General features: G+C 39.6%; 4 protein-coding genes across 5 annotated transcripts; 1 reads left to right on the top strand and 3 right to left on the bottom strand.

The window, feature by feature from the left end:
• Positions 1-12,560: 12,560 nt before the first annotated feature.
• On the bottom strand, positions 12,561-63,068 carry USP13 (ubiquitin specific peptidase 13; the record flags this gene model as incomplete). Of its 2 annotated transcripts, XM_080350095.1 has the most annotated exons (21): positions 12,561-12,654; positions 13,308-13,392; positions 14,979-15,141; positions 15,637-15,803; positions 16,788-16,931; positions 17,663-17,689; positions 19,397-19,519; positions 19,886-19,974; positions 21,672-21,846; positions 23,419-23,572; positions 24,836-24,961; positions 29,525-29,618; positions 29,886-29,957; positions 31,576-31,763; positions 33,440-33,534; positions 37,885-38,069; positions 38,267-38,409; positions 38,831-38,952; positions 48,861-48,921; positions 52,942-53,067; positions 62,916-63,068. In XM_080350095.1, the coding sequence occupies 21 exons, from the start codon at positions 63,066-63,068 to the stop codon at positions 12,561-12,563; spliced, it is 2,586 nt and encodes an 861-aa protein (XP_080206221.1). The 2 variants fall into 2 exon arrangements, with proteins under 2 accessions (XP_080206221.1, XP_080206220.1); XM_080350094.1 differs by lacking the exon at positions 17,663-17,689 and having other exon boundaries at positions 16,788-16,976.
• Positions 63,069-66,928: 3,860 nt separating this feature from the next.
• Positions 66,929-71,525, bottom strand: NDUFB5 (NADH:ubiquinone oxidoreductase subunit B5). The gene is made up of 6 exons (XM_080349336.1): positions 71,392-71,525; positions 70,563-70,651; positions 69,717-69,783; positions 69,164-69,225; positions 68,013-68,119; positions 66,929-67,175 (listed from the first exon to the last, which is right to left on the bottom strand). Exons 1-6 carry the CDS (start codon positions 71,516-71,518, stop codon positions 67,055-67,057), a joined length of 573 nt encoding a protein of 190 aa, XP_080205462.1. The 5' UTR covers positions 71,519-71,525; the 3' UTR covers positions 66,929-67,054.
• Positions 71,526-71,636: 111 nt separating this feature from the next.
• Positions 71,637-77,430, top strand: MRPL47 (mitochondrial ribosomal protein L47). Its single transcript, XM_080349434.1, has 7 exons — positions 71,637-71,757; positions 72,295-72,440; positions 72,999-73,059; positions 73,840-73,936; positions 75,361-75,491; positions 76,182-76,277; positions 76,727-77,430. The coding sequence occupies exons 1-7, from the start codon at positions 71,657-71,659 to the stop codon at positions 76,845-76,847; spliced, it is 753 nt and encodes a 250-aa protein (XP_080205560.1). The 5' UTR covers positions 71,637-71,656; the 3' UTR covers positions 76,848-77,430.
• A 1,277-nt stretch (positions 77,431-78,707) lies between these two features.
• ACTL6A (actin like 6A) lies at positions 78,708-88,148 on the bottom strand. The gene is made up of 14 exons (XM_080349783.1): positions 88,019-88,148; positions 87,078-87,154; positions 86,711-86,885; positions 86,239-86,339; positions 84,791-84,888; positions 84,046-84,140; positions 83,714-83,820; positions 83,539-83,628; positions 83,293-83,354; positions 82,861-82,975; positions 82,452-82,532; positions 81,095-81,190; positions 79,915-80,001; positions 78,708-79,310 (listed from the first exon to the last, which is right to left on the bottom strand). Exons 1-14 carry the CDS (start codon positions 88,041-88,043, stop codon positions 79,230-79,232), a joined length of 1,290 nt encoding a protein of 429 aa, XP_080205909.1. The 5' UTR covers positions 88,044-88,148; the 3' UTR covers positions 78,708-79,229.
• Between the last annotated feature and the right edge of the window lie 36,345 nt (positions 88,149-124,493).

Genomic DNA, 124,493 nt, shown 5'->3' on the forward strand with positions numbered 1-124,493 from the left:
AATAGCCATTTCTGAAGAATCTTCATCCCATGCAAGTTATATCTCTCTCCATACACACAGCTATACAAACAAAAGTATATTAAGAACAAACCTAGATAATCATTATTGCACATTAGAATGGCAAGCAATGCATCCAAGGAACCTACTTAGTAGCTCATTGCACTGTGCTGACAGCACTTTGCCCTCCAACATGGATTCCCCATCCTTGTTTCTTTGTCAAAAAGTCTTCTCAAGGTCTGTTTTTAACATAGCTCTGAAAATAGATGCATGTAAAACGGATGAACTTTATGTTGAATATATTTATTAGTTTGCAGCCAAGAAAATTTTTGTTTCCAAAGGCACCTTGATTAATTTGGGCCAAATTCTGCAGGCTCACAGAGTTGTGAATTGTGCAATATTAAGAGGAACATTGTACAAGGAAGTCTATGAAATTAGGCCACGTACACATGCGAAGGCCAAGTGTTGCCAGCACTTGGTAATTTGCACTAGAACTGTTGCTGTTTAAACCAGCTATCCCTGATCTTGGACAGAGTGTGTCTGCTTCAATGGAGCTCAGCAGGATCTGCGCCTATCTACGTACTTATGCACTTTAATCTTCCTTTTTGTAAAACAGTGCTATGCTGTTATTTTAGTTACTAACAACAGAATGTATGGGATAGCCTTATCGGCATAAAGGACCAAATATCATTTCCTGAAATGTGATGAGAAGGGTTTCAATATTCTTATGTTTTAAAAATGCAAATACAGTGTAAACTGCAATATCTATTAGAAAGATTATTCTATTATGCATCTGTCAGGTACTACACACATACATGCATGTGCATGCACATACATGTTGTATGTGAATTATGTCATTTCAGAACATAATAAGCCACAGATCTTTATTGCAAATAAAGAAAAGTCTTCATAGGAGTTAACGCCTGCAGACCATGCTCAAGGGAAAATTTTCCCTGAAAAAAATTGATCTATATAATGCTTGTAGGACTGAGACTAAGATTTGATCCTGGTGTTATGGCAAGCAGTAGCAAAAGTGTCTCAGTGATTTCCATGATAGCAGACTAAATCCTTAGGTAACATCAGTATTTGTAGCTGCTTTAAAGTGTATATATATGTACACCATCTTAATTTTCCACAACTGGATGAATGGGGAACAGCACTGGGGGCAGCACACTGCCACGTGGTAAATGGATTGATTTGGCTACAGTGCACATTTAGCTCAAAGTGAAGGGATCAAAGACAAGAACAGAAATTTTTAAGGAGGCAATTTTCAGTTGCTGATATTTTTAATACCTTTCCCTAAATAGTGAAAGATAAAAAGTGCAATTAGATGGCTACTGTGTTGATCTGTGGTCAGGAATTCAATGTACAGGGTAGCTATTGAAATGTGTTAAAAGTGGGACAAATAGCACATTTTCTATAAACACCATTAAAAGAAAAATCCAGCTCAATCAGTTGTAAATAAAACAAAATCCAACTGCACAGATCACAGAGAAAGAAGCTCTGTGGAAACTGGACAGTTTCACCAGTACAAAGTTGACATTTCTTGCAGCTGTTTTTTTGTGCAACCTCTTTAAGAAAAATTCCAGGTAAAACGGTGTAACGACTGCATCACTAACTATAGTTTGTTAAATAAAAACAACCAATTCTGATTAAAAAAAAAGGCTCACCCCATACTATCTCCCACAGAACAGAGATACTGAAATGGCTATAGGAATTTTTTTAATAGTGCGTTATCATGGTTTACATATCTATTCCTATTTATCTATGAAGCATTCCATAACTGATTCTTGCAACTTTCTCTAAAGACTGGTTATCAAGGACTCAATGGGAATGTCATTTTAGCTAAGTGGGCTGCTGTATGCATATCTGCTGACAACAGTTTGCTCTTTTGCTTTGACAGCAATGTGTGATGACAGCTCTTTATTGATAAGGCAGAGCAGAAGGTGCAGTGCAGTTGAATCTGGAAAGTGATAAGAGAGAAGGGAGACAGCTTTGAGATGAGCCTGTAAAGCAAAGCCATATGTGCTTAGATCTTGCTTGATGCCCTGCCATCACACAAGTTGCTCTAGAATATCCTCTGTGCTGGGCTGTATGATAATCAGAGCCTATCCAGACCAGTTAGCTGTTCAGAAGCTTTATTTTTATAGTTTTCAAATAAAAAAAAGAAAAACTTAACTGCTTGACTTCTCAGAGCCTGAATGACAAGGGGCATTTGATGCTCATGTCAGTCCACTAAACCTCTTCTCCTCTAGCATGTGGACGAGTAACATAGCAATTCTGTTAGGAAAACCTTAACGCAACTCTCCTAGCTTCCCCCAAAAGAACAGACAAAATAAGTAGCTTTTGATTTATCCTGGGATAGACTGCTCAAAATTGCATTCAGCTGCTGATACGTGTCCACATCCATGTGACTGGTATGAGGAAAATTGTATAAACATAGAGACAAATCACTGGGGCTGTACTCTTACTCCTGAGGGGGTACTGAGGCCTCCAGTTCATCACAAGCACTGCAGTTCTGCCACATGGGACACAGGCTACAGAACGTATTAAAAAGGATTGTGCACACTCTTGGAGATTATCTCGACCTTTCTCTCCGGTTCTAGATAGCCTATGGCCCATTAACCATGTACCACTGACTAAGACACTCAGTGAGGGAAAGACTAAAGCAGATAGATTTACAGGGAACAGTGGCACATCTCACACCAGACACCAGTTCTGGCCTGATCTGTGTGGGAGAATGGCTGGTGACTGAGCTCACTGACAGGTCAGGCTCAGCAGCTCTTGGTACTTGTGGAGACTTCTTCAATTTTATGGGCTTTATCATCTTTCTTTAGCCCCCACTACCAAGCACTGTCAGTGGAGAAGACAGGATTAGATACAGCTTTGATCTGACCTCCTCATGGTGTTTCTTGGATATTCAGTGGTGAGCACGTATATCTGCCTGAAACAGCAAGAGGAAACGTGAGGAGGCTGCAGCATATTAAAGTGAAGAGGAAATTCATCTACTTATACTTCTAACCAGGCATAAGGTAGGATAAATCAGGTGGCTACTGAACACTGGCAGATTGAGCCTGGGAGTGACAGACAGGAAATCTGGGTCCTCAGTGCTCCCTGTGAGCTTGACCAAGTCAAACCTGTTGCCACTCCTGACTTGCCCAGGTGTGCAAGGAAGGCAGAAGGGCAGAGAACAGCCATTGCATGCGACAGCACCACACAGAGCAGGGAAGCACTGCTGTTTCACAGGCTGCACGGGTGAGGTCACCACTCACATAAATGGAAAGATAACACACAAACACAAGGATGCTCATGTCTCAGTAAGGAAGCAGTTTTACACGAACACTAGCAGTTTCAACAAAGAGACTCAGAAGCATTTCAGAACAACTGCACAGCATTTATGGGGTGATGCTAATTTAGGGTGCTGCAGTAGTTTACCATCATCTCCCACCCATTTCCCCTTCTTGTTACTCCTCTCTTTCTCCAGACGTGACTAATCACTGCCAGGTAATTGATTCTAATTTTTAAAGTCTTTCTTCTATTTTATATTTTATGCAGTTAAAAAATGTTTTCCTAACCCCAGCTTGAGACTGTCCCTCTCCTCCGCAAAGCTTTCTGAATATTTATGACCTATATGTCCAACCCATCAAGCTGCTGAACACTGAAAGTCTGTCGTTTTCAGAGGAGCGCTCAGCACTTTGCATGATGAGCTGGTGTGCAGGTATTCAGTTCCTGGACCAGGGCTGGCCTCTGGTACCGCTGCACATGCTGAACAGGCACCAAAATCAATGGGATTACTTATGGAATGAGGATTTGTGATGAAACAACTAGGGTCATTCTTGCTGATCTCTTTAAACTGTAAGAACTCAAGAAACCTTGTTGCAATAGACTGGTTTATGTCAGTTTGGAGAACTGTTTGATCTTTAGGGAAACACATATACATATCTGTATCTAACGGTATTTTCTTATGATCTGATAAACCACAGCACTTGTAAAAAATACTGAGGGGGAGGTTCAAAAGACACAAAACCTCACAGGACAATATTGCATGCAACTACATTAACAAATAGTCACTGAAATGTTAACACAAAGCATGCAGCAATCCTACTTGAGTACATGTTTACAGAATGCATGCACAAGGCCCACACATAGGGTATTTTTAAACTATTGATTAGTATTGTCTAGGAGATATTTTTAAAAGTACTTTGCATCTGCCAAGCTCAAAACTGAGTTGTTCATCTTATTTGGAACAGGTTAGACCAAACGCAGAACCCTTTTTAAATTCCATCCTTAGAAATCACTTTGTGTTGTGGATGTCATGTTTGCATCAAGTATTTAATTAATAACAGACATCTGTAGTAACAGCTTTTGCAGAAATGTTTTAGTACCCTCTTAATAATTTAAAAGCTAAATGTGCACAGCTAATCCAGTGAAACTGGGTGTTTGGATTTTCACATTTTCATCTCTACTGTAAAACAGACAGCACCAAAACAGATTGCCAGAACCAGTGGAAAAACAATTGTTTGTGTCTACACTTACCATGAGCCAGGCTTTTCAAACTTGCCCACTAGCTCTGAAGACAGCCCGATGTCTGACTGTCCTGTTTAAAATACATAGATGTAAAACTTCACAGGATCTGAGTATCTGCTGCATCCTCTGATTTCGGCTGCAGACAATTAGCTCTTCCTGCCTAACCTGATGTGCTGACCTTTCAGCTGAGTTAAAGAGCCAATTTAGACAACTTGGGCTTGTCTGTCAGACAAAATGAAGGACCCTGACAACACCAATAGACCAGCCAGGTGATCCAATGAACATCCATAGAGCACAGGCCTCCATAACACTAAACCCACCATGTCAGAAATAATAACTGATAACATTACTGGTAGCCACCGAGGCCTAAATAATTGCCTGTTGGAGCCAGTGAGAACTGGAGTGAAACACAGATTGGTTGTAGATCTCTTTACCCAAACACGTGTCTGCAGAATGAGATATATTAATACTTCGCATGAATAAACTGCACAGACGAAAAACTGAGATTTCTGGTCACCAATGTTGCCAGCTTAGCAGTCTGTACAGTGAATTTATGTAATAAATATTTATAAAATACTGAGTATTCACAGACAGAAGTGAGAGACAAAATGCACCGCACATTGCGAAAAGATTGTGGGTATGCAATACAGTATCATCTAATATTCAAACCTCATCTAGGCTAGAAATCAGATTCCTCTGCTATAGGTCTACTATTTTTGGAATGGTGAAATAAATCAGAGAAAAGGAGTGCCATGGATGAAGAGATCACGAATGCTTTGAACAAAGCCAGGCAAAATGAAAAGTGAGCATGTCACAGAATCCACAGAAAGTTTCAGAGCCTCAGCCCACAAAACAATAGGTATTAGGCATGGGAAAGAGACAGAAGGAATATAAAGTTTCCTAAATGAGCTGTAAATTTACAAATGCTTGCACATGTGACAGCCCATTGAGCAAACTTGCATGGTCAAGACTTTATGTGCTTTGATCTTTTTTCCCCTTCCACATTTACAGAATGCAATCGACGTTGGCTAAAACTTTAATTTTAATAGCCTTTTTAATATCAGTAATCTATTGTAAATTCAGAAAAATCAAAACATTTATAAATATATTTTATATATCAGAGTATAACGTATCTAGAGTGAAATAAAACTATCTAGTTTTGAGAGGCATTCTGTGCGGCTTCTTCTGTATGCTGTAAACTGTTTGAAGACCTCTGCAATCTTGCATCAGTTTTTTTGGCTTTATTTTTAAGCCAACATCCAAGAAAGAAGAGATTCTAGGGTTGGCAGATACTTTCGCCTGGGCCACCTGAAGAGCCCTGCTGCTGGAAAGCCTGACACTTAAGTGGGGGTGCAAGGCCTGGCAGTGAGGTGGGAGTTCAGCCCTACACCTGAATGTTTACATTTCATTACAAAGGTTCATATTGACCCAGGTTAAGAATCTGAGTCTGTAAGGACACACGGAGTAAAAGATTAGTTTCTTACTACAGGTAACTTTGCCTCTGTATACTTAGTGCACTATCAGCTGTGTATAATACTAAACACAGACCTGCAGTTTACTGATGCTTTAATTTGATGTTTCCTTGCACTGCTCTTTAAAAGAATCTATTTCCTCAAAAATTAACGATGTGCATATTGGATGTGTTAAATTTATTAAGGTCCTAGATGACTATTTGCAGAGCACCACATTTAATGTAGTATTTTTGTACTGTAATGGAAGCATGCCTTCCTTGGGTTCTTTTCCACATATTAAATTGTATTTATTTACCTGTATTTATAACTGTGCAATTTTTAAATATGTTTTAAAAATAAACTTTGTCTGTGGCTTCAAATATTTCCAAAACTCTTTTCAATTTGAAAATGGTCTTTACTATAATTATTTGAACTGAAAGGCAGGATAGGACCCACTTCTCCAAGAGAAATAAAGGATTATTTTTAAATGAGGTCTTCAATCCTATTGTTTACAATGTGAACATGCTTCTCTGCTTAAAAATTAAGCCCAGAAGAGGCTTTTTTCACAACCAAACTTTTTTTTTTTTTTCCATAAACTCATCTTTACTCTGAGGTGGATTTATTTTTATAAATTATTTTCGTTCAACACGTTGATCAATTATACTTACAAGTGGAATTTATACTAGCTGAGGCCTGGCCCAAAGGATTTTGGCACATACACTCCGTATGAGGAAAAAGGGAAAAAAGTAGATCACAGCTTTTCCTGAAGATCATGCAACTGCACATCTCAAAATTAAAACAGAAGTAATAATGTTACAACATAATCTCTCTGAAACAACAAAGCCAACTTTCTGTGGTTGAAATCGTTACTCAAGCAACTTACCATAACATTAGGGAAGTTTCTTCGCCCCAGGTATCCTGAGGCAGCCTGTTCCCTAACACATAAACCATAGTGGGAGTTGACTGGAGGCGTTTTTCAGTTTTGGCTTTCATGTGATGAGGTGAAAGAGCTGACAGAGTAGAAATGACATCTTTCTGCATCTGTTATGGGACATTAGCATAAGTAAAGACATGAGAGGGACATAAAATTCCTGTACCCTGCTGTGGACAGAAGAGATGACAGCCAGCAAGGGGGCTGTGACAGTTAGAGGAGAGGGTGACTGACAAAGCAGGACAGCATTGGCATGGATCTGAAGGCTGACACTCTCAATGGACATGTGGGTGGCTCCAGAAAAAGACCCAGAATATACAGCCACAGTTTGCCCATAGAAGGAAAGCTCTGTCAGAAGAACATTGGCTGGTCATGGCTTCAACCAGAACCTTCTACTAAAGAAGAAAAGGGATCAGACACTAAGCTCGCATTAAACCTTAGGAAGTAATTAGTGTGTGCTCTTGACCCTGGCATGTTTTGCCAGGAGATGTTAAGGTTAGTTTAGTCCTTGCTGCTCAGACATACCAACAAAGAAGCAGCAGGAATGCCCATTAGTAATGTGCTCTGTAGGAAACATGGACCAGGAACACAGCCCTGCAGTCCTGTAGCCAAACAACGGGAGTGGCTGGGAGAAAAGCATTAGTGCAGGATCCTACATACAAAACTGTTCAAAAAAAATCACCACAAAGGTTACTGGTAAAGAAGTCTGAAAATATGATCACCTACTCAACCCCAGCTGTCAGCCATGCACTATCCATCTTCAATATTTTTATGGCATTTGTCTTTCACCACGGCTGTGACTCCCTCATTCATGTTATGCCTGTAGCACACCTGAGGGACAGAGGGGTGTTACCTCCCATTTTAGCACGGGGAACAGAGCCCAGGGGTGCATTGACTTGTCAGTTATCAATACTGCCTTCCACAAGCAGCCCACAGAAGTTAACGGGCACAAATCCTACACGAGAAATTCTTGCATTAAGTCTGAACAGGGCCCTGTAGCTTGTACAAGAAGCCACATTCTCCCACCTTTTACAGTTTCTACAAGTGGTGTGAACAGAGTGCGGCGTGACTTGCCAAGGGCACAAATGCCATCTGTGATAGAAAAGAAACCAAAACAGATCATTCAATTTGGACTCCAGGAGCTGAACCACCTTCACCTTTTGTATCATTCAACATTTCATGTGGCCTCTACTTCTGTGTCAGGAGATGTCATGCCGAGACCGGTAGGTTTACCTCTTGCCTCTCTTCCAGTTCCCAGTCCCACGATCCTATAAAAAGATGAAAGGGATGCCATCCCACAGTCGTCTTTTTTGGTCTATTCTTGCATCTACCAAAGAATCCAAATGGCCACACTGCTATGTAAAGCCCTTACATATGAGGAAAAAAGACTCCTTTACTGAACAGGAGGTCAAATTTCTAAATTAATATGAGGAGTTACAGACCAGGTAAAGCAGGAATTTGGAGGTGAAATTGCAACACTGTTCAACATGAATATTGCCAACTCTTGTGTTCAAAGAACATCAACTAGCTTCAATGTTAAAAAACAAAAAGTCAATCTTAGTTTAAATCCTGTTTTCTATTTTTGCCATGTTTATATCCACTCAGAGCCTGGGGATTTTGAAGTGCCAGGAATCACAAGAAATCAAGACACTCACAAACCTCTTTGTTGTCTATGCAGGTTTTCTAATTAGAACACCAAACACCACAAAAAGTAAGAAAAGAGGCAGTATCAAAATATACTCAGTCTATTCCTCTTCAGTTCAGACAGAAAAGAAAGAAGCAAGAATCCACACAGTCACAACATGTGAGAATATTTCTTTTTAATTTAAAACAGTTGCAACAATGTCATTCACAACCTTTCTCATCTCAGACAAATACTTTCCAAAATGTTAACAGTGCTTCAAGCAAACAACTCCGAATGGTGCAAAGTAAACCAGTACAGACACTTCCAGGATACAACAGTAAAACCACTGAAGAGTGAATAGAAATGAAAAACTGATCTCAGCCATTAAGGTAAGAAGGATGATGGGAAGAGAATAAAAAGTTATGTCCAGTTACATATTTTGCATAGTCTTCCAGTGTATGAAAACATCAGAGATAAAAATGGCTGTTGCCAGGATGGAGAACAAAAGGAATGAATTGGAGATGCTTCTAAAACAACCTAATGAGCTGTGGTTGCATCTGTATTCAGAATGTGCACTATGACCCAGGGGAGGCTGCCTGAATCAAAGAAAATGGACTGACTCTGGCTTCAGTTACACCAAAGTGAGTCAGAATTAATGCTACTGAACCCAGCAGAATTAGAAGTGATAGCAGCCCAGAAACATACAGGCCACTTTTTAGACCATAGCTTTGAAGACATTATTTCAGAGTTTGTGACTACATGTGTTTTGGAGACTGGAGATTATGACTCAAAACAACGGCTCTACCAGATCCAGCATGCTGCTAGGAATGAGAGGGGAAAAAAGGATGACAAGGAGAAGTTGCTGAGTTTTTCTTCCCTCCACTCTCCTAACCTCAATGTACCATATGAAAAAATAAAAATGAGTCTGAGAAAGAAAAGCATTATTTGTTGCCAAGTCCTGGCTTGCCATAATTCTCAGATTAGATTGTCTCAAACAGCTCACAGTGATTTTTCTTCCTCTATTCTTTTTTGTCAAGAAGCTCTCAGCACATCCAGCCCCCCAACAGCCCCTACAGTACCCAGGCACATGGAGTTTCCTCATCAGCCACTGCCCAGGCTGTGCACTGAGGCTTGTCCCAGCACAACTAAGTGCATACAAATTTTAGCAAGCAAAGCCTGATAAATTAGTTGCTTTTTCAGTACAGTCTGATTGTGCTTAAAAAACTAACAAAAAACCCAAACTCCTCACCCTCACTTTAAGCTGAAGAGTCAGGAGTTTACATCCTGCGCCTCCAGACTCATGATGTACTTCACACATCCTACCGCGAAAATGAGATGACTTAAGTGGCCATTTCAAAAAAAGGGAGGGAAGCCACTATTTTGGGAGCTAATAATTCCTCAAGAAGAATTTTAATATGTTTTCAAGTGCTAAATTTTAGAAGATCCATAAGCCTTTCCCCTAAATTGCTCCTTGCACTTCTGACCCACTTGATAGTCTAGGAGGCAGCACACAAGAGTGATGAACTGAAAAGAATTTCAGAAGCTGAGCTGCTAGAGTTCACCTATGGCAGCCAGGGAATGGCTCTCCCCTGGCATTCACCATCTCCAGTTTAGCACCTGCCAGCTTTCTAAATGCTCCTCCTGTTAATGGAGATCAATCAGTCCCACAGCTACTCCAGGTTTAGGAGGTACCAGACAAATGGTTTGTTAGAGTCCAAGCTCCATCCCTACTCCTACGAGACCAGCCATGTTTCCAGTTTAATAATGAACATGGGAACAATGCTGTTGGCCTTTATTTACCCGAGGTTTCAAAATAAAAAGGTAGCGGCCATCAGATCTTGTTTATAAGTAGCCCTTTAAGTTCACGTGGCAAGAGGGAAGCTGTTGTGTTGAAATTCCTTGGAATACATCTGGGCATTAAAAAAAGTCTAAAATAAAAAGAAAAGAGAGAGTGCTTTTGTCCTTTTTCTACTACCAGAATGAAAGAGCACAAACGTAGATATGCAGAAGTTTTGTTCTTTCATATTAAATAGAAGATGTATCGCTGCACAATTTGCTGATCTCATTTTCAAATCTGGCATTTTCTGGTGAAACACGCAAATACTCAAAACCTAGAAGGAAAACAATTACTAGCATCCTGTATCTCACAGGAGCCACTTACTAATGTGGTAGGACGCTGTTCTTTTGTGTCAATAAGAGCACTGAGTGCAGGAAGCTTTCCCCATACAGGAAGCTTTCCCCACAGTTAGGAACCATTTACTCTCTACAGAATTATTGCACTAGAATTTCTCTCATAATCTTTTAAGATCAAAAACTGGTTTAAAAAAGTGGCTTTTGGCTCTGCATGAAGCCATATGACTACAGAGGGGGAACTATTTTCCTCCAAGCACTGGAAAAAATAAAATGGCCTGCTCATAACCAGATTTTTAATTTGGGTTCTCTTCTACAGTGTGTAGCTGACTGAATTTTGCTATTAAACTTGCAGGCACTGACTGCAAAGAAAAATCTAATTACACCTCCCTGCCTCTCTTGCACTCTTCTTACAGAGAACTTCTTTTCTTTTTGACTGTTCCAATTTATTTTGAGGGCGCAGTGAGTTTATAAGAGGCAACTCCAGCAACAGTCTCTAAGCAGTGGCCAACACCGAACATTCAGGGTTTTTCTGGAATCATGAAAGGTTTAGTGCACTCACCATCATATTTTTTTCTAGAATTAGTGTTTTCAATCACAATTTAAAAAAACACATATGTATTCTTGCCTATGACAAAAACTGAAATAACACCCCCAAAAAAAAGGACAAGAAAGGCCAGCCCCTACCTACCCACCCCTTCACACCTGCCAGGGATATAAAACCCCCTCTTTAGAAGGTGCCTGTTGAAGGGATCAAATTATTGGTGTGTTTGCAAGTCTTAAAAAAGCCAAAGCATCATTTCAAGGTGTTCTATTATTTTTCTTCTTGGGAGGGAGGAGAGAGGTGTAAATCAATAAATTGGCTATTTTACTAATCAATTTCCCCCACTCACGAATGGCATTAAATATTTAAGGAACCTTTGGCAGAAAGCAGAATTGCACTATGAGTACTTTGTCAGGGAGTTGTTTTCAGCTGGAATGTGAATGCTCTAGATGCATATTTCCCTGAAATAAGTGTAATGGGACATTAACACCTTCTTTACCTCTTTCATAAGAAAAAAAAATAATAGTCTTGCCTTTGCTGAGGGTATGCATTTGAGTTTATAGTCAGAAAGTCTGCTTATTTTAGCTATCTGTAATCCTGAATCTGTTGGAGGAACTTGCAAAACAAACATTCAAGAAATGAAGAAACCTATGTCTGCAAAAATAAAATCTACTGTTTCTCTTTGGCAGAAAATGTACAGGGCACTGACAGGACATTGCTTCCATCTCCCTTAGATTCCTAAGTTTATGCATCAAAAAGGCAAACCAAAATACTGTAAAAATGAATTCCAACATCTATCACTTCAGTTGACTTTTCTCACAGTACCGAAAATAATCTCTCAAAAAGACATTCTGATTTGAAGAACACTCACACAACCCTCCCTCCAACTTAATACGTGATATGATTTCTCTAAGTGGTCTGGACTCCGGCTGAAAACACTGTCTCCCAGTTACCAAAGATGCAAATATTTGTTTGTTGTCTTCAACAGATGCCTGGGCAAAACAAGCAGGAGCTGGGCTGACCTGGGTTGGTTTTGTTCATCTCTGAAACTTGTGTTTTTTCCACATACTAGCTGCAAACTCCACCAGTAATCTGCATGGTCTTAAGGTATCCTTGAAGGTGTGTAAATTGAAAACAATGTACTATACATCACCTAATAGAAATTTTCCCACTAATATTTAAGGCGGCATCAAATGATTGTTTTTAAATAAACTGTAAATATCCCTTGTTTTCCTTTGCTTTTTGGCAGTCCAAGGGTTGGGGGTCTTTCATTGGTTTTAGATTTTTATTGTACGCTTTTTTGGGGCAGGTTAAAAAGGCGTATGGCTTCTTAAGGCCAGGTAATAGATTTAAGGCCTAACTTGGTATCCTGTGGTAAAAATAAATGTAGCCCAGGTCTTTGGGAGGTCGTTCTGAGGCACAGACTCTAAGGTCATTGTAGATCACCCATCTGAAATGAAAATAAGACTGATTACATTCCATGTGTATAAAAATCATCACAAGTTTATCAGGGGCTTCTAAGACCCAAACTTTAAAGAGCTTAAAATCTAAAATTAGGCATTGCAACAAAAGAAAATATTAGAGAAGCAGCTGAAGTAGGTGTACTGGCAGAGTGAGGAACTGAAAAGAAGAGGGACATTCAGATGAATAGGTAGTTACTGTTCAGATAAAGGAAAACCAGTGATTCCCAATGCCAAATACTAGGAACATCCCAAAATCACAGCTGAGATCAGCAACACCAAACTAGCAATACTAATATCAGCCCATAGTTTGATGGGTTTCTGTTGATGGGGAATGAAAGGAAGTTGGGGGAAGCTCAGATAAACAGAGCCAGATACAGAACTCATGCCCCAAAATGAACAGAGACTTGGAACAGCAAGCACAGGAGAGTCAATGGTACATTTCAGTAAAGACCTCAGAGGAATCAGAACTGACTCATCACATCTACCATCTGTAACAATCTTCATTTATTTCATGGGAAATGTACACATGGTAATTACGTGCATGTTTTGTCTGCCATGAACACACAACCTGCTCTGTAAAGGTGCATGCTTCAAAGAAAACATTTGCTCATCCTTGTGTGTCTCTCCCAATTCCACTCACCTTCCTTCTTTTTTGAGGTGACAAACATAGTGGCCACTCATTGTGGATGTTCCCATGTGGCTGATGAAGCCAAACAGCTCATATCCTGTTTAAGAAATACAAATAACACTGTAAGTCTTTCATCGCTAATGCTGCAATCTGACTCCAGGGGAAGTTTTATTTCTAATAGTGAAGAAGTAGCTAAGCACACCTAACTCAGACTTTGCATCCCCAACTACAGTTTCTGTTAAGACTGCAGCATATTTTTGCTTTAGCTAGTGGTCAGATTCACTGTCAAACCTCAAACCAATCCAAACCAAACCCACACAGATCTGTGCACATACAGCAGGGCTGTGATCACAGCCTCTACTAGGAAAGAGAAAACAGCAGAGCACCACAGAAAGTGCCAGATACGGAGCTCAATCTGCACACAAATTAGCTAAGTTTATAAGCAGGAACACAAAAACCAGAAGTTTAAATTTCAGCAGCCCATAAAAGAGAGGACAGAAAAGAAACCTCTTCCTTTAAAATAGGGACAAATTTTGTGCTTAAAGTCTCTGGAGAACTCAGCATTGGTTCTTGCTCCCCACCCATTCATGCCATTCACCCAGATTACCACCAAAAGTAAAAGGGTACCTTCTTTCAGGATATTGCATAAGGACAGGGGCCTGGATTTTGGTGGAGAAGGCTTTCTGGAGCCATTTTACAGTATCATGTTGGTTATCAGGATTTCAGGCACTCAGTAAATGGTCTCAGTCTATAAAGGCTAAGTACCACAAAAAATAATTACTCCAAATCTTTTTTTTGACCTAATGATAATCAATGATTCCCATGTCTCCAAGAGACTTAAGATTGGTCTTTATAATGTTAAAAACAAATAAATGAATGTTCTTATATAATAACAGCAACCACATATACAAAAATCAAATTGGCTCTTAATTTTTTTTTCAGTCAAGATCAGAGATACAAGTTTAGAACATACTACAGTTACTAGAACTGGTCACTAAAGACCCTTCAAAAAACATTATGAGATAACCTTATGTTAAAACCACCACTGAGCTTTTGTACTCCAGTGCTTTTACACTTACAATATGTTGTTTGCCTACTTCACAACTTTGACTACTGTACATCAGCCCCATCTTGTGGTTTTTTAAACAGTAGTATGACTGAGGATTCCAAAGAAAAAAAAAAAGGTAAATAGCAAAGAAGTACTTGCAGGATACCAACTATACCTGCCATATCTGGAATACAAAACTTGGCTGAAGGGATTATTCCAATCTCCCATCAGACCAGAGGAGGACAGAAACTCAGGGGGTCTGTAACAGCAGCATTTTCTTAAGGATACTCAGCCTCTGAAGATTTAAACACTCGAGCTTTTCTTTGTCTTTTTTATCTTACAGCAACAAAACAAAAAGTAAAGCTAGGCCAGGAGAGACTTATATGTTCTGGCAACAAGAAACTTGGACTCCAGTTATCCAGTGAGTCCAGTGAAAGTTTCCTGAGCAAAGAGCCCACAGAACTTAACAGCCCCACAGTGCTGGTCCCAGCAACAGGAGCAAGACTGGAAGTAAATTGTCTGGATCATGTTCAAAAACCCATGATAACTACTTTCAAAACAGAAAGGAGCTCTGTGAATGGTGTAGGTGTGACACAACAGCATGATAGCCCATTTTAAGCTGAAGGAGAACTTACTTCCAGACCCATCTTTGATCCTGGGTCCCTCCAACCCTGTCTCTGCAAGGATATTGGCATTAGCATTGTTCTCCATATTCACCATGTCCAAAGCAGGCTCATTTTCTTCCTCAAGTTCAGGATGGCTAAATATCCATTCCAGTGCATGCTCCAAGTTATTGTTCTGCGAATCAAACAAGTAAAAGAGCTGCCTTTAATACATTCTCTAGCATCATGCTACCAATCAGTCTTTGAACAGAGCAAGGGGATCATGTTTGACAGCACTTTGATCTTGTAAGGTACGTATTCTACCTCTACAGAAAACAGGATTTGACATGGAAAATAAATCCTCCCACAATTAATCCCCATGTCCCCTGGGTTCACATCTTGAAGATACATACTCTTCAGGAACCCAGGTTGTTTCTCAACAGATGGTAAAAGCAGCTAAGTTTTCCTCACTCTCCTCCACATTTTAACATTCAAGTGAAACACACGAACCATCTTCCCTACTCCAACCCACAGAAGTCAGACATCCCACACTTTGCCAGAATAGTTCTATGTGCATCATCCACTAACTGCATTTTTAAATGCATGTTTCAAAGGCATTTGAGCATGCACATGTACCAAGCACATAAGCTGAAATAAAACTCAAGTGCTACCAGTAACTCATGGAACTCACTGTTGCTTTCAGCGCTTGAATTGCTAGATTCCTTTGGAAGCCCATAGAAATGATAATTGCAACCATCTCTTCAGGAGGTTGGTTATCTAGCCCAACAGCTCCAAATGCAGCTGCTCCACTGGAAGCAACTTCTCCAAATGCAGGTAAGACCAATGGCTCAGCGAAGTCTGGAACAAACAAACATTCATCAGTTTGTTCTTTTACCACGCTGACCTAGAAAGTCAACAACAAATTCATACAAACAGGACCTCAAAAGCAGTCCTGAAATCAACATAAATTCATTTCACTGGCCCAGCTGGGACTTTGATGTGTGGAAAGCCTTAAAAACAACAAGATGAACATGCACATTACAAAATATCTAGGTGGACAAACTCATACTGAGCAGGCTGGAACAACTTGGCACTTCACAGAAGTGAAACAACAGAAGGAAAGTAGCAAAGTCTGGTATGGAAGCAATGATGACACCAGAATAGTAGACAACCCAGCTGATACATGTATAGATATAAAATGAACTGATGCCATAGCTGAAATATATCAGTTAAACCCCAGTGAAATTCATTCTCCATTTACATGAGCAACATAAAAGCCCACAATGAAGTGTGAACTCAACCAGATTTGGAGGTTCCTGGCATGGGAGTGCTCAGGTGTACTCAGTGCTTAATCGTGTGTCCAAACTTTGCATGGATGAAACACAAGAAGTGGAGAACACCTAGCAGCCCCGTCCACCAGTAGACAGCCCAAGTTCTAAGTACAGCATGAACACTCCAGCCTGAGCTGGAGCTGACTGATATGGAAGAAAAGTATCTGGACCACAGGATTCTTTGCACTTACACTTGATCGCAACTCAGCTTCCCCCTTAGCAGCACAGACCTAGCCAAAGGGTAGAAAACAGAGAGAGCTGGCCCACAACATCAGTGAGGACAGAAGAGTTTACTTCTGATGTAGCTTAGATTTGTGTCTTCTTCTAGGCAGAGGATGCCAAGTAATTATCAAGATCTGCATATCGCAGGAGCAGCTTAGGAAAATTCGCACACCTCCAGGTGCCCTGGGGTAGGGAACAGGGTTTCTCTGTCACACATTATAAAATTTCTACTGACTGCCAAAATACACAACCAGGGGTTGAGTTTAACTTACACCTTCCAGTCACTGACCTGGTTCTTCCATGTGTGCAATGATCCAGTTGAAAGCAACTTCAGCACCCAGGTTGCCTGTATAGTACACAGCTTTCCGACACGCTTCCAAAGGAAACCCCATTTCTGCCAGTTGCATAACCGAAGACTCATCAATATCTAGAGCTACAAGAAAGGACCTTCTAAAATAAAAAAGTCTAATTTCATCCACTGTATAACATTTCCTAGTGTTATTCATGGTGCCACATATCACAGTACATATCTACTGGACTTGTTTTAGTATCACAGTAAACCCACATCCATTAGAAAGCAGCCTTTTACAAAGTATTAGAGCATTTGTTATAGACCTAGTGGTAATCTTTTGTGTTAGTAATCTAAATAGATCCTTAAACCTTGATGAATTCCTACAGGACTTTATTTACTGAAGAAATTCACAACTGCATTTCAAGGGGTGAAGAAGTTAGAGCTAGCTAGAGAGGGCAGCCAAAAACAATCACCTCTAAGGCAGGATCTTGCAAGTGAGATAAACAAGAGCTGCTAAATTTATCAGTCTCCACTTGAACTTCATCTCTGAACAACAGGGACCAACAGCTTCAGAGTCCAAAGGGAGCCGGAATCAAACAGCTCTGACCCACAGAACTGCAAGATCCTGCTGATGAGCAGCAGATAGAGGAGCAGCTCATACTCTGACTACACTGGTGCTACTGCAGACTCTTTAAGAGTCCTGCACACATGCAACTAAGTGCTGAACAAGTAGAAAAGTCAGCTATTATTTAGAAGCATGCAGGGCAATACTTCATGCATCCCTATGATGACAAAGAAGCCATTAGCTGAGCAAAAGCATGACAATTCCTCAAGCAGATGAAATACCAGTCTTTGAAAAATGAGATACGTACACTCCATAACATGGTTCATCATACGGTCTGAAAATTGAGAAAGGAAAAAAAACATGGCAAGTGACTTATATGAAAGCTAAGTAGATTCATACAGGAAAAACAATTCCATATTTTTAAAGTCATAGAAACATTTGAGCTCATACAGGCAAGGCAGGTTCATTCTTACACTCCTGATATTTTTACCATTAATTAGACCAGGGATGTTTCTGCCCAGTAATTTCCCTAACTCAGAGAAAAGTGCCACTGGTACTATAAACCAGCAGGAAATACAGCTGATGTCTGACTGAAACCAACTTAAGCAAGAATATGTTTTATTTCTATATAAGGTACCGTTACCCATGCACTTACGTTAAAACCAGGTCAGTCCATTGAGCAAGAGCATAAAAAAAGAATAGGCCTTGGTGAGGAAGCTACAGATAAGGGACAAAATTAACACCTCTAGAGAACTGCATTTTGCCATAGCCTTTGCTCTGACATACATCAGCTCCTTGAGACAAAGCCTTTTTTAACGGGCTGTACAGCTCACTTACATGCAGAGAAGTGCACTATGTATGCATGCACACCTGCCAGGGCCTATTGCAACCTAACAACTCTTGTAATTTAAAAATGAATAATATTTTGAATCTTAATTTATGCCCGGAAAGCTTTTTTTTCTTAAATGGCAGTTCTTTGTGTATTAAGTATGGTTGTACAGTGAGTGAATCAATTCTGCATACACGGTGTGTTTATTGTTCCACCTTCAGCCAAAGTATTTCAAGTTATCCAAGGAAACTCTGCCACTGAACCATCTGCTCAGAACTCTGACAATAAAATCCTGCAGGAAATAATCATAGTAACTGACAGATTTTGAAATTCCTTCTGACCAGAATGTATGATATACTGTATACAAGGGAGTATATAAGAATCAAGAGATTGATTTAGCTACAGTATCACCCGGGCTACCAGGTTTTATACAAGATTTAGTATAAAAGTGCTCAAAAGATAACAGCAGTTTAGTAACACCTCTTACAAAATATAGAAAATGAGCGGATTAATGCTTCACTCTACTTCTAACACCTATCACGAGACTCAGTGCAGGGGTCTGAGATGAAGTCCTTTGTACCAGGCCCTGGGAAATACACAGCGACTTTACTGAAAGGCAGTCATGTCAATGAACAGACAGAAGATGGTCCCTGAGTATAGCTGATATCTATAGATGTCAAGCTCTTCACACACTTCTCTATCCACTTCAGTCCTACATACCAATCAATGTTCAATAAAGATGAGCACAAAGACTTCATCCTTAAGTAAGGATAATCATCCATGCAGATGGAGGGCATGGAACAACTCTGCTGGTAAAGATGTAGAGATCAGAAGGTAGCAGAAGCTGCTCCACTGAGCAGCACTGTACTATTGCAAAAGAGGAAACCACCACACAACAAGGTAGTTACAGGACTATACCCAGTAAAGCAAGTGAAATCTGTTTCACAAAATACGCTGCCTATCTTTGGGCACAGCAATTTCATAGAAATATTAATTATTTGGAGAGAGTCCCAAGCAACAGCATCAATCATAAATCCTGAAAACATCAAAGCAGAAAAACTGGGGTGTTGTAACAATCTTCAACTACAGAAGCACAACACTGTTTTGTTTTGTTTTTTTCCATAGTGCCAAAAGGTGAAGATTAAGAAGAATCAGTATGTGCTAAAGGGAAAAGGGAGACAGGAGAGAATCAGGAGAGAAGTCAGTAAATACCTTTTGGGTCATCGGGAATGACAATGGGAGGAGCAATGTCTGGAAGTTCCTCTTCTCCTGGCTGGAGACCCCTGGCCCGAAGGTGGCTGATATCTAAGAAATCTGGCATGTCGATAGAAACATCTAGAGAAGCAGAGAAACAGGCTGAGCTCATGAATCCAGAGAAACCACTGCATGGTACAACCTACCCCTTCAGACAAGGGACTCAAGCTACAAACACAGCCAGGAAAATCCTCCTGAAAACAGTTATTTGAGAAATTCAGAACACTATAGCACCATTTAAGCAGGAGGTCAGACTACATGGAACTGTATTTTAACTCCACAGACCTCATGAACTGGTTTAATTTGTCATAAAAGAAGATTCAATTAGGATCTTCACAGTATGAACTTGAGACTCAAGCTAGGTCCTCATTACAGACCAAAGCGTGTGTACACCTTATAGATTATCTTGGATAGAATGAGAAAAAGGTAAATATAAACGGCACATACCAAGCTTTTTGGGTATCCAATCAAGGCCAAAGGTGAATTTCTTTATCTGCACCACTAAGTACTCAGGAAATGAAACAAAACGAGAAGTCCTGGGAAGCACAAGAAATACAATTCAGTGAAACAAGGCAACAAATCACATGCAGCACAGATTTCAGTACCTCAGCACACGGAGATGAGTAACTTTAGCCCTGAGTCAGGTGAACAGCAATGGATTATGTGTACACAAATTTCACAAAAATGTTTATGATTATAGGTGAGAAGTATGGTAACAGCTTTCTATGCATTCATATCCTGACTGTCAGCACAAACACTTGCAGACAATTCAACATGTAGGAAGATTATAGAAAACAACTACAAGTAATAGTAAACTTGCTTACTCAAGTTGTTCTGAAGTTCACTGTCAGGAAACAAATTTTTAATGACATATTGACTAAAACTTCAGGGCATGGGCTTAAAACACAGCTCAGACAGAATGAAGTAACAATTAAATCTGCATTTTTTTTCATTCTCTTTCTAGTTATAGTAGCATGGTCCACGAGGTATTAGTCCACCTATAAAGCACTTCATTAGGCACAGATAAAAACTCCTGTAATTTGTAGCTTTTCACAGGGAAGTGCTATGTTAAAAAGTACATTATATTCTTATTGAGCTACTGCAATATTTATCAAAACAGAGGAGGACTCTTGAGTTTAAGGGGATCCCTGATATTTGCCCACTTAGTGCAAAAAACAAATTTAATCTTGAACACAACGTAATATTATATGTACCACCATTCTCCTTCTCTATGATCCTGTTTTTCCCTCATTTAATTTCCTGCATCTTTCCCTTTATTTTCCATCCTTTCTTCTAATTCACCTACCTGGGTAAAATACAGTAAATGCATCATAAATATAAGGCTGTCCTACTGTACTATAAATAGCTACTTTCTAAATTCTTGTTAGCACCACCTTGCAATTTCAGTAACTTTATCAGCTGCAGCACGAAACTTTTGAATTTCAAGTAGCAAATTATTCTTCATCTTTCAATGCTTTTAAAGACCTAGCAGATGAATAACAGGTAAATTACAAATTAACCCTGGATCTATTTAAAGACTAGAATGTTCTTCCAATATGTTCACAGTTAATACAAAACAATCTTTAGATTTCTGCTGCATTTTTCTCCACCATGCGCATTTGTCTCCCAATTTTCAATATAATGTCAGTGAAACTGTGCTAAGACAGCAATGAGTCATTGATATGTTAAGTGGTCTAAAAATAGAAGGTACCTAGCCCCAGCAAACCAGCTGCAGAGCCCAGTTTTCAACCACTTCTTACTGCTGACATAGAAATGGAACCAGATATGCAACTGTGTTCTCAGCAAGAAATATTGCCCCTAAAAATTGCACTGTTCTCTACCCGCTGTCCTATTTTTTCTTAATGCTTTTTTAAGCCCAAGATGTTCTTGTTTCTTTTATCTACCTGACTATAAACACACAAGATGGGTTGCTTCTTTTATATGTCCATCTTGTACCATGGCCGCATATAAATGACAGCAAACTTTTAACATATGCAACCAAACACTGTAGCGTATAAAGGTGATGGGTTGAAATCCAAACACAAAAAAAATAAATAACACAAAATATAATAAAAATAATGTTTTCAGCATAGCACTTCACAAAGGCTAAAATTTCCACCCATCTGAAGAACTTTCTCACAAGAAACACAACCTTCTCGTCACGTCCAGGTAGCAAGATAAGTGCAGATCACTACCATATAGGTTTTTAATGGGCAGCCAGGCACACACTTACTTAACTCCTGCAGATTTTGCTTGAAGGGCACTGCTCCAGAAATCCTCTACATTGCTGGGTTCAGAAAAGGCCTGTAGACAGGCACTAAACGGGATCTTGGCACGGACAAGCTCTGGTGGAGGTCTCCTTGCAGCTTCTGCTTCTCGTCTCTTCAATTCATAGGCGATTAATTCATCTGAGAAATATACATTATGCTAGAAGCTAAATGAACATTGTCCTGGTTATGACGTCCCCTATCAGTCTTATTTTTGAAAGTTTTAGAAATGCAAAAACCTACTTATCAATAAAACTTTTACATGGCTCTAACTAGACATCAAATTTTTTTGTCTGCTTTGGGGTCAGGACCTACATTTACAACCATATCTCTTTTTTGAACGTTTCTGTTCATGGTGAAAAAACACAGAACGGGAAATACTGAGCAACAGGTAACTAAAACCTTGCCATGACAGACAGAATCCTGTGTTAACAGTAACACCAAATACCTGCTTCATCAGCTCAATCTGACTTGGAAAATTATTGCTGTCTATCTGTGCCATCTGCCTTTCTGACTGGACAGGATTAAGTGTGATCTAGAAAAAGTCCTGACACTGGCAAGCTGAGCAGCACTGGATGATAAATTCATAAACTAATTTTACCTCTCAAGTCATTACCTGGAAATAACGCTTTTATAAGCGGTAGGATCATGTCTGAAAATGAAGGACATAGAATGCAAATGTCTCCAAAACTTAAATTTTCAAATCAAAATAGTCTTTTTTTTTTAAATGTATCACCCAGTTTTAGGAATTGTGGGCTAGGTCAAAAGCAGTAGGTAGAATTCTCTGTTTCGTGCTATTTCAAAATATCTGATCAAATAATCAGAGTAGCTCCTTCTGGCTTTAAAAAAAAATTGAGATTACGAAGGAAACCAGAGGCATATCCCCCCCCTCTAGAGTTCCAGTGGTACGTCCTTCACTTCCACCTCAAACAAACATTTATTATCTCAGTCGACAAGACTCTTCACCACTTACTGCAGGGGCAAACAAGACTTGCCAGTACCTCCCCTCCTGATTCCAAATCTTCTAGCCTCCTCAGTCATTTTCTCCTTTAAAAATCTGCTGCTACCAAACACAAATCTGATTTTTTTAATTGTTATTATTTATTTTGTGTGTGTGTTTGCAAAATATTTTTACAAAATATTCATTAGCTACTACGTTCAGTTCATTTTTTAGGGTTAAGAAGATTTTATATACTGGTTTACTGTGCGGGACAAAGGAAATCCAATCCTAATGTACATCGTTGGGCACACACGCACAAAACCCAAGGGTAATTACATTGTACTACAAGTGCTGTGGCACAGCCCTGGGTCAAATTCATGTTAAGATTTAAAATCACAAATCTCTGAACATCTTTATCATACAAACTGCTACCATTCTTGGGGATACATTCCTGAGTGGTGACACTTAATGGTGGTCCCATAGTCCGAGAAAAAAATCTGTCTGAAAACTTGCCGAGAGTATGCAGGTAGAATCCTTCTTCCTTAAAAACATAATCAGGGACAGTAAAGCCACAAACTGATCTGTATTTAAAATCTCCTTCAAAGAAAACCAAACCAAGTAACTTTCCCCTAATCAGGTCATTGGTTTGATTCACCACACGACCTTGAACCATTCTATTCATATAAAGAGGCGACACGGGGGTGAGAATTTATTTCCCTTGGGGTTGAGAGAGTCACCAGAAGGACAGTCAATGGACCAGTTTCTTTGTTTACCTTTGTTCGTTGCTGCCTCCATGGCAACAGGTAACTGCATGATATAGTCCACCCTCTCTGTGTAGCGCACCTTTCTGGACTGGCAGCATTGTGTGCGTTCTTCCACCAGGAACCGGAAAACATCGCTAGGGTTTTCTGAACCTACAGGGTTCCTCTGAAAGGAATATTAGATCAAACCATTTAAGTGACAATCATTAAAATGGCCAGAAAACCCAAAGGCTGCTGGTTGTTTACAGCAAGCACAGACACCAATCTTACACCCCTATCTGACAGCTTAGCTTGTATTTTATTACATGCAGAACTCTTGCACCCACAGAGAATCCCGCTGAAGTCCACAATGTCTGCACACACAGCAGTATCTTTCTACACGTGGTAACTGGCAGAGTATGTACCTAACGAACCTGACTGAGTCAAGGTAAACAGAAGAAGGTAGGAAGGTGGCAGGTTACAATAAAGATAGAAAACTCAGGTAAATAACATGGAGCATCTTGTCAGCAAATAGAATTGCTCCTACCACTCCAAATCTGCACTGAAACAGAACAAGCCACTTGTAGTTCATTATCCAGATGGCAATGTCATACAAATAATATACTTCCTCTTCATTGTTCAGGTTAATGTCTGTTATCAGGAAAAAAAAAATCAAAACAAACCAGAAAAATGTCTTCTAACCACCCTGTAATCAATACATGCATTTTGGGATGTGGAACATTATGCATGCAAATGTGAATAACTTCATCTAAACTGTAACACATGAATAAACACCCTCAGTTCTTGGGGAAAATGGGAAAAAGAGGGAGGAAGGATGAAGAAGAAATGCTTTAAATCAAACCTGCATGTATTTGTAAACTTCCTTTTCAGAAAGACAGCATTAAAATTCACAGTACTGATTCTTTTACACACAGTATTGAGCAGGAGCTCAGTGGAACTAACATTTTATACAGAAATATTCAACCGACAAATAATCACTTTGCTTGCAGCAGGGGAGTCCTTCCTCCCACAATGATTCAATGATGTACAGCTGGGATTTGTAAAAGAATTGGACATGGTAATTAGTTTGCTCCCAGTTATTATATAAATTTGGAATAATAATAATAATCACAATACTCAATTCATTAATATTCCAAGACAGACTTCAATATGGTACAAAAATGGAGAGCATGTAATCACAAAATGAACAGCAATTTAAAAGTTGCAGTTGTTATCAGCAGCACTGGCTCCATGTGTGGTCATGCAAGAGCCTGAAGTAAAGAGCATGAAGAATTAAAGAAAAAAATGTTTCTAAACCAAAATTAATTTAAATTGGTGCCATTTTCCATATATCCAAGCCTAAAAAGAGTATAACAAAAAATGAGCCACTCATATAACAGCATTGTCTAACATAACCAGGGAAAAGAAGCAGTAATTCAGATTTTCTCACCTCTACTAGATTTATAAGGTGTAGGAAAAATTCCCGAGCATCTTGTTGTCTATTAGAGGAAAATTCTGGGTGTCCTTTACTTATAAAAGCCTTAAACATTTGGGGAGATATTCCATTCTGTTGAGGCTAAAAAAAAAAAGAAAGAAAAAACTTTTAAAGAAGGATTTTTCTTAATTCCTGGACAAAATATCCCGAAGTCACTCCACTACATACATCTATGGCCTATTTCTGCCACTGGAGAAATGATAGTTTCAGTTTAATTTGGTTTTCCATTTTAATAAAAATGGAAAGGGCCCTGAAACATTATTTGATGTTTTTAAAAAAATGTTTTACAGCGTTCACTGTATCTGATTTTTCCATTGCATTTTCAAGTTAAAAAGAGATTGCTGAAGGTTTACTAGAAGTTAGTAGTTTTTTGAAAGCCTACACTGTTTTCCAACATTTGGCATTCCTTTCAGAACCCTTTTCCACCTAAAAGCGTGTGGGCATTGAAGCACTTTGGTATATCAGCTAGCAGCTTTATGCAGAACAACACCTTTCCAGAGATCCCTACAGAATCAAGCACAGAACAACCAAAATGTGTGCAGTGTGCATTCCCAGGTGGGTTGTTAAGAACAAACATGAATTTGCAATTTGCAGGTGTCGGTCATGTTGAAGGACCAGAACATACTGTCTCTGGCCGTTCAGCTACATCAGTACGAAAATACCCTAAAGCAGAAAATCTCTAACTTCCAAGAAAGACCTAGTTTTGACTTTCTCACCCCCTATAGCGCTTTAAGAAGCTTCCCCAATCACTCCAAGCTGCATCCTCAAGACAACACTAGCTATTATCCCTTTTAAACAACACTTTTGAAAAGGTCAGAATTTTTTTACTCATATTTGCCTTCATCCTCCATGAGACTAATTAATTTTCAAGACAATCGAAGTGAAAGTGTAGCCTTTAGGGTATATCAGATGTGAAATACTCAGTCAGTCTTATTCTTTACTACACTTGCACTATCATACCAATATAAACCCCGAAAAAGCAGCATGAAATGGAAGGCGTGTAAAACACTTTACGAGAACAAAACTTTGCTCTTGGTTGCACCAGGGTAAGGTATTCCTAGACCCACTGCAATCAGAAGCAGATTCTCAATTTTAATCCTTTTTTCAACTTCTGGCAGCACATCAGTAATCACATTAGGCTCAGATGCTCTTTAGAGGCTCATGTAAAGAGACAGAGTCTCAGCATTGCTTGAGCAAGGAGATTTTCTAGGGGTTTCTGAATCATGTATCACTTCAGTGTCCTCAGCTGCCTTTCAACAGAGATAGGACTGAGGGGAGAAATGCATAAACCAGCTCAAATTACTACATACCAGGCTTCTTTCTATGTCAGAAGCAAGAACATGGCAAGGTGGCACATTTGCCCTGATGTCCATAGCAATGAATTTGGAATTAAGCCTTGTTCTCACCTATACATTTTTTACTCAGCCATTTGAGCACGGAGAAATGAAACATGCCATGTGTGACAGTCTACAGAAGAGGATCGGATCTTGCCCCCTAAACCCTTTCCATCTCAAGGGCAAGAAAAATAACAGAAGAAATGGCAAAGCTCTAAACAGAAAATCAAGTTCTAGCGGATAGCCCCTTAGACTTCCAGCCTGTTTTTCAATGTTAAAGCGGGTCCAAGAACACTGCTGCCATTTCCAGACTCAATGCCTGAGGTGAAAAATTTTAGCTCCACAGTACCACAAATATTTATAGAATACCTGGCATACTTTCCCTATCAACAGTTGCAAAACAGTTTAGTTAAAAATAGACTGTGCTGGACCATTGCAGACCTCTTACGAATGCTTTTACAGGCAACAACTCCCCAAAACGTTGGATAAATTCCAAAGACCCAGAAAGCTAAAGACCTTCCTCGCATGTAGGAGGGGAATAAAAAGTAAATGAATAAAAATAAAATAAATAATTTATTTTATAGACACAATGCAGAAGTGCTTGAAAATGCTGAAGGTATAAAATTCTATGCAATTCTATTTATTATAAATGTCAGTAAAACTCTCTGGATGACTATCTGTATGTATACCACTGTTATTGGGAGAAGGGGAAGACGCCAAACAAAAAAGGCACCCTTAAACCAACAAAACAGAGATTTGTATGCCCAGAGTGAGGGAATGGATAAAAGACCTATACCTGCATTTTTGTTTTCTAAATAAATCTTCAATACAACATAGAACAAAAAAAGTAAGAGCTATTTGAAATCCTAATACATGCTACAAATTGTTTGCTAAAGAAGTCATCTGATGCATGTAACTACAACTTTGTTAAACAGAACTTAGGAATGGCATATTTATCGGTAAATGCCACTGGACAGCTACTGCTACCTGATGTCACCTGTCACTAAAATGTTCTCAACATCTCATTGCTAGTAGTGGCTGCTGGGCTAAACATGGATGTGTAGCTTTATTCAAAGGGTTTAAGTCCCAGCACATGATTTTTCATTCATATTCTGTTTGTTTTTAGGAAAGCAGGTCAGTCAGTATAGATAATTTAATGTGAGCAGTCTGTTGAAATCTATTCCACTATTCCTTAGTCACAGTGATGCATTGATAAGGTTTTAACTCATTTAAAGGAAACAAGCAGGATTCATTTGTTGTTCCAAAACAATTAATAGCTACTGTACAAAGCAATTACTCAGGAGACACAGGACTTTCAGATCATGCAAACTACTCTGTATCAGATACTCTATCTTTGTCCAAAATCTTCTTAGCATTCTGATTTCAGAAGGAGAAATCCCTATATCAATAACCAATAGATGAAGGTAGAGGAAAATACCTCTTTCCATGGACACTATCACCATTCTGTGACAGAAGTGTGCATGACTTCTGCTGTGTATGAAACTACAAGTTGGTATCAGAGGTTCTTTCACCATAAAGACAGTTCCTTTCTACAGGTAGTATTTTCAGTATAGATTATTAGTTGACCTTTCATTTCTAACTATCCCATCTGTGGAGCCTGTGGTTTGACTCCACATGCTGCCTGGGATTCCAACAATAGAGGCTGGCAGGTACACAAATATATGCTAAGTCTAGTTTTCCCAGCATCACTTGAAACAAGACATTCTGAGGTAGATGTTTTAAATAGTAAAACAATCCTAAAATAATAGATTAGCTTGGGTAGATAACATTATCTCTGTAACTAACATTTTGCTTAAGACAACTGTTGATTGGATGACTCTAGGGAAAACAAGGGCAATTCCAAAAGCAGCAGAGATTGAGCAGAATGGCAAAATCTAAACTAATCTCACTCTCCAAAGGCTGATGGAAACTTACACCAACTTAGAAAAGAAAAAAGAACTTTTCCATCTCACCACTAAGCTACTGACACCTTTTCTTCTTCACAAAAGCAAGCAAGAGCAGGTAAAAAGATAAACCAAGTGAATCAGGTAGTGCCCATAAACCTTGTTAATACAAATAGATCACTCAGACGTTTGTCAAAAATCATCCTTACTGTTAAAACCAAAAGACTGTTGGGCAAAGAATATGAAGAGGTTTCCTGATGACTGTGAGAGTGGATGTATGCATTGCTGGAGGACGAAATATCACAGACAGATGAAGACACAGGTCTACGGATGTTCCAATGCAAACACATGCCATAATGATTTTTGCAATGTAAGAGAAACAACCAACTTTCATGTTGCAGAAGAACAACACAAAGGCAATATGAAGATTATAGAACCAACAATACTGGAGTTCTTGAAACTAGATACTAGGTAGAAAATGTGAGCTAAAAATCTCTTTTGCTACAAAATTACCACAAATTATAGTAAAAAGAAAAGTACAGTCTCCCACTGGTAATACTCACTATGACAGAGAAATAAAATGCTGTATTATATAAACACGGGAAAAAAAGGTTATTTCATCCTCCAATTCCTCTCTCCTTTGTGTGTAGCACGGTAGCTATACAGCACATGCCCCTCAGTATACCTTTGTTCTGAAGCTGCCTGTTCTGAGAAAGCAGATTCCAAAGTTTTCTTCTATTGTGAGTTATTCTAAGTCAGGATATACACATTGTTCTGCCCAGGTTGTTCAGCAATTAAGAGTTCCAATTTATATCCCAAATTACATACACTGCTGCATTTCCAGGATGGATTCCACTGGCACAGACATGCTTCTGCATGATTTCTCTACCATGAAATACCTGAATAAAGCCCCAGCAGACATGGCCATGCACAGCAACTCCTTCATTACATGAAAGCCTCCAGCACCACTCAATCTTGCATTACCTAGACACCTCCTCCTGAAATCAGGTGGAATATTGTCAGACACTTCCTGGAAACAACTCCTTAGTTCTTTATATTCTTTCTGAAACTTGAAGAGGGTTTAGAAGTTTGCTTCCAAATACTCAGGTCTCTCTAGGTAACATTTTTTGTTCCTCAGATAAGATAAACATAAGTTGCAAGTTCTATGCACTTTTGTACTCATCACTGGAGCAGGAGAACACTTTATTAGCTGAATCAACGGTTGCTTTAATGCTTTGCACAAATAGCCCCTGACTAATATATTCATGACTAGAATCCTGCACATTCCACCTTGCTAAGCATCCCATGCTGGATCCACACGTGTTCTTCAATGCCCAGCACCTGTTCCCTTTTCTCAGGATATCACTTTTATCTAGTTACCAGGCTGCTAAAACTCAGTCAAATACCTTGTGTTCTTCTTTCATCACCTGCTCAATAAGCTCGGATTTCACGGGTGGCTTAGAGTACTGGCCTGAAAGGAGGCCGTGTCCCAATTTAGCCCTGTGGGGAAGAAAGTGACAGGGTGGAAACAAATGTGAGAAAAAACAGAAAAGCAGAGATTTTTATTCCAAGTAAAAAAGAAGTTGACTGTCTTTGATGCCCTGATGAAACATCACTACATGCAATTAAGCAGGTAAATCTTCCCATTCTACCTTGTGCAAAATCTCACTTTCAAGACCATGCAGAAGTGGATTTTTTTGCCTTACTATTAAATTATTTCAATTCTATTTAATTTGACCAAGTAAAACATTGAGAAGTGTCACTTACATCTGAGTGTTGAAATCTTGTGTTGGATCAAGAGGAGAGTAATCAAATATTCGTGGAAGGTTTCCCACATACCTGGGTAGCAAGAACAAAGCAGAAGCATTCAAATATTGCAGCTAGATTTACACAAGGATATTCCAACAGATCCTCAGCCCTCACCAGTGATACATCAGCAGGCTTCCTCTGTGCTAATGAGTCAAATTTTCTATCATAGCAATGACTTAATCTATCCCTGGCAAACGCTTCTATCATGGAAAAACAACAGTAAAGAAATTAGGAAATAGACATGTAAGTTTTGCTTAGAAGCTTCTAGCTATAAAGGATATTGAGCTGTAATTCATCTAGAATTTAAATTCTATTCCTTGATCTTGAAATAGTTGCAGGATGGTGTTGCTCAAAACCACGGAGCTGGGTTGAGAACCAATGCACTTTCGACTCCTAACGAACATTGCCAAATAAATTCCAAATTTGTATCAGGACCAAAACATATAAAAAAGAATGCTTTTTATTGAGTTTCTTCAGAGGAAAAACCACTGAGGAATACATTGTTCTAGACAGTTTGTCGGAAAGTGAAACATTTAGTAGTGCACTATCTGAACACTGTTTCACTTGAGCCCAAGAAGAAAAGGCTAGGTAGATATGCCCTTGGTGAAAGAACACATCTAATTTCTGCCTGGTCCTTCTTCCATCAAAGATCTCCACTACTTTGTTGATACTGAGTGTTCCAAGTGACTCCAAGGACCATGCTGCTGAAAACAATTTCCCTTAATAAAGTCCATTTTGATATTTTTTGAAAATGGCGGTAGAAAAGCTGGCACATAATGAACCTACAGACTGTATCCATGTGGGTAACAAAGTGAACAAACGTAAGTTTTCTCCCTCTTCTTCTCCAGGAGGCCATTGCTACATGAAAACCTGGGAAGCTTTCCAAAATCTAAAAGCCTTACTTCCAGCACACACATTATTACTGCTGTGGGATGAAAGAGGACTCTGAATTTTATTGCAAACCGTAGACTGCCCTTTATAAAAAGGCTTCTTTCCTTGGACTGATGTGTTCAGTTTTGATCAGTCAGGAATATTTCATATTCTTCTGTTGTGATTTTACTCTCTTAATTATTCAGTGGAAGAACATGTTCACACCACCCTTTTCATGAAATGAGATTTATTTTTTTTAAATAAGAATTTTAATTTAGAAATGCCTCTGATAGTTTCTCTCTTCTTATCCAGACCTGCATGCAAAAGACGCATTGCTTTTCGCTAGCATGGATCAATATTAACATGTTTGTGTCAGTACAATTTTGTGAACAAATGACTCTGGAGCAATAAAGTGATTTGTGCAGCTATACAAAGGCATGGGCCAATACAAAAAACCCCGATGTGATACCAATGGTACAGAGATAAACAGAGATATGTACACATGTATAAAAAACGCAGAGACAGAGCAATCAAGTTTACAAAGTGGCATATGATTTCCCACCCCTGAAGCTGAGTAAGTTCTGATTTCAAAGGCAGATTGGGTTTTGTGTTCCAACATTTTCCAGAACAGAACAATAAATTACTAAATCCTCTACGAAGCCACTGAACTGAGACCTGTTTGCAGGTGAGATAAAAATTAAAATACAATTTTGCTTAGAAAAACAAGACTTTGGGGAATGCAGCAGCTAGTGACAAGAACCAGCTTGAAGCTACTTACGCTCGCTGGAACTCTGGGATGCTGAAAATGGCTTGCATGACAGCATTGAGGTAGCAGCTGTTTCCCAGGTTCTTCATGCCAGTGTATCCTGGGCCATACATGGGCTTGAGTTTCACACCAGCTTCCTGAATCACTTCCCATTCGGAGACTCTTGGTTTTATATCATTATCTCTCAGCTCATTTTCTGTCTGAAAGCAAAAAGATTTTTTTTTTCAACTTGTTTAAATTCTGCAACAATTACGCTGCTGCTGTCATCATCAGCAAATTTGTGATCCGTACTCTAGAAAAGAAGAGCCAAACCAATGGGCAAAGGGAGATAAATCCTGCATGCAGGGGAGAAGATCAGGGTCAGGAAGCCAGCAGCTTGTTCTTCTAAGATACCTCTTAGCTCTTTACCACAGACCACTGGCTCTCCGGGCATTCCTACTTGTGACCTCAATCCCAGCTGGCAGCTTCACTTCTCTCAGGACTGTGACCTCAAGCCTCAGCACAAAAACATTGCATTTTTTTCAGGCTTCCTGTTCCATTTGTAATGGCCAGGAATAGCTGCTGCTGTAGAAGCTGGTCCTAGCAAACAAACTAGGTGAAAAGCTGCAAAGCCAAGAACTCTTCCATTCTTTCAAATGGGAAAAGCCAAAATTTGTGATTCTGATGTTTCTCCCCTTTCCAGTTCTGCTTTCAGCTTGTAGATATGGGTCACTCCAGTGTTATTTACTGCAGCACTACTCCACCACTTCAATAAGAAGTTTTCAGACTGGTCTGAAGACAGGAGGTGAAACCTTTGCAACACTCTGAGACTAAGTTTTCAAGGTTGCTGAGTAAAACAGGTTTTCAAGAAAGACCACTGGATAAAAAGGACTTTTTATTCACAATATTGGTAAGGAAATTAGTATATACCAAAAATATTATTAGTACCATGAAGGCTTTTGAAACTGCAGCTTAACACTTCTCTATCATTTTAGAGTTGTTATTAGTTTTCTCTCCCTGTGGGCAATGAAATACACTAAACCAGGATCAGGTTTGTTAATTTTTAGCAGTTTTCATGTGTGTGTTCTCAGGTAGTGATACTAGGCCATGTGCTTGAGTGGAGAGAAAAAACAAACAAACAAAACCAAACAAAAACCACAAACAAAACCCCCACATAACAAAACCAACACCCACTCGGCTTTATAACCATATTCCATTCAGATTTCTCAGATGATTTAAATAGAACTGGAATCAACATCCACTACGATAAATATTATTAAAAGGACTTCTCTACTAATACAGACCAGCAACACGCAACATGTTCAGGAACAAGCCCCTTTTTGCCCCAGCCCCTTTCTAATGTACCACATCACAGACCATGCTGTTTTCTAGACTTGAAACAATGTATTCTTTCATTTTGTAATGTATTGATTAACAAGACCTAAACTGAAATTCATAACTTTATGTAAAAAAGCTTTCAAACACTTTTTAAATTATCTATTGCTTAGCTTGATTTTGCTTAAGATTTGTATCTGTTTACACATGCAATAGGCTTTCCTTCACTCACTGTAATTATAGATAATCTTCTCATTAAGTGAGGTTTGTCTTCTTGAGGAAAATGGTACATAACACAAGAAGTGAAACATGTAAACTAAAGACTTCGAAGGACCTCTTTTCAGAGGAAACTTTAGATTTGAGAGTAATGATTCACTCATCTCAGACCTCAGAAAACAAAACACGATCAGGCTGGCTGAACTTTTCAAAATGAAATAGTATAACAGTCCGAGGGAATCACACAAATATAAGCTACACCTATCATTCTTCTCCCATTTCTCTCCCACCCTCAACTAAACAAAAACCAAGTAAACAACAAACTAACACAAGGCAGATTTCCTACCACTTGCATCTGTAGCATGTCGATTCCAAAGTGTGCCAGATGTTTTGCTATATGTGGATCTAAAACCGGCTCCTCTTCATCAAAGGAATAGACATCTACAAAAGCAGAGAGAAATAGATGAGCCGCAGTATCAAATGTTATCCCTTCTCTTTGTTTACCAGCATCGCATTGGCAGTACGGGTCTGCCTATACGAGGTGCCTTATTCATATTCTCCACATTTGGTTACGACCAGCAGAAAAGTGTATAGACATCCACATAGGTCAGTAAATATCTTAAATGTTCTCAACACAATCAACCTCGACTACTCTCCTTGAAAGAAATTACATGCCCTGACAGTATTAAAACCTAAGAATATTCATAATGGTCATAGTACTTCCCTCCCCCCAAAAATAAGAAATTTGTAGGGAAAAAAAGAAACAGGGAATGCAAAATTCTCAGATATATGGCCAGTCCACATTTTGAACATGGCAACTAGAGATTCTGAGGTTTTGTGGAGCTATTAGATACAGGCAGACATATCAAAACTGAGAATACCTGGGGCTGACTACCGTCAATGTTATTTTAATTTCTAGTACAGTTAAGGAATCCACTTACATCCTTTTCCCTCAGAAATGCAGGGAGAATTGAGAAATTATTTACTAGAAATAAACAAGTATTTATTGGATTGGACACCATTGGATTGGATTTGGGAGACTAATTTTGTGTGATTATGGAGAAAGGCCAATTTTGTGACTGAAGTGTCTTGCTTTATTTTATGGGAGACCTAGATTTCAGTTCTAGCTCTATGATAGGTACTTATAGGCTTAAGTAAAATCCCATAAACATTTTGGCAGGGCAAAGTTAAAACTGTGGAAGGAAGCAATATGTCTAATACTGATATTTTTATTACAAAACCAAGTTTAATAAATCCAACAGAAGGACAAAATGGTTGAGGAAAAAACCCCTCATTTTTGTGTTTACCAAGCAAGTTCTGTAATGAATCCGAGTCCAGGGCAGGTTTCACCTACTTGAGCAAATAACAATAACGCTGCAGGCATCATAAAAGGATATGAGTGATAAGCCATGCACTAGTAAGACTTGAACATTTCTTCCTCTTCTCTGGCCCTTTCCTCTGCAGTGAACAACTGCTTCCCTGCTTTGGTCTCATACCAAAATCCAGAATCCCCTGCCAGCCTGCCTGCACTCCTCTTGGCCAAGTTTCCTTCATTCCCAGCAGGGTTTCTCACAGTCACCCTGCCCCAGATGACCAGATCTAGGCTGTAAGAGAAAACTTAGCCAGGAGAAAGAAGAAACAAACACAGGAGAAGAGAGCAGGAACCCAGGTAAAGGCTGTTCAAAGCACAAATACCACTTCTGAAGGGTCCTTACCCTGCCCTCCTCTGGCAACTACAGACCCTGGGTCTGACTCAGCCCACCACCTATGTGAGACCTGAACAAAAAGGCAGTCTCCTTCAAGTGTGCCAGTGCCCAAGCCACACTGAAGCAAAAGGTTGAAGGTTAGTCAAGACCTCAAAACCTAAGAAACTTTTAAAATGTACCACCTCTATGAAAAACATTAACTCTCTCAAAGCAGGGAACTGTGCTTTGAGCTGTGTTGCCAGCTGCTGATTAGCCATCAGACCCTCTATTAACGTTGGCCCTGGTGACCTCTCTGGCATGTGTGTGGCTGTAGCTGCCCATCTGCTGGAATTCCACTGTGTGGTAGCAGGACAGGACTGTTCATCCCCCCACAAGAGATCGCAACATTCTCATAGTCTTCTGGTGAGGTCACAGCACAGTCAAAAGATCCTGCAAATCTCAAACACCTAATGGAGTGAGATTACACATCAAATGATCTTGGGTGACAGCTTTCAATGTGGAAGCTTTGATTTTGTTTTTCCTCAGCTCTGGCAACTGAAGAGAGAGCAGCCATCTGGGACTACTGACCCAGAGCAGTAGAAATGGAACACAACACACACAAATCTTTTGCTCAATCCCAGCTCTTGTGTCATACATATACTTCAGTACCTTCTGCTGCGTTCCCAACTTAAATTATTGGGAAAGAGACATAATTCACTTATGTCAAAAAGATCAAAGAGCAGCAAATCAAAGAAAGATGATGACAGTGCCCAGACACAAGTCTGTAATGCTGTCATGTAGACTCTGGTAGATAAGGAAAGCAGACAAGTCAGCAAATGTGATGTGCAAAACCTGGTATCACTAAAGTGAGAAAGTGGACGAAAGGAAGAATATAAGCGGGGGAAGAATCAAGAAAAATCTGAGACAGGCAACACAAAATATTATTAAACAGAGAAAATTCTTTATTGTTCTTATTATGGTAAGAAAACAAAAACAACAATGCTATGTGTACTTCCTTTTCTTCCGTAGATCAAGATCTATGCCTGTTCTGCTGTGTAGACATCACTTCTTCCTACTTAGAGAATAAAAGGCAACAACAATGCTGTCTTTGAAGAAACAAGTTGCTCAGGATCCCCCAAAGAAGTATGAGACGTTACCAAGACTGGGATCCACAAAGCAAGTACGTGTCAGAAACCACTGCCAAACCCCCACTCCATTCCTCAAACCAGTTTCAAATACGTAACCTCACGATGACTTGAAATGAAATCTAATGGCATTGTCAAAAGAGGCAGCAGGTAGCACAGTCTGCCAAGTAGTACTCAACTTAGAGAAGCAAGCAACTTTTTGGACTGTGTTGTGCATCCTGTTCAAGTTCCAAGAGTAGAAGACAGAAACTTGGTTCAATTTCTGCCCCAATCCCAGATCTGTCTGTTGACAGAACACTACAAAACAGGGCTAATGCCACAGAAATCTTTCATAATATATACAACAGAGATTTCTTGAGAAAATACAAGGAGATTTTCTCTGCTTCCTCTGCATACACACAGGGTAAGTATAAGTGGAATACTGGCAACACCTCATTCTCTTTCTTACTGATGTGAAAAAGGAATGAGTTATGTCAGCAGAGTGACTAATGGTTATTACTCCTGTACCATCATCTCTCCCTCTCCAGCCCAGAGAAGGAGAAGCCAGACAGACTTTGCGTCACAGAGTCTCCCTCCTGAAGCTCATTTGTCATCCAGCCCTATTGAGAGGTTATGATTACCACTGCAATATAGATCAGAGAGAGAATAATTACTGAAAAGGAAGCAAGGAGAGTTGGGGGAGGGAAGTATTTTCTATAGGGAAACCAAGTAAACAGAAGAACAAAGGTCTGTGGAGAACAGCTGCTGCCCCTCATTCAGAGGGAAGGATGACAGCCTGGCCTTTGTTATCCCAAAGGCCACATAAGAGACGAAGCAGCTGATCGATGGGAGGCAGAAGGACAGCAGCCATAAGGAAACAAGTACTGCTGCTAAAGATGAGAAGAAAAGAAAAAACATGAAAAAAATACCAAAGAATATTCTGTTTATTTTGTAGATGCAGTTGAAACCTACAGCTGGGCAAATCCTAAACACCTTCAATAATTGAGAGATTGAGATAGAAATCATCCAAGACCAGGCTCATGCAAGGAAACAATATTCCATCCGGGAGAGAAAAGAATGAATTTTGCTCAGTGTTTCTGTGGCACAGCTGGTTGAATCTCACTATAGTCTCCACTCCCTGACACTGAATAGGACTCAAAGATGAAAAACTCAACTGATGTGTGTTAAAAAAAATGGCTGCTCTAAACAGCTATTCTTCATCCATATGCTCATAAGCACTAAAACCAAAATATAATCATGCTACGTGTTTGTTTTTTATTTCTCTGTACAGCTGCAAAGGATCTTTTTGCTTATGACTTTTTCAGCTACTCACGCTTTTAATCTTACACACCATAATCTTCTCCACAGCAACACTCTGTAATGTCACACTCAGAGAATATGAAAATAAGGATACATCTATGGCTTTTTTTCTCCCCTCTCAAGATCAGACATTTTACAAAACGAGCATCACAGCAGCCCCATGAAGATGAGTGTTCCTTAGACTGAACAGAATGTTACTGAAACAATAAGGAAAACCAGCACAGTTTCCAGTATGATTAAAAAAAAATATACATGTTGATAAGAAAAGACTTTTCTGAATTTAAAAACCATTGTCCCCTTATTGTTTCTATGTTACACAAGACTGAATCATTTTCCCTAGCAAATGCAGAAGAACTGAAAAACACTGCTTCTCTGGATTCTGCTGTTTCAAAACGATACCATTCCTCTATTATAAATCTACTATTATACAAACTCAAAAAACTATTTACACCAAATATAGAACAGGAGAAGAAGAGCAGATAGAAAAGGTGAGGGCTTTCTCCAAATGGAGTGTGTGGGTCATTTTTCCCCATCCCGATTCACAGGGTCTATCTGTCTCTCAAACACTTGCACTAGAAGAACAAACCCAACTGGTAACAGATGCACATTGACAGTCTCATGCACAAAAGATACCCCATCTCAGAACTTGTCAGGTGGCTGACCTGCTCCATCGGGCGTGATGGTTCCCAACTTCACGGCCAGGGGATAACCCGTCTCCTTGTAGTGCTCCATTGCATGCCCGTTCCCCCCATGGCCATCAAAGAACCACTTGCCACACAGCACCGAACCATCTGTCAGGTTTAGCCACAGATTCTCCCGCAGGTCACATTTAGAGCATTTCCAACCACTGCAAGTGAAATTTGGAAGAAGTTACAGAAATAAGGCAGGAACCAGCCCTGTATTTCCAATTATGGTAGGTCAAACCAAACATACATGCTCACCCTGGAGTCACTCAAGAGAACTGTTGGCCAAGTTGCTGGCTTCAGTTCTGTTACTCTGGACTGTATTAGAGAGCCTACAGTGAACAAACCTTATCACCCTCACCTGGGAGGAATTCTAACACCGTTGTCTAACTGTACAAGTGTTTTGGCATGTTTAGATGCCTGTAGTTCTTCTTCCCAGGAGTCAGGTTCCTGCTTTCTGTAGGGTGACTTTGCGCTGAGGAGTGCATCACAAGCTATTGTCACCTGGAAGACAAACATATGTCAATCAAAACCCAACGTAATTCAGCAACTGGACAGAACTTGGCATTCAGCCTATTGCTAACCACATACAGAATTGGATATCAGTAGGAATATTCATATACTTAAATACACACATATTCTGCTAGATTGCAGTTGTTACTATTTTAGCAGGAGAGCAAGCACATGTACTACGTGAGCTTCCCTGGGACAACCTGGCATCACAATAAGGGAGGGAATACAGCAGGTAAAAGGAAATCCAGAAAAAAAAGTAGACTTTAAAAAATTATGACTCTCTATAATAGCTGGTTAAGAAAGATCTTTATGTAAAAATCAAGCAACAACACACATAAGAAAACAAAGCACCATGTTGATAAAAACTGAAGCAGGAGACAATTCCTATCACCACTTGCACACACTCACTGACCAGTGCTGGTAACTCTTCTATATTGGGTAATGCAATTTCATAGTGATCAGGAAATAGAACAAGTTTTGCTTCATCTTCATATTCAAAGTCATCACTGTTGAGATCACCGTTTGTCTCTAGATCTAGGAAAAAAAAGATGGGGACTGTTAGGAGATTGTCCCAAGATCAAGGTTCCTAAATTGTGGCAGGGGTACCACTATAAAGCATTGCTTGCCTGAGATCAGCCTGCAAGTTGACACTGTCAGTAGTTTCTCTTGGCTATAAATGTTTGTGAAGTCCTAATCTAAACTGAAACCTGAACATCCTGCAAGAAGTTCTGAGGACCAAATTTTCCATCTTAATCTGGTCCCCAGTCACAGTTGATTTGCCCCCTTTCCAAGCAGTGCACTGCTGCAGACATCCCATTCTGGGAAGCAGCTAACAAAATTCTGGTCATCTTGGACAAAATCAAGATATAATACTGCTGTGCCTTTTACCCAGGATCTTGGAACACTATAAAATGTGTAGACCAGGTCACACTACCCACGGTCAAATTGCAGAGCAGGAACAATGCACATCTGTTTCAGCCCCCCATACTTTCCAGATCACAGACCTGGCTGAAACATGCCATGGCTCCCATCCATCTTGAACCTGTGGCCTTTCCTCCCACAAAGACATCCATGGCTGGAACTATTCCCACATCCATATTCGCAAATAGCAACAGCAAGTACAGTTATAACAGCATTATTCTTCTCTTGCTAACTACTCTGTGCAACCAGTGTAACTATTTGTTTAAAAAGCACTTATTAACTACTAAAGCTTTCCTTTGGAGATCAAGCTTTCCACAGTGTTTGTGTATACACTTATTCCAGTGTAAGGATGACTTTTTTGCTTAAATATGAGCCTTGATCAAGCAACATCAGCTAAAATGCTTGTCCGGAAATGAGTGGACTCAAAGAGAAGCCAAGAGGGTATATAGGTAACTAAATGGCCAGTACTTACATCTCTGGCTTCACCAAAAATGTAATTATCCTATAGTGACAAGACCGAGTTAAAATTTGGCTCAGTTCTTTCCAGGACAACTGAAAAAGTTAAGACCAAACATGTGCATGTTGTGTCAGACATTTCACAAGATTCAACTGCAAAAATAGCCTTGGCAAGGATGGGATCTTTTGGATCATTCTGCCATCTGGAGATGCTGGACCTACTGTATTCTGATGTACCAGACAGTCACTGACAGAGTAAGGTTCAACCAAGACAGAAAATGCATTAGCAGTAGGTAAAGCTGGCTCTTATTTTCACTCCAAGTACATGCATATGCTAAACGAGTCACTCAAGACTAAAGGAGCACGGGTAGCAACCACTGCACCCTGGGAATATCTGAAATCTCAAATGTATATTTTGGGAGAAAAGTGAGGATGACAGAGGCCAGATTGAGAAAACTAAGCTCTCTATTTAGCCAGAGGGCAGTAACAACCTGAACATCATAAGTGAAAAAACATGTATCAAAATACACTTTAACTTGACCTAGAAAGACCACCTCTTGAGAGGAACATAATCCAGTTTCCATTCAATTCTTGGCTCGCCTGCTGCACCAGCCAGTTCTGAGGGGTGACAACACCCACCGTCAATGACTTCCAGCAGCAGGACCTCTTTCTCAGCAGCAACCAACAAAACCCCCTTCTCACCAATTGAGTATAGACATAAAAGCAAGAATTTTTATTATACTGAAAACATGACATTTATAAAGAAAATATTAATATGTGACTAATTTTCCAAATCACACTATTTTTGTAATGACCCCTTTCCCTTACTGCAGAATAACAGAGATAACCAGTGACCTCACTTTACTTGAGGCTTTTTCCCCAGCTGTTAGCCATCCTATGTTTTGATAAAGGAATGAATCTCAGCAAATGCAGCCTGCAACAGTAACCTCTTTTGCTTTAAGAAGCAAAGAAACTGAGTATCTCCAAGCTGATGATACATATGGCAACACATCACAGAGAATTTTCACTTAATGCTCAGAAATTTGATGGAGGTCAGCATAGCAAAAACCAAAGTACTGACCATTTCCTAAATATGACAGAGGTTTCTCAGAGAGGATAAAAACTCAGTGTATGTTTGGACAGGTTTAAAGGCAGCAAAGGCCTCTTCCAGGGCCTGCAGTCACACTCTTCGCTCAGCCACCAGAGGGAACCTGAGGACAGCTCACATCAGCCACTCCTATCTGTAGATGTCTGTTAAACCTGCTGGCATTTTGATTTCCTTAAGATACTGACATTAAGTATATAGTACTTACAATATGCTATACAGAAACAGCAATGATACAGTTGCCTGGGTTCAAGATGCAGCCACACACTCCAAGTCATCTCACAAGCCAGACAACGATAGCCAGATAGCAGCAACTGCTGCTACTGACCTAATGTGCATTTGAACCAGTTTTCCAGTGATAAAAGACTGAGTATCCTATTAGTAATTGTCTGCTGCTGACTGAGGACTTCACACACTCAGGACCATCAGCCTTTTGTGTGTTATGGGTAGCGAAGGAAGGTTCCTTTTTACCTTCCCAGGCTTCATACCATTCACATTACCGGAAAAGCAGAAAACGATGTCCTGTCAGCATGGCATTCTGGATGTCTGGCACACCGATACGGCAGCAGCACACTTCTTATTTTAAGGAAAGATACACACAGCTTCATAACAGCTCCAGGAAAAAAATAAAACAAACCAACCAAACAAATAAAACCACCACCACCACCACAACAACAAAAAACCATGAGGATTTAACTGGCAATTCCACTTTTGAAGGTGACCATGTAAAGCTGGTACACTTCCCTTCCACACACCTACTCCTTCTGAATGAGAGGTAAAGAAATAAAGCCCTGTTGGTCAATTATCACTCTGAAGACAGTTTCTCAGGGTTCAGAACCAGTACTTAAGAATGGAAAGGACTTCTAAGGTCACTGACCAAAATCTCTCAATACAGCAAATGACCACATAAACTAATACCTTTTGTTGACTGTCAGACAGGCTTCTTAATTATGTCCAGTTGAAAACCCTCAAATTCCTACTCATACTTTTAAATCTTGGCTTGTATGTGCTGAGAACCAGAGTTGACAAGTTCAGTAAGAAGTTCTACCTGCATTCTATTTTCCATGCCTGTGCAAGGGCAAACACAGCTAAGACAGCATGAGCATAGATATAAGAAAAAATAAATGACTACTACTTTAGAAGTAAACACTAATGAGGGCAGAGGCTGACCCCATAGCCACTGGGCATCACATGCAGCCTGCAGGTAGTTTTGAACTTGGATTTTAAAACTAGTGCAGATTTGAGAAAGGAACAAGAGTAGATATAGGAAAGAGGAGCAGCAGGAAATCTATTTGCAAAAGGAGTATATTTGATTAAAAATTACTGTGACAGCAAAAACATTGAAAAAATACAAACTTTCAAGCGCTATACATCGTACAAAGCTGCTTCTTGGACAAGGCTGCTCTTCCAAGGTGCACTGTGAGAAGAAGAATCCCTGGGCAAAAAGGGTTTACCCAGTTGTAAGACAGCCACAAGACAACCAATCAGTTTGTAATCTTTTTGAAGAGGTGACAGCTTGGTGGTGAATGTCCACACGACAATGTTCCCCCGCCTTGTGGACTAAGAGCTTCATGGTGCCTCTTCAGAGCCCCAATTAAGCACTGTGGTCACTAAAACAAAGTGTCCATAGGTCATCGGTGTTGTGTTGGGAAGCCAGGACGACAGGCAAAGCAAAATAACAGACACGTTAAAAGAGAGGCTTGACTGATGTTGTTATTTTGGGCAAGCGGTCAGTAGAGTAAATTTACTCCCGCTCACAGGCATCACTTCAGTGACGCTGAGAAATGCATTGCTGCTGAACTGACTGAAAACAGCAGCTGGAAGTGGAAGACAGAGTAGAGTAAACCAACCCACCAGAGGGGAAGAAAAGGAGTGGATGTGCCCAGATCAGATTTAGATGAGTTACCAACTGACTGCACTAATAATAGTGGCATAAGGAGACTCCAGGCAGGACCCCTGAATGGGATTTCCTGTGCATATGGATGTGTCTGTGTACATATGAAAGGGAATACAAACTCGAAAATTGAATGAGGATGTTGACTAGTGAGCCTACAACTAAGTTTGAAACCCTAGAAAGACATCTTAGGAATCTGGGTTTGATCCTGCTTTCAGTGGAAGGAATGGACAAATATGTATGGAGTTGGAAGCGGAGGACTGAGTCTTTACATCAAATAATTATTTCCTGAAGCCTCTAAATATTACTGAATTGCAGCAGCAGCACTTTGCAAACTATGAGCTTCCTTTGTCTTCAGTCACATTTGGAACACTGACCTCATCAGATTAACTATAAAAAAGAATAAATTAAAAAAAAAAATAAAAATCACTCTACAGTCATAACATTATCCCTTGTGGCAAAAGAAAAAGCAAAACTTTCTACTAGGATCATGTGATTCATTAACTGCTTGCAAAATAACATTCAAATTGCTCTCTACATCTCCAAAGCATTAGTATGTTATTCTTATTGCTAGAGATAGACCTCATCCCTCACATTCCTGGCACAGTCATGTATTAAATAAGCAAAACTAAACCATCAAAATTCAAATTCTTAACTATTTTGCCAGCAACATTAGTCTTTGTTGATCTCACCTAATTTCCACAGTTCTACCTAAACCATCAAACTATTAAGACTCCATTAGTGCAAGGTATCTGCTCACCATTCTATAATTTACACTTAAGCTTAGATGGCAAAGCCAGAAAGCAACAGGTTCACTCATAATCAGTTCCACTGCTACTGCTAGGGAGTATGCACAATTTACTAGGCTAAAAGTCAAAAATATTCTCAGGAAACACTTAAATCCTTTTAAATCACTTCTTTTACATTCATAGATATATATACTCCATGTATTCTTGCTTACATAAACTTAAACCACTCATACCACTTATGGTGAAAGTCCTCTTCAGAAGCTGACCAAACAAAAACATCCTTAATGAAAAGAGGGTTCTGCTACTGGCTGCTACGAGATCCAGACCTAAGTGGACCTGTGGTCAAACCCAGTACTGCCACTTTTACGAATCGTCTTTACACTTGGCAACAGTAGCCACAAGTGCACCGCATGTCATCGGCAGGCAGGTGCCACCCAGCAAAAGCTCAGCAAGCTTACATGTTCTCCCAGACTTTCTAAGTGGAAGTTTTCTCTTCCTTTCTGAGGTGTTCTCTGTGACCAGCTCCTCACCGCTCCTTCTCTCATCAGCAATTACTGTCCTCAGATCTGCTGACAGAGCTGTTCATTCAAGTACTTCAAAACACTTTTAATTGATGGTCTAAGTTAGCCCTGACTTTGCTCAAAACAGAGCTGACACAACTGGCAGACACTGCTATGGTAACTGATCTGGAAGAGGACATCTGTCTATGGACAAGTTTTATGACAGCCACTCTGCCAGCTCTGTTTTGCCCGGAGCCCAGGCTCTGGCACAGATCAACAGATGCCCAGAAAGAGGTACCACAAGGCAAAAATGCGGCGATTCCTCCCTCAGTGCCTACCTCCTAGCTTCCAGGTGTATATGTGGGGTATTCTGTTTCTTGGGCGTGTGAGGTCTGTGTTTGTTTGTCTGGTTGGTTTTGGAGAAAGAAAGATGGGGGAGATACTCAATGCAGCTGTGGTTTCTCTGTTTCAGAGAGAGGTTCACTTCTTATCTATAATGCAAAATAATAGAAAACAAAACATAAAATGCCATTCTACTTCTGATCTTCTGCTCAATTCTTTCACTGCTGCTGACAACTGAGCTGCCATTTTCAGAGAACCATTCACACCATCTCCCCGAACTACCTTTCTGAACAGTAACAGCTAATCTAGACCACATCACCATGCACACAGTTAAAGCACTTTTCTTCACATTTTTCAACATTTACTCCATCTATGGTTTAGTTACTCATTAACACATTAAAAATCACTTCTAGATTTGATCTCTTAGAGAACGTTAAATCAACCAACAAACTCTACTTTCTCATTTTTCAATCCCTTTACAGACCATTTATGATCACATTAATTCTTCATAATTAGAACATTATGAAGGACTCCATTGGGAGTAACAGGTCCAGAGGGATTCTGCTGGTAACTTTCTGCTGTAAGAACTGGGTGTCAAATCCCTTCAATACAGGGATCTTCCCTCTTATTCTACTACCCCTTTGACCATGATCTTATAAGGAAGATGCCAGCAAATCCTGTTAACTGGATTGCTCTCATTAACAAAGTCACTGAATACGTAGGGGAACTACTATACAAGGTCCCAGAACCATTACTTAACTTTGGAAAATCCACAACAGTTCTTTTCTGTTCTGCCATATTTATACAACTTCCTATCAATTCTGATCCATTCTGTTTCTTCCAGATGGGGTAATACAAAAATTACATTTATTGATGATAATTTCCTGGTCCCATCATGTCTTTTTTTCCCAAAACTAGTATCACATTTACCATAGTGTTGCTAATTTAAACAAGAGGTTGGATATCAAAGACAACAGTACAGATGTTTCTTATCCGAGACCCTTGTGAAGTCATGGGGAGCTATCATCTTGTCCCGTTAATCAATTTCTTTTGAGTTTACAGACTGGATCTAAAACCTCTTGGTGCAGTGGCCACACATACTGACAAGCACAAAGTATCTTCAAACTTGCTAAACTAGATAAAAATGCAGCGAGGATACTGTTCCATGTATCATGATGCAGACAATCTGCGTTAAATACCACCCTGAATCCCCTCAAAGCTTTCACAGTCTGAGCTGGTTACCACATCCACACTGCCTAGAAACACCTGAACAACTGAGAGTAAAGGCAGTTAATGCATTTCAATGCACAATGTTATTATGCTTCCTGATTACGTAGAGCACTCATAGCCAATACCCTCCAGCCTTCTCCAAAAGAAAATCAAAACAAAACAAGCTCAAAATGTAACGAACATGTGCACATGCACAAACTTTCCTATGGATCTTTTAATGTTTGGGAAAGATAAAGCTTTCAGTTTGACTGACCCAAGCAGTTTGTATTTCTATTGCATATGCTGGATAGCAGCAGTGTGAGAAAGTAATCAGTGAGCATCCAAAAGATGTTTTCCTAATACTAAGGAGATTGAAAAGGGTTTAGTATATTTAATCGCTTTAAATCAAAGAGTATTATAAGAAACGATGTAATGAATGCCCAAACTGGATTGACTTCATACATAAAGCTTAAATATCTGGGCTTTCACGGAATTGTTCAAAGACACCTAGAAACACAGTGATGCTAGAGTGTGTGACAGATGCACATTCCCCTGAGATTCAATAGGGAAGTTCATGGCTCTTCAGCATCTTTTGTGCCCCACCATGTCTGTCCCCATGTACAAACCTAGGGTAGTAACAAGGTGCTGACTGTCACATCCTCCCCTGCCCCGGAGCAGGGTGACTCCACCTCCACCCAGCTTGTGGGGTAGGACAGATGGGACCCTCGGTCAATTGGCAGGGCCATTAAAAAAGAAGGTGCCCAGAGTAGGTACAAAGCTTCTGAACTATGTCGTAATGCCCACAGCCAGACCTGACCAGGCTATAAAACGAGGTCCCTGCCGAAGAGCCCCGTTGAGTGGTCTTAGAGCAGAGGGTTTGTGAACTGGAGCCCTCCTCTTAGACTGGGACGCCATCTAAGGAGACTTCCCAGGATTGAGAGCGCCTCAACTCCTCAATTTGGGTGAGTGGTTATTTACTGGATATATCCTTGAATGAGTCCTTGCCTAACTCAGGTAAATGATTATTTCTTGTGGGTACCCTGGAGAAAGAGACCTCTGGTTTTGTTTCTTGTGAGTATATGCATGCATATTGTGGATCCTCATTATTCTTATGTTTTTGTACCCCAATAATCTTCTCAACTGATATCTGAACTGTATTTTACATTGTTGGAATGCTAACTAATTGTATAAACCCTGTTTCTAGTTGGTTTATTAGCTATAGTCTTCTGGCTAGAATAAAGTCTGTTTTAGAACTTGTTGTCTGCATAAAACTGACTTTGGGGTGCCTCCATGACAGAGTGACCCATTGATTATTGTCTATTCTTGTCTGACAGGGTGAACCCTCCATGGCAGGCTACATATGTGGTCCGATAATAGCCAGGTTGGTGCAAACCTCTACCATAGGTACACAAGGTCACAATAAGAAAGGCAGAACTAAAATGACTTGTTAGGACGAGAAGCCCAGCAGCTCTGAACCAATGGGGAAGATGTTGCATTAAGAGATAAGACAACAAATTTTGCTAACCATCTCTGCCGCTGTCACATGCAAAATGATCAAATCAGCTGACATCTCTGCTTTCATTTCCTCAGCTATGTCCAAGGACAGGAATAATTATTTCTTTTTTTTCTTTAAGTGTGGCCAAGAAATAATAATATCTGCTGAGCCAAAGAAGTGGATACAAAACATTTGAATGTATGGAAGTATTATCTCAAGGATGAGAGCATAGAGTTAATACCATTTTACTCCCAGCCATCAGGGACTGCAAAGAGGACTGCAATAGAACAACAGACCAGATGAGATACATTTTCCAAAGTGCGTTAGATTCCAGAAGTGCTGGATTAAATGGTGATAGTTCCGCATGCTAAATCCACCCCAGTGAAAGTGCACCAGCTTCAGATGTTGCCTGGGACCAGGACACTTGGAACTGCTGCACCAGACCAACTCAGTGGGAACAAAATGCCCACGTGCAAGGATGGAATCTGAGAAATCCTACATGGCACATCAGAGACACTATGCCATGTACACTGTGTGCTGGCATACCACAATCACAGGAGCCTCAAAAGGTGTGCAGTAAATCAGCAACAATAAAATTTGACCATGCTTTTGTACTTCTTGTTTACAGGCACACTGCTATCACTGTACAACAACTGCTGCATTGCAACCAGCTTTGCTTCTGAACCAGTTATAAGCATCCAGTGACAAACATTATTTTCAATGTAAACTGACAATAAATGGCATTTAGACCAGCTTCTACAACTTAAGTCTCTTCCTACAAAAGAAGTTTCATTTCTTTATGACTCATCTTAAGACTTTTTTCTCTCTAAGTCCTCCTTGCAAAACTTACTCCAGACATTAACAGCAACAATTTAATTGATCACAATCTGCAAAGGCCTCTTAAGGACACATTCCCCAGATCAAAGCAATTCCAAAGGGAAGCCACTCTGTTGTTTCCCCTTAGCCATAAGAGCTGGTGATTGTAAAGAAAACATTTAACCTTTTCATTACCAGAATAAAAATTCACTATTAATACAGAGACAATAAATAATAGATGAATATGAGAAATACAAGTGGTGGGAAGAGGGAGAATGTAGGCATTGCATCAAATTCTCATTCATATTTATGAGGCCCTCAGGCTTTCTGGGTAATCTGAATCAATGGATATTGGATGAAATGGAAATGGTAAGAAAACTGCTTTCCATGAAGCAAGGGAATATAATTGTCAACATAACGGAATAAGAATTAGTAAGAGATGCTGATAATATATGTACTGTTACATTAATTACAGGAGAGACCACAACATTACTTAGGAACATTTGCCTTAGAAATGATAACAACCTTTCATATGACCAGCTGCTGAGCAGAACAGTGCCACACTGAGGCCCCATCTTAACATTAAGTACAGAGAAACATTTTAATAGAGTGTCACAAAGACAAAGAAGGGACAGAATTAGTCAAAAAACACCTATCAAACCCTAAGCTGTTTGAGAATAGTTGACAGCCTACTTTAGATTAAAATGTTTCATGTATACATACAGATATATCTGAATATGCACCAAAATTGCTAAGAATTACATATTTGTCTGGACAAACTTTAAAAACAAGAACCAAAAGTTAAAAAACAAACAAACAAACAAACAACTAATAACCCAAAATAAAACGAAAACCCACAAGGAGCTCTGAAGCCAGACATAATGGTGGATAGAACCTAAGTACACATTCAGACAGGGTCAGAAAAGGACTGCGTGAAAGCAGCTGTTCACAATACCTAAAAATAGCGTTGCATTCCTCCTTTTTGGTAAAGCTCCACCAGATGCCCCTGGTACCTTCTGGAATGAGAAAAATAAACAATTAAAAATCCATCAAGTGAGATAACAGTAAATCAGCAATAACCCTATACCATCACCATTTCTGACACACATCTATCTGTTTATGGTACTTTTATTAGAACAATGGAATCGTTTAGGTTGGAAAAGACTTTTAAGGTCATCCCTAAGAACCACATCTATGTGTCTTTTAAATACCTTCATGGATGGCAACTCAATGACTTCCCTGGGCAGCCTGTTCCAATGCTTGACAACCCTTTTGGTGAATTAAATATTAAATATTAAATCCCAGTCCTTTCTGAGCAAGAATGTAAATCATTCAGCTCTGACAATGGGACTCAACTCATCATTGCTTACTACTCTTATGAAGTGAGAAAGCCACCATTTGAATCCTTCATACTCTGCTCTGCTAGCAACTAGGTAGAGCATGTCTCATGGTCACCATGGGTGATGCTGTTTTATCAAGAAGACAGAGACAGTCAGACGTCTCCACCACTAGATGCCCTGCACTATTTCTTAATGACTAAAGCTGAATTGGAGGGGGGAAAAAAAGCTATTATCTGCATAAAAGATTCAATCCTTCATAATTCCAGTATGACCACTTTGCCATGATCTATCAGTTCACCTAATTTTCTTCTATTCGGGAAAAAAAAAAATGCCCTTTCTGTCAGGATCCATGCCTGTTTGCATTAAGATCAATATAAGTTACCACTACGCTTTCTTAATATTAGAGAGTATGGAGGAAAACAAACAACAACCAAGGAATTTGGGGAAGATTTTATTTTATTTTAAATTTAAACTCCACAGCAGAGAATAGTAACTTCCAAGTGACATTGTTTCAAGCACTACTTTCCCAGTTCAAAACACCTCAGACCACTAGGGAAACCATTAGTAGCTGAGTAAATGTAAAAGTCAATGCACTTGCTTCTTAATGCTGTTTATTAACTGGTACCATTAAAGTAAATCAAATCAAATAAGCCTCTGTGGCTGTAATGCCACCATGATGCATTATGTAGTGTATAATGTTAGTATAACTAGTGAGGTAGCTAGGTAACTTTTTTTTTTTAAAAAAAAATAATAATAATAATCATATTGGGATACAACAGGTGGAGAGAAAGTAGCCAAGAACCTGTCAGCCTATGGCAAGCTCATGTTTGCCTCTGCTCCTTGGTAGGTGAAAGGGTCACATATTTTGGGTGGTTCCCTTCATCATGTAAATAAAGCTTTGGCCAAAGCAGACTGCTTAAATCATCAGTGAGGTGTTATACATCATAGGAAAGTTTTCCATTCTTAGAAAGACCAGATGGCAGTTAACAGTCTTTGGCTGCACTGAAGAACAGAATCTATTATCCATATATATAAGAGCCTCAGGAAAAGGGAGTCAGGATTGCAACTCCAGCATTAAAACCCAAGAAAATATCCTCAACGAAGTGAAAATAACAAGCAGAACTTTTTTTTTTTTTTTTTTCCCTTAATACTGCTGGGAATTGGAAAGAAAGTAGCCAAGAATACAAATCTGAATGAATAAATTACACATGCTCCCAAGATTATAGCTTCAGAACTAAAAGAAAAAAGTTGTTTCCTATACTAGAAAGTTCTGACTGAATTCTGATGTCACCAAGTGGGATGTTGTGAAACTCATTAAGACTAGAGATTTCAAAGATTAAGAATTCACATGGAGTGTTTATCACTGCCAGCCTGACATTGTATATTTCAGCTTGATTTCCCAGCTGAACATATGTGAACTGGAATTGTAGATGCTCAATACTCCTGAAAAACCCAGAACCTGACAGTTTTTTACCTTGTTTCTCCACCTGTCACAAAACAATCTTGGCTTCTAAACACACGTGACACACCCTGCAAACGTGAGTCCGCACAATGCACCAGTAGTGCCATTAAATTCCATTTGTGATGCTTCTCGTACAAAGTGTTGATGTAGCATATTATGTGTTCCCTTTAACCATACCATTGCCACATTTTTACCTATTTTCTTGATAGAGGTAAGAGTTTTACCAGAGGGTGATCCAGAACTTGGACATGGGCTCATTTCTGATGATTCAGCAGATGCCTGTGGTGCTGATCTGCCACTGCCAGATGCTCTAGTTCTACTTAAGTCAATAGGCTGAAGGTTTGAGCTTTATTTTCTAATTGAATTGTGACAAGATACACAACTCACACTTAATCCAAACACTTTTGGAAGCAAACAGGAATTTCTGCAGCAATGCAGTGAATTCTGCAAGGATGATGCCAAGCGAACCACAGGCAAGAATAGCAGCCTCACTAAAAGAATCTTAAGATAGCATGTATCCAATGCCTTTGGCTTTATTGTATCCCACACCATCAAAAGCTTGGCTTAAGAAATGAAAACCACAGCGCAGTATGTGCCAAACACTTCAAAAACTGTTCCAGTGAAGGTCTGACGTTTCACGTTGCTCAAAAGAAAACACAGATAGCAACTAAGAAGCAAACAGTCATATTAAACAAACCCCAGAGTTAATACATGAGGAATCCTATCTATGAGCCATGTCAGATGACACAAACTTCACCTGCACTGTAGAGTCAAACACTGTTTCCTACCAGATGACCCAGTGCACCAGTGTGTCACCACCTCCAAACATAGATGCCAGGTTCCTCTGCTACATCATGATTCAAAAGAAGAAAAATAGGAACCACTGAGCTAGTACAATTGAAGGTGTATGCAATGCCAAACAACAGTCGGTATATTTGTTTCTCCCTTTTGGAGTTCTTCAGCTTAATCTTTATCTAGGAAAGGAATTTTTGAGGCTTCATTTTAACCCCAGTTTACCTTAATATTGAAAATTCCCAGGTCACATGCTGGAAGAAAGTTATATACAAGGAAAGCTGACAGGATTTCTGTCCACCTGTCTCTTGTCCTAGATATCATCTTTCAAGAGTGTTAAATTCACTCAGAACTGTAGCTAAAACTAGACTAGGCTCTTCAAAAACTCAGTTAACAGTGTGAAGGAAAATGTTGCTATTACCCTTACAAGGAAAGACTATTCTAAATTATAACAAACATCATTAGTAATCTCAACCTGGGAGACAAGCAATCCATCTTAGTATAATTCTGATAAAATATGAATAGTCATCTACTGGAAATAAAATAAGTGGTCAGGGCACTTTACATAACTGAGAACCTTCATCACCCAGGGGAAGCATTGCTGTAGAACGAGAAACGTGAAGTATTCTATCCCACAATTATTTTAGGCCCTTGAACTTGCCAAAAAAGACAGCTTACAGCAGAGTGAGCTACAAGCCAACACACTGCCTTCCATATAGCTCAGATCAGAAGTCATTAACAGCCCTTTAAAGATGCCAGACAAACCACACAAAGACAGAAGTTTTAAAAAGCACATGTTATAAATTACTGTTGAAATGCAGTGACATTATGGAAGAACAGTGAACATTAAAATTGTATGTACACACTCACGTGTGGGGGTATAAGACTGAATGAGGGCAGTGTGTGGCTCTAGAATCCAGCATTAATTTAAGCCAAGCTTTAGGTACTAGGCTAGGTCAGAATTTGTGCTCATGATTTAATCATACAGAAATCTTAGGATGAAAAGAAGTCCTGTCATCTTGAGATAAAACCCCATAAAAAAAAAAAAAAGTCTCAGAAGCTTCCAGCCAAATCTGAGTCAAAATCAGTAATTCTACACTTCAAAGGCAGGTTTCAGAAAATTATTTAGTTACCCACAGTATGCATGTAATATGCAGACAATATGTATGCGATAGGCACAAGTGCATGGCAAAAAAGATCAGTTGAAGTCAGGCAACAAACTGCCTTCAATATATGACTCTTCAAGGCTTTTGATTCATCTCAGAACTGAAGCTATAGGATTGGTTGGGATCCAAGCACTTAAATTTGATATCCAGGCCCAAATCAGACCATGTCCATTTCTGTCATTCAAGATTTGGTCTATGTCTGAAATGCATTACCTAAACAAGCACAAGAGAGCCAAGAACTGCCAGAGTAGTTGGTAGGAAAGCCACAAGCCTCACCTCTATCACATGTCGTTTCAGATGCAAATATACGCACTGTCCTGTTTTCCGGTAATGCCTTTCAATGTGTTCCCTTCCAAATCCCAGAAACGTATTCATGCACACGTAGAGACCTCCTTCTGAATCCTAAAAGGAATGACACAAATAGTTACAGAAGAGAAGGAACTGAACAAGACAGAAAGGACTCAGCAAGCAGAAAAAAAAACCCAAAGAACTGCAGACCCTTTCTGTTATCACGCAAGCACTTAAAACATGGCTTTCATAGCACTTTATGGTGTTACATTATCAGTCCTCTAAGAGGAGGACTGATCATCCACATCATATCACAGCCTACAGAAACTCATCGAAATAGGGTACTTTACAACTACAAATCAGTGAGTGTCCAAATTAGAGGACTAGAAGTTAGTCTTGAAAAATTCCACTTGAATGCCCAGTCCACAGAGATTTGTAAAGCACAGAAATAATGAAGCATAGAGATTTGTTTGAAACAGAACTTTTTTTTTTTCCATTTGATTGCAAGAACAACTTTCCAAATCAGAAGTGTGGCAGAGCTGCTGGTCCAGGAATTCAGCCACAACTACCATTGATCATAATCTTGTCCAAGAAAAACACATCTCAAGTGATCTTACAGCTCTTGGAACAGGCTAACAAGAAAACTGGCAAGTGTTTCATGAACATTCTTTAGTACCTATCAGAGATTCTCTCTAATCATGCAATCAGAATGCTTGGAGACAAGGGCACTACAAAGGAAATATAAAGATAGACATTCCTGGTATTGATCACAAATGCTGACATTTCAGTAACATAACCTGGCAGGACGCCCATCACTTTTTGCTCTCCCAAAAGCTGGGTGTCGATGTTGGCTGTTGTCAGGTCTTGCTGCATTTTAACACTGCTCCCAGATCTCTCCTACATCACTCAGACTGCCAGGAGGACTTTCAGTCACCTGGCTCATTGGTGTTGGATCAATTTTTTAAGTCCGATCTAACATGTATTGTTTTGAATATGTGGTGCATAACAAAGACTGAGCCTTTCAGAAGCACCGCGACCTTCCTTCTACTGTGAATGTGTTTGTGCTATTGGGTAGCGTAGAACACCTCACGTTAAATTCCCCAAAGAACAACATGAACTAGACTTATCTATAGGCACCTTAAAAGGAAATTATTTTTTTTATTATTATCTCCAGAAACAAGTCACTTTAGGCACATATATGCATATAATAACGTACTTTGACAGGTTACCACCTGAGAGTGCCACATCTGAAACACGTTCAATATGGTTAACCAAGAAGCTCCTTCCTGCCTGGCCTACCTGTCTTCAAGGCTCTGCCAGGCAGGAACCTCTGCTCTACCTCTGAGCCTAGCCAGGCCACTCGGAGCGAGCACAAAGCTGCCTGTCCTGACATGCCAACCATGGCACGAGCTGGGCTCTCTCCAGTCCTGTGCACTGAAACAAGAAGCAGAGCGCAAGTCTGACAGATAACAGCTGATCTCCAATACTGTCCTAAACAGAAGCAGGTGAACACACCTTATTCTCTTCAGAAAAGAAAGATGAAGGGCTAATAGCATTAAGCAGTTGTTGCCCATTTGATACCTGGCATAGACCAGCCAGAGCCTGACAAGGCTCTCCCCTCCCACCACTACCCCAAAACCAGGCTTGAATGTGCCATTCTAAACCCAGTTAATTCTTCCCAACACATTTCAAAGACTGGCACTGAGTATTTCTCTAGGACTTGAAGGAATCTAAACTTCGTTTACCTACAATCTTTCATCCATACTTGCGTGCTACTCTTTCAAACATACTCTTTATATCAATATAACTAAAGCCAGAACTGAAGAACTGTCTCAAACACCAATAAATACTGATACTTCCACAGTGGCCAGCAGAGCCATGGAACTAAGGAACAGAACACGAACAGTGACCAGAAAATGATGTTTTATCCCAAGACTTTAGAAAATATCTCTTCTGTTTGTCTTAAATGTGAACCAACACATACAAGCTTCAGCTTTCCAGATTTAGCTGAAAGATGAACATGTAATGAACTATATGGCTGTTGCTTCATATACCTCAAAACGACAAAAATTGCATTGAGTGCTCCGGAATTCAAATAAGCAGGGCGAAGCAAGGGTTTAGACTATCTGCTACTCACACTTAACACACACCATGAAGTCATTTTTTCAGCATCTAGATATCACAATGATTGTCTCTGCAGAGTAAATAGTGAACTACTTAGCCATCTCATTTCTGATCCACCTAACTCCTATCTTAGATTGTACAAAAACACCCAAACAAACAAAAAATCCCCAACCAAACAAACAAAAAACTAAACCAAAACAACAACAACCAAACACAGCTCCTTTGAATTTTACATATTCACAGCCTTGAGAACAGGACTGACATCTATAATTGTGCTCAAAAATAATAAAGTTGTTAAAAGAAAATTCCATATCTGGTATTAAAAATATTTATAAAATGCAATTGGTTTTACAATGTATTAGATTTATTTTAATTTCTACTACTGTTTTGCAGATTTATCTACTTTAAGGCCCATTATAGCTTTGCTGTCTGCTCCTGCATTCCAAATCCTTTTGCATTATCTCCTGTGAGAAAGTCATGGATGTGTCCTCTACAACAGAATCCTATAGGTACCCAGCCTAAATAAAAATATATAGTGTTGTCACTCTAGGGTCTCAGGAACTTTGTATACAATTTGTTTTCTTGGAGACCATTCTCTCTCTTTCTGGAGTTAATCCAAGAAAGCACTGAACTGTTTCTGATAAACAGCCTATGACAACAATCTGACACTTTCAATATATGAGCTAAATGTAGCATCTGAGTAAGTCGGTTGTGGTTACTAACAAAACAGTTATTTCTCCTGGAGAACACAGGCAGACTGTTCTCCTAAGCAACTTGGAAAGAAGTGGACACACTGTTCAAAATCCTAAAAGGTCACAGCAAAACAGGGGCACATGTGAAAAAGCCACCTTTGCAAAAGGCTGCATAAAGGATAAGGCCCCTGTTTGGTGCTCAAAGAACACTCAGCTGTGACCTAAGACAGGCTTTGTGCTGCTGAATTTAACCCCACTGAGCACACAAGTAGTTCTGGAAGGAACGATATTGTACATTGGCATGTAAGTCTTTGTAATCAACACTCATTTTAGATGTCTGTGAAGGTTTATGCTGGAGGAATGCAACATACCTAAAGTACTGAAGACACTATTTTATACCAGAAAAACACAGTTTGTCCTGAGAGAGAAAAACAGGAATTTTAGCAGGGTTTTTCCTCTCTCATACTTACCTCAGCATGTAGTAGGCATGTAGAGTGAAGTTTGGAATAAAGCAGTATATAAACATTGTCTTCCCTTATTACTCTGACCTAAAGACATTGTTAGGGCAGAAGCTTGTACTTGCTGCTGAGGTCCAGAAAGCCACTCAAGGCTACACTAGTCTTCTTGCCCTCTGAATAGAAGTAATTGCTCTTTACTGTATCTCTTCCTGTCCTTTTCTGCTGGTATGGTCACAGTGTGCCAGGTGCTTTTTGACAGAGAGGGAGACAAACTGTCCACACCAGGGAGAAAAGTATTAAAAGAAATAGTCCTTCTTACTTCATTAGATAATAATTCATATTTTGCAGAGGTAGGATGAGGAATAAAAAGGACAGGGAATCCACAGTGAAAGAGAGCTAAAATGTGACAGTTACTCCCTCACACGCCTGAAAAACCGAGCAAGGAAGCCGGTAGATGAGAGGTCTGGTAAACACAAACACCAGCCCACAAGGAAACAGAGAGGGATCACCACATCACTTCACACACACTCATGGCACCAGACACTAGCAGCTTTCAAACACTAATAACCTGAGCAGGATTTGAATTAATGACCTGCAACCCCATTACCAACCCCCCGGAACCATTTAGGCCCCTCAGGGAAATCTATGATTTAGCAATTTCAGCTCCTGAGGTGGCTCAGACAATAATGAATTTACAAAAACACAATTGCTGTGGCGATTTACCAACATGACAAAGAGTTACAGACTTGGGCACAATGACTACTATACAGGTGTTTGCTTTACATCCACTAGAACAAAAGTAAAACTTGCTAATACAGGTACCAGAGAAATGAGTAAAATGGCACCTTGCATCTTCATACCCAAATGTAAAGAATGAAAAGTTTGTTCATCCTATCACATATAAAGTAAAAAGTGCCAGTTATGACAGATGGTCACTGGCTCCTCTGTGCATTCTGCCATGGTATCCATGAGCGTTTCCCTACAAAACCCTCAACCATACAGAACTGTTAGAGGTTTTAGTCAGAGTGTCTGTTCATCAGGAATCACTGTAATTAATCTGGCTGTGGTCACAAGACTCTTCTTGTATAACTACAAAGTAATCTTTAATATATTTGGGAGTTACAAGAACACCCCTAACATACATATTGAATCTCGCAATAGTGTAGCAAAACGACAGACATTTTATTTCAGGGCAGGTTTTAAAGAATAATAGAAGTTTCAGCACTTAATATTAATCTCAACAATACATAATAATTTACAATGAGGAGTGAAAAGAAAGTGTCTCAGTCATTCACCTGTACTACCTACACTGAAACAAGGAAAACAAACGAACAAAAATACCAAACCAAAACAACAAACAAACAAAAAGCCCAACCAAACAAACTATAAAAACCCAAACCACAAACCACAGCCAACCAACTGAACACAACAGCACTTTGCAGGGGAGGGGGGCAGGGGCGAGAAGAGAATGGACTGGAAATCAACCCAAAAAATGTGTGCTGAATGCCAGGAATGTATCTAGTCACATTCAAAAATAATATAGAGTATTAACACTGGCATAATTCTGCCTTTTAGACAACTGTTTTCTGTTATCTGCAGGTGATAAGAAAGCAATGGTGCCAAAAGGTAACCAGAAAAGGAATAATAAAGAAGAGGGCAAAATTTGGCAGCAGGTAAAGAGGAAGAGTGTGAGAACAAACAGAAAAAGGAACAGAACATCACCGACATATACAAGCACTGATGTGAAAATATATACAAGCAGTGAAGAGGAGCCACGTACTAGCAAAACTGGTAAAAGATGTGAGAGATATATGAAAAGAAGAGGTTGGTTGGGCAGAGAAAGAAAGGACAAATGATCTGGCAGTAGGAAATAAAGGACAAGCCTTCTAATAACTGGACCGTTAGCTTCAAGTGCAAAACAAATCCTTCTCCCTTTTAAAAAGAAAGGGAGAGAGAAACAAATATCAAAGTTACTATTTGATATTTCATCAGAGTTTGTGACACCAATATGAAAAACACTGAACAGCTGGAAGAAAGTGCACATCACTGAAATAAAAAACTTACCAGGACTCAGGGGTTCTGATGTTATGTGGACAACCAGATGAAGTGATAATAAACAATATATTACAGTTTTGAAAGGTTTAAAATCCTCTACGTTCTGGACTAAATGACAATGACTAGGGATGGCACTGGGCATTTCCCTACAAGCACTCAGCTCAAGCAGTGCCGACCTGTACCTCTTCCACAGTGGCTTTGATTTTGGGAGGGCCTGGTGATTTTTGCTTTGTGCAAAAATCTGTACAATTCTGTTGGTCACAAAGATGGCACTGTGCTTCCAGAATGGAAAATCTGGGAGAAAAGTTGAGAGGAAACATAATGGCTCCACAATGATTTGGCAGAGCTCCAAGGCTGTCAACTTATCGGCATCACTACATTTATCCTCTAGGACTCCAGTACATTACAATCAAAGTCTTCTTGCTACCCAAAATATTCCAGCCCATCATTACACTAGATAACAAGATAACTGAAGTTTGGTCAGCCACAGATATAGAGGGAAAGGCTGGTAAGATCCAAATTTAGATCAAACTTACAGAAATGAACAATGCACACATACACTGGTTGTTTTTCAAAGGTGCAGAATTATTTCTCATTTGTGAGCCACCGCAGGCTCAACCCTTACTGATTTTACCATTCTCCAGCTTTGGAAGACCACTTAGTTAACCTCAGCATCCTGGTACACTCCCAGCCAGCAAAACACTCACCCATCAGCAGCTTTGTTATCTCCCTGAGATTAAACAGTACAACACTGCTCTGATTTTTCAGGTGATCAACCGCCACCAAGCAACTCATTGTCTCAATAATCTGGAGGTCCTTTTGTGGCTGGGCCAAAATCTTTTGTCTGGAGTACTCAATTTATTTTGGTATATTCAATCCTCCTATTTGTTTCTTCACTGCTGCTCTCATCTCATCAATAGAAACAAGACACCAGTCTGCTTGCTCCTTCCAGACAGTGGCCCCTGTGACTTTCTCATTTTCTTCAAGGAAGAAAGGAAGAGACAGAAAGAAGGTGCTTATTTCTAGAAAATGTTATACAGTGTGGTTGCTGATATCCATTACATGCTGCAAATTCTCAAGGATTTTAGTCTCAACTGTACTGTCTAATAAACAGCCAAGCATCAGCACAGTTTAGCCTTTGGGATTTGTCCTGACATAACCATCACAGAGGCCCTGAGACACAAAAATTAAGTCAGCAACATTCACAAAGGAAGCTGTTGTCAGCAGCAAGGTTTTCCAGCAGAGGGAAGCCAAAGTTTAAGCTACTCACACACAGTCCTGCAATCTACAGAACCAGACTGCTTGGTCCTGTCACCGTGTGAGACACATGACCTGTGCTGGAGTTGTAACCAATGCCCTTTGTGGGGAAGGCTTCAGAGCACATCCATCTACAACATGCAGAGCCTGCACATAAGCTTTTCTTGTACTCCAGTTTGTATCCCCTTTCCAGCAGTTGCCTCTCCTTTGGATGCATCTGGTCTAAAACCTTTAGAGGTCTTTGAGACAAGTATCCCACTAAAAGGTGTAATTTCCAGCTGGGTACTTTACATCTATATAAATAATATTAAGAGAACAAAAGATTATACAAATGCAACTTTTTGTGTCCTGTGCTCTCCTGAACACAAAGTCAAGTTCATCTGCCAAAAAAGGAAGAGAGGTCACAGTGGCCAAAACAGGAGAGAAGAAACCTACACCAGAGCAGCACAGATACAGTCACCTGGACAGACTGAATGAGATCTGAAAAATTAGAGGAACAGGATTTCATCCATCAAATTGCAGGGTAGTGGTGGGCTACCACAGCCATTGGGCCAGTCACGAGAGGGAGCGATACTCAACTCCAGGCTGTGCCCATGTTTTGTAGGCAGTCTTCCTTCCCTCCTCAGTTCCCGTATGAAGAATCAATGGCTAACTGAAGTCCTCATCAGGGAAGAAGTCTTTCTAGAAGCCATCAAAGCCCCAAAAAAAGTCATTAAAAATTAAGTCATAAAAAGGCATGTTTTCTAACCTTATGAGACAAACTAAAAAGTGCCAGTAGGGCTCTTAAGTGCACAGAAATTTGTCTCCTATTTCTGCTGAATTTCCTGGAAACCAAGCTTAGCATGTTCTGTTGGAAATAGGCAAGATCTGAGGCCATTAATTTCTCATCTGTTTGGTGGTCTTTCTAACAATACTACCTTTCTGACAAGATCATCACGCTACAGTTAATGCACGGGGAAAACAAATATACTGGAATTTTACCATAGATAATAAAACCAAGAGCACAATTTTTAACATGGATCATTTGCTCAAATATTATAACAAAACAAACAAACTGTGCATCTTCTTTCAAAAAGAGGCAGACACCTCAATAGGAGGAGGCTTAGTTAGGTTATACATGACTAACCAAAACCAACCTAATACAAAGCATACAGACATAAACATCTCCCTTCAGCCAAGGCAACAACCTGTCTGTATCCCTTCACATTCCTTCTGAATGAAAGACTGCAAAAACACAGCTTTGCTATTTTCATTTCGTAAATGACACTGCTTCATCCAAGAAAGCACACATTAGAATCATCATCCTAGAAACTATTTAGGTATCTGTCAGATGATATCGGAATAAAAAAATAAAATCTGAGACAAGACTTTTGTTCAGCTAAGCTGGGGAGTGATATGGGCTGAAAACCCATGGAAAACAATAGAAACCGAGACTCATTTAATTTTTACTGGTACTGCATAGGTTCAGCCAAGCCTTTTGCCCAGCAAATGCCTATAATGCATTTTACACAAAAAGCTTTAACAACAGATGGCAACATTTTCCACAATCTGAAATCTCTTCTCAATAAAGTCAAGAGGAAGAAGCACCGAAAAAAAAAAGCACACATTGTGATTCCAACTCCTTCTGCTACTTTCATACATAGTTTCTGTCAAGTTAACTTTTGTTCAAATGTTTTACATTTTGTTCAAACATATTGTTCTGCTGAACACAGATTTGCTGCGTTTACTTGAGGTTTGTTGGGGGGGTGGCAATCAGTTGTTTTTTAATCTGCAGCAGTATTTAATATCCCTTCCTACTCGTTAACAGAAACTTTTTATAAACCATAATGTTGAAGAAGCCTGAAAGTGGTACTAAAATCATCAACCATGTGTTCACTCAAACAGAAACCTGAAGGAAAGATCATGGTAGGTTGATTTCCCCCCCCCCCTCAAAACCTCTTAAAGTATATAATTCAATTAGCACCCCTACAGTAGAGTCTGATTTGGCAGTTTTAATCAGACTGCCACCCAGCACAGTCAGGGCTGCTGGGTGACACTTGAGATCTGAAGAGTGTGGGTAAAAATAACCTCCGTTCAACAAGACATGATGAACACCAGACAGCTGAGTCACCTTTAAAACCAATTTTAATTTTCTGTATTAGAAGGAATTATCAAAGAGGGGGTGATAAAGGATTCAAAAATCTGTCTGAAACGTATCTTCCGTTGAATATTCTGTAATGTAAACTCTGAGCTTCCTTTTGATTGCTGCCATTGACTTTAACCTCAATACACAGTGCTCGATCACCTCTGGGAAACCTCAGCTTTGCGCAGAGAGGAAACTTTTAATAAAAATTCAGCTCGATTTAAAAAGTGGAATTTCTAAGCACCTGTTTCTTACAAAGCATCGACCATTGCTATTTATTAAGGCTTGCAGTATTACCAGCAAAGATAAAAATTAGTTAGTTAGGCCACAAATCTGTCACCGAACACATGCAATCTGTGGAGCTTGTGGACGTTTTGCAGGACAGCTGTAACACCATAAAAAGTTTACTGTACATCAAACATTCATTTAACAGCAAGCTAAGCAAGCTGGGGGGGAAATACTACAAGTTTGTTGAAGTCCAATGATGTAACTGAAACCCTGGGAGAGAAAGTGTTTCAGGAGGACTTTCACATTGATGTTCAGGCTGAGGCTTTACTTCAGAAGCTCTCTTAAGATTTTTTTAAAAGGAGACGAGAGCCAAGACAGTAGGAAAACAAAAAGATTGGCATGTGCTGGCCAAAACACACAGACGGGAAGGCCACCTACTGCCTCTTTCTACTACCTCGGTGTGAAAGCAAAAACAAGGGCTCCCGGGGAGAGCAGCCAGACCTCGGGCAGCCAAGCCCATTTCCCAGCAGGCAGGAAAGTTTCCCAAAACGCGCAAAATCCCCGTGTCTAAGCAACCACTTCAGCCCGCCTTAAGGAGAAAAATAAATAAACAAAGGAACGAACGGACACCGCTACTGTGTGCGAGCCGGCAGCGATCCCGGCCGCGCCGTGAGGGGACGCGGGGCAGGACGCCCGGGCAGGGCAGGGACACCCGGGCAGGGCGGGACCCCACCCCGCAGCGACCCCCACGCGTGGCGGGGGAGGCCCCGCGGGCCGGGCAGGACGGGAGGGGGGAGCTGGCTGCGGAGGAAGACACGGCAGGTGGAGGCGGGCGGGCGGGCAAAGGGAGGGGTGGGGGAGATACTGAAGCCTGAGGAGGGTAGCGGCCCGGGGAGGGGGCGAGGGGCTGCCCTCGGAGGCAGGGATGCAGCGGGGAAGGGGCCGCAGGAGGAGCGGGATTGCCGCAGGGCGCCCGCGGCGGGGAGGGGGAGCGGAGGCAGCCGGGGGCGGCTTCGCTGCACTCACAGGCGAGTCGTAGGAGAAAGCACACTCCGTCTTGTAGACCCGGTCCCCTGACTTGGGCACCCGGATCGTGGGCATGTAGGGGACGAGCAGCTCGCCCAGGTCCCCGGCGGCCATCTGCGCATCGCCGCCGCTGAAGAGCGCGGCCCGCTGCATGCTCCCTCCCTCCGGCCGGCCGACGGCGGTCGGGCAGTGCGAGGGCAATGGAGGCGGAGGGCAGCCAGGCCCGGGGCAGGGCGCGGCGGCGGCGGCGGGAGCCGGGCCCGGGGGAGGGGAGGGGGAGGGAAGATGCTATTTTTAATCCAATGGCAGCAGGAGCAGCACCAGCTGCGGCGGCGGCGGCACTCGGGGGTCCCGGCGAGGGCGGGAAGGAGGGGCCGGGAGGTGCCTGCGGGGGGGGCCTGAGGTGATTCCCGCCCCGCTCAGGCACCGCCGGTGTCGCGTGGCCGCTCCGCTTCCCCACAGCGGCCCCGCGGGCAAACCCGGGTTGCGTGTCTCAAGGGATAGCACCTTTAGCTTAAAATGACCTTTTTTTTCCCGGCGTCTGCTGTGTTTCTCTTTGCTTTTCACTTCGGCAGAATCACAGAATGGTTGGGGTTGGAGGGGAACTCTGGAGATCATCCAGTCCAACCCACCTGCTAAAGCAGGTTCACCAGAGCAGGTCGCACAGGAATGTGTCCAGGCGGGTCTGGAATGTCTCCAGAGAAGGAGACTCTACAGCTGCTCTGGGCAGCCTGTTCCAGTGCCCTCAGATAAGTTTCTCCTCATGTTTAGATGGAAACTCCTGTGCTTCCATCTGTGCCTGTTGCCCCTCATCCTGTGGTTGGGCACCACTGAATGAGTCTGGTCCATCCTCTTGACACCCACCCTTGAGATATTTACAAACATCGATGAGATCCCCTCTCAGCCTTCTCTAGGCTGAACAGACCCAGCTCTTTCAGTCTCCCCTCACAAGAAAGATGCTCCAGACCTCAAATACTGTTAGGGGAAGGAGGAATAGAGTGAAATAACTTAGTAAGAAAAAAAGCACTAAACCAATACATTATCCAGGCAATATGTAATTATTGCATATACCGGACAGCACCAGCATTAAAGAAATTACTAATGCATTAAAAATGAAGCCATATAATGTAGATGAACATCCTTCCACTCATAGTCCACACTGGATCCACTGATCACTTCCAAGCAGGTGATGTGACCTTTGCTAGAACCACCTCTTACCTCAAAAATTAAGTTTCAAAACATGGTTCTAGTAAAATCTCAACAACAGAATTGACAATAAGTTTCCATCCAGCTATGAAGAAACAGACCAGTGCAATCTGCTCTCAGAAATTTTTCTAGCAAAAAAATCAAATATTGGGAACAATATGAAATATTGAGGGCAGAAGCTGATGTCAGTGGAATGGCCTTAGACTTACTCAAAACCAGACATTATGTCGAAGACTTATGAGCATCTTTGGATGCTAGATAAAAACCAGAAATTAATACAGGGTCACTAGACAGATTTATTTTGCCTGAGGACTTTGTGCTTTTTTTTTAATGGCTTCTTTTATGATTAACTCAGCATTTATAGACAATGAGAGCCATAATAAGACATACAGGTCATCTAACCTGAGAGATTGACTCCAACAAAAAGGAGAAGTCAAAGCACGGATACAAAATCAATCAGTCTTTCTAATGTTTGGCAGTGCTAGGAAATGGCAAATGCGTTCTTTGCTTTAAATAGTCTGTCCAATGTTGCTTAATGCAAACAAAGAAATGTATGTGTTTTGACAGTTTGAAACCACAAGATCATCAGGGGTTACTAAAGGACTTGTACTTACTGCCTTAAAAAAGTGGGAATTTTGAATAGGGTTGCAAACTGCAAGGGGCAGTTTCCATCACTCTCTCGAGGGATTTGAAACCAAAGAAGTACCACGGCTGGTAGAACCAGAGGAATCACATCCCTCTAGTGGCAAAATCCTGCCAGATGGAGAGAGTACCCTCTGTATTCCCTACGTGGTTGTCAAGAGTGGTGTAGAAAAATAGCTGCATGGTTCTCGAAATGTATGGCAGATGTGTGCGAGGATGTCCTCAGGTGCAACTTGTCTTATTCACCTTATGTCTTAATTTGTTCTTGGTTAATAATGGTTGCATGGCACATTTCCACTTGAGGTTTTACACTCGCTTCATTTGATTTTTTTAATTCCAATTCACTGTGTAAAACAAGCTGAGTTATCCTAAATGTTACCAGAAATGTTACCCTTTTTGACTCCAAAATCATTTACCTGGCCTCTCCACACTAAATGCATTGGGAGAATAAAGTTCCAGGTTTTCATCTTGAGATTTTGACGTCAAGAGTTCCCTTTGTATGTACTAAAAGTTGTGTAATCACCCAGCAGAAGATGGGATGTGTTCACCTAGCAGCAGTAAGATGACCCATAAAACCCATTAACTAATGTCAACCTAAACCATTCTTTCTGGCTTGATTGAGCAAAACTCTCATAACAACCTCCCATAGCACTTTTTTCCCTTGTTCATCTTAATAAGCCTGTTACAGTAAGAAGAAAATTCCCTAAAGTATCAATAATTTGAATATATTGCTAAAAATATCAGATATATGGCAGTTACTAGGAAAATACTCAGTTTAATATTTGTCCAGCTAGATTCTTCTTTCTCATGAGCAGCTTCACATGACAGAGCAGAGTTTTTAGCATAGAAACAGTGGGGGTATTTTCAATTATGTCAAAGACATAGGCTTACAAGCCCCCCAAAATCACTAAAACTTGAATTCATATGCACCACACACTTTTAAATGTTTAAGAATCTTTCCTTTGCTTTCTACTCCTACACCTGACAATATATATAGCCATAGGTTTAGAGAAGCACTGCTGTCTTAGTTCTGCCTTTTGAAAACACAGGAGATATCTGAGGTAATAAGACCAAAGCCTTGTTAAAATTTATGTTAAAGACTATCCTCCCCACAGCTACTTGGCATGCAATTGTCCACATCACTAGGTACATATTTAAAACATGAAAGTTATGTGACAATGGCAGGTACCCCTCATGAAGCATTTTCTGAAATATTAACATATTACTGAGCACTGACTGTGTTTTCATCAATGGAGATCCTTTCTTCCACAAGTGGAACATGTGGCTGTGTTTTACATCTGTCACCATAAAATTAGGAAGCATATATAATAGCAAAAGTACCTGTTATGCTTTTAAATCTCATTTAAAAACAAACCATAAAAATAACCAAAACAACCGACCATATAACCAGAGCAATCTAAGAAGATGTTTGGGAGAGACCACTTTTTGGATGATCTACACAGAGAAGTGTCCATTTCTGAAAGATGCACAGAAGTCAGTCATCTTTGGTTGGGGTTTTTTTGGGGAGGTGGTTTGGTTGGTTTGTTTGTTTTATAGAGTCTCCTTAAGAAGGCTTTTATGGACACAGAGTGTGTAGGAGGTGAGACTGCAGAAAATAAGAGAGTAAACAAGTATAAATTACACATACACAAGAGGAAAATACTTTAAAACTAGTGACAAAAAATTTAAGAAGCAGCAGTATTGCAGACACTATGACAGATGAAGGGTATTAACAGATATCTAGAGAGAAACTTTTGAGATAATGCAGAGAATATGATGGCAGATGTTGAACAATATGCAAGATGAGTTTGACTATAAGTAATGAGAAAGCATTTGTCTAAGTGGTGGATATAATTCTAATATTCCAAAGATTTGAAGGCATTTTTCTTACTTAAGTAATTTTCCACCATTATCTGACACAAAGCATTGTGAAAAAAACAAGCTTTACAGTTCTTTATACCTTTCATTTAAAACTTTAAATACTAGAAATCATATGATGAAGACTAACATTACCTACTTGTTTCATATATATTAGGTCACAAAGCCCATTCTTGCACTGATGTTCTGAAGAAAAGGAGTAATTGTTGGCCACTGACATAAGGCATTTTCTCTGATTAAAAACTTTTAATAGCTAAATGAGCTTAACTGCCACAGTTTCTTTCAAATTGTCAGAATCAACACATTGTTTACTTTTATTAATTTCCATCGGTAAACAGCAGGATGTATATTACATAGCTCAGTCACAATTTATCAGTATGCATTTAAGACCATGCGTACTGTCTTAAAATTGTTCAATTATCGGGTGTGGATTTCATAGAATTGTCAACAAGATTTTTATCAGGTGTTTCATAATGATACCAAGGTCCATCTCCCCTGTGTCTCATCAGTCTGCGTGCCTCCAACTCCATCATCCTAAAAAGAAAAGAGCAACAGACGCACTCAACATGAAGGTTTTTCGGTTTTGATCATGCATATATCAATGTTTAATATCAGGGTGTTACTGACAACAGCAATGAGTTTAGCATCTATGGTTTATAGATCTACAGTTTATAAACACTACTGAAACATAAACAGTACCAAAATATGAAGGATTCAACTAAACATGAGTTATTATATCCTTCTATTTAATTTTTTTTCAGCAAGTCATCTTACACAAAGAGTAATAAAACTACTTGCAGGAGTTCTGACAGCTTCAATACAGCTTTCGACTAAAATATATAGTAGCAAGAAAATCAGAAGTAAATGCAACAGCAGAAAGAGCTATGCTGTCTTGGTTCCAATAGCAACAGTTCATACAACTCTTCAACTACCAGAGTTTACTCTAAGTATAGAATAAACTCAGTGCAACAATGTCGTTGCTGCCCACAAAATTTTCAACAGCAACAAGAAACACGACTAATCCTGTAAACTGTTGTTTACTTAATTAAGTATTAACAGAGGCCAAAAGAGCTGTCCATTTCCTGACTTGGGAAGACAAAGCTATACCTTTATAAATGTGAACTGCTTTGGAAAGAGACTGTTGTTTTACAGGACAGCCCTTGGATCGTTCCATTTCTGGTAACCCTGATGCCGAGAAGGCAGGGACTACAGACAGTCGCTTCCACTTTGGCACCAGCCAGTGCAGCAAGCACTCAGGGTCAGGTGAATAAGCACGTTATGTCAGGATCCAATGCAGTATGTTAAGCAAAGTAAAATAAGTTAGCTACAACATGTATCAGTATTTTTAAACGCTTCAACTATGTAACATACCTCATTTCAGTTTTCCTAGCTTCAATATCAAGCAAAGCCAGCTCTTTCTCATAGTCCTTTTCAGGGGGGTCAAGGAGGTAACGAGCGATCCAGCGACTAATAGGGTGCTTGAAAATATAAAAGCAGAGGTTATTAATGCAAGTTCCAAGTAGAAATGTCATCATAACTAAGTCATATTGCATATCTCCAGTCCTGAAAACATGTCATCAACACTATGGGTGCTGCCATTCAAACCGTAATAGTAAAGTCAAAACCATGCTGAACTATTTGTACTACCAGAACCGTGAAAAGCTGTATTTCTTTTGTCATCTTTAATGCCAAGATAACCCCCAGATGGCTATTCTATACCAAATTAAAAGTTAATGGAAGACATGATTTATTTTCTGCCTGTTGAAGTAAAGTTCCTTAAACTGCCACTCTAATCACAGAAACGGACTCAAAATCTTTCACTGTAATCAGTAACATTTTAAAGTTTTGCTTCCACTTAGAGGTCATTTCACTAGGAAGAAAAGTCTAAATGAGTTGAAACAGTCATAATAGTATTGCCGAATTCAATCGCTTCCTATCAGAAACAAAAAAGTGCTTGCAGCAAGCAGCCAGGGACTAATTTTAAGAAAATACAATGAAATGAAAACAGTATAACCTTGAGTTTCTGAATATAAAAATCTTCAATTCTAGATATAAAAGCATGTGTGATGTTGGCCTTAGAAACAACGCTAGCAAACAATACAAAAGAAAGTAATGTCACTTTAAACTCCAATATCTTAAGCTGTTGTAGTTCCAGAACTAGAAACAAAGGCAAAATCTGCATGCTAAGAATAAAGAGAAGAGAAGGCTGTTCTTATTATTTTGGAATATTATAAAAGAATTCTTGTCATATAGGTTCAGCAGCTTACTTGCAAATGACCTGTAACTTTACGCATCTACTTGTGTCAATGAACAGATTTCCTACAGCCACACACGTTTCGTAAAGCTGAAAAAAAGGCAAGTTTACCAAAATAATAATTGCACAATTTGAGTTCTACTACACTGACATGCGATGGCAGGGATATGCCCATCCTCACTACCATACTCCAAATATTTTACTCCCAAAAGTATCATCAAGAGGAAGGCTGTCCATAATGTGCCACCCTTTTATATGCTATACTCACTTTGTAGTATTCCCAGTACTCTGGAACATAACCTTCGGGAATCTCTGCAAGTTCAGCTTCACCTGACAAGGAAAAGCGGGGGGAAACATTTAAATCAAGTATTCTTTTTTAAGTATGTTACATTCTGCCTTTCGCACTAAGAAAAAAAAAAAAATCATTATTTCACATGGAGAGCAATTAATCCCTCAATCTGAGCTCTGTTCAGAAAAATGTGACTTGTCATTTTCCCAGAGACTTCTCACTGCATGTATCTAATTCCTCACTTGAATATAGAGCTGTTCACTAAACCTCGCTGGTGTTTGACAGATTGTCAAAATAAGGAATTGTTTAGTTTTTAAAAATGTTTAGCTTTTAAAAGAAATCAACAACTACAGAAAAAGAAAAACACTGGCAACATCTTCTGTGTACTTATACAATACTACTATAACTGCTAGGCCTATTTCATGGTCTTCCAAAGAGCAAGCTAAAAAAGATCGCTTTTTTTCTACCCAGCATGTTTAGTGGCTTAAGAATTTTGACTATGTACTTAGCTTTGTCACGACAGAGCACTCACCAATGAAGATATTGACATACATTACGAATAGTGCCGCTGGTATTCCCGTCAGAAATATATAGAATCTCTGTAGAGGGGATAAAAAGAAAAAGAAACAGTACAGGAAACTCAGAAGCCTGACAAAATTTATATGAAGTTCATCTGAAAGTGATGTCTTAGATTTGCATTCATAAGTTAGATAAGGGTGTTGTATGTAAAGACAGATTGTTGCTTAAAATGAGTTAAATAACAAACTAGAATACAGAAACAGCGATGTTGCGTGTGTCAGGGGCCTATTTAGTTCAACTTTAAGCCTCCCGAAGAGGTGAGTCCCTGCAGCAGCAGACAGTGACGCTGTCCCCAAATGCTGTCTCAGCGTCTTGTGACAACTGGCTTCAGCACTGAACTGTATGGAGGCACGAACACCAATGCAATATAATCCACAAACACCGCCACGGCGGGCTTTGGTGACCGGACAAGACAGACAATGGGGTCCCGATCACATGAAGGGCATTGTATCAGGTTGGCTGTTACCCGTCCTAATAGGCTTTACCTGAAGCCTAGCTTTTTAAGGGTCACACATGAACACAGATGCATAATCTAAGAACGCTACTACAGCGTTAATTTAAGTACACATCACAATCTTTGCCATTTCGCCAATATTTTTACTTCATCTGGTGTTGATTTGACAACATATATAAAAAAATCCCTCAGGAGGAGGACTGGAAGTCCTTGTTTATGTAAATAGTGCCAATCACATTTTAGAATCTATCACGTCAACACTAGAGAAAGTTGTATTTTAGACACTGTTACACCATTTACACTGGATGTGTTATAGTGAATGTAATAAATTTGCTTTAAACTCACCAACAAGTTCAGAAATCGAGTATCATAGAAACTCGTTGCCTTGATAATAAACATTCTCTTGCCATGGTCGCTGCTGTGTCGCACAGGAGCTGAAAATCGAACCAAAGTATTATGTGCTTTTCTCCATTTGGTGATTGTTCCAGTCAACAACTCATGTGGGGAAAAACAAACAAACCAACCAACCAACAAAGCAGCATACAGCTGTGGATGGGAAGTTACAAGCTGGTTTTCTGGAGGACATCAATGTTTCTAAAAGTTTGCCTGAACCAATTTCCTATTTTGCTAGAACGGACTCACTTTTCTTCTAATTTTAGACCTCAATCTATTTCTACCTCCAAGTCCCAACAAACGAATAACTGAATGTCCTTTTATAGGACCAAGTAAATTGACAGATGAATATATTAAGTTTGGCCTGCTGCCAATTTTGATCCATGTTTTGCCCAAGAAACACAATTTCTCCAAAGGACGGAGACACACGTTGCAGCCTCTCGAGGGGTTTCCCTGCACATTGAAGCGTTTCCCACCCCAGCGGAGCCCAGGAACAGCCGCAGCAGCCGGTACCGTTCCCGCCGCCCGGCTCCGCTCCTGCCCAGCCCCGAGCCCACACCGGAGGTCCCCGCTGTGCCGCCGAGACGCGGCCCCGGCGGGCGAACCTCCCTGAGGCGGCGGGGGAACCTCTCTGAGGCGGCGGGGGAACCTCCCTGAGGCGTCCTCCCGCGTTCCTCTCCTCAGGGGACCCCGCTCCTCAGGGGACGCCGTTTCTCCGCTCCCCAAGGTCACTCCGCCCCTGGCACACCCGCCCCGGTCCTTCCCGCCGCCGAGGCCATACCGACGGTGCCGGGCAGGCGGGCGGTCCCGGCGAGCCAAGGGAGGCGAGCAGCACCCGCCGCGCCGCTCGCGGCCCGCCGAGCTCCCCAGGCAGCCGCTGCCCGGAGCAGCAGGCTCATGGCCGCCATAGCTGGAACTGGCACGGGGGCGGGGCCAGCAACGCCCCTTGTCCGCGGCTAGGTGAAGCTAGGAGGCCACCATGTTGGAAAAGGGCAGATCCTTCACTCTCCTTCCGGCGCCCGGCATTGTGGGAACGGCGGCGCGTCATGGCGGCCGCCATGGGGATGTCCGCGCTGTGCCGGCGCCTCACGGCCGCGCTGCGGCTGTCGGGAGCGCGGCCGGGCCCGGCGGCTGCCGGACTCCCCGGGTAGGCACCGGGCGGGGAGGCTGAGGCTGAGCCTGAGGCTGGGCGCACTGCGGGCCGTAGCGCCGTTCGCGGAGGGAGTTGGGCGCCGGGCTGTCCGCTGTCCTGGTGTCTGACGCCGCGACCGGGGTTTGCGGGGTGACTTGTGTTCAAAGGCACCGCACGAACGCAGGATGAAGGATCCCCCTGCACGCCTTGCGGTTTTGCAGTCGTTATGCTTCCAGCACGGGCTTTTTGTGCTTGTACCGCTTTTACCATTTAAATCCAATGTAGGAGGTTGTGTTCTTGTACAGTGTAGCTCAGACTTGTTCCTTCTTTTAATTTTCAAATTGTTTATCCTTGAGTACAGATAAATGATAATGAGATGAGGCAGAGGGGAAAACAGTGAGGTGACATTTTGATGAAGAGTTGGACTCACATTGTTGCCACTGGGCCGCAGTGTCTGTCTTTGGGACCTTTGCTGCCATGAATGAAACACCCTCGTTTAGCTGAATATTATTTTTCTTCTCATATCTAGTTTTCCTGCCAATTTTTATGCAGATTGATGCTGAATCCATTCCACAAGAACCTGGCAAAAGTTGAGCCCGTCCATCAGCTGAAGTTTCTGCACACTTCTCTGTCTCGGAGAGGTCTGGAGGAGTTTTTTGATGATCCAAAAAACTGGGGAGAAAAAGCTGTAAAGTCTGGTGAGTTGTATTTAGCATTTCTCATAGTTATTTTTGAGTCGCTTGTCCTCTGCTGAAATCTGACCGTTTTGTGTTATAGGAAATATTCATAGCTACATAAAACTTAATTTTATATGTACATACATATACTTGTGCATCTTTATGCTTGTTAATTTTTTTCTGTGCTTATGAAAGCGAATAGCTATTATGCAGCAAAATATTTTGCTGTAAATCCTCTGCCTTGCTCTTGAGAGTATCATAGAAAAGACATTCTTTGATGAAATATATGGTGCTATGGAAGAAAACTATTTCAATGTAAAGATTAATTTTATGTAATAGTTTTCCTTGTTCCCAGCCTTTTACAAACACAAATAAGTAGTACATGTTATTGCGTTTGTATGTTCAAAGCAAAGCTGAATATCCACAAAGACAGCTTTCCAAGAGGTAGTATATTTTTAAAAAAGTCATCCCAGTTCTGTTGAGTCAGCTGAGCCTGCAAATAGAAGCACTTTTATTTTTTTAGGATAACTTTGTTCTATTAAATTAATTTTTTAAAGGTTGTAATTTTTGTTTTTTCAGGGGATGCGTGGAATATAAAGCAGCTAAGGGCCAAGAGTAGTGAAGACCTGCACAAACTTTGGTAAGTACGTTTTGGTCTAGTAGCATCTTTTCTTTCAAAGCAGGTCTGCATGTTTTCTTAAAATGTGGCTAGTGAACTGATTAGCCACTAGCTTAGTCTTCCACACAGCTCTGCATGCTGAAGCTGTTTTGGGCTTGGAGCAGCCCAAGTTCCTGTAGTGCTCAGAACAGGAAAGCTGTGTGATGGTTGTGTCCAGTGCAGAGGGTTCAGGTTTGGTACAGAGATGCTGAGTTTGAGCCCTCTGGGGGTCAGTGAACTACAGGACAGAGTTGGTTGTGAGCAGCCTCAGGTGGAACAAACCGCTAAATGAGATCAGTTTGCTCAGGTCTGCGTCCATTCTGATTCTGAGAGTCTGTGAGGCTGGAGATGGCATCGCCACTCTAGGCAACCTGTGCCAGGGCTAAAGTAGCACTTCACTGTTACTACGAGTAGTTCTTTCCTTCTTGTGTTGTCTTTCTGCTGTGCACCTGTAAGAAGAGTCTGGCTCTTTGTCAGGTATTGGAAGACTACTTAGTGGAAACCTCATCCCTTCTTAGCTCCCTTTATCCTAGGTCAAGTAAATCTGTCTCCCTCAGTCTCCCCTTGTATGTCCTGCACATAGCCCAGCAGAGGTGGGCCGGGGAGGGCTGTTCTCAGGATCTTTTTTCTTTATGTGAACTTAGGAGGTATAGGATATGCGATTATAAGTTGGAGAACTGTGCTTTATCCAGCAGGGCAGTAAGTGAATAATTGCCAAAGCATCTAGAACTTATTTTTGAAGTACTATGCTTTCTGCTCTAGGTATGTCCTCCTGAAGGAAAAAAACATGCTTTTGACTTTAGAGCAAGAATCAAAACGACAGCTCAAGCCTATGCCAAGTCCAGAGAGATTAGAAAAGGTAACTTTTTCATGCTAGCTAAAAATATAATTCCAAGTAAAATTGCTGAGTGAAAGCTGAAGTGTTTGTAAGCTTGTTAAAACTATTTAAAACTACTTCCTTGATCTTCATATAAGCACAAACACTGTTCTCAAGCAATGTAGTGGGGAAGGCCTCTCTACTTTTTATAAAATGTTAAGGAATATTTTGCCATCTTCATGCTCAGAAACTTGCTGGCAAAACTTCAACATTATCTATATTCTTACCCTTCATAAACCTTTTTTAGCTACTTAACTGTTGCCAGCTTCTTGTCTCTGACATTGTCTTCTCCAAACTTGTGACCTTTGTTTCTTTGCTGTCCTTGCTTTTGTCATCCCCTCCTTTTGCATTTTTGTGATTCTGCAATTAATTTATTAAATTCTTTCCTCAGCATCTTTACCATTGAAAATTTCATTTGCTTATAATTCAATTGCCATCTCTACACTTCTGTCTCAGAGATGGAAATCTGCACCTTCACTGGCCAGTTAAATAATCCAGCTGTTTGACACATGATTCTCAGATATCCGCCTCTTTATCCAAATAAATCTGGGAAAAGTCTGACCTTTATGTTGTTCATCTGAATTTCATTGCTTGGTTAATCATATAGCTCTTCTTTGCCATCACACGTAACTGCATTATGATCTCTTTTTGTGTCAGACATGGATTTATTTGGTCTGCTCTTGTAATTTCATCACTGTACTTATCAGTTAGGGAAGATCCAATATAAAATTATCCTCTGGATTTCCTAGTGTATCTTGTTCTAATTTACTGTAATACAGTTTCTCAACTGTGTTTTGTGACTCCCATTCTGAACAGTATTATCTGCTTAGTCTCACCTACACATCCATATTCAGCAACTACAAATCACAGCAGAACTTCTGTTGGGAGGGGACTTGTTAAGTAAGTGGCCCCAACACTTCAAAAGTCAAATTTTAGTAATTGCCTGTTTGTTTTTGGCTGAAGCCAAATAAAAGTAGAAGTCAAGCACCAGTTAAATACTGTGATTGCACCAAGGCAGAATACAGCAATCTGCTTATTAATATCAGCTGTTTCCCAGAGCATTTATCGTGCTGTCATGTATAATGTGTGTTATGGTAATATTATGAGACAGACCTGACTAAATACCTTCATCTGGCTTTATGTATTAGTCAGATAGTTCTTAACGAATATTCACTGTCAGATATTTAATCTCTCTTGTAACTCGGGTTTTTTTAGGCACCTGTTCTTTACTCTTCTGGTACACAGGGCCACTTCACTCAGTCTGCAACTGTGAGATTACTCATGATGGAACTCCTAGTGTGTTTTACCTTTGTTTTTCCTTTAAATTTTGTCAGACATGCATTTGAGATTTAAGTTGTCAGCATTGGGGATTTTTGGCCCATTCTGAAACTATTTCCTGTTTCCAGGTAGAAAAATCTATGAAAAATATAGACTTGGTTGTCAAAGAAAGAGAAACTGCTTTGAGGCTTTTACAAACAGGCCATGAAAAACCAGTACCTGGCGAGTGGAGATATGACTTCTTAGGACGCACCTACTGGTATGGAAAAGGAAATTTTTGTTTCATATGCATGAATTCTTCTCGTGCTATCTCTTTACCAGAAAATCCTTATCTAATCAAGAAAGGATGCATACAGTGTATAGAAAGAAACAGGTTTTCTGGTCCGCATTCAGGTGCTTCTTGAGTCTTGGGTTTTTTTATGTGGTTATAATTGTTCCTAAATTATGTAGTGGCAAGGTCAACCAGTAATTATAACAAAATTAGTCCCATGTGACTATTATGATTTCTGTACTAGGAGGATGTCTGTTACTACAGCTATTCTGTAACACATGAACAAACTAGGGAGTACTGTTCAAGTTGAGACATCTGGACTTCCCTAGATACAACACAAAATCCTCATATTCGTGGACAACCACCCAAAATATTGCAAGAGCCCACATAAAGTTGGAGTAACTTTAATTTGTAGATGCAAAGAATCTCTATACTGGGCCCTCTCTTCAAACATATGCAGGTTTTATAACAAGACCACTTCCTACACAAAGGTGCTGAGCTACATACAAGATGGAGTTACAAACCAAGCCAGTAGTACAGCTGAAAGTAAATACCCACATCCAAATTCTGTTGGTCAGAGCATGTGATCACTGTACTGTAACCAAGTGTAACTGGTAGAATCTAAAAATGCAGACAAAAAGTATACATTCTGCAGTCACATTTCTCTATCTTTAACAGGTACACTTACAAGGAATGGCCAATACCATGGTACTTGAACAAAAAATACAAAAAGAGGAGATTCTATTACTTACGTCATGTGGATCACTTCATCAGGTAAAAATATGTTTTGACATTGAAAATTATTTTCTGATCTGTTCCTCAGTCCTCCTTATTCCACTTTGCAAGGAAAAATAGTACTAATCTTGTTTTGTGGTTGTGGTGGGTTTTGTTTGTTTTTAAAGCTGGTAGACTGAAAATAAGGCTTTTTACAATTACTCCTTGTTCTGATTTCTTTTTGCTCTTCCCATCTCAGTTAAAGGACTTAGTTGCCTTGTAAAAGTCATTTTACATGTAGAGTACTAAGATCCTCCCAGAGGCTGGGATTCTGTGGAATTCAAAAGCAGAAGGAAAAAAAAACATAGTTTGCTTTGAAGGCATTTTTGCTATTGAAAGCAAATTAATACTTAAGTTGTTCATCATTGGGAGCCCCTATTTGATTAAGGGACCTATTAAGGATGTTACAAGCTATCTAGAAATTAACCACACTTACTTATTTATTTCAGACTCAGACGTGAAAAATTTTTACGTAGAAGAGCAAGAAAGCAAAACCTAGAGAAGACGAGGCAGAAGGTCTTGGAAAGCAAGTTCCCTCACCTTGCTGCAAAATCCCAGAGGCAGCAGTAACATGCTGGAAGAGAACTGCAAGCAATTGGTCGAATATCTTTGTGACTGAAACATGAAACGAGTTCTGAAAGCACCAAACAACTTAACTGAGCATTCCTGAGGCTCCATTTTTTTAAATCCCATCTTTGACCTAAATTAAACTTCTAATCTGGAATTGAAAAGCAGCATTAGTGCATAACTCAAGTTAACCTTAACAGTTGTTTCTAGAAACATTTGAAAAATGACTTGTTACCCAGCTACGATAAAAGTGAGACATACAGCAGTGAAAAGTAGCAACTGACTGCCACACGAATGTATAAAGTGTAAGGATAAGTTACCTGGTCTAGTTTAACCAATATGTATTAAAACCAGACAAACACGAGAGCCTCTGAAGCTCACATAGTGGCCTTTATTCCCTGATCACGTGAACTACGGATATGTCACTCAAGTTATGTGTGCTTTCTACATAAAAGCATGAGAAAATAGGCTCTTCCATCTGCTGTGGGGAACTTTTTCCCTGTTTTAACTCAGCTTATTAGAAATACGAAATTCTCAGCAGATGAACTTTTAACAATACAGTCTTTATACCTAGATTTCCAGATATCCATGACAAATTCAAACATTTGTGGAATGCTGTTTTGCAGCATGCACTGGTAATAGTCTGTGAAACTGAAGTAGAAGGGTACTGCTCCAGCTCTCAGTTGATGGTAAACACCTACGTCATGAAAGCTTTTAACCTTCTGATGAGATTGTGTAGAAATTTAGAATAAACTCACAAATACTACCTTTTTAGGAAGCAAATGCGCTATGCAATGTAATGTGATAAACAGGGGAAACTCCAAAGGAACCCAAACTGTAGGAGATAAACACACCGACCTCCATCATCTTGACCTTCACTTACTCCTCTGTATCACACAAAATACCCGCTTCTCAAACAGAAACTCTCAACAGTGGTGAGGAAACCCCAGAAAGTGTTTTGCTCTCCATATGGTGCTGAAACATTCACAGATATTACCACTGTACCATAATTCTTTTAAGATAAACAGAAGATAACTTTGATTACACTTATGAAACGCTGTAGCTGACTTAAGTTGGCCTCATTTTGTGAGAGAAATGTGGTTCATCAATAGCACTGAACATGCAGAGCAAGCATTTTTGTCTCAAGAGCAACTAATGGTTATTACGATCAGACAAAAGCAGGCTGTTTTGATAAATTACTTTATTGTTGGGAGATAACGTGAAACTGTTTTCAGCTAGAGGCCTCATCATTATTTACCCACAAGATCCTTTTAGGATACAAAAAATGTAGTAGTACTGTTTATTTTTTAATTGGCTAAATGCTATTTGGTTTTCCACATCTTTCAAGATAAGGAGCAAAACTTCATTGTGTTCCAATACAGCACATGAGACAGTTGTAAATTAAAGTAAGCTTAACAGCAACACAGAGCTGCATCTTGACAGCCAGTTCCTGCTGAAAAATAAATCATCCTACATCCTCTGATCCTGAGTGCGCACTCCCGGTGCAAAATGCAGGCACTTACTGACCTTGCCGAGGCAGCTGAGGGAGCTAAACCAGCCATAACCAAGCAGTAACCGTTCCTTGCGTTACAGCTCCCTGTAAGATGGCCCAGCCAGATCCTGAGGTCTTCTATGACTATTCTCATCTTGGAGAGACAATTCTTTGCCTTAACTTTCCTGGCTCCAACAAGTTTTCCTTCTCACCTACATCACAAAGGCATTATATACATTCTTAGGTGGAAAGCACTGATTGTTTACTGAAATGAAATTGCTCTATAATAGAAAATTAGCAAACCAGTGCTTAATATAACATTCACTACATGGAATGTAACACTTTGATGAGAGAGTAAACTGAGTCACCTATAGTAGATTACTAAATACAAACATTCAGTTTCGAAACGGAAGAGTAACTTTCTCTGCAAGTACTCACAAATTTGCTCAAATATAAAAGACCAAATTTATTTTTTTTAAGAAAGAAGTAAGAGCAGTTTAAGGCCAAAGTACCAGCAAGGAAGACTAATATTTAAAAGTAGACAAGAGATTTTAAGTAAATTTGCATGGGCATTTGCAAGGCTATGCCTCTATCTATTTGCTAACCTGTAAAGCTGTTCCCAGGAAAAGACACTAGAGAAAATAGACATTTATACAAAATTAGAAAATGCTTGTTACATGAATTATTGCTTTACAAGGGATGTAAACATCCTTTTTCTATGATAGTACCAATTAGGTCTCTTAAAATTTCTAAGGTTTGTTAAAATGGAACTTGAATTACGCAAAAAAATCCAATATAAACTTTCTACAAAAGAGTCCATCCCATTCCTGAGTATGCTAAAGCTATAAAACAGAAGGAGCACTGAGCAGGCAGCAGTTTTCACAGTAGGAGGCTTAAGGACATTTTCTTTCTACACACTGTTTCCCTCCTTCTTCATATTCTTGTTTGGAAATCCACATCTGTTGAAAAGTACCCTAAAAAAACCCAAAAAACAATAAAACACAAAACACGCAATAGAAAAAAAACAAATCAGAAAACAAATGAAGGTTAAGAAAAACATTATTAGGGTGAAAAGCAAGCAAGTATTTACATTAAATGAGGTAAGAGGACTTGACCTGCTTATCTGCCTTTTCATTTGAGTTTTATATTGCTGGTGATTAAACTTCCAACAGAAGTTGCAGTATCGAAAACTGACTTCAGTCTCCCTTTCCCTTACTGCTGAACTAATCCTCACAAACCATTTCAGTACTCAGTAACTTGTACAATTAAACTCAGGAATACGATGCAGAAACAGATTTGCCACTTTCATGGTGTACTATATACATGTCATTCGTAGACATTGCATTTCAAGCCTGCACCTTCCCATTCAAAATGGGAGAATATGGAAAGTTAATTTTTGATTGGAAATGCTCTTGTTCTCTAGTTTTTTTAAACAGATTCCCTTCACCTTACCCCAAGGATAGACAAGATCATGATTGTTACGGTGGCACAAACTCTGCAATGCACACTTATGCAGAATTACATTTTTGGGCAACACGGCTGCTTAGCATAGCAATATAGTAACACAGATTTACTAACCAAAGAAGCCAAAATGGAACCACCAATCCATGAGCTGAACCTCCGCTCCACTGTTGTGTTGTTTGCTATCAACTTCAGGCGCATGCTCTGAATAAAAAAGGAGGAAAAATGAAAGAACAATCAGACAAATTGTAGACTGGTGACCTTTAGGGACAAGAGAAGGACAGCACAAGGAACTTGGTGTATACACCAACATGCAGGTGAAAAAGGTCAATTTTATTGAACTTGCAGTGATGCTCATCTGCCCTGTACTTACAATTCAAGAACAGTCACAGTGGAACAGAACATTTGTGGCTTTTATCTTGTCTCCCAACAGGGAGCAGCAGCAAATGCTTAAGGCCAGAAATAGGGCAGGTAGAGAGCACTAATACCCACAGTATATATCGTCATCTCTTAACAGTGGGCTATGTAAAATGTGCACTGGGACCAAAATGTTTCATGTTGCTGAACTTTAATAACCTCATCCTTTCTGGACTCATTCACTCCTTTTGCTTTCAAAAGGTCTTGTAGCAATAAAATATTTAAATATCATTGGGTTCCTCCTCAGCTGTTTCAAGCGAGTAATTACCCTTCTCAGTTTCTCCCAACAATTATTTAAGAGTTGATACAAGCACAACTTTTTTCCCTGAGTACGCATATTCAAGAAATATCATAAGCTATATGCACTCTCAAGAACACAGGTGTAAGGTAATAATACTTTCTTTGACATCAGGTGTTTTAAAAAATACATAAATATGTTAAACCACCACAATTTATTTATGAGTAGGTTGAGTTGTCTGTAGAATCCAGGAAGAACAATTCCCATGACAAAGTGACAAGACCTCAGCCAGGATGACTGAATATGCCTCAGGTTAGTCAGCAACACTTCAGAAGAGAGGCCATCCAGGGAAATAGCAACTGTTACTTACGGACAATTACAGAACTTAAAATCACAATCTGAAAGCAGGAATGGAAAAGTAAAATATTCAGAAAGCTCTTATAATATCTGCTGGAATTCATTTCATATAAGAACTTTCCAAGACTTCTTTCTTTAGAGAAGAAGCTTTTTTTACCCCACAGAAATCTCTTCAGCTGCTGGGTTTGTAACAAAGTCAAAGTTATGATACACACTTGTGTATTTATCTGGCACAAATGCAAAATAAGAAGTAACTCAATGGAGTAATTTAAAGAATTGTTTTACCGGTGGAGTTTTCTGAGACAGCTCCCTGTTCAATCTGTCTGTGAAACTCTGTATTAGAGTGTTTCCTCCTGCTACGATCACGCTGCCATAGAGGCCCTAAAAAAAGCATAAGCAACCTACAATATTAAATCTGAAATCGTTCTGAAAATGACTGTTTCACAGAATAGAGAGGAAAGGCACACAAGCACATACAATCAACAGTAATAATACTGTTGGCATCAAGTGATGTATTACTTCTCCCAACCCAATTAATTTTTTAATCACTTGAAAAATATTTCAAGACAGCTGAATGTTAAACAAGAAAGGCAGAAGCTACGTGATAAATTATTCTAAATGATTTCACAAAATATTTTCTACTATGGAGAACCCTACACCTACAGATATCTCCTGTATCCAGACTGTTGGTTTCCTTACAGCTGGATGTCCCAGCCACAAAGAAAAACTGCAACAGTTTTCAATTTCAGTAACGCTGCAGTCGGTGAACACAAATCATGGCCTGGCCTACTCAGCCAGCCTGACACGCCAATTAAGAGGAAAAATTTTTGCAACAATCCCCATGCAATCCATATCAGACTTCTATATTTTTTTTTAACTGGCACCTGAGAAAGTCAGAACATAGCTTTAAAAAGACAGTTTTCCTTTAAAACATCTTTTCTTCCTTCTACTCTCTACAAAAGTTCCATATGATTGGTTATCTAGAAAGTATATTTGCCATGCCCAAAAATCTGAAAATAAGACTCAAAATTATGAACATAAAATCACAGAATCACAGAATGTTAGAGATTGGAAGGAATTAAAAGATCATCTAGTCCAATCCCCCTGCCAGAGCAGGAACGCCTATATCAGGTTACACAGGAAGGTGTCCAGGTGGGTCTTGAACGACTCCAGAGAAGGAGACTCCACAACCTCCCTGGGCAGCCTGTTCCAGTGCTCCATCACGCTCACCACGAAGAAGTTTCTTCTCAAATTTAAATGGAACCTCCTGTGTTCCGGCTTATACCCATTGCCCCTTGTCTTATCATTGGTTGTCACCAAGAAGAGCCTGGCTCCATCCTTATCTGAATCCAATTCAATGAATGTTATGCGGTGCCAGCCACAAAATCTGGACATTAGCTATTTAAAAATAGGTACAAACACTGAGTAAAAGTAAAAAACCCTGATTTAGCATTTTGTATAACTAAACAGTAATTGTACATATTTCCATATACAAATATGTAACACGTAGAGAATGGTACAAATGAGTTTATCATTATCCTAGGAAATCCACATTTCTTCATCAAGTGTTGCAGTTCCAAAACACTGTATCAGCACAAAAATATCTGTGCCTTAAAATAATACATGTCTGACTAACACTTACCGGCCTGATGTCTATATCACACATTCCAACGCTTGTTGTGACAACATGGCTCACACCCAACATCGTGTTACCAGATAAACCCTAGAATTAAAATTAGTAATTTACAGATCATCACTTCAAAAGAGCAAGGCGTACAGAAGCCCCAAATGAGCTGAATTTACAAATATTACTAGAGAGGAAGCTAAAAATATCCCGTTTTCCCATTCAGCTTATCATCACCCATTCTGAACTACATTTCATCCTTTGCTTGTCCAATCTTAATACACACAGGCATATTATACCCCAAAGAGAACCACACAGTGTAAATACACACATACAAATAACGAAATTAAAAACATCATGCCATAGAAAGTTGCGATAATCTAGTAATTTAAAGCCTTCCAATTACTATGTATCGCAGTTGCTTTACCTTTACATTTGAAGGGTCAAACAATCCCTCAGGAATTTTTAGACGCTCAGCACCGAAGTCACAGTTATAGCCATTGGGGAACTCGTAATGAACTGTTGGCATCTGCGCTGCTACCCTGAAGCATCAGTCAGAAAGTGACATGGTAAAGTGCAATGTAAACAGGATGGTAAAGTATCTGAGTAGTATTATATACCAAGGTTTCAACAAGAATATTGTGATTGATATGACTCACACTTATTATGGTCTCATGCATCTTGGAATATTAAATAAAAAATTATCACCCGGATACACACTCTATTTCTACTTTCAGAAATAAACTTTTTTTAATCTAAAAAATTCTTCTGTAATAAAACCAGCCAACAGCAAGGAACAGGCTAAGCACACCATGCACAACTGATAATTCATTTTATAAGAAGGAAAACAGTGACATACTGTTCATCATAGGTTGAATCTGATACTTGGAGGACAGAAGCTTGGAAGTCCTGGATGACACACTATGGAGTTAAGAACAATACAGTTATAAGAATTTCAGTCTTCAATGTAATAGAATTTATAGAATGGATACTGACTTTTTGAAGATTTTCTAGTTCTTTAAGAGGAAAACCTGATATACTTGCACATAAAACTTCTTTATGGGACACATGGGGAGCGTGAGAGCAGCAGAAATGACTTACTTACATTACACATGTAGTTGTGCCAAGACCTAGTGACCTGGGGTAACTTCTCTTTTCTCTTCCAATTTGCTGGCGATCCCTCACGAACTGCCTCCTGAAAATGCAGAAGAAATGATCATCAGTTAGTCATTTAAGCGTCTCCCAAAGAAAACTCTTACTATATAAAGTTACTTCCCCACCTTTGAAGCAATCATATATGGAGGAATTATCTCTATGTTCATTTCCTGAAACAATTCCCGGCACTGCATAGTAATAAAGTCTCCTGCAAGTGGTGACTTTACAATACCTAGAAGACAAAAAGAGAACCAATAAACAAAAAAACCCACCAACCTGGAAAGCACTGAAATCACACACTCTCCCAACAAACTGTATCAGTGAACATCATTAAGTTTTTCTTTTTTTTCCCTCCATATTTATGGGGACACAGAGATTTAATAACAAAACTGTAGAAGCAGAAAGCAAGCTACCTCAACTTTGATACTAAAATGCTGTTAACCATAGAGATTTTTACCTTGCTGAAGTACATATCCATCATGCACTGGAATAGCAGTGGTGTGTGTTGCTCCACTATCCAAAATGAGGCCTGTAGATCTCCCATTAGCAAAACTTGCCAAAATTATTACGGAAAACATTGTAATTTTCACTTTAGAAAAAATGTTGCCATATACCTAGAGCATAACTAGGAATGAGGACCTTGATGTGTTATTCCTTTTCCAGAGCATATTTTCTTCCTGTGAAGTGCACGATCTCATAGAAAAAAAGAGCATTTAACTTCTATCTGTGAACTAACTTGAGCTTTCGAAGTACAAAGGTGAGACATCAAGTCAATACTCTACATACATCCAATTCATTTTTACTCTGAAGCTGAAAACATGTTATTAGTTTAAAATAATTACAAATATTCATCTTAAGGCTACAGGAACTTAAAACTCTAATTACTGTATTTAGTAGTCTGGACAACACAATTTCAGGTCTGTAATATTCTTCCCCATGGTAGACAATTGGGAAAAAATAAAAAGTCAGACATTGCCTCCAAGGAAAACAGACAGATTGGGAGAACTTCAAAATTGAGCTCTAAAGCTTTAAAGTTCAGAAACAGAATTTGTTTACTTCCTCCTTAGATGTTTATGGAAAAACTAATTTGAACAAAGAACAGTTAGACATGCTCTTATACTAGGAATTGCATAGAACAAGTTTACTGTTATTTGCTGGAGGAGAAAACAACAACAAAAGTGGTGAACCATTCCAAAGGATACGCTGTTAAAACAGCAGTTTTACACAAGAAAAAAGCAGGGATGTTGTAGTGTTCAAACATCAATTCGGTCAGTTTTTCACGCTTTGCTCTAGTATTCCACTAGAAGAAAAAAAGAAATCAAACCACAAACAAGTGACCAAAAGGAAGATGTGTTTATCTTGAGGATCATTAGAGCACACTAAAAGAATGCTAACATAATAAAGAACTAATTACATTTATTATAGCCACGGTTTCAAATTATACCAAAATTCTACAGACACAGATTTCTAGTAATTTACCTCTTTAGAACATTTTTGAATCAAAATTCTTCTACAATAATGCTTATCTATCATACAGAATTAAAGAAGTCTCAACTTAAAAATACAGAAAGCCTTCTGAAACTCAAGGGCAAAAGTGACATAAACTTTTACTGTTACAACAGATTTCTTGACACTTCTACAGCTCTTCCAGTATCTGTCTCTCAAAGAACTGTCTAAAACAAGCAACATGCCCATTTTTCAAGGGGAAAGATACATGAAATAACTTGCCCAGTTGAAAGAAAAATAGACCCAGATTTTCCTGTTTCCAAGGTATCTTCCTACAGTTCTACCGTACTTGCAATTAAGCCAGGATATATATCAAATATTCTACACATTACTGAAAATATGATGTTTTTTCCAAGTCAATACATTAAAGTAAGATTAGTTCTGTAAGGAGAATGTTAATGGGAACCTCTATTCAGACACCCACTGAGCCATCAAACATGAAATAACCATTGCAAATTCATCCATACTCTGCAAGCTAAACCTCAACACAAGGGAATAATGAAAAAAATCATTTCCATAAGATTTTATTAAAGAAAGGCATAACTTTTGTATGGCATGTCTACCTTTTGTATTCTGATTTTAAGATTTGCTCTTAAAATGCTGAGCATTAGTAAATGACAGAAACATTGTCCATGTATTTTTCCAGAAATCTGCGTTCATCCACTTCACTTACCTTACAGGCCATTTACACAAATCAAGACAGAAAAACTAAAACTTCTCCATTATAAATATCATTCTCTGTCATGTAATATTAGTTGTAAGGCGGAACAAGTGACAGATTTTCAATGGCATTTTATTAACTGTAACTTAATACATAAGACATCCAAACATCTTTTCACTTTTATTCCAGGCAGTGATATTTTTAAAAAAAGAATTGACTTATTTTCAATAAGTGAAAAACAACAGCACAGTTTCTAATAAAACTCATGCACATTATTTAAAATTGTTTTCTTTTTTAGACATTTTTCTTAAACAGATTACTTTCCAAAACCTGGCAAAGTATTTTAAAGTTACTATTTTTGTAGCTAAGTTTTAACACTCATAACATACCAGCCAATCTCAGACTTGTTCAAGACTAATGTGTGGAGAGTCAGTAAGAAGACACAGTTAAGACTTTTCAAAATGCAGAACTGCTTTTACTCACTGGTGCTTCGGACATGAGGACAGGATGCAAACTTGCTTCAGATTTAATATGCATCTTGTAAGTATGATCCAAAATTGCCTGGAAACTATCCCAGTCTTCAACTGTAACAACATTGAAGTCAGCTGATTAGTTACTTCAAGTTTTTTTCCATTCCATAAATACATACAGGTTTTCCAACACTTTTTTTGTGTAGAGCTCTTTAGCCAAAAGCTATTCTCAGCAGACACACAACTCCTTTAATAGCTTTGCACAATTCTCTTCTCTATAAGCATCGTGACCATAACATTTCAAGAATTATGCTGAAAGTCCACCAACGCTGTAAACCAGCTATACTTTATACAATATATAAATCAGGTATCCCTATTTATGGCTTCTGTTGCCATACATAGCATGTATTTACATGAAAGCCATGACTTTCTGTAGCCTAGCAATACGATTTCAAAAACAGGTAGAAAAAGACAGAGCACCATACTCATTCCATTTTTTAAAGGTGAAATGGCCTCCATATTTTCCCTCGGAACTCTCAGGGCATTGGTGTCTATATAGTAAGTTGGGCCCCCTTGTTTGCCTTTGTCACCATCTATCTCCATCAGAGTGCTGCCATTGTCCCGTTCTAGCACCACACCAATGGCTGTTGGAAAATCAACCTGTAAGGCAAAAGGTGAACAGTATATGAGAATTATTAATGTTTTGGGTGGTTTTTTGCTCATAAATTCAGAGCTTTCCTTACACAATACAGTCAGAACAAAACCCAGCACATTCTGAAAACCTGGAACTAACAAACAAGATCTAAGACATAAATTCATGTTGCGTTTCCATTGAGTCACACAGATTCTCACCTTTGGACAGTCCTCGCCTGCATAGCCTGCTCTCACTGTATACGAGCCAATGTCAAAAACAAGAGCCCCAACTTCATCTGAAAAGATTGTTAAGAAAGAGATAGTGAATGATTATTACACTCTACTATAATCCAAGACAAGAAGAATCTTCTCTATTCGGAACTCCAGTTACCAGTACCAGAGCTACAAGACTGTAGATGGGCGTTAAATGGGATGTGCAACACTTTTGCTTTAGCATAAGTAAAAGCGGAATTCTAAGAGAAGCGGGACAACACAGCTGCATCGAAATATATGACAAGACAAAGCTTCCAAAGCGTGCTAACTAACAGTCGCGCAAACCCAGGTAAACCTGGGATTAGAAATCCGGGAGTGGAAGCGGCGGCTCTGTCAGTGCAGGCTGTCACACGGGGGAGCGCCCTCACCCCGCAGGGCCCGATCCCCGCCGAGGGGCTCTGCCCGCCCCCAGGAGAACCAAAGTTTGAAACAGAACACCAGGACTCCCGTCCTCACGGAAGGGTGCGCCGAAGAAGCGCTCCGGGAGGAAACGACACCTCAGCTCCCAAAGCGCGGGGTCCTTCTCGGCCCACCCGGCATCCCAAGCTGCGCTAATTCAGCCCAAGGCCACGGCTTGGCCGGTCTCCGGGGGAAACATCCCAGCGAAAGGGCGCTAGGAGGAGCAGAAACAAGGCCTGCAACCGCCTCCTCTTCCTCACGCACGCTGCCGCCCCGCGCCTAAGAAGCGGCGGGCGCAGGAGGGCCGGGCCCCACGGCGGGGCTGTGAGGAGCCGGGCCGCGGCCCCGCGCGGGGCCTGAGGGAGCGGCGCGGAGGCGGGAAGCGCCCGGGGGAGGCTCGCACGCGCCGCCTCACGGGACGGCGCCGAGCTCAACGGTCGCGGGGCGGGGGAAGGGAGGACGGGCAAGCCAGGCGGCACCGGACTCACCTCCGCCGTACACGCCGCCGCTCATGGCTGCCGCTGAGCCCGCAAAAGCGCTGCCCGGCCCGGGTGTCTGCCGGCTGCTCTCCTCGGCGATCCGGCAACAATAGCGCCTTTGCTCCCCTCTCCGCCGGCCGCTCAACCAACCTACAGGCCGCCGCCTTCCCGCCAATAGCAGCGCTCCGCCGAACCGCCGCTCGGGCACAAGGGCCAATCGCGACCGGCGGAAGGTGGGGCTATGCCGCGCACAGCCAATCCTAAGGCAGGAAGCGGAGGACGGGCGGGCAGGAACGCACGCCAGTACTCAAGTGTAGGTGCAGCGCACGGGAGCCGTGGTGAGGCGGGAGGTGTGAGGAGCGGGCTGGGGGGTCGGGTGAGGTGGGTTGAGGGAAAGGTCTCTGGGTTCGGTGGAGTGGGGAGAGGTACTTTGGGGGTTCTGAGGGCTTGTGGGGTGGCCTTGCTGCCGCATGAGGGGACACTGAGGAGCGGGGTTAATGGAGAGCTCTAGGGTGAAGGGCTGGCTGAGGTTTGGCCTTCCCTGGGTCCTTCCCCTGCTATAGTCACTGCTCCTTTGGGCTCTTCCCCTGAGAATAAAGGGCTTTTAAGTTATTTTTTTATATCCTAGTCTTGTGTTGTTCCCTTGTCGCTTGGAGCACCTCAGCCGCCCGTGCTACCAGAGCCTGGCTGGTCTGGGTGGGTGGGCAGTTCTGAGTTGCCAGCTGTTGAACGGCTGAACTTGTAATTGGGGTTTCAATGTGGATAACCCTGCTTTGGCGTCAGAGTTCTCAGCCAAACTTGGTGTTCAGCACAAGCAGAGAGGGGAAACTATATAAAGTTGTAGGAATTAAAGGAAACTGAAGAAAGAAACCTCAGGCATAACCAGAGGTTGGCAATACAAAAGACTAAAATTCTATCTGGAGAATAGGGGAATTGGCTTAAAATGTAAGCATTCCTGGTATGCACCTTTTTGAATTCTTATATGAGTGTTTTGGTTTGTTTTTTTGTTTTGTTTTGAAGGGATCAGGGCTGGTTTGAGGGGGGTGTGTGTGTGGCCTTGTATAATCATGAGTGGTCTTTTCAAGTTCATGTAACGTGTAGCTTATTTCTGTAATATTATAGTAAGGATCTTGCAGTCATTAAATTTAGTTAGCTAATAGAATGTAATCTTCTTTATTGCCTTTACATTTACCTACGAAGTGTTACATAGCACAATGATTGACCTTAATAGCAATTAATTATTGGATTGTAAATAGTGAAAAAACGTTTCTTATATTTTCACTGTAAGACAAAAATTAGTTCTATGAATCTTGCTTTGTCCTATTTTAATAGGGAGTTCAGAACTTCCTACAAAGCTTTGGTTTTTGTTTTTTTCCTAAGTTGCGACTTAAGTTTCAATTCTGTTTCCTTATTTGCACTGAATTTAATCAATGAGGTAAGAAGAGATGTAGCATTTATATTTGGTGTACTCAGTAGTTTTATTCAGGTAGTTTGTAAAGCTGTTGTGGATAGAAGAGATTATTACAAATTTCAGCGAACTTTATGCTAGTGAAGGACAAAAGCAGGCTGGATATGTCTGTTTGGACTACAGCTCCCAAGATGCTGCATGGTTAATGTTAGGTTGGTGACCAGCAGACCCCTTTTAAGTCTCATCCTGAATCAAAACATGGGAAAACTTGTAAAATCCGATAGTAAGGGACAAGCAGTGGGGTGGGGTTTTTTAAGTACATTTAGGATAATGTTAGGAGATTATTTTAGTTGTTAACTCTCAAGGGTAAGGAACTTGACACACAGTTTGATTCTCTAATGAGCAAATGTCCTAATTTTATCATGAAATTAAGAAATCTGAAGTTTTTACATAAGTTATAATACAATACAACTACAAAATATGGATAGTAGTATTAGGACGATAAACACTGCTGTTTCACTAATGACACTTCATAAAGTCAGTGCACCTCGATTTTCTATTATGAAATTTTTAAAGTTAATGTGTTACCATGATTTCCAGTATGTGGCACTAATGCCTAAGGTAGAGTTGTTTGAAGAGGAGGAATTAATTGCAGATGGGCAAACCAGTCTGGAAAATTTGGAATTACAACACCAGAGGATCTTTATTTAGCTCCTTCTTGTACTTAATTTTGTAGTAATTGTTCATTGTATTCAACTGACACTTTGAGCCAGATCACGCTTGTTGCACAAGAGGTTATGCTTATGATTGATCTGCAAGCCAGAAACAAACACGGCATTCTGCTGCTTTATTTTTTTCCAGTGTTTCTTCTACACAGAAGAATTCCCGGTGATGCCATCAGAAGATGTGTGCCTGGGTCAAGAGGCTTGTGGCTGTGTGAGACATGGAGAGAGGGCATGCCTGTGCTTGACTCGCCCCTACTGCTCCAGTGGCTGATCAGACCCACAGCAGGAACTGCAAGGTAATGTGCACTGCGAAATACACTGATATCTAGAAGCCTCAGGATTTGACAAGCATAAGGAAATAAAGCCAAATCTTTGTAGTGCTCAAGAAGTCTGGAGGGTATGGTGAAGGAATTTCAAACTGATAACTGCCTGGATCTTACTTTTCTCTGCCTTTTGCTTTTATAGGCATTTACATGAGTTGAAAGTGTATACAATATCATCACTGTTGTTTGGTAACATTTACAGTGACTTTGCTTTACAGCAATGTGGATAACCCTACAAAGTGAAATGCACAATAGAAATAAACTCCAGGCATCTTTTTTCAGAGTCCAGCTTTGCTTAAAAAAATGTAAATTTAGGATTATTTCAGTGAATTTTTGCATGTTTTCCTATGTTTGCATAAGAGCAGGTAAAATCTGGGCTTTTGCCACCACTGTCTATAATGAACCCAAATATTTTTTTTAAAGTATTTTTGCTTAGTTTGCATAGTTCCTCAGAAGCAAGGGTTTTAAAATCAAAGTAGATATGAAGAGTGAATGTGTTTTATCTAGGTTCCCATATTGGTACAAATGGCCACAGTATCTCAGCAGGGGTTGCAGGTGTTGGTATAACGTAAGCCATGTGCTTTTCATGGGAATATCACATACTGATTTATTGTATGTAATAACTCTAGAGTCAGGCACTAGCATAAATTGTACACAGGAATAAACAGAAGAATAATTTTAAAAGTGAGGCATGAATCGAGACACCAAATAATGACGCTTACTAGTAAATAAAACTCAGTTTCATCAGTGATACTCTGGAGCATCCGAAGCTTCCTGATTATTGCTCTGAGGTTTTAAAATCTTCATTGAAATGTAATTATTTCAAGCAAGTGCATTCACCTTTCTGGTAATATAAAGCAATGTAGAAAATGACGTCAAGCCAAAACTGCACAGAATGATTTTGTTTTTCTACAAGCTGCAGTTCCTCATTGGATTGCTGGTGGCCCATTGCTTTTGAACAGTGCTGTTCAACTGCCAGTCAATCTCCCAGACTGCAGTGCCAGCTTTTAGATATGGCAGCAGACTGGCTGTGACAATGGATTATTCGTAATGTCTGTGTTCCTCCTTGTTTTTTGATTGCAAAACGCATGTTAAAGATTTTATTTTTCTTCTTTTCGGAAGAGGTCTTAAATGTTTATGTGAAATAAAAAAGTGTCTGTAGGTGAAAATGCAAAATCATCATTAATATTCACTCAAGAGCTTTGAATGACCTCTCAACTTTCCACTTCTTTGCTAAAGTATTTGGGTACTTTGTCAATTTTAGTACTTCCTTACAGGGATGCTGTGAGTATAAATAAGCTCTTGTCCTACCTCTGCATGGAAAGAGCTGCAACAGAAACTAAATGCTAAACCTCACTAAGGGGCCTCAGTGTTGCCACATGTGTCCTATAGGCTCTTACCTCAGAATGGATTCCAAGCACTGAGTTTTGTTTCATGTGAAATGTACTAAAGATGGACAACTTAAAACTAGATTTGCAATAGTGTAACACTGTACAGCATGTTTGGGCTTAGTGATTGAAAATGCTGAGGAAAGGAGATATGTCTGAAATCTGTGACTCCAGCAGGGAAGTCATGGGGGATATACTCCCCAAATCTTCTTTGGGAGCTGGTGTGTTTAACTTGTCGTTTTGTAGAAGATCCATGATACACTCTTATTTTAGAAAATGATTGAAGGAAGAGGTGATGGTGCCTGCTGTTAGTATATAGCCAACTTCCCATCACCTATAGATGGCCTGACTAGTTTTCGGAGAGGAGGGGAAAAAAAAAAAAACAAAACAGAAGAGTATGCATGCTGATATTTCAGCTGACTCTGTCTGGAATAATAGCAGCCAGGATACACTGGAGAATGGGGAAAAAACGCATAATATTATTCCTGCTTAATTGTTCTGAACCATAAGTGGTTCATGTGAAACCAAATTGGAGGATTCTGGACCACTTCACTTATTTAGCTCGGGCATAATTAGAGCCAGATTAGGTGTGAAAGTGGTATAGCAACATCTGCCTGGAACTGGTTCTGAGGTAATAGATCTGCTGGGCTAAGCCAGTCCTAGCCAGAACTTTATTGTGTCTGTATTGCCCTTCTCAAATGAGTCTCTTGTATACATATGTCTCATTTTGCTCAGATCTGGCAGCACTTACTGTTTCAAGCTTAGTGCTTGATCTGTAGTCACTTTGGATTCTTGCAGAGCTTATTAGCTTGAAAGCTGGGCCAAACTTGACCTGGCTCAGTACCACTCATCTGTAGAAACAAAGCTACTTACAGTTGGGAAACCAGCTTAAGCTGATAAACAGAAGATCTTTGTGTCAGCTGCACCTTACCATTATATCAGGCATTTTGATCCCCTGTACTTCCCACAGCTAGAATGGAAATTTAGCTATGACAGCTGAGCAGGTAGCATGGAATACAGATCTCCCATTTCTTGGTCAGCTGCTCTGTCTTCATCCTTGCAAGGTTTGAATTCCTATTCTCAGCTTTCTAGGAGGGTGCTGTGTTGGATCAATAGCAGTTTGAAACTGTGATGCCGTGCAGCTGATAATCATGGCACTGTGCAGCCAGAGGTAAGGAATCAAAAGCAGAGCTTGCTGATTTAACCTGCTCCTCTGAGAGAGAGGAGCCTTGAGTCCCTGTTTCTGCATGTGCATTCTTTATTGGGTGAAATAAGGTAATCTTGGGAGTAGAGCTGTAAGGGTGTGCTAAGCAATGATCCTATAGGAGTCGTGACACTTTTTATGTTTTTTGGAACCCCTTTAGGCTTGGAATCTTGACTTATGTTACTGTAGAAAGGTATTTTCACTTGACTTCTTGGAATGTTTGTTGTGAAGGGGAGGTTTTGGTGTAACCGTGTCTATTCTGTGCAACATTTGCTCTACCAGGAGGAGAGGGCCTGGTCAAAGCTGGCGGCAGAGACACTAGCAACAACATCATGCACAATGTGTATTTGGATTTTGGAATACAAACTGGAGTAGCATTATTTTCACTGGGTTTCAAAACCCAAGGTATTGGCTTGATTTTCTTGGTTTATGTATTATTGTATCACAAAAAAGAGATTGTGCTGTTTAATAATTAAGTTTATAACAGCGAGGAAAAATAATAGCGCATTTGCTGGATGGGCATGTTTGCAAAGAGATTGTCACTTTTTTTTCCTGAATTCATCCAGGTCATTAAAATGACAAGTATGTATGTTAAAATCCAAAATGAATATGTAGAGCTATGCAATTGAACTGCAGCAAGATGTCTCATGCAGAAAAGGGTGTGCTTTTATTCAGAAGACACTGATTTATACCGGCAAGCTTAAGATTGCAGGGCTTTATCTGAGTATTTGTTCACAGAAAATCTGTATTCTAGGGCAGTCGTGCTACTACCATTCAAAAGTATTGACTGCTAAATTGCAGTATCACCACATATCTGTATTAATATGTGCCATTTTAAAAGGTCCTTGAGGTGGTAGATAAGATCTTTGCATTATTTGATGATCATTGGAATTGCTGCAACAAATAAGTTCATGGCATTTTTAATAACTATTATAAAAATTCTGGGTTTTATATCGCATGCAGATTTATAATCCTGTTTTCTTCCACTTATATGGTTATATTGGAGTCTGATTTTTTTTCTCTTGCTGCTTTTACACTGGCATAGTGTCTTTTATTTGAGTGTAACAGAGTTGTAGCCAAGAGGTGTATCAGGCCCAAGACATCTTCCTTGCAAGTGAAATTTGGAGGAATTGGTGTTTCCAAGTGTTGCCAGGAAAAGATGTGGTACAGTGCAGAACTTGTCAAGACCTGCAGATGATGGAGATTTCCTTGAGTCCTGATATGTCAGCTTACATGTGTGGGTAGTCTTCATTATTTACTCCTTTCTATGCAAATTAGCTATGGCATTGGGCATGCTGGCTAGGAGGGTAGTCAGGGATATTATTTCTCACAGGAAATAAACAGTATATAAGACCACCACTCTGTGACAGTCTTGGTATTTTATATTTATTAATTTATTGAAACTTTTAACTACAGAAGGCTTTTAGGTCAAAAGTTTTATTATAAGTCATGACACTTTTTTTCTTCAAACAATCAAGTAAAATAGGGAGAGAAAACTGTCTAGCACTGCGGGATGCTTGTGGTAGGGGAGAACTAATGGGGGCAAGTCCTAAGTATTTTTAAGCTAGTGCTTTTAGGAAACTGTGCTTATGCTATCTTTTTGGTTGCTTCCACAGATGATAAGGTTGCAGTATAAGCTGTATTATATTAGCTGGCAATGGATAATCCATCTTGAACAGACTGCATTAATATCTTTATCCTAGTAAGAGGCTGGATCAGAAACTTTTGCTTTTTCAGATACACAGAATAACTGGAGTATGAAACACCACTGGAGAAAACCAGGCCCTTTAAGCTATACTGCTCAGCAGCTGCTTATTTTCAATGGCTTGTTTAGATCTACCCTAAATGAAGCTGTAAACACAGTTTCTCTAAGTGTATACCAACGCTTTCATACTCTCAGGTGCTAGCACAGCGATAGCCCCTCCTAGGCGCTTAAGATCTATGTTGCTTACTAGAAGTTCTAGTGCTGTATGGATCCTGAAGCTGCAGCATGTACCAGAGGTGTGGTTTGGTTGGCTTGGTAGCTGTTGGTTTATCTGAACTACCAGCTCTGAAAGAAATGCAGCAGAGACTGCAGGTGTCACCATCACTGGTGGCCTGTGTGACCTTGCCCTGTCTTGTGTTGGAATGGTAGGACTTGCCACTGTCCTCTCTTGTTAGAACTACTCTGATTTTCCTGCCCACGTCCCCCCATCTAAAGTGCCTGTCATCTACTGGAGTATTTTGGCACATAGTTTGTGGGTCAGGAGAGACTGGTCTGAGTTGCAAAGGTGTTAGATGACAAATCCTGGAACTGGAAAAAAGAGCGAAACTAATGAATTGATGATTTTGGATGCATTTGTGTTAAAGAGCAAACTGTCTGTGAATTTAATTAAAATTGAGTACTAAAGGATAGTGACAGTAGTGTGTTCAGATGTTCGCATTTTCTGAATGTTAGTACTTTCTATTCTGTAGTTTATCTCACTGAATTTTGCTGTAATAATATTCTCAGGTAAAGCCAAATCATGGGAAGGCCAGGGCATGCTGAAAGCCTTATAGATTCTGCTACTAAGGAATGTTATCTTTCAACACAGACATCCTTGACATCAGCTAGTCTAGCTGCAAACATTACTGATGGAGAAGCGCAAGGACACTAATAATGGGTTTGGAATCGTCTGACAAGGCACGCACCTGTCCTCGAGAAGAAAAAAAATGTTCTTACTTAACAGTGTTAAAAAAAAATCATCATTCACCTCTTTCTCATGTACACATGATGTGACAGTGTAAGGGCCTTTCTAGAAATAATAATATGTTCTGATAGATATTTTTTTTTTAGATTTTTTAAATTGTTTTGTAGCTCTCTGGCATATAGTGCATTGAGCCTGCTAAAACCTGAAATAATCTTCTCCAGCTAAAAACTCTAAAGCGTGCCTGTCTTCTTCAAGGACACCCACATTTGAATGCATCTCAATTTCAATGAGTGCTAAACTTTACTCCAAACAGTTTTAATTACTTGAATTTAGGCAGCTAGGTACAGAAATATCCTAGTTGCAGCTGCTGGTTAGTTCTATTTCATTTCGGGTTTGAAGCGGGGTAGAGTTCAAAGCCATCTAAGGTGTTTTCATCAGGACTTCAGCACAAAACTCAATTGTCATGGTACAGCCATTCGCATCCAACTTTTACATAATAGTTAAGTGGTTAGAGCAGCTACTTCAGTTCACTTTCTCAGCTCTTTTTATTTCATCTCTGAGAACTGCGCCTTTTCCTTTTAAAACAGTTTTAAATTGATCCTACTGCCAATTCTTTCTAGTATGCTCTTATGTGCATTTAGGAATCCAGAAATTCTGAGATTCAAAGAAGAGCAAGTAAAAGGATGCCTATCCTGGTTTGTAAATGGTAACACATGCAAGCAGGGGTGGAAGATGCTTTGTTTGGTTTTGTACCCCAAATCCCTTCAGTTTTATTTAATGGTGTGAAGAAGAATGGTGCAGATGAATATCAAAGCAGATTTCCTTTTTATCTTACTTGTGATTTTTTTTTTTCTCCATCTAATTGTGGAAGAAGTAACCATATCCAAATTTCTCTAGTTCTGTGATGTACATAGTATGATGTGTAGGTCAAATTCACTGTGATCATGCTCTGCAAAAATAACAACATGCTTTTGTTCTCTGACGTTTGGCTAGAATCATGTCATCTTTAGGCAGAGTATAGTTATCAGTAACACTAAATACAACTGCTAATGTGTTTATTTCTAATGACATAAACATATGAACTCTTGTACAATTTGTACAAATGCATTTTTAGGGAAAAATGAGGGTAGGAGAGCTAATGGGAATAAATGTAAGTAATTTCACGTAACAATAAATAAAGTGAAAAGGAATAATGAAAAACACATTCACTCTTTTCTGAATACCACTGTGAGCTATTGAATGGGAAATTTTAACAGAAATGAAAAAAGGGGAATAAAAACAGTGTCTGAATTATTAAAATAATCAGAAAACAATTTGCTTCCATTAAAGACTTAAAGATGTTCCCAATGCTTTGATTAAGAAAAACATTAGGAAGTTTTGTATTCACATCGGCAGGCATCTCTGCAAAATGGAAGGTCCCTTGTGCTGCTCTGAAGCCATTTAATGCATATATGAGCATGGATTCTCAGAACTATCTATAATGCATATAGTGCTTTCTGCTCTCAGTGGCTTTTTTCCCACTCTCTTTACGTCATTTGCCATTTGTGAGGGTTGCCAGGGTAATGACCAATCATCCCTGGAGAGATGCCTGCTAGTAAGGACAACATAGGCTTTCTCTTTTTTTGTGTTCTGCAGTATGTATTTGAGAGCTATTCTAGCATCAAGATTGCAGAACTTTTGTTTGGTTAGTGGGGAGTGAAAGTTTGCAGAGTATGAAATAACAGCTTACAACTGTTGAGGTAAGTGAGGATTTTTCTTCTTGATTTTATTAACATCTCCGGATTTATTCAAAACACTGAGCATCATTACCAATTTTTTTTGCTATATGTCTAACTGACCTTGAAAGTAGTGATAGCAGGGAGGTTTTGCCTAATTTGAACAATGAAATCTTAGTAGAGCTGCATATACAGCAGGTCAGGTTTTTATTCTCTTTGTAATTATGAATCCTACAGCCTTTCTTGTCACCACGTTCACAATAATATCCACTCATCCTCAAAATATTTTTGGAAGAATGAATTAAAAACAAAAAAACCCACAGTGTGCTGTAATGCAGATTACAGAGCATTAGCTGTGTTGCCTCTAAGGCAAATGGGAAGTTCTGAATAGTCTTCATTGTACTGTATGTATATAACAGACCATGTCAACTGGAAAACTGAAAATCCATTGAGCCCTGTTTTATCAGATGTTGAACTCCTGTCTTTAAATATTGTCTATTAAATAGATACTTGCAGGCTCATAGGCTGACCCTTTGCTCACCTGTGGGAAATAAGAAAATAGAGCCTTCAGATTGCAGAATTTTTTCTGGAACCGATGCTATCAGTGGAAGCTAATGGTGGTCAGTGCCTTGCAGAATGGGCTGAAATTTTGGTTTTTTGCATGTAAGAACCCTTAAATAATACATAGGAAAAGGAGGCCAAAAAAATCCATTTAGAAGTTCCCAACGACCTCAGAAGTTTCTATTATGTGTAATCTGGGTTATGACACATATGATGGAAGTGGTTGGTTTGGGGTGGGGGTTTTTCATTGTGTATTTCTTGGTACAGTCCCGTTTGTGTGCTGGCTTCCTGGGAGGAAGGGACAATTGAAGAGGTTGTTGTATTGTTTCTCTGTAGAATTGCTAAGGTATCAAAGTTCAAAATAGTAACTGTCTCATCAAAAATACTACTTGCTGCTTAATGTATTTGCACCTGTGCACAGCTTCTGTGCACTTCACATCCTGGCAATCTAACATGTCATGTTGGGCACTACATATATTAACTACAAAGAAGTATGTATATTTATTTCATTCTATTTCCTTCTGGTTGCAAATATATACAGAGAGTGAGTTTGACTCGCACATCTTGCCAGTAGAAATACACATTTAGGGCATTTAATTTATCATGGTAAATTCCAGTTGCTAAATTTTAGATGTTACTGTGTATTCAGATGTGTTTATTATAGCTTTGGATTATCAAAACAACTGGAGCACAGCAGTGAGTCTGAATGTGAACATATGAGAGAGAAGAAAATTGAGTGTGACAGTTTCAGTCTGAGGTGAAAAGGATCTTTTCATCAGGCTCTTGAGAAAATATGTTTGTTCACAAAGTAGAACTGTTTCCTCTTTCTAAAAGCCATTACATTTTTTTGACATCTCTGTTCTGAATATCACTTTTAAGCAGTCTAAGATACGCATAATAGTTAAATGGTTACACTGGAGGAAAAAAAAAATCAGGAAGTGCAAAGAAAATGTATCATTATCCAACCTTCCTACTTGATCAGCATTCCATATGATTCCACCATTTTTAGTAATCTGTGAAACAAAACCACAAAAATATTTTCTATTATTCTAGGTGGTGTCTTATGACAGAAAAATAACATGAGGACAACTAGATAAGCCATGTTAATTAATAAAGTAGGTTTTCAAATGGGATATTCTGAGGTAAACCTTTCTGGAGAACATGGTGGGTACAAGCCTCAGTCTTCTATCTTTCTGTTCACGTTTATCCTGTCTATCTGTCTCTCCATGTCTCTCTTTCTAACTTGAAAATGCTCTGTGACTGTATTATGTGGAGAATAGCATTTACTTTCAGGCAGTGGGACAGAGAGAGAGAAGCTGAAAGAAGGCAAAGGGAATGAAATCTGCATTGTGAGTTTTTCAGGGTAGTGTCTGTTAACATATGGCTGGGTATTTGTGGCTCTGAGGAGTGATGCATGAGACGGGCAGTTCTTCAGCAACAACTCTGAGAAATCAGGAGTCAGACCGGAGTAATGAAGGAAAGCTGTAAAGTTAGGCTGAACTAAGTGGCTTTAGCAGTACTTGTACTGGGAGTGCAGTAAACTAATTGAGTAGTAGAGAGTTCCATGGAGCAGGCTGCAAAGATCCCTGGAGCATCTCAATGAGGCTGGTCTGCAGGGTTTGGGGCGGTAAACCAGGGAGGATAGGTTGGTTAGAGAAAGACACTAAAGTTTGGGATACAGTATTTACCCATAACTCAGTATAAGTGCTATTGAGTAATTTGACCCTTTTAATGCCATGTCCATTGCTGGAGTGTTGAATTCCTGTTGTTTCTTTATCTTCTACTTTTGAATACATGGAAAAGAAGAGGAAGAATTAACAGCACAAACTGATCCACTGGTGGAAAGCCAGGCTTCAGACCAGTGTGGAAAAGTATGGCACAGGCTGGAAAACTAGAAGATACCCATGAATGGGAAGACAAATTAGGATGACAAAAAGGAAGCAGTGCTTATCCTAGGAAGATTGAGACATGCTGGATAAGTGCAATAATATATATAAAACATTCAGTAGCCCTAACTCCCCATCCCTTGAGAAACAGAAGGCAAAAAATAAATGAAAGTGAATAATCATTGAGTGAACAATAGTTTCTAAACATAGTGTATGACAAAGCAAATCATTGTTGATAACGGTATTAGTGCTATCACTGCACTGGACAGCTCAGCCTAAGCTGCAGCCTTTGCTGTTAGAGGTTGATTCTCCTGAGACCTGATGGATTATTTTACCTTGTAGGCATCATCTGTCCATGATGTGGCATTACCATTTTTTTTGTTTTTTTTAATAAACAGTATCTCTGTTAAAGGAATACTGTGATTTTTAGTTTGTGGCTGTAGAGATTAGTAACACTGGATGATGAAAAATTTACTAATTCATTTTTAACTAATCAAAGCCCTATGGTTCTGTATTTTGTTGCTGTTGTTTAGAATCTAAGCTCTTACTGCATTACCTGGACCTGATTGTCCGCTGCCTTGAATAAGCATAGCTCTATTACTTCTACAATCTGGTGACATAATTCTAAAACTCTGATGTGAAATCATGAAATGCATGTATTCAGGGTATTAGAGAAATAATTTAATTGCTTGAATGTAGTTAAAGTGGCACCAGAAAGCACAGGAATAGTTACAATATAAATGTCTGACTTGAATTTCAAAAATGCCAGTAAGTGGCAAAGGAGTGGTGAAAATGTGCTTTATCATCCAAAGCTGCAATCCAGGAACACAATAAGGGCATGCAGAAGAAAAGTTACTGCTATTTGACCAGGAGTATGCATGGTTAGGAAAGTTTGAAATTTAGTATGTATTACAGTACTTTTCAACATCTCTTTTGAAATGCATGTTAAGGTTCACTTTGAACAAGTAATTAGAGAGGAAAATGTCTTGTGGTTTAAAACAGAATCCATTGTCAGGAGATGGGCATTTTTAAGCACTTGACTAAAAGCATAAATTGGAAGCTTTTAGTACTGTTTTCAGATGATTTAACTTGTTTCATTGCATGTCTGTAGGCTCTAAGTTTCATAGAGATGTAGATGCTTTTGAACATTAGATCACTTATTCCTGAATTTTTACATATTTACTGTATGATGTTGGACAAGTCCATTTAACACTTCAGGGCATGCTTCTTCCCATATGTAAGATGGGAATAAGTAGTAATTGCTTTACAAGAGTATGGATGTTATCTGTTATTCTTTGTGGAGTGTTTTGAGTAGTCATGGTGTTCACGACTTAGTGATTTAGATATGCAAAGTACTACAACACAGAGCCCTCTGAGATCCCCCAGTTCATCTTGTTTTTTTGTTGTAGTTACAAGGTCAAGTTGAAATAATCCCTGTGATTATAAGAGCTTGTATGAAAAACTTTCCTGGAGAGCAACATCTGTTATCTGGTGGTAATAGTGATTCAAAGGAGCTCTCTGGGAAGAGAATACAGTCTGTCTCGCATGAACAGGATGACTCAGTAGTTCACATTTGGAAAGAGAAACATTCTCCAGGCCTCACAAACGTGATTCTGGAAACTCATTACATGCATTATTACATGCTTTTGTGAAGCTTTCAGACACAGCACAATGTGGATGGTTTCTGGCAGCCATGATCCCATCTTCCCCAGAAGCAGAGGTGACACCAAACTGCGTTCAGTGCCAGTGCTTCAGACTGAGTCTCGTTGTTCTCTCATTCCTCAGTGGCAGTGTATGTGGCTCTCCTTTCGTGTTTAGAGTAAGGGGTGTAACAGCTAAGGACTCTAATATAATAAATGCTGAAGTCCCAGAGTCTCTTAAGTCCTGAGACAAGTTTACCTTGTATAAACTGTCCTGTAACATGGTAGGGCTGTGCTACACATGCACCTGTTTATTTGTAAGTGTTTAACAGCTGAAACTATAGCTTGGGTTAATGTGCTTACAGAGATTGTATTTCTCTGAGTATTTTGGGCTACAGACATGCACATCAAATTTCACAAAGATTTAATCTTGTTTCCCATTTCATCTGAAATTTGAGTCAAATTCAGTCCCTCTGTAACATGCTGCTGCATGTCCCTCTGAACCTTGCTGTTTCAGACCTACAAATCAAAGTAGCCTTATAGCTTCACCTGGAGAACTGAATGTGCATTCGACCTTAACCTGGTGCTGATTGATGGCTGCAGTTCAGTTCAAGTGGAACTACACAACTGAACAACATATGGGTGTTCAGTCCTGTTTACTTTTACAAAGGCTTGCATCTCACAAACATTGCCCTATACAGAGAAAACTACTCACAGGTGCTATGTAGTAACATTATGCAAAATGCTGCAGACTTGAAATACTGTACAGCTTAATTGAGTGCAATTCTTATTGACTTCAATGGGTATTTTATTCAATTAGGTACTGCAGCATTTAGATCATTGCCTTTGTCTTACATAATTGCAAATATTATTGATGCTTTTAAAGCTTTCAGGGATCTTTCAGGCTTTTAGTCCACAAATTGACTGCAATGTGAAAGTCTTGCTCGGGGGTAAGAGGAGTACTACATCTCATCTTTCATTTACTTATTCCTGAGTCTTTCTGTGCTATTCCTTTGGGAGTGCTTATAAAAAAAATATTACATTAACAAAGAGGGGGAAAGTAGCATTTTCTCAATATAGCAAGAATCAAGTTTCACTTTTGCACATTAGAGGTCTGACTTTCTTATCTTCTTGCCTAAAATTCAGAAGTATATCTGATTAATTTCAGTTCTTATAAAATGATTCAGGCACAGTAAATTTAGAATGAATATTGAGGAAAATTAACAGTTTACTAAGGCAAGCATGGATACAGTGCTTGAAAGTTTAAAACTACGCTGGTTGGAGCACTAGAAATTTTAACAAAAAGAACTAACCTGCTTTGCCGAGAAGGGACTGGATGACTTACAACATTTTTTTTACCTTTCTAATCATCATGCAATATAAAGCCCGTGCTTGAGTTACTCTATATGAGTAGCACAAACAGGCCCTGTGGAATTTAAATCTGACTGCTTGGCCTCTGATCACAGTTGGGATATGGGTAGGGTAGATGTCCTTCGGTCCTTATGTCTCTGTGTTGGGCACAGTGAGAAACAGAATAGTTTCTACTCTGTTCCATTCAGTGCTTTGGGGAAAACTGTGAGTAAACCTTTTCATGTATAGTGCATTATAATCACATTTAATGCTTCTTTTTATCTAGAATCAACAATGAAACATCTAGAAATATATAGATATATATGTGAAAGTGAATGAAAACAAAAGAGGTTGGTGGGGATGGGCACAAGCACTTTTAGGATACGTATTATAGAAATCTGATTGCATTTCAGGCAGTATATTCTTACTACAGATCTTCTCAGAAAAATCCACAGAGCGCGCTAGGAGAAGCCACACACATACATGTGCATATTTTTAGGTCTATTTAGTAAAATTTGAGGAATGTATCTATGGGAAAATTGATAGACATCCTGGCAAGAACACTGACTATTTAATTGTTGTCTTAGGTGAAGTGAAATTGGACTTAAAAAAAAGGTAGCCTCCTATAGAAGACATTTTTCTTGCCGCAGCAGAGTGCACAATAAATGTTATCTGTCAGGGAAAGAAATGGGCTATTTAAATTCAGGCAGCGTAGCATCTTCAGGCAGAAGGGCTATTTTTAACTTCAGATGTAGCTTAATTTAGAAACTGAGCAGTTGAAGTCCCTTTTTTTTCCCACTCCTCCAACTGGAGATTTTTTTATAACGATTGTAGATATCCTTGTGTGAAGATACTGGATGGAATAAAAAATACATTATCCTGAGCTTCAAGGTCGTGAAAATACACAGCTAAACAAAGCAGCTTTGTGACAATATTGTCATACATGTGTAAACACAGAGATTAGATTAGATCGATGTTTTATTTTGTAAGCATAAGGGCCACTTTGGCAATTTCCCAGGAGGTCACATATAAGTTTTATATCCATTTATGCAGGATCTTACCCAGATCTGTATTATTTTATGTAGAAAGTGCTGAAATTGCATATAGCCTTATACAACACATGACAAAGAGAGTGTAAATTTCAGTGGTTTCTAAGGGAGAAATATTTATGAGAAAACTGGCAATGATTCCCTACATTGATTTTTCTGAACCAGCTTCTTGTGTTTGGCATTGTTTGTAAGTTAATCACAAGAACTGAGAAACTCAACTCCTTACAGCAGTTATTCAGAGTTAAGAATTGCAGATTTGACTCTATTAACTGATTACAGGCTTTTTAATGTATTCAGATTCAGAATATGTAAAAAGTCCTCTCACAAATGGAAGTACTTCCAAGATGGCTTGTTGCAAACAGTTTCTTGCATAATTGCATACTCTATGTCACTCAACATTCATCTATTGAATTGCAATAGCATTTCAGCACAGAACTCGATTCTAACTTAATTTTATAATTTACCTGTTCAAGCTCAGCCAAAAGCGATTCTGAAAGCTATTCTAGTTGCATAACAATAACAAGAATCAGAGAGAGACATGTGCCATTGCAACAGAAATAATTGGGTTATTAATAAGCTGAATGTGACATGGAAAAGTCAGCTCTATTTCTGAGCATAGTGACACCTTCACCATTAACTCTTACGCACACACAACTTCTTACAGTTTCTGAAATTTTGCTTAAATGGCTGAGCATTTGTTCACATACAGAGAAAATAACTTTTTCTGTAGCTACCTAAAATTCTGCAGTTTTAAGTGAAAGCTTCTGCTACCATTTATTCTTTAACTTCTGACAGCTAAAATTAGAGGCTTTCATTCCATTGTTTTTATACACAGGGTAGCATGATGTAATGTAGTAAGAACATCCTAAAACAAGTTAGGAATTTAGAGTTACATTCAATGAAGGTTAAAAAGAAATACCATCTAGAGCTGGACTATTCCTTAATTGTCTGCTTTGGATGGGGATTCTTTAAAATTCCTCTTAAATGTTTGTTTTTAAGGAATGCTTTTTTTCCCCAGCAATTTTTTATGTGGAGGGAATATGGGAGTTAGCACAGAAGCTATTAGAAATGTTAGGCTCTGCTGTGGGCTTTTCTTAGTTCTCTGCTGGTCAGACAAACCTGAATTAAGGCTGAATTTAGTCTCTGGGAGGCATTTTACTAGTGCTATCAGACTAGAAAATTCAGACTGTGACGCACAGTTTGGATTTGGGATGTGAATTCAGAGCCTTTTCTTAAAGAGGATTTTCTTTAATAGAGCAGATACAGTGCACCAATATTTGCTAAAATGCTTCAACTTTAGAAAGAAAAGGTGTTTTTCTCATCAAAGGCTGATCTGAAGCTTGTAGCAAAAGAAACATTCAGCACATATACTTTCTTGTTTTAGGTATGTTGGGATGCTGTCAAGAGGCAGAATTCAGTGCGTCTATTAAAGAGGTTTAAAAAAAGACTAGAAACCATCCAAATGGAGCAGTGAGGTTGTCAAGAAAAAGCAGACATCTTATGGAATTGAGGGTAATACTTTTGGTCTTACAGAAACACAGGATATACCTTAAATAATTTTCTGAATAGCTTTATAAAATCTAATTTGCTTGAAATTATATTTTCCATTGGTATCTGCTTTGTTTTCATTCAGTTTCCAGTCAAGAGGAAAACAGCTGTTTTGAAAGCAAATAGTAATTCTGTTTTCAGACATTATAACTCTTAAATAGCAAAATGCAGCAATGAAGAGTTATGGTGATGTAAAGATGATGAAGCTTAGGTAAGGCTAGGCTTTGAGACGTGAGTTTCAAGTAAAGTTATGGTTTCTGATAGAAGAGCACTAAAATACTCAGAATTACCCTCAGGGAGATTTCTGCCATTTTAGCCCAAAAACTCTTCTAATGAGATTTTAATTATAGTCACAAGTAAGGCTGAACTAGAAAACTGATGACTTTTGGTTCTGGATCCAATCTAATTACAATAATTAGTTCTTATTTAGTACTTTTCATCATAGCTCTCAAAGTGTTTTGTAATGAAGGTCAGTATCATGGCCTTATTTTACAGAAAAAGGAAGCAACTACCTTTGAGCAGCTTGCTAACAGACCTAGGAACAGACCCAAATCTTGTAACCTAGGTTCAAGTCTCATGTTCTCCCAATCTATCAAACCAAAGCAGTATTTACGTTTTCATCTGTGTATCTGAAACCAGCTTCATCATGGCTGGGACTTGAATTTCTAGTAGTATTTCAGATGGTTGTTATATAATCCAGAAAGCAAATTTTAAAAAAACCCAAACAAACAATACCCAGGCTTGAATTTTCCTACCTTGTTTCCTACAAAATTCCTGCCTTAATATCCACATAGATTTGTATCCCAGAATCATGAGTGATCTTAACAGGAATTCAGCTACTACGCTGCTAGGAATGGTGGAACGTTCCACGCAGCAGACTGGCTGGGTAGGATGCCCCCAGGGTTTCATGAGCAGCCCCCTGAAACCCACTCAGTACTGTGCAAATTCTTCACTTTGTCTCCAGAGGGCCTGAGATATGGATATTCCTGGATATATGGTACTCTGTGGTATATATTGTGTCTTTACCCTTTTATAAATCCTTAGCATGACAGATTCCACATTTCCCCTTGTAAAGTGACCACTGTGGAGCTGGAAATGTTTTCTGCAGACGTTTATATCTCTGTGACCTCGCTGAGAGATACGTTCATCTACTCTGGAACAGAGTGAGCCTGGTTTCCTTCCCGCTTTCCTCCTCTGGGCAACTACCAGCTATTATGACTGGGTCAATTTTAAAAGACTTGTCAGTGGTCCACACCATGACCTGCAGGCTGGATCCAGAGCCGATGTGTTCTGTAGGCTCTCTGAGAGATATGGAACCAAGCTGCTGGAGCCTCCTGATTTGTATCTCTGATCCCAAGACAGTGATTACACTCTCTGCTGTCTGTCTGTCTGTATGGTTTGTGTAGACTGTTTCCCTTGGCAGGGAATCACATGCTTATTGTACTGGCTCTTCTATAAGAATTTTATTTTTCTTCAAAAAGTTTGAGCCTTCTGTGTCCTTGTTCTTACAGAGTTTTTTCACTCAGCAAAGAAAATGTAGCAGTGTTTTCTATGCCCACAAATCACAGGAGGGAAGACATGCAGTAGACTGGAGTTTTTATTAACCAGTATGTTGTCTTTTCAGAAATGTGAAATTGATTTTATCGAAGTGTGACAAATTGCTAGCAGTAAATAAATTGATATTCAGGTGAAATACAGGAGACTGTAAGAGTCATTTCGTGTATCTGATTATAAAAATACAATATGCTATGCCTGTATAGCGATTTTCACACATCAGTATGTAACCAGTTCATAAACATATGTAGGCATCACCATCCCATGTTATATAGACAGGAGATCTTTCATCTTGGAGAAGATGGTCATAGATGAGGTACTAAAATTAGTCAAATTTAAGAGCGCATGCTCTCTAGAGGGGATCAAAGATGCTGTTTAGACATGCAAACAACCAGAAGCATCAGAGCAGGAAAGAGTGTGGTTGAACCAGTTAGTGCACTGATAAAATCTGCTACTTCTAGCTTCAGCAGAATTTGTGAAAGTGATAGAAATAGAGTGCAGAAACACACGAAAAGAGATGTGGAAGGCAGTTCCTGTTGCCTAACCGTACATGCCTAGCATAGGTGCCTAAAGCAGGAAGACAATTTTTTTCTGGGCTATTGGGAGATTAAATGCAGATGATGTTCTTTCAGAAAGTAATTCAGAATCTGTGAGTATGGCTTCTGCTCTGAAGCACCTCTAGAGGAGCCTGATACTCTTCACTGATCATGTAGGAGACTTAGGTAAACAAACTGCTGATTTTAAGGCCCTGAGTTAGGAATTAAAGTTAAGCAGAGGTAAAAACCCAGTCTAAGTGGGATCACTGCAAAGGCAACTCTGTACCTAGGACTACAAACCTAATATTGATAATGTTCTTTCCTTGTGTGCCATCACCATGGGAAACTTCCATTTTCCCCTCAGACTTCTTTCCGTTATTTATACAACATTCACATCTCATGTGTAGAGGCTGAGCAGTTTGTCTGAAAGACAAAGAAAGTCAGTGGAAGAGAGTACCTTGGAGCTGTGCATTGCATTTGTAACCAAATCTAAAGTCAGACAGACTCAAGGACTCTCCTCTTCTATGTTCCTTCCTAGAGATGGAAGGTTATTTGTCTAATCAGGATTTGTATTTTGTAGAAGTCCTTGGCAAAATCATAAATTGTGCTGTTTAGTTCAACAAGTTCTCTGAAAAACTGAGAAAACTTCATAATTAAAACAAGAGCAATGGTTTTTGTGCTATATCTGATTTAATAAAAATGCCTTATTTACTGGAATGTAAGTGAGGTCTGGCTTTTCATTAAAATGGATGAAAAATTTTCAACTCAAAAAGGATTCAAATATTTTATTTATGGTTAGAAATAATTTTTTTTTCCAAATGTCACTACAGACAATCTTGCATCCAAGGCCTCACTTCAGAACATCTGTTGAATTCTCTGTCCCTTGCATCTGACTTGCAGCACTATTAACGCTTTCCATGTTTCTCTATTGCACTTGTCTTGTTTAACACAAGACAAGAAGCCACATGGGTGACAGCTCTGTACCAACAAATCTTTACAGACAGATGCTACAATTTGATCCTGATACTCACTGTATGTTTTACTTACTGCTGCAACTGCTACTTAAAAATATAAGCACCAGCTTTTCTTCCTGTATATATCTCCATTTGAAAGTCTGTTCTGATTTAACGTAATATTAATAGGAAACTATTTTTAACCTAAATTAAACAGAGGAACAATTGCATCAATATGTTTCATGGTGCAAGAGAGGATTTCTTCCTTTTGGCTGACATTCATCACCAGTTCTTGCATAAGCACTCACCATACCTAAATAAATTAGTAAAAACAAACTTCCTCCTCCTATTAAGTGGCTCTTTATACAAAGAAGATCAAATTCAGCTGATAAAGTCACCAGGAAGTATGTGTGATATTTAAAGTCAAGTTGACAGTGTAAATACTGCTGCAGAATAAAAAATGTCAGTTTGCCTCAGAAATGCTGTTGTGAATTTCAGGTTGGTCCTATGACAGAGCTAAGGACAGACTCCTTGATTACAGTTTTTACCACTATAAGATTAGTCTTGTATTTAGGAGTTATAGGAGAGAATCGGAAAAGGAATTTTGTGTGCTGCATGCCACAAAACCATTCTGAAACCCTGTTGCTAAACTGACTCTCTAAAGTGGCTTAATGGAAGGCCAGTTACTGCACTTATGTGCCTGGACAGAAAAATATTGCATAATACATGGTAAGGAACTATTTCACATTAGCTGAAGGATGAAACAGAGACACGTTAGTTCTTTCCTGCAATTTTGTTTGATTTGACGTTTAGTTCTTGTGTGAACAGGTCTTTTTGTTGTCAGTTTTGGTTGTAAGGTCTGTCGATTAACCAGACTGTCTGTCGTCCTACAGTTCTCTATAATACAGAGGAAATAGAAATAATTTTGGTTAAAATAAAAATTAGAAACACTGAGAAGAGATGCCCTCAGCCACAAAATTAGGAAGTTAAATCCCTCATACTTAGCATGGAATAGCAAAATCAGAGTGGGTATATTCCCCGCAAACTGAAAAACTAGGAATTAAGCAAGGAAACAGATGTTTATGAAATATGGTAATTCAGTCTTGGAGAAGACAAAAGAATGAAGCAAATTTTTTATTTAGGAATCTGAGTATTATTTTCTTGGATCTGTAAATAAGGGTAAATATGTGAAAAAAATTACTTAAAATCTCTAGGGAAAGAGCACAAGGACAAACAAAGAAATGGTTTCAGTGTGTAAAGCAAGACTTGTTCAGTGAACCACTCAAGCATTTGTGAAAAGTGAGCAAAGTGGTAGCAAAGATAGCTAAAGGAAAATGCATTTTGAAATTCTAGCAAGTAGATTTAAGCTCTAAATGTAACTACTGTAATATATAACTTTGGAAAGTTTTACATAGAGACACAAAGTATCTCAACCACATGGTTGAGAAATGTCATTAGTTTAGCATAAAAAATATACTAATATTGTTCATGGATGTGTGTTTTGTGGAGATAAAAATATCTGTTTCCCTGATAGGTATTCATAAACAATCTAAGCCCTTAAAATGCACGCAACCTGTATCTGTCTTGGTGCTAAACTCTTCTAGTGCCAAAGATAATACACACACACAAATCTACTCTTTGCACCACTGCTAAGCTTTACTATCCTTTTCAGTCTCTCTTTTTTTTTTTTTTAATGTACTTTTTGATAGTGAGGAACTAGCAATCCTAGTTCCAAACATGTTCTCTCCAGACAGAACTCCTGGCGAGCAGCAGCTTCCGCATCCCCGGGCCGACCGCTGTGCCATCCCGTTGTTTCTGGTGCCAGCGATTCCTCTGTGCTCGTCTGATGTGGGTGCTCCTGCACTGGGGCTCATAACAACCCTTTCAGCTGTGTTTAAACAGACCCTTTAGATGTCCCTCCTTGACGTCAGCTCGGCTTTGGGGACTAGTTGGTATTTTTCATGTGACTGATAATAGGAGGTTTCCTGATATAGCCTTTCAAAGGAATGGGCAAAAGCAGCACAGCATGATTCTCTAGGGGACATAATCTTTGATACTTGAAAGGGACCTTTTCATCTTGGGCTTTGAGAGGCTGGGCGCCCAACGTGCTAAGGAGATTTAGAACATCCTTGTTTAGATTTTTGCCTTAGGAGATTGCTGTCTGATAGGTAAGAATGAACAAAATCCAAGGTAAATTCTAAGTGTTTAATTGTTCATGGAGAAAAAATATTTCCCATGAATTTCAGTCATGTGCATGAGATTCCAAGTGCTTAAGGTGTCAAGTACATTTAGGGAGAAAAAGGAAAACTGTTAATAAGGGGATATTCCTGAATGAAAACATCACACACCATTTTTTCCACAATTAATATTCCTGGTCAAGTCATTGTATTGATACTGCTCATTTGCATAAGCAACTGTTACAACTTGTGTTCCCATACAAAGCAAAGTGTATTGTACTGCATGTAAAATTTATGTTCCGTATAAGATAAGAAGTGGGATGCTTCATATGAAGACTGGGATACAGATTAACAGTTTGGTAGCTGTGATCCAGATATCAAGTGAATGTTTTACCTCAGTTACCAGTATAGTTAATGAGAGCAGTGATAATTCTATCAGATGAATTATAATGATGCACTGGAAATTACAGCTGCTGGCATGGAAGCAAAGCTTACTGGTAAGACAAATTGCAGTGATGCGGATAATTTCCAGAATGCTGAGGAAACTGCAGTAATGTGGGTTTGTGGTACATCTGGTGATTTGTTTTGTTGGGGTTCTTTAGGAAGTTGGGGGATTTTGTTAGTTTGTTTTTTCCTGTGACTGGACAATAGCAAGAATGGAGCTATTTTGGAATAAATTACAACATTATGTTATCAAAGGTAGATGATAATATAATGCTCAATATATTTCAATATGATAATCGATTTTTTTAGGAGTAACAAAAGTGGGCTTCATCCACTTTATTCCAGTAACTGATATATCCCACAGAAAATTGTTCTTGAATTTGAAAATGATGGTGAACACAAGAGTTGTGAGCTGGCTAAAGTGCTGGCTCAAGGTAATGCTCAAAAGGAAGTCACAAGGCTGAAGGAACGTTACTAGTGGTGTTTCTCTGGGATTAGTCTTGGGACCTGTTTTATTTAATTTATTTACCATTGTGTTGAGGTGAAATTCCTAGATCAAAGTTGGAAGGTACTGCCAATGCTGAGAAAGACTGGGTTGTCATTCAAAAATAATTAGTAATGGTAATGTTATATGACATTGGTAATAAGTAAGTAGTATACTGTACAAAGGCATACACCTTGGGTTCGGTAATAACTTCATCTATACGCTGGGGGTTTATGAACTGGAAGTAATAGAAGTAGAAACAAATCTGAGTGTACTTGTCAGTGGAGGGGTGAATATGATCAGACAATGGAATATAATTATTGTAGAAAAACACAATGCAATCCTGGGAGGTCAGAACTTCTTAACAGAGAAAGGGAAATGGTGGTACCATATTAGGAGTGTTACATCCATTTGAGGATTTCTACAGTTGTGTTTAAGTTCATCTGTCTGAAAATAGCTAAACTGTGAGAGGTACAAAGAAGAGCTACACGATGAGCAAAGGAATGAAGCTCCATCTTTGAAGGAAAATTGTAGATGCCTCATATACCGAAGCAAATGGAGGTTTCTAGAGAGATGAATTATTAAATATACTGGGAGTAAATATTGATAATGGATAGGTTCAGTGTCCATGATCACTTAGTCCTTAGCCTGTCTGCTGAGATCACTAACAAAGCTGCCACTTGCTGCCTCTTCAGTAATTTTCTTTTGTGATGTGGCTGCTGGCCGGTGTTAATTCCAAAGGTCCACAAAAACTTGAGCGTGTGACACTGACAAGAGGATTGCCAGCAAGACTGTATTTTTGCTAGTACTGTAAAAAGTATTCAGCAGCCTTAAAAAAATGCATACCGTTTGTCAAATCTTGCCTGCAGATTACTTACAAAAGAAAGAACTAATCTTTATTCAAGATTTTACTGAACTCCCTCCTGTTTGGTCTTTTGAACTCAGCTCTGAGGTGTCACTCCCTCACCCGCGCCTAATGAGCCAGCTCACCACCATGACAGCTGCTGCTGTCTGGGTTTGACTTGCGAGAGCTCCGTAAGTGCGAAGTGTGGTGACATCATGCTCCCTAGGGTGCCCGTTATTAGCTGCTAAAAATAGTTACAGGCAAACACAGAATAGAAAAATCAAATGTCTGTTGAAACCACTAGTGAATGGGAAGGTAAAGAGCTAGAGCTCAGCTGAGGGACTTTTTATCTCAAAGCAAAGGCAACAACGTTGGACTGCCGTCCTAGCAAATGTTTTAGATGATGCTTTAGGACTCGTGAGCTTGGAGAGCCAAGTCACAGAGACAAGAGAGACTTGTCACAGAGACAAGTTCATCCCTGGTGTAATTCCAAAACTGTCATGGTAAGTGAGCTTTTTGTGTTTATTCCCCACTGGTTAGGTTATCTGAGCTGGGTAATCTGTGTTTTGCAGTTCTTAATGTATAATAAGTGTAGCTATGGGATTCACACCACGAGAATGATGTCACTGTAACTGCCAGTATAATCACTATTCTATGCAAAAAATAAAACACAAAGCAATATTAATATTGTAAAACAAAATGTTCAAAGGCTAAGAAATAATGTACCGTATAACCTGTAGGCAGGTGTAAATCATGCCTCCAGTCTCCAAGTGTATTTTGGGGCTATTCTGTGCAAGTTCTTTTGACACCACTCAGAACCTTTAGGCCTTGATCTATGGACAGGCTTGAAGACAGAGGTTACATTTTCAGGCGTTAACTTAAATGCAGTTTTATAATTTAGACTTCTGTTTAATATTTCTGTGGTATTATCAAGGTGTTTCGGATATTAAGCTGCTCCAAATTAAAGCTGATATAAAAAAGCAAGCGCCTATAAATACAGAAGCAATATAGAATAGAATCATTTAGGTTGGAAAAGACATTTCAGATTATATAACATGAAAGTCTTTGCAAATCTTATCCTGAGTTTTTGATACTAATTAGGTCATGGACAGAAGTGTTCATCAAGGCTTATCAGTGCGGTTACACAACTTTCTAACTGAGCTCCCCTAACAGTCTTTTCTACACTTCTTAACGTACTGTCTAAGAGCAGGCAGGGTGGAAATAGGAAGCTGTGGCTCTTCCATCCATACACCACAGATTCTTACTCCAAGTTACAAATGCTAACCGGTGAGCCTGAAACTCCTTTGGCCAAAGTATTAATATTATCTTTTTCTCAACTGTTTAGAGTCACCTTGGCTTCATGGTGATTCAAACCCATCAGAAATCACTTGTAACTAGCACTGCTCCCCTTCACAGGGACAACAACCTCTTCTCTGTCCAGCTTTTGCACCCTGGTCCCAAACTGCCCGGTGTTCTGTTTGCAGCCAATACCTGGGCTAAAAACACGACTCCGCTGATCCAACAGAGCCTGATGTGTGTCTCTGTCAGCCGCCTGTAGCAGCCCTCCCCAGGGGGACTGAAGAGCCTGATGGATGTGCTGCAGGTTATTAGAGTGCGTGCTAATGAAGCAACAGATCCATTACAGTATTTATCCATTTGGCAAGATCCAATTACAGGAACTTTGTGAAGTATAAAATAGTTTGATTTTAGCCGTGTCCATCCTGTAAAAGATGATGTCTCTAAGAGATATTCCCATCCTAACAGTGTTTCTTTGTGCTGATTCATCGATGTTCAAGGTTTTTTGGAGCCAGGATTTGATTCTGCCTTGTTGCTGGTAATATTTTTTTGTACATCTGTCTGATAATCATAGTGGATAAAGCTGAAGAGTCCCCTGGGTCTTTTGCTTGTGGGGTATGACATGTAAAGTACAAGTTTCTCTTCCTTTTACCGATCAAAAGGCAGGGGACTGATGTAGGAATTACTGTGTGGAATTACATTGTCTCTTATGTAGGAATTCAGACAGTGATTGTGATAGTCCCTTTTGTCCCTCGAAAATGAGAATTTATGACTCAAATGGGCTCCTCTGTCAGTCACAGATTTTTTTACCATTATGCTAAAACTTGTTTTAATGGTATAATATCCTGTCCTTTCATTTGCAAGTGTGATGTTTTAAATGCAAACTGGTTTACAGTCATTTTATTCAGTCTGCAAAACAGGCACCAAAAAAACAAAGTGGGAAGAAATTCTGTATTCAGTGGTGCTGGACAGAGGGGAAAATATAATAATAATTAAAAACTCTTATTGAAGAATTTTTCCTCTTTGCATGAGTTTGTGAGATTTATTTTTTTTTTAGGAAGAGGACTATTTTTAGGTGATTCCTTAAAACTACCTGAAGGAGTAGCATCTGAAAGAGAATAATAAGAAGAAGCAGAAATACAGGGACTTCTTACAACATAAAATGCATTTTTAGCAGGTGGCCAACTTCTTGTTTAGAAATATTTCCTGCTGCATTAAATTTTCCTTGCTGTATCTCCCCGAAGGCTGAACATTGCTGTCTGCTTCAGACAATGCAGCAACGCCCTTATTTTGTACTAGCAAATGATTTTTTTTCTATGCACAAGCTATTTCAGTATTCCAGAGCATCTCACTGCTCTAGAATGCATTTATCTGAATGTAAAGTAATTTATTCATAAAAAAGATTATTCTCTCTTGGTTTGGGGGATAGCATCAAGGATAATGGCACATGCAGTAGCACAAACAACTGTGATCTGGCAGAGTTCTTGTCTGCTTAACACTTTTACTGATGGCCTTGACAGTGATTATAATGCCAATAGAATAAAATATCCTCCACAAAATATAATTTCCTATTGGAATGCTGGCAACGTAATGCTGATGAGGCATACACTTATTGCGTCATCTATAGGTGATGGCACTATCTTGCATGTTCTGTTTTGAAGGTTAAACAAAGAAGTGTAAAAAACACTCTCAGCAAAGAGGTAGAACTACCCGAGCCTTAGGTCTGACTTTAGCTGAGCATTCAAACCCTTGTGCCATGCTTTTTGTGTGCAAATGGACCTGCTGTTTATTTAAACCTCAGTTTAAATAGAAGTGATGTAGAAAACGGAACTGTGTAAATGACTGTGAATGGATTTACTTGATTTTTGTAGAAAATCTAAGGATAGTGGGCCAAAACAATCAATAAAATTAGGGTAAAAGTCTTTGTGAAACACCTGTAGAAGTATTTATCATATTTTTGAGTTTTACATGTTCCAAGCTAGATCACACTGAAATGATGGATAATTAACAAAACGTATGCCTGGAATATGCAGGGTGTCATCAAAAAGATGGACCCAATTTGAAATCACTGTATCTCATGAACAGCCCATGAATGAAACTCTTACCACTTGAAAGGGCAGGGCATAGAGTTTCAAGTGATTACTGCTAGATAAGCTATTAAACAGTTGGTAAATTTTTCTGTAATTGGAACATGTTGCCATCGGGAAATAGACTGCTTTGACATTGGGTCCGTATTTTGAATCACCCTGTGTTTAGATCCAGTAGCAGGAAGTTGAGTTCAACTAGATTCAGACTGAAAATGAGGCATATGTGTCTATTAGTGTGCGTCATTAAACATTAGCCTGTCTAGACCAGAAACATGGGATATTTCACATGCACAGAAAATTGAGGGTTTGTCTACACAGGGCTACACACACATGTAATCCAAATTCACTAACCTTGACTAGATAAAGAATCTGATGTAGGAACTACTTAGGAAATGTGGTTGACTCTGTTGCTGTAAAATGTCAGACTAAAATATGAGAATAAACTCTCTTGCTGGAAAATACATGAGTCTATAGCAATAGCTCTGTCTTGCATGTGCACAGCAGACAAGAGAACAATAAAAGGTTTTCATTCTGCTGCATGAAAAGATATTAATGGCACTGTCTCGCCGCAAATTTTCACACAATTAGATAGTTAGATTGTGTCCAATCTTGGCTCATCACCAAGACTACTTACCATAAAATTTCTGACATCAGAAGAGAGACATCCACATTAAAGTGAAATTTGAAGACTGTCTAATATGTAAGTTTGTGAGACAAGAGTCCTTATCCACAGAACCAGTGTTGTCAGCAGCGCTGTTTGTTTGAATTAATGCTGCAGATTGGATCTAGTCATTGATGCTGATCTCGGCTTATATGTAGGACATACATTGAATACATTACATTTTCTAACACACCAAGCCAGCATTCTCTCATGCAGATATCAAAGCTAAAGTAAATGGGAGCAGGCACCATTTTCCAGCCTGAGGTGTCAGGCCATTACAAATTTTGGGTGCCTAAATGTAGCTGTAGTATAGATATCAGAGTTGAAAGATGTCTCAAAAATATATCCAAAGTTATATATTATCTGATGACAATCTAGAATCAGCTGTTACTGCTGACGTTGTACCAACCCAGCAAAGGAGTCTTTTGATGTATTTCAAGAAACATGTAAGTTCGGTGTCCTGTAACTGCATCTGCAACCACCAGCCTCTCGGATAAAAAACTTGAGAAGGCTGTTATTTGTTTTTTAATCATTAACTTTGCACTCTTTTTGCCTTCCTTCCTCTCTAAGCTTCCTTTTTGTGAAGATGAAACCGAGTAATGCTGTGTTTGCCTATAGGCGTCCTTTTTCCTGTGAACACAGAGAACCCTGAAGAACAAATAAACTTTTTAAGTTGCTGATCCTGCACGTTTGTAAATTCATTGGGAGATTTGGCTCACATATGAGCACACAAGAATCCCCGTCTCCTAGGGAAGAAACGTCAAAGAACATGAAAAGAAAAGCCTTAGTAGGCACTGGGACTAGAAGAACAAAGAGTGCTTCCAAACTGCAGTAGTGAAAGCCACTGGGAAATGTGGACTAGTCTGACAGAAGCAATAAGAATGATGGTTCTGAGTCAGGCACTAAATCAGTTTAAAAAAAAAAAAAATAGAGGGTTGATCCAAGTGAATTAAAGCCACTTACATTCCTGGAAATGAATTATTTCTACTTTATCAAAAAAAAAAAAAAAAAGACAAAGAGGTTAAGAATGTAATTATATGTTGCAGAAAGAATTCGATGGCAATTTCTGTCTCCCAGACTTACATTCAGGGTACAAACTAAAACTCTGACACGCTGACTTTCTGTAGTGAATCTCAGCAGCGTTGCCTGCGCTGCCTATTTACTTTTCGGTACTTCCTCCTGGAGGCTTTCTTTTAGTCTGTGTTCTCAGCAGGCTTTTAGAGGAAGCTCTGGGTATTACTTTGTGTCCAGAATAAGCAGAAAGCACAGTACTGTCTTCTGTGCATAAGCTCTCCCCTTGTGAATTTACAAATATTGTAGAGAAACAAAATGATCATAGTAATAGTGTTTTGTTAAACGATCTTTCAGAACTGGTGCTGCGGACTTCGTTCCTTGCTTTGTCAATGAGTTCAAGTGTATCAGTTACACAATTTACTATTTATGTTGTGAAGGCCTTGAAGGAGGTGCTGAAGCCTATGAACCATGTCTCCCCTTTCCTATCTTAGGCTGAGAATATTTTCATTCTGTTCATCTCTGCTTAGTTGCAGAGTGTCTGAGGACTTGCTGCAGAGTATCTGTTTCCAGTGCACACTGATGTTGTGCCAGTCATATGTCATGAGGGAGCGTCCTCCCACTGGTATGAACAATATGACCATGAAACAAACAGTGACTGCATTATGTCCTCCAGAAGATGGATAGAAGTTAGAGGGAATATGTTTTTGTGCGCTGTGTCAGGGCCTTGCTTATCAGTTGCACAACACTGCTAATATTTGTTTCCTAGGGCTTACAAATGCAATTAAATCAAGGTTGTAAAACAGAAAATTGTATTCGTATGCTTTGGGGATTGATGATGACAGACATACCATAAAATGCTAAAAAAGATCAGCTGCAATTAGTCTATAAAGAACATAATCACCAATATGAATTTGACAGCCATGATTTCAAATAGTCAACTTCATTCTGTTCTATATACTCATTAAGAATGTCTTTTTGTGGTGATTTTGTTGATAGATGGAGGCTGGTTTGAAATAATTATATTAAGATTCAGTTATTCATAAAACTGTATCATTTAATAACAAAAATCCATTTGCTTATGGATGCATTTAGGTTGCTGCATTGAACATACCCAGACTCCTCTAGTCACTGAAGAGGGTCTCTGGCATTTTTAATTGCCTGAAGAGTAGAAAAGGACTGGGGCAATTTCCACAGACATTTTCTGGTTCTCCTGATGCCCTGAAGTAGATGAGATGCTCCTATATCACAGAGACCACTGGGTTAAATTAACCAGGTTATAATTAAGATTACAAAAACAGCCCCCCAAGTTTTATATGCTTGCAAGCAGCATTATCTCTCATTATCCCATTTTTTTTTCCTTGCTGCTTCCCTTGAGAGAAGAGTTAAAATTGCCCTATTATGGGATGAGGGGTGCCCAATGGGTAGCCTGAAAAAGCAATCTGAGAACTATGAATAGCATGGCCAGCTGGAGCCCAGACAGTCTGACTGTGACTGGTGATCCCCTGGAACAAAACTGTACTGCAGAAAGCATCCCCAGCAGGTGCCACCTGGAGAAGGCAGTGACAAGAGCCTGGCCTGCCAGAGTCAAACACAAAGTGAGGTGAATGGGAATGAGAGAAAAACAGGAAGGGGACCAGTAGGAAAAGGAATTAATCTTTATTTGGTGTGCTGGAAAGATCAAACCTCATTGCACTGTTGCAGTGCTTTGAAGTACATTTTGTCTTAGGACCTGATTCTCCTTATGCCAATTTAAATCATTGGTTTAAAACACAGCGATGTGAATAAGCATCAACCCCTTGCTTGTCTGCTTGTACTGACAAACCTCTATGATGGATGCTTGCTTTTTAGCACAGTAGTGAACCAACAATGCTAAAACGTGGTTTGTTCTGCTGTGTCAAGGGAACCAGCTATCACTGTAGCCACGTCACTAAATCACATTACAACCCTCGGTCTAATGACATTTGTATAGATCTCCAGCTCTCCACTTTTTGTCACTAATCAGAGTAGTCTGAAGATAGTCACGCAGGAACATTATCCCATTTGATGTTCTTTCCCTCTACCTTAAATAATCATTTCTACAGTGCACACACAGGCCAGCATATCCTGACTTTTCCAATTCCTTTTGCTATCTTTATTTTTATTTCTTTTAGCAGAAATAATTGGGAGATCGATGAGGTTATTGTGTCAGGTCTGTTGCTCAGCTCCCCAGCCCCAGTTTCCTGTTTTGGTGGGATCTAGCAGGAAACTTGAAATCCAAAGAACAGCCAAATCTGTCCTCATGTTTGCTCTGAGAGGCCTATCCTGCCTGTGTAACTGTGATAGGTGAACATGGTTTACCCTTAAAAGATTAAATATGCTTTTCTTACAGTATGTCTCATCCCAATGAAGACAATGGTAGGGTTCATATTAGCACTGCTGGGTGCTCTTGTTTTCTCTTTCTGTTTTAGCAATGCAAAAATAAAAGAAGGTAAATTTGCTTCATTGTTATAGGTGCTTGAAACTGCAGTTAACTGCAATTAATTTCATGAAGTGAACAGAATTCTTTAGGATTTTAATCAATGTAGCTGCAGAATTCCACCAGCCGTCTTAAAACCATAACATTTATTTTTAAGATTGAAAATGTTAAATTGATAATTTTAACAATTGTAAGGAATTGTTATATTGACCTTGAGAATCTTATTAAACATAGCAAATACAACACTTGCTTGCTAAAATGGAAAGATGAGATGTTCAGTCACTTAGAGCTTCATATGGTAATCATCAGGAAAACAGCTACTTTTTAAATGCAGCTGTCAAACTGGCAGGTTGCAAAAGAAAGAGATTCCCAGCTATTCAGTAGTTATAAAGATCAAGGTGATCCAGTTTAATCAGATCATCAAAGAGGGAGACTTGAATTTGTTGAATTCAAATCAGTTTTTTTCTGTTCACTCACTTAGGCTGGTCCTAACCACAGGTTCATGAGAAATTCATAATAAACTTTTGAGCTGTTACTCATTCCAAGATGGCACTGAACATCAAATATTAATAGCTGTCAATTATAAGGCAGCAAGATACGTGAATGAAAATGCAACTGCCTTTTTGAGAAATGCCTTGGATTGATTATAACCACGTTGACATAAGATGGAATTCTTTGCAAGTACAGATATCAACTGATTCTGGCAATTTCCTTATGGGCGTTTTTCCAGTGGTATTTGATGTAAGCAAACGTCTCTGAAGATAAGCTGTGAACTCACTATGAGGATCCTTTAGAAGTCTCTTCTGAAAAAGACGTCTCTGTGTCTGCTGTAGTTTAGACATGATTGTGGAACTTTATTGATTTCTGACCCTTTGTCCCTGTCTGTCGCTCAGCCTCCACCACTCTAAACCAACCTTTTCATCTTTGGAGTTGTGGAAACCTTGTTTTTTTCACATGCCTGTTAATGTATTTGCCAAGATACTCAGGACTTCTTTGCAAAGGTGCTACTGCTCTGCCGATTTGGCAGAGCAGGCCAAGGGATGAAGCAAGAAGCCAGAAAGGAACGAAAACCTTCAATTTTTGATTTCTTATTCCAAATGTCTTTGAATCAGCAGCTCTGGGCCCTTCCCAGCTCTTGAAGGAATGCCAGTTCAGTACAGTGAGTGAATAAGGTGCATGCGGGGGCGACTGCTTCTCTGTCAGTTGTGAGAAGCTTTACTTTAAAAAGTGCCTATTTTTTTGCCAGCATTACAGAGGTTTGAATGGTTCTGAGGAGCGGGTAATGGTTTAGGGAGGCTTTCTTGTTCATGGCCTGTTGCCCAGTCAAATCCAGCCCAGGTCATTAGTGACTAGAACCTGTTACCATGTTAACACAATCTGATGGATGATGTGAACTGTGCCCGAGTCCAGTTTCTAGCAGAAAAAGCAGCACAGAAAACAGTATTGCCCTGGTCCCCAGCTGACTCCGTCACAGCCAGAGGGGAAGGAGCTGCGCCTGTGGGTCCATTCGGGGCAGAGCTGAGCTGGGCGTGCAGCTGAGCGCTGTCAGCGCGAGCTTCCTCCGCTGCTGCACATCCTTCCCTTCTCTGCAAAGAGAGAACATTCGCCTGCAAAGCTGTCAAGCTGATGCTTTCTCCAGCATTGAAATGACATGCAGTGAAAATGGGCAAGCAAAATGAACAAAAATAAGGAGCACCTTGGCTAAGGAGCAGTGAGGTCTCCTGGTAAAAGATACACAGAAGAGCCTGAACAGTTTCATTCAGAGTTCTCGACCAAAGCCCCGAGTATATGAGGAAAATGATTAACAAACCATTAACAATCAGGCATTAAAATGGAAATTACTTCTTTATCGTTCTCTAATTTTATTTTACAATGTTTTTCCTGATCTTTTTTGAATTTTGCTTATTTAGACTCTCATACTGGTCATTTTCACTTTGCTTATATTTAATTTCACTACTTTGCTCTTTTGTTCTTCCATCTGAAAAGCCCTCGTGTTGGGTTACTTGCTCAGCAGCAAGGGTAGAAGGAAGGCAGGTGGGCAGGTAATGTGAATTCTGATTTTGGCTCTGCCACTGCTTGCTTGGCAAGCTGTTTACACCACTCTGTGCCTTACTTTCCCACAGAAAGACACTCATAGTCGAAGAAGAATTTAAAATCTTTAGCAAAAAGAACTGTGCATCTACTAGTGCCATTTACTAAAGGAAAACACAAATGAAACCCAGTATTTTATTCCGTGTGCTCCTTAAAGTGTATATGAGTTGACTAAGCCAAGTTAAGCCTCTGTTCTTCATTTTCCTTTCCTGAATTAGGTCTGAATGTTGAGTCATCATTGATGTACACATCCAAATCACTATAGACAACTTAGCCTTCGAATTGTAAAAAATCTGAAACATTCTAGATTCTTCAGCCCATTTAACACATGTGATATGCAAGTAGCAAATCCTCATAAGTCGTGAAACACAGTTACAGTACGGATCTGAAGCTGCACTGCAGAAAGTATGTATTGCTGTCTCCTTAAACTTCAAGGTTCTCTCTGTTTCCTCCTCCTGATTTAACTTGGATAAAGCATCCACCAACAGGGCACAGTAGTTTTAAGGGCACAGTTGCTGTATAAGTTTGTATTACTTACAGTCTTTTAAAACTGTTGCAGATAAAAATAGAAATAGTGTCGTTTCCCTTCCTATGCCACAGTGCCGTTTCGAGCATCATTAATTCTCTATAACTGAAACCCTTTTCCCTCAGGAATGGCTGGGGTCATAGCAACAATGTTGATGCAGATTCAGGTTAAGAGCCAGCAGCAGCTGTATGCTGAAAAGCTTGCTAAAAATGGTCTCTGTCTCTCTGTAGACCTGGAAACCCAGCCTCTTGTATCAGATTCCTCATTTGTAACCATAAAACTCTTCAGGTGCCAAAAATTCTGTAAGTTAAATGGCAAAACTTTAAAATTGCAAGCTTCAGTAATACTCCTAACAACTCAGTGTAAGCTCAGACTCAAAGTTCAGAGAAAGGTGAAAAATATCTGTAATTATTCTAATATGCAACACTTGACTGTAGAGAAAATATCTTGCTGCACTACACCTGTAGGTTACCTTAGATTCCAGAAGTGAAAAATAAGGAGCCTTTGCCATCTTTACTGTAATGCAACTGCAACTCCGAGTTAAATTCTTGGTTCATTTACTGATCTTGACCGAAGTGTTTGCCAGTGTGACACCTGACAGCCTGGTATTCTGCACTCTGCAGTTCACAATGCTGAGCTGTGTTCAGTGGGACTGGATTGTGGTTATGTACAGTGGAGTTTGGCACTATGCAAATACATATACTAAAAAATATTACACCTATTTTTTTCTAAGATATTGAGTAGCAGTGCAATACAAGAATTTTTCATTAAAAATGTGAAAAGTAGTTTGATTTTGTTGCGAATGGAAACTAGGTCATATTTGTAAGAGTTTCTAAAGCTCATTAATGGATGTGATCTTGCTTCTTCTCTTGGCTTCCTGTCCCATAAAAAGGCCAGTCGCTGAACAGACCGAACAAAATAATACTTTTAAAAAACTACTTTCTTCCTAATTCCACACTCTTTTACTACCTATGTCAGTTATTGAATGCTCTGTTAAGCTCCTTGCACCTCTATTCACTTTTTTGTCTCCACTCATTCCACTTTAGACCTGGAACACAACTTTAATGCACATTCAGCTTTTCATTTGTTAAAGAAGTAAGCAAAAACTCACAAAAAGTGATCACTTGCTGTTGTCTGTGCAGCTAACTAGTCCTTGTTTGCTCCCTATTGCACACACTAAAATCCTCAGGGTTTAGGATTAGGTTAGGTATATGGTAAAGTAATTGTAATTTACAAAGCAAGATCTAGAAAATACCGTTCATAGTAGTTAGGAGGTCTGTTTGGCTGAAAAGGGTTGGGAGGTTTTTCAAACTGAGAGTTAAAAAGGGATCTTCATTGTTTCTGCCCCTCCCATCTGCTGTTCGCTGCAGCTGAAAATGGGGCAGAAAGCCAATATCATGACATTTGAGCAGCCAGCAGTTGGTAGGAAGGAGCCTTCTCCCTGGCCATTTCAGCACAGTTGCTGCCAGAGAGTTACAGCTGATGTGAGGCTTCATCCCCTGAATCTGGGATTTGTAGTTAGACGCTTAATTTTTTCTGTGTAGGTTTTAAATACAGATTCCCCTTCCTCTGCTTGCCTACTTCTCTCCCCCTCCAGAAGAAATCCAAAGAATTTCCAAAACATGCTGTAGAGTTTTCTCAGCCCTCGCGTGCCATTATTACAAGTGGGTTGGACTGCGGCATCAGAGAATGTGCAGAAGCACAGTGATTAATATGAGCATTGCTTTTGCCTCACTTAGTGATCTTAAGCATTGGTGAAATACCTTGCAAAGTACAGCAAGCAGGTAAAACCCACTACTGGTCTCTCACTGTTTCAACTGATCTTAGAAGGGAACAGTACAGATCAAATGGCTTTTGCAGCCCATTTGATTTTTGTTGTTATTGTCCTGTGATGAG

This window comes from Nesoenas mayeri (assembly GCF_963082525.1).
Source record: "Nesoenas mayeri genome assembly, chromosome: 9".
In the NCBI taxonomy this organism is placed as follows: domain Eukaryota; kingdom Metazoa; phylum Chordata; class Aves; order Columbiformes; family Columbidae; genus Nesoenas; species Nesoenas mayeri.

What these genes read in the sequence shown, in the direction of transcription:
- NDUFB5 (XM_080349336.1), bottom strand. Translation starts at nt 71,518, where the DNA reads ATGGCGGCCATGAGCCTGCTGCTCCGGGCAGCGGCTGCCTGGGGAGCT. An exon ending in CCGCCTGCCCGGCACCGTCG is followed by an intron (nt 70,652 to 71,391) that starts GTATGGCCTCGG and finishes TTCGATTTTCAG; the next exon opens with CTCCTGTGCGACACAGCAGC. An exon ending in AGTACTGGGAATACTACAAA is followed by an intron (nt 68,120 to 69,163) that starts GTGAGTATAGCA and finishes TATATTTTCAAG; the next exon opens with CACCCTATTAGTCGCTGGAT.
- MRPL47 (XM_080349434.1), top strand. Translation starts at nt 71,657, where the DNA reads ATGGCGGCCGCCATGGGGATGTCCGCGCTGTGCCGGCGCCTCACGGCC. An exon ending in GTCCAGAGAGATTAGAAAAG is followed by an intron (nt 73,937 to 75,360) that starts GTAACTTTTTCA and finishes TCCTGTTTCCAG; the next exon opens with GTAGAAAAATCTATGAAAAA. An exon ending in CATGTGGATCACTTCATCAG is followed by an intron (nt 76,278 to 76,726) that starts GTAAAAATATGT and finishes TATTTATTTCAG; the next exon opens with ACTCAGACGTGAAAAATTTT.
- ACTL6A (XM_080349783.1), bottom strand. Translation starts at nt 88,043, where the DNA reads ATGAGCGGCGGCGTGTACGGCGGAG. An exon ending in CGGCGGCGTGTACGGCGGAG is followed by an intron (nt 87,155 to 88,018) that starts GTGAGTCCGGTG and finishes CAATCTTTTCAG; the next exon opens with ATGAAGTTGGGGCTCTTGTT. An exon ending in ACCTTTAAAAAATGGAATGA is followed by an intron (nt 86,340 to 86,710) that starts GTATGGTGCTCT and finishes ATGTTGTTACAG; the next exon opens with TTGAAGACTGGGATAGTTTC.